Source organism: Alosa pseudoharengus, unplaced genomic scaffold (genome assembly GCF_046254945.1).
Source record: "Alosa pseudoharengus isolate Yale_2024_CS ecotype anadromous, Long Island Sound unplaced genomic scaffold, YU_APseudo_1.1 YU_APseudo_1.1_scf_7, whole genome shotgun sequence".
Taxonomy (NCBI): Eukaryota; Metazoa; Chordata; class Actinopteri; order Clupeiformes; family Clupeidae; genus Alosa; species Alosa pseudoharengus.
The window spans coordinates 31,027,361-31,171,539 of record NW_027468859.1 but is presented as its reverse complement, the minus strand read 5'-3'; the positions used below and the strand labels follow the sequence as shown (position 1 = coordinate 31,171,539).

General features: G+C 40.3%; 6 protein-coding genes, 1 long non-coding RNA gene and 1 pseudogene across 8 annotated transcripts; 3 read left to right on the top strand and 5 right to left on the bottom strand.

The window, feature by feature from the left end:
- The first annotated feature begins 35,975 nt into the window (after positions 1 to 35,975).
- On the top strand, positions 35,976 to 49,489 carry LOC143109284 (collagen alpha-1(XII) chain-like). Its single transcript, XM_076271939.1, has 6 exons — positions 35,976 to 36,020; positions 41,934 to 41,969; positions 45,796 to 45,945; positions 46,057 to 46,176; positions 46,340 to 46,504; positions 49,236 to 49,489. The coding sequence occupies exons 1-6, from the start codon at positions 35,990 to 35,992 to the stop codon at positions 49,487 to 49,489; spliced, it is 756 nt and encodes a 251-aa protein (XP_076128054.1). The 5' UTR covers positions 35,976 to 35,989.
- Positions 49,490 to 49,844: 355 nt separating this feature from the next.
- LOC143109702 (uncharacterized) lies at positions 49,845 to 51,286 on the top strand. Its single transcript, XR_012983938.1, has 3 exons — positions 49,845 to 49,920; positions 50,822 to 50,969; positions 51,193 to 51,286. It is a non-coding gene; the product is annotated as an uncharacterized LOC143109702 (long non-coding RNA).
- A 4,320-nt stretch (positions 51,287 to 55,606) lies between these two features.
- On the top strand, positions 55,607 to 68,203 carry LOC143109283 (uncharacterized). Its single transcript, XM_076271938.1, has 7 exons — positions 55,607 to 55,789; positions 60,707 to 60,748; positions 60,859 to 61,042; positions 61,405 to 61,716; positions 67,304 to 67,366; positions 67,539 to 67,625; positions 68,033 to 68,203. Exons 1-7 carry the CDS (start codon positions 55,607 to 55,609, stop codon positions 68,071 to 68,073), a joined length of 912 nt encoding a protein of 303 aa, XP_076128053.1. The 3' UTR covers positions 68,074 to 68,203.
- A 1,732-nt stretch (positions 68,204 to 69,935) lies between these two features.
- Positions 69,936 to 74,272, bottom strand: LOC143109282 (cytochrome P450 2M1-like; annotated as a pseudogene).
- Positions 74,273 to 92,780: 18,508 nt separating this feature from the next.
- On the bottom strand, positions 92,781 to 97,502 carry LOC143109504 (uncharacterized). Of its 2 annotated transcripts, XM_076272263.1 has the most exons (6): positions 97,344 to 97,502; positions 95,501 to 95,821; positions 94,648 to 94,947; positions 94,467 to 94,502; positions 93,835 to 93,921; positions 92,781 to 93,691 (listed from the first exon to the last, which is right to left on the bottom strand). In XM_076272263.1, the coding sequence occupies exons 1-6, from the start codon at positions 97,402 to 97,404 to the stop codon at positions 93,669 to 93,671; spliced, it is 828 nt and encodes a 275-aa protein (XP_076128378.1). In that variant the 5' UTR covers positions 97,405 to 97,502; the 3' UTR covers positions 92,781 to 93,668. The 2 variants fall into 2 exon arrangements, with proteins under 2 accessions (XP_076128378.1, XP_076128377.1); XM_076272262.1 differs by having other exon boundaries at positions 93,835 to 94,502.
- Positions 97,503 to 101,044: 3,542 nt separating this feature from the next.
- LOC143109837 (uncharacterized) lies at positions 101,045 to 109,054 on the bottom strand. Its single transcript, XM_076272626.1, has 9 exons — positions 108,899 to 109,054; positions 105,702 to 106,031; positions 105,243 to 105,533; positions 105,019 to 105,048; positions 102,161 to 102,247; positions 101,993 to 102,015; positions 101,790 to 101,852; positions 101,420 to 101,491; positions 101,045 to 101,316 (listed from the first exon to the last, which is right to left on the bottom strand). The coding sequence occupies exons 1-9, from the start codon at positions 108,957 to 108,959 to the stop codon at positions 101,182 to 101,184; spliced, it is 1,092 nt and encodes a 363-aa protein (XP_076128741.1). The 5' UTR covers positions 108,960 to 109,054; the 3' UTR covers positions 101,045 to 101,181.
- A 1,932-nt stretch (positions 109,055 to 110,986) lies between these two features.
- Positions 110,987 to 123,708, bottom strand: LOC143109565 (uncharacterized). The gene is made up of 6 exons (XM_076272332.1): positions 123,553 to 123,708; positions 112,587 to 112,916; positions 112,128 to 112,418; positions 111,913 to 111,948; positions 111,370 to 111,454; positions 110,987 to 111,257 (listed from the first exon to the last, which is right to left on the bottom strand). Exons 1-6 carry the CDS (start codon positions 123,611 to 123,613, stop codon positions 111,251 to 111,253), a joined length of 810 nt encoding a protein of 269 aa, XP_076128447.1. The 5' UTR covers positions 123,614 to 123,708; the 3' UTR covers positions 110,987 to 111,250.
- A 1,932-nt stretch (positions 123,709 to 125,640) lies between these two features.
- LOC143109962 (uncharacterized) lies at positions 125,641 to 138,365 on the bottom strand. The gene is made up of 6 exons (XM_076272763.1): positions 138,210 to 138,365; positions 127,241 to 127,570; positions 126,782 to 127,072; positions 126,567 to 126,602; positions 126,024 to 126,108; positions 125,641 to 125,911 (listed from the first exon to the last, which is right to left on the bottom strand). The coding sequence occupies exons 1-6, from the start codon at positions 138,268 to 138,270 to the stop codon at positions 125,905 to 125,907; spliced, it is 810 nt and encodes a 269-aa protein (XP_076128878.1). The 5' UTR covers positions 138,271 to 138,365; the 3' UTR covers positions 125,641 to 125,904.
- Between the last annotated feature and the right edge of the window lie 5,814 nt (positions 138,366 to 144,179).

The following is a 144,179-nucleotide window of genomic DNA, read 5'->3' as shown; positions in this document are numbered from 1 at the left end:
ACGATTCCCCAAACTGGACTGCTGCTGTAGCTGCTCTTGCTGGCAGACTCTTCATGTCTTTCTTGTAAGCGTGTTGTGTCACCTGTTTACATTCAAAAGTGTCAGGAATAAAAAAAAAAAAACAACATAGCACAGCTGTAAAATACCGAGATGAGTAATCTAATCTAATCTCTTCTCCTCTCCTCTCTACCGACCTGCATGTTTGTTGTTTTCTACAGGTGGGAACTGTGTGATGATATGATGATTTTGATCCTCTTTGATTGTGCTCTGTTCTGGAATGCTGACTTTGATACATTCCAGAACACCTTGTAGTCTTAGCGCCATGGCGATACAACCGGCCGGCCTGAAGGATTCTGGGAAGGGGGAGACACAACAGCTCGTGTCACTACTTGTTGGGTGTTTCCCCAGAGCGAGGTGAGCGATGGGAGCGAGACTGGAGTCTGTAACAGATGAAAGACGGAAGAGATCAGATTAAATCATTAAAGCCGTGCACCGTGCTCCTCCACACACACCGCACACACACACACACACACACACCACTGACACTACGCGCCATACTGTGCTTTTACACACCAGCCAGACACCCTCCACACACACACCACACCACACACACACACACACCTACCTCTGACGCCAAGCAACACTGTGCTCTGCATCTGGTCCCAGTGTCTGCGCCTGGAAGTCTGGCCTGTTTTGGATGAAAGGTGTGGATCATGTCTCCCCTCACATAGCATCAGTCAGTAACGCTTTCTCTTTCCTCTCCCCACCCTCACACCACACACCACCACACCACCCACAGTGATGATGTCTACGGAGGCACGCATATCCTCAAATCAAAGAGACACACCTGTGTGGCCTGTGTGTGTGTGTTCACACACCGGCAGACACAGAGAGATGGTCGCGGTAGATACACACAGGTGAGGTGAGCCGGGACCGTTTGAAGCCCAGGTGAGCTACATCCTGTTTGGTCGGGGGTGGGTGGTGTGAGGGCAGGGGGAGACGGAGTGTGTTGCACAGCAACGCGGACAGGCCAGTGTTGCTGGCCCCTGCAGAATGAAGGCACTCATCCGCTTCTTATCTTCTCATTTCTTCTCCTCCGTTCTTTGTGTCTGCCAGCTGTTTTGGTAGCTCTGCGTTGCTTTCAAGTCAATTTGGCAGCAGGGAGCATGACATATTGCCATTCCAAACATAGCCCATCACCTCCTCCCTAAACAACGCAAGGGGAGAGAGAGGCACGGACACACCACCACCACCACCACCACCAGCAGCAGCAGTAACAGCAGCAACATGTACAGTAGCACACGTTAACCGTTTGTTTCCCAACACTTAACAATACGAGGTCTGACATGCTATTGTTACATTTAAATCTATTATACTCATAGTTGTGGTTATACAGTTATGGAATTTGATGGCCATTTTTGTCCAAAAAAATGACTTACAAAACATCTGGAAAATAAAATTGAAGTGTCTTGAAATTACCTTGACCTTGATCATGTAGGAGATTCTTATGTAGACTGCTTCATGGCACACCTACTGTGAAGAAGTGTCTGCATTCAACTTCTAGTCAATTTGAACTTTTCTAATGGAACGCACCTGGAAGAAGGACAGTGTGAAGCTGAAGCATGTCATATATGAACTATTCATGTCACTAGACTGCCATTACATGTCCTAAAACAATCCTAAAACATGGGATGCCACTGTGGTGAATTATGTGTACTAGTGCAGTGCCCGTTCAAACATGCCATTCCTGAAGAAAACCCGTAGCTCAATTACATGCCCACAGGTATGCCTGCTTTAAAAATAGGATGATAGGGAAACATCATTCCAGCTAAGCATTCAATAATGAATACTGAATATTATAATATATTAGCCTATAATTAATGTGGCCTCTAATAAATTTAGGCATGGCTGCATGTGACATTTCTACAGATCAGAATGACATAATGACAACTGTTTTGAGTTAAGGCTAAATGTGTATAGCTTACTGAATAACTTTCTAATGCTATTCGAAGCTTGCACATACTTTTATTTTGAGTGGTCACTACATACCCGTGTTTGATGGCGTGATAAGTGCCGTCGCTCAGTCTGCAACTTGTCTAACGTTAGCTATGTGGCATTAGCCTATCGCTCGTTTCAATTTGGGACCTTGCAGTCGGAATTGTCGTTTTAGTCAAAGTCTCTTGAAAGTCCAAAGTAGCCTGGGCTATTCGAGTGGTCACTACATACCCGTGTTTGTTGGCGTGTTGTTGCAAGTAATCATTTTATGCAAGCAAACTGCATACAGGGAGTCTTTATTGTTGAGGTCAGACATGATAATCATCTTGCATCTTAACCCACAAGCGGTTCCCGAGTAATCCGTTTAAATTGCGACTATCATCAAAGTGAGACCTAGCAGAGCCCGTTCTCTGGACCTAGCTACTGTCAGTACACGATCCATGGGGTGGAGCTCCCCTGAAACTGGTCCCCTTGGAAACAGTGCAGTGCAGCGATAAACGTCCTACGTCAATAAGCATATTTTGAAATATGCATTCAAAAATCTTCAAAATCGAGAGTGCACACCTTTGTGCCACGCGCGAGCCACATACGAAATCTTAGGTCAGTCTGACAAACGGTCAGCGAGATATGCGTGCCACAGACACACACACACAGACGCTTCTTGCTTTATAGATAGATGAATTTGTGTGGAGAGCGAAGGTGTGTGTGTGTGTGTGTGTGTGTGTGTGTGTGTGTGTGTGTGTGTGTGTGTGTGTGTGTGTGTGTGTGAAGTCATCTATTTTCAGACGCAAAGGTGCCATATTTCAGGCAGTGTAATAGCTTACTTACTGAAACAGAAGAAACACACCTCCTGTTGTATCACAAGACACCTCAAGTATTCTTTCAGCAGCATACTTCCTGCCATAAAATATCATACTTCCTCTTGAATCACAGAACACCTCAAGTATCATGTTAGCGTACAGTACTTCCAAATTAACAGCAGACTTCCTTATGAGTCACAGAATAATTTATGAGAAGTGTTAGAAAACACTCCAGGGGTTGTTACAACCTACTTCCTTCACAAGAAGAATAACTTCCTGTTGTGTCATCCAATACTTCCCTTATTGTAGCAGCCTCCTACCATCATGGTCTGTGCTAAAACACTTTGAGCCTTTCTAATTCCGTTAAAGGTCTTTCACAGAGGACAAAGCGGAAGTATTACGATCTGATGACAAACAAGAAAATGGCTGAGGTTGCCGATACTCACTAAAGACAACCACAAATAAATGGAGGGCTTGTTAAAGACGAGGGAGTGGGAGTGGTGGTGGTTTGGGTTGCGGCAGGGCAGAGGGGAGGGTGGGCAGATTAAACAGATCTCAATCTGGAGGGCTGATGTTATTGGAAAATAATTGCACCCCGAAGAGGAAGTCATTAACGGGGAGCCTTTAATCAATGCACTTTAGATGAGCAGGCCGGACGCAACACCCCCCCCCCCCCCTCCCTAACACACACATACCCCACTACCTCCTCCTCTTTCTCCTCTTCAGACGCCATGGGCTGGTTGGTGTTTGATGGCGACCGAAGCAGGCTCTAATCTGGTCTCGGCGTGGATGGTGTCCTGAGCGTCAGACAAGGTCTCACTTCTGAGTGTGTTTGTACGGCTGCGTGCATGGCACCTCTGGATCCCCCTCTAAATCGGTCTGACCCCTTTTTACTTTTAAATCAGCATTTTTGATCAGGCTCCTATAGGTTTTTGCCTACAAATCAATACTTCAGACCAGGAGGAGAGTGGTATTTAGCGGGTTTTGAAGCTAAATTATTTGATTCACGTATACTATGTGTGGAGAGCATTCACTTACCATGGTTATCTTATTTTTGACGAAGGTGGCGTTTAGAGGCTTTTGCATCTGAACCCCTCATATACTGCAGATGGCTATGTGGTAAACAAAAGGGCAAGATGGAACAGCAGCAGCATCAATTTTCACTATTGCTCTGCCCAGGTCCAACAGGTCCAACTCACTGTTGCAAGTCTGTGTCACTTTGGATAAAAGCATCTGCTAAATACCAGTTATTTTACTTTCAAAGGGTTTTAGTCACGATAAACTGCTACTTAAAGGTTCAGGTGCATATGACACATAAGTGCCACATAGTTAAATGACTTATTCATAATGTATGCCTGCTGGCAGTGATCCTGGAAAGTAAGTGTTGTTGTTGCTAAATAAGAATATTCTAGATATTCTCAGAGCCAGCGGCTACTTCAGTGTGTGAAAGCAGAAAATACTTCCACAGAAATAAGCGAAAAGAAAAGGAGGCCTTCAAGGAGCAGATGGGGAGATTAGACATTACAGCACCAACCTGCATTCCTCCCAAAGCAAATCCCTTTTGTTCTGGCGATGGGGTTTAAAGCCACCGAAAACACACATTCTCTCTCTCTTGCAAACACACACACACACACACACACACACACACACACACACACACACACACACACACACACACACACACACACACACACACACACACATGTATGTGTGATGTGGAGGAAAAGTGATCCTGTCACCTTAGGCAATTCTAGAGAGAGCCCTTACACACACACACACAGGTGTAATGATTCCATCACCTAAGGCCATTCATGAGGTAGTAAGCCTATCTATCTCCCTTCAACACACATATACGTACGCACACACACACACACGCACACACACACAGCCCCTCAATCTCATAGCTCCAAGACCCCACCCCTCTTAAGACCCCCCAGATACTTGCCCTGCAGCCCCCTCCTCCGGCCCAGTCGTGGCCCTGTGTTGGCCCTGATGCGCCTACCTGGGCCATTACCTGACCCAGCTTTGAGCAGGAATGTGGGGAATGCAGCTGTGTCGTGTCAGCGGTCAGAGCCTCCTCTTGGATCCTTCCCCTCTCCGCTCCCTGGGCTGAGGAGCTCCCAGTTAGGGGGCCGTTAGCCAGCTTATGGTGTTTGTTTACTCTGTCGTCAGGGAGATTGATTGATGAGCTGGGTAAATGCTGTGTGACACGTGACGGTGTGTGTGTGTGTGTGTGTGTGTGTGTGTGTGTGTGTGTGTGTGTGTGTGTGTGTGTTTGTGTGTGTGTAGGGTGGGGGTGGGGGTGGTGGGGAGGGGGAGTTGGACTTACAGAGTTAAAAAATCATCCATCGCCTGCCTGCCCGGTGGAGAGAAACAAAAAAAAAAACTTCCGTCCCTGTCTCAGGCCAAGAATAACACAACATTTTCCGCCGGTGTGCGACTGCCATATTTCTACAGGAGGAGGTGGTGGTGGTGGGGGGGGGGGGGGAGAAAAAAGAAATATGAAATAAATGGAAGCCAGGCGCTACTAAATCTTTAGCAGTGGGTTCAGCTGGGGGACACTCCAACGTCCTCAGGCCCACTGACCACAGTGGCGTAATACTGTAAGGACTCAGGTAGAGAGGGAACGAGGAGGGAGGACAGGAAAGGAGGGATGGGAGAGTGAGAGAAAGAGAAGGGAGGACAGGAAAGGAGGGATGGGGAGAGTCGGGGAAAGAGAAAGGAGGACAGGAATGGAGAGATGGGGAGAGTCAGAGAAGGACAGAGGAGAGTGAGAACAAGAGAGAGAATTTGAAAGGTAAGAGACCAGAAGGTAGGAGAGGGTGTGACAGAGAAGGAGAGAGAGAGAGAGAGTGTGAGCAGCGTGAGGGGTGAAGAGGGAGAAAGAGAGAGAGAAAGGAAGATGAAAGAGAGAGAGACATAGGAAAATGTGTGTGTGAGAGATTAAACAGACAGAGGATGAGGGTAGAAACAGAGAGAGAGAGGTGAAGAAGGAAGGGGAACAGAAGCCTCACATGTGTGTGTCTATGTATGTGTGTGTGTGTGTGTGGGTGTGTGTGTGTGTGTGTGAGTGTGTGTGTGCGCATGGCCCATCGAGTCTCGACGGACAGTAATGTGACAGTAATTGCTGTGTGATGGCCTCTCGTGTCCGAGCACAGAGAGAGCTTTCTACAGGGGCTCTTGGCTGCGCGCTAATGGAATGCCAGCCGGATAATCCGTGTGTTCCTGCTGACAGATCTCGTTGACCTCTGACCCTACGGGGGGTTATGAATTAGAAACACGGTGAGGAGGAGAGGGAGAGGTGGGGGTCATGACATTATAAAGGACAACTTCTGCTCTCTTTTGGCACTTTAGTCAGATTGATGAGCATTGTTCTTTCCATAGTCTAGTTTGGTTGTTGTCCCTCAGTTATAATATAACATATTATGTTTCCATAGTGAAGAATATGTGATAGAAGGAAAGGGAAGATTGTCGGAGAGTTTTTTGGTCATCCTCTTCCTCTCCTTTTCCTCCCCTATTATATATCTTTTCGTCTCCTTTCTAAAGAGTTTTTTTCTTCTCTTCCCTTCTCTTCTCCCTGGCTGTCTATCCTTTCTTCTGCTTTCTGCACCTAATTGTAGTCCTAGGTTTGCGGTCTCGGTGCATTATGTTTTTCCAAGATGGCCACTAATGGTTATGGCACACCAAGGAACAAGATCTGCACAATGACCAATTTTCAGGTTTGTCATAACAGTTTTGTCTGTGTGTGTGTGTGTGTGTGTGAGAGAGAGAGAGAGAGAGAGAGAGAGAGAGAGTTATCCTCCCATGTCTGGGGTGACCAGAGTAGCCTCTGGTGCTTATGTGACTCTATCGTGGCTCCCCAACTGACCAGAACAATGACCCACCCGACCCACTGGACTCCCACATCACAGCTGTCTCTGAACTGAGCCGGATCCATAACTTGACAGCTGGCCTGCCAACTCCCTGAGTTGTTTGTCTCTACATTGAGCCCACGACTTGACCTTGACAAGTCTCTGACCACGGCAGTAACCCAGTAACTGGGATCGGCAAAACCATTCAAAGAACTTCCAAGTAGCTGGTCACTCTGCACTTGGGGCAAGATAAGAAGTGACCGTGTATCATTCACAGGCAGAACACATGACTGTTACTTCCCTGTGACGTCGAGTACAGTACCAGTATCAGGGCTTCCTAGACAAACCACGAGTCCGAAGTTGACAGTGCCTTGCACTGAAATGGACCTAAATGTGCTCGCAAAACAAACTAGAAACTCCCACACAGAAACCGACTCTGACATAGACAAAGGGGTACTAAATACGATCAGAATCTTCCGGCAACTGCCAGTGGGTTCATAATGTTGTGGAATGAATGTTCTGAATAGTATCTGAGTCTGCTGAAGATAACGTAAAATGTCAGAATCTTACACTGTTGATGAACACTTTCTTTTTGTAAAATGGTTAAAAGTACTGTGCTAAAGAGTTTTGGATATTCAGCATGGATAATCAAAATAAATCATGTAACAGGGCCAGCCACAGCCTGAACTAGCTGTCTGGATATCTGAACATACAGTAGTGACTGTGTGCGTTACAGCAAACATAATGCCTATTCCATACACCTTTTTAATGTGTGATATGGGGTTAGAACTGACAGAATTGTGTTAGCACAGAAATTGAGAGATGGAGAGAGAGAGAGAGAGAGATAGAGAGTGTGTGTGTGTGTTTGCGTGTGAGAGAGAGAGACAGGCTGTGTTTATTTCGGCACGCAAGCCGAGTCCAGGCTCCTGAGCTCGGGCCAGAAGTGTGGGGCTGGGCTGTCAGTGGGTCATCAGTGGGTCTGTCATCGCGCCTTATCACACTATCGGACTCACATCTCCTTATCGCACTGTGCTGAGCAGTGAGCTGAACTGCACCGGGCTGGACTCAAGTCTCCGGGTTCACAGAAACAGAGAATTCTCTCAGACGGGAGAGGGAACAGTGGGGAAATATGTGAAGCTGCATGTTACAGCTAAGGAAAAAAACAACGGACTCCCAGACAGAAGTGCGGGATTTGTTTCAGCCAGTATCACAATTCTCCTGATATTCCTTTCCCACACACTCACACACACACACACACACACACACACACACACACACACACACACACACACACACACACACACACACACACACACACACACACACACTTCAGCCAGAATCACAATTCTCCTGACATCCCTTACCCTTACATTACTCTTGACCTCTGTTCAGCACACTGTAACCCCCCCCCCACACACACACACACACACACACACAAACACTTTACACCCCCCCCCTACATTATCTGTAGTTCACTCTTTACTACATTAACTACCCCCCCCCCCCGCCCCCCCCCCCCCCGCACACACACCCCACCCCAGATCATTACAGGCTTAATCAAATAATCAGTCCCGTGTTTGTTTCCACAATGATTAAAAGCATTAGGGCAGAGCATCAGTTTGTGCCCCTGTGGCAAATGGCTCGGAGGCCAGAAAGATACATGTGCTTATTTGAGACGACAAATGCGTTAGAAGAGCCGTCCGTCTGGTTCTCATTTTCCTCCTCCACTTCTCCACAGCTCCCTCAGAAGCCAACGGGAATTAAGGAAGAGACATTAAGGACGTTTGTGAGAAACTCTGGTGCAAACTAACTTGTAGCTAACAGCCAACAGACGTGCTTGGCAAACACTAACACCAGCACACAGTTAAGACAATTAGCTTGTTGATTTACTTAAAGCAAAAATACATTGTTTAGTTTAGTTTTACAAAAAAACAAAAACAATTTCCATCAATTCTGAACCTGGAGTGCAAAACGATACAGTGGCTGATCGTAGTTGTGTTTGTCTTTTCTTCATATGTCATTTGGCAATCAAAACGAATTTTAGGGTGTTTAAAAAACTTTTCATGAAAAAACACACCTAAAAACATACCCTCAGAAACGGTAAAAAAGCCAACTGCGTGATATATAACTCTAAGAGGGATCCGTGTGAGTAAAACCTCACTCTTCACTGTGGAGACTGTATTTAGCTTGGGCCGTGGACAGGTTGTGAGATGCTTTAAATGTTTACTGTGACATTTGCCCAGTTTTCTAAATAGTTTGTGCAGTGAAAGAGCTGGTGACAGCCAAGTTTTTTTTTTTTTAAAGTAGAGGTAATCTTACCGTTCTCTCTCTCTCTCTCTTTCTCTCTCTCTCACTCACACACACACACACATACACACACACATACATACAGACACACACACACACACACACACACACACACACACACACACACACACACACACACACATACACACACACACACAGGTTGGCAGTAAAATGTCCTCACTAAATACAAATTAAAGTATTAAAAAATAATTTAGCTTAAAATTAAGATTTTATGCAACATTTGCTTTGTCCCTCAAAGCAACAGAGACCCCAGGCTGAGAATACAGAGACATACAGAGCAGGCTCAGGTCTTTCATGAGCTCATTTCTGGCTGTGTGCTTCATCCTATTTAGTCTGACTGACTTCACTGCAAGACAGGCACCATTCATCTCTCACTGCTGTCAAAATCACACACAGCACTGAATACACATTCATCTTTCTTTATTCACCTTCTCATTTTCCATGACACACATATGTGTGTGTGTGTGTGTGTGTGTGTGTGTGTGTGTGTGTGTGTGTGTGTGTGTGTGTGTGTGTGTGTGTGCATGTGCATGTGCATGTGTGTGCCTGTCTGTCTGTGTGTGTGTGTGTGTGTGTGTGTCTGTGTGTGTGTGTGTGTGTGTGTGTGTGTGTGTGTGTGTCTGTGTGTGTGTCTGTGTGTGTGTTTGTGTGTGTGTGTGTTTGTGTGTGTGTGTGTGTGTCTGTGTGTGTGTGTGTGTGTGAGAGAGAGATAGAGAGGGATGGTGATAAACAGGCGGTATGAAAGCACTGTGAGTGTTCCAGTGTGTGACCATGTAATCAGATCACAGTCTTCTCCTCCACTGAGTCCCTCCACTCTCCACCACCAATTTGGTGGACAAACATGCAATTGGCCCTCACAGCCTAGTTACACACACACACACACACACACACACACACACACACACACACACACAGAAACACATACACAAACACACAGACATAGATAGATATAGATAGAAATACATAAGTAAAGACACACAAACATACACCTACAAATATGACATTTCAGGCATTCCATTCTAATTGTATATTTTGCCATCTCATTCAGAAAAGATCAGGAAACTATAAGCAGGGAAAGAAGAGAGCTTTGAGAAATTTTTCTTTCTTTTCTTTTGTTGAGTCACATGTCAGTGTAAACCCAATCAGCCTGTACCCTAAACAATGTATCCTCCTGGGCAGAGTCACTGGGCACAGCTCAGTTAAGGGCCGAAGTGCACTCTTGCGGATACGGTTTACTCACAAAGCAAATGTCGCCATCAGCACCGGCCACAGGGCCTGGGCATGCTGCATCAAAACTGTCCGTATGGAATTGTATGTGTTGACTGCACATGTGCATGAAGATTGAATTGAATTGAATTGAATACAAAGGAAGTTGGCGTGCAGATCAGGGTTGTAGTGGAGGCTAAATGCAAGTAAACACAGTTTATCCACTGAAATTTCAGAAAAAGAGTTTATTCACCAATTGCAACTTTTAACATTAAAATATCACACTGTATTATCCACATTCACAATATGTACACTCATCAACATTCTAGGAACCATTGTTATAAACATTGGACAATAGCCTCCACCATCATCAAACATGTTCCAAATGCCTTTTTTAAAAATCCGATACTGCATGGCGCAGTCCACCTATACCATGATCACAGAATCACACAGTTTACCCACCTCTTATTTTACCACTACACCTCTGGTGCAGATGTACAATTTAATTTGAGTTTTTGCCCCCCGAGACTGGTTGCCAAAGGAAAAGTTATTTTATGACACGCTTCAGCGAATTATAGCTACTATAGCAACTGCGATTTAGATAGAGAACTAAACCAACTAAGAAAGGACAGAAAAAAAACTATTTAGAACTAAACAAAATTGCTGTCTGCATAAACTTGCATGACACAGATACCATTTCACTCACACAGAGTTTGGGGGACACAACTTGTTTGGGTGATACAGCCCTACCCCACCGCCCTGTGCCCGTGCTATTGGAAACAGCTGGATCGTGACATGGAGGAGTGAGGGTGTGCTAACTGGCTAACACACATGGAGGAGTGAGGGTGTGCTAACTGGCTAACACGCATGGAGGAGTGAGGGTGTGCTAACTGGCTAACACACATGGAGGAGATGGGGCGCAAAGCAGGCCCTTGATGGTTTGGAAAGATAGCTTAAAGACTCTAGGGCTAATTTTTTCAAACATATGCGCCGCTATCACGTCTGGTGCAGCCAGTTTCATTGATTACAGTGGATGTTAATTGTTGCAGCAGACACAACGCGATTAGAATGTTATATTCAGTATACCCTCCCTGTTAGTTCACAAGCCGGGAAAGCAGAGGCCAAATGCAGGCCAGAGCAGAGCCAGATCAGGGCCAGATCCGGCCCATGTGATCACATTTACGTCTCTGTACCTCAGAGTCCTGTATTCACAGTGTTAGACGTGTGCTGGTAGGGAGGCCCAATACCACACGTTGCCATTTAGAGTCCTACTGTAAGTTGCCATTTAGTTGCTTTATTGTCAGACACTTCATGGACTTCATGGCTGATAGAAGACAGAAGACTTTACCTAGAAGACATCAAATTCTTCCATGGTGGAAAGTCATTCTCTGATTTCTCAGTAAAAAAAAAAATTATTTTGACAGCGGAAATTACAAAACCAAAGAGCTCACCTTCACAGAAGCAGATAGATAGATAGATAGATAGATACTTTATTGATCCCCAAGGGGAAATTCAAGAAGAAGCAACATGCACACAAGGGAAGGGAGGAAAAAGCGAAGACAAACAACAAGAGGCGCTCTTCTGTGCAAAACAGACAAACTGATGGGTGTCCCCAGCAATATGTCAACTCCCCATGCTGGGCAATTTGTGGTTTAGCCTGTCAACTGTTTACCAAAACAATATATTTCCCCTTTCCAGAAGCACTAAATGGAACTGGATAGACTAGCAGAGGAGATTTCTCCTTCTTTGCTTTGCACTTTATCCCTTGAGCAAAAACAATTTTCTTCAGAACCTTTTACATGCAGTCGAAAAAACAAGCAAAATAGATGTTTTTGTTTGTGTGTGTTGTCAAAAAACTTCCTAAAAGTTCTGTATAGACCTGGTAATTGTATATTTTCATTCATATGCATGTTTTTCCATTTTGTCTTTTACTGATACAGATCAAATATGCCATTTGTTTGGTGTGCAATTCAACTCCCTGAGACTATGTAACACTGAGACTGAGTAACACTGACACTGTGTAACTTTAATACTGTGTAACACTGAGACTGCAATACTGATACTGCAACTATGAGAGTGTGTAACACTGATTCTGTGTAACTATGAGAGTGTGTAACTTTGATACTGTGCAACACTGAGACTATGTAACACTGATACTGTGCAACACTGAGACTATGTAACACTGAGACTGAACAACACTGACACTGCAATACTGAGATTGCATAACACTGAGACTGTACAACACTAAGATAGTACAACACCGAGACCGTGTAACACTGAGACTATGTAACACTCATTACTGTGCACAAAGGGGCCATTAATTTGGGAACTCACAGCCCATAACTTCTCCCTAATGTGTTAGTATGTGTTTGCCAAGCTTTTACATTATTACACCCAATCAATGCAAAAATATACTTTGAGTCCCTTAGAAATACCTTCAAATGAGCTCCTTCAATGTGTCATAATCATGGCAGGTTTTGATCCATTTAGTTATTTGCCATTTTAAAATGAACTCTTTCATCATTTTCTTCTTCAGTCATGCAGTGGATATGTACATATCATTAAAGCCAATAGAATTCCTGGCACAAACACTTTTCCCAAATATTTGTTTTACTTTTTACAGCTTATCTATGGAAATGACACCATGGTAACATGGTAATGCACTTAAACCGTTCCTGAGCTTCAATCTCTTTAAAGCACAAAATGCTGATCATAAACAGTGTGCATACAGCTCAAAGTGCACTGAAAAACAATTTCTGGAATAGCATTCTGTATAAATCACAGAAATACAACCCTTGAAATACAATACCTCTATAAAAAAAACTGAGAGAGAAATAAACAGAATTTGGTTGGGATCACGGGGCGGCGGAGTGGTGTCCGGTATTAGATTCCAGTGTTTGTCCAGAGACAGTGATTAATTAGGTGCTTAGATCGCCGATGTGTTAGAAAATATGCGGTCATAACCAGTTCGTACTTAACATCTCATACATCATGTTTTTGTTTGAAACGCGTGGTAATTACACCCCTCATGTAGCCAGTGGGCATGGAGGACACAAAGAGGAAATTCAGAGCGCGCACGCCCGCCGCCATTTTTCTGGCACTAGCGGAATTATATTGGCACCCAGACGGAAAAACATTGGTCACACGCCGCTTCTCCTGACCATTTTTAAAGTTAAAAGTCAACAGCAGAGCGGCAGGGCTTACTCAATGACCCCCACACAAAAATAACAGAGGGAGAAGAAGAAGTTAAAAAAAAAAAAAAACATATATCTGTATAAACACGACCCCTGGAATACGAAAATAACACCTCCCCCTACTGAGGCCTTGCGGATGATAGGAGTGGGATTCTGTTTGTCTGAGAGAGGGATGAAGAAAGAAAGACAAGAGAGAGAGAAAGAAAAGAAGACTGAGAGAAAGAAAAGAAAGAGCAAGATATAAACAAAGGAGGAGAGAATGAGTGAAGAGAGGGAAAGAAAAGGAAAGGTAGAAAAAAGAAAGGAGAGAAAAAGAAAAAAGAGTTGAAAAGTGCGGTGGAAGACCACTCTCAGATGCAATGGCAATCGTGCAACCCAATACACACATAAATCACAGCTACCTCTACCTAGCAACCGTAACACACTGTCACATTTTGTCTGCATACATGTGTGTTTGCATACATGTGTGTGCATTTCTGTGTTACCGGTGAGTGTAAGTCTGCCTGTGTGTATGTAAGAGAGAGTGTGTGTGCGTGTGTGTGTGTGTGTGTGTGTGAGAGAGAGAGAGATCTTGACCCCTCCAGTGTCAGCTCAATTCATCAAGGTGACGGGTTGCACAGTCAAACAGATCCTGAGTCATGACCACAGGAGAGACGGTGTGTGTGTGTGTGTGTGTGTGTGTGTGTGTGTGTGTGTGTGTGTGTGCATGTATATGTGTGTGTGTGTGTGTATGTGCATGCAAAATTGATTGTTTTACAGCAGTCTCAGACAAATGCCCTACCAATCTGGGTTTGTATTATTTGCACAGCGGGAGGGGACTGTTGACAGCCCCCTCTCTCGGCCCTAAATGATCTCGGCCCCCACCTCACCAGTGCTGTGGCCACGGAGACGCGGAGATTTAGTCAAGATTGTGTTTCCCTTTTGGAAAGTTTTTTATAACACTCAAGCTACATGAGTCACTGGATGTCTCTCTCTCTCTCTCTCACACACACACACACACACACTCATTCACTCACTCACTCACTCACTCACACACACACACACACACACACACACACACACACACACACACACACACACACACACACACAGACACACTAACTCACACACACAAACACACTCACTCACTCTCTCTCATACACACACACACACATAATCACACAAATACACACACACACACACACACTCACTCACACCTCACCTGAGAACCACGGAAGTTTCCTGTCGTTTGGGGTGTTTATGCTTACGGGAAGTGTATTTACGAGTTCTAACTTTAAGTGAATATGACACATAGTGTGTTTAAGGCCTTCCCATGTTGTTTATAAATAAAAATGAAAATCCTCAAGTGTATAAATAAAAGCCAGCATCAGCCAAGAACCTCCACCCCCCCTCTTTCTCTCTCTCTTCCTCCTTTCCTCCCTCTCTCGCTTACCTCTGCCTTTCTTCATCCCTCTTTTCTCTCTCCATGTCATTTCATCTCTATGGATGACCCTCTCCACCTGCTAAAAGGGAAATCAAAAGTGTAAAAGACAAACATTGCGCTATGCTGCCGACCTGCTTACTGTAATGTACTCTGTATTCTATATTCTTTATTCTATTTATATATAAATGATTATTATTCTAATTCATTTAACAGATCTACTTTATCTGCAATGATTTCCGTGTCTGTCTTTTTAAGCTTGCAAGGTAATTTGGCATGTAGGGTGTGATTACACAGGTTCGGGTTCGTGTGTGTGTGTGTGTGTGTGTGTGTTTGTGTGTGTGTGTGTGTGTGTGTGTGTGTGTGTGTGTGTGTGTGTGTGTGTGTGTGTGTGTGTGTGTGTGTGTGTGTGGCTTAGTGCAGGGGTGGGCAAACTTTTTGGCTCAAGGGCCACATTAGGTTTTGAAAATTGGCCGGCGGGCTCCGCTCCACTATGGCTAGTGGTGCTGTGCCTATGGCTGTGCCCTCTGACCGTCTATAAATAGTCAGTAGTGGGAACTGTTGCCTTCATGATTTCCTTTTACAAGTTACAGATAAGAAGGAGATATCAATTTCAACAATGACAAGCCAGCTGGAACCTGCCGCTCTCTCCCCCTCTCGTGAGCGCTCAGATGCGTTCCCAATTAAATGGAGTAGCATAATGTTCAAATTAGATCTGCTGCAAAGGAGATAACGAGTAGGCCTATCATCTCTATATATCATGATGGTTTAACATTGACAGTGTAAATGTTCTCTAAGAAGAGTGAAAAGCAGTTTGTAGTAAAGCTAGCCAACGTCGTCTCTATCGCAGGGAAAAATAGCAAGCAGTCTGATACCCTAATTAAATGCTCGGCGGGCCGCAGTTTGCCCACCCCTGGCTTAGTGTGTATATGTGGGTGATGTATCTGTGTGAATCTGTGGGTGTGGGCGTATGTGTATGCATGTATCTGTGTATGTGTCTCTATATATTCAAGTGTGTGTGTATGTGAGTGTGCGTGTGTGTGTTTCTGTGTATGTGTATGTCAGACATCCGCCAACATCCAGTGATGTATGTGGTGTGTGTGTGTGTGTGTTTATTTGTGTGTATGTGCATGTGAGACATCCCCTGACATCCAGTGATGTGTGTGTGTGTGTGTGTGTAGTGTGTGTGTGTGTGTGTGTGTAGTATGTGTGATTGTATGTGTGTGATTGCTTGCGTCCATGTGTTTTCATGTCTGAGCTATGGCAGGAATGTGGCAGAGGCAGGGTCAGACAAGGTCAGCCCCAGGATGTAAACAGCACCGTTTTCTCTCCCTCCGTTTGCCTTTTTCTTCTTAATGGACTGATCCACTTAAAGCAACTGGGGAGGGGGCACAGGGGATCAAGCCTAATCTTTGCATCTCAGTGCACTGATCCTCATTGTGTGTGTGTGTGTGTGTGTGTGTGTGTATGTGTGTGTGTGTGTGTGGGGGGGGGGGGGGGGCGTGCAGGATTCGTGGGAGTCTGTGTTTGTTCACTAGACATCGCTGGATGTCAGTGGATCCATACCACCGCATCTGTCAGGTGTGTGTGTGCGCGCGTATGTTCATGTATATGTATGTGTATGTGTATGTGTATGTGTGTGTGTGTGTTTATGAACATGTTTGTATGTGTTTATGTGTGTGTGTGTGTGTGTGTGTGTGTGTGTGTGTGTGTGTGTGTAGGAGGTAGGGTGAGGAAGGTTAATCTTTAAACTCGCCGTCAGACCCGACGTGAGCTGTAGCAGGGGCAGCAGCCCAGTGTGTTGGAGCTCACTAGGGGACAATGGGGGCCCTGTTCTCCTCTCATGTCCCACTGATTAGAGGGCAACAAACACACTAATTGGCTGGGTTCACATAGGAGGGAACACTTGACAGACGGGGAGAGAGGCTTACACTGACACACACACACACACACACACACACACACACACACATCTGCACGCTACTTCACTTTCACAGCCAAAGGGTGGTTGGTTGGCGGGGATAGTGGCTGGTGTAGGTGTACAGATAGACAGTGACACACACACACACACACACACGACACCAGTGCCTTCTAGGCCAGATCCTTCCCAGATTCAAACCTGATTCAAACCAGATTCATGCAAAATGAATGACAGATTCAGAATAGATTAAAGACAGACCAGGCAAGATCAGATTTGGCCTAGATCTGTGCCAGAATCAGATTCAGATCGGAATCAGCTCTAGGCGACACCAGTGCTAGATCATAGCAGCACTGGACCAGATTCAGTTCCAAAGGCAGCCACTGTAACAGTAGGTTAACAATTTCGGGAAACGAAATTTTGCCTCGGGGCTGTGGACAGCGAAACAGAATATAAACAATCCATGTTGTTGTTGATGATGATGATGATCAATACATCATATATTTCATTCCTATTGTAGCATATAGCCTTGCTGCCTGACTAGGCTTACAATGAAGTGCAATGATGTCCTAACATGCTAGCAGTTAGCCTCAAAATGAAACTTTCACCAACCCTGTTTTTGCTTGCCTCGGCAACTCGCTCTTATTTTGCCGGAGCAGGGCGAATTTCGCCTCCATTCAGCCTCAATGAGAGCAAAGCAAAATTTTCATCAATAGAAACATACCATAAGGTTGGGATTTAGCAAGCAACTCAGCATGGTTGTAGGGAACTGTGGGCTAGTCAGTAGGCGCCTGTGGGCTAGTCGGTAAGCGTCCGTGGGCTAGTCGGTAAGCGTCTTTGGGCTAGTTGGTAAGCGTCTGTGTACTGGTCGGTAACCTCTTCATAGATATGAACACTGACAATGACAATACTAGCCTGGTTTGCACGCAGACCCTCTCAATTAGAATTGAGAGTGGGTCTGGAAAAGGTTAATTGACTTCCAGCAGGGGCGTAACTAGCAGTGGAATTAAACTTAAATTGGTGCATTAAACTCTTACCAAATCGTTTCAGAAGTGCAGAAATCTTGTAAACGAAGGTTGTAAATGCAGTTGTTTACTCAATTACAAAGAAATACACGTTCATGCCGGATTAGTGATTGTATTTGCGTGCTTGGGTTTTAGGGACATTGAGAATGGGTTTCAATTGCCTCTTGGCCAGACAGACCTGCAGGGCAAATCCAAAATTTGCCAAAGGTTTGTATGGGTATTCCCAGGCTATGATGATACAGAAGTAAAGTGCAAGAAAATGACCACACGGACAACAACCTAAACAACACAACCCTGATGATCTCTCCCGTTGCGCAAAAATGACTGCACTCAGAAAACAAAACTGTTTGGGCAGAGTTCCTTTGTCTACGAAGCAAAAAAGCTGGTTTCTGCATCCCCCCCCCCCCCCCCCAGTTCCAGGGTGTGAGGATGTTTTAAATTAGGCCCCGTGTAAGAGAACACCCTCCCCAGAGACCAGGCTCTAATGGGGCATATTTAGGGTCCGTCTGACAGGGCCTTGACACTCGCCTTCTCGGTCGGGTTCGTATTCCACGTTAGGTTTACCAAACCATAAAATTATGTCTGCAGGGAGTTGGAACCATGAGAACGCTCTGGCCGTGAGTTGTGGTAGAGAGGAGCGGCAGATATAGCCTTTTTGTGCCATCTAGTGGTGGTAGTTAGAAGAACTGTGATAATGGGAGTCACACTTAGTTCAGTAGACAGGTGACATCACTTACCTGTGAAATAAAATTGAAGGCAAGATGTGTCTGCCTATTATGAAGCATGAAACTGAGAGACAAATTCTAGCCCAATCTCTACACTGAAAATCAAATAAACAGGAAAAACTAAAAAACTACTGGACCACAGCTGTTAGAGTTTTGATATTTTCATCATATTTTCAATATATATTTTTTTCAACTCAATTTCGTTTTAGTTAGTGTTCAGGGTGCATGAATAGTTTTATTCTTTAAATAATACTTTAAATAATAATATAAAATAATAATAATAACTCACTAGTTTTAGTTTAATTTTTATTTGTTGTTATTAATGTTTTAGTTTGATTAGTCCAGAAAGCATTCTAAGCCTAAGAAGTTAGTAAAATGTCTCATTCAAATCAAGTTTTACTAGGAGTGTTTTCTGAAAGCATTGTAACTTACAGTAAGCACTGCTTGAAAACCCTTGTAGACTTATCTGTGCTCTCAGGCGCTATGGTGCAACTGGTTACCACACTGGGGGCCACATGCCCACCGGGACACGGGTCATTTTCCTATCCACCTCCTCTCTCTCTCCCACACATTAAACCCCTCATAGACAACAACCTTCATCACTGAGAGTCATCGCTAAATGGAGGTGGGGAACCGGCCTGGATCATTAGTGTTTGGACAAATTTTTACGTTTAGTTTTTTTTTTTTATTTAGTCTTTCATTCATTTTAAAAGTTGAAAAAGGTAAGATGAATGAATGCATGACAGATGCGATATATTGAATTCATTCTCAGCCAATTAATTCACGGATTGGGATAAATGCAGAGACCAAATTTCCCTCACGGGATCAGAAGAGTATATATACTTATACTTTATATACTGTTGCATTTTGTTTGTTGTTTGCATGTTGTTTTTTTGTCATTTACAAAATAAATTTAGTTTCCATTCTAGCCTTAGTTTTCTCCTGGCCTGGATGTGGCCCGTGTCAGTCCCAGATGTGGCCCGGATGTGGCCCAGATGTGGCCGGATGTGGCCCGTGTCAGTCCCAGATGTGGCCCGGATGTGGCCTAGATGTGGCCGGATGTGGCCCGTGTCAGTCCCAGATGTGGTTCCCATTGTGAGCTCTTCTCTGTGTCAGTCTGGTACTCCCCCGAGTTGTTGCTCTTTCATGACTGCGGCGGGCGTGTCTGTCTTTGAAATGGGACCCGGCTCACAGTTCACCGGCTCACCTACTGATCTCCAGCTCTCCAGCTCTCCACCGTGGCCTCCCGCCAGGGTGTTTGTTTTCTTCTCAAGATGCTGCTCTGTCATGTCTGATTAGAGTCAACCCAATGCACCCCTCTACACATCTGTGTTTCTACATGGCACAGTACATCACAAGCTGTGGGATCATGCTACAGATGATTTGTTTTTGATGTGCGTGTTTGCATGTTTGCGTGTTTGCATTTTACTCTGTGTGTGTGTAAGTGCATGTGTTACTTTGCAGACTCGCATTTCTGTGTTAGTTTGCGTGACTCTGAGTTTGAAATTGCGTTTAGATACAAGATCACAGTGTGTGTCAACATGTGGGTTTTATGTATGTAAGTTATGTGCATGGTTGTGTGCGTTTGAGTTTGTGTGTGTGTGTGTGTGTGTGTGTGTGTTTGTGTGTCCCCTTGGTTGTATGACAGTGTGTTATTTGAGCTGTTAGGGAGTCACAGCCGGAGGGTCTACAGTAGACTGTAGAGCACCTGTCTATGTAATTCCTTTCCTACGGTCTGACTTCTCCTCAATTAACCTGGGAATTCTAGAGCAGAGGCTCTCAACCTTTTTGGGGCTAAGGCACACCAAAGATAAAAGCACCTCGGACTCCGGTTAATAACTACTGTTCTAGAGTACCTGTCTATGTTATTCCTTTCCTACGCTCTTCCTACGGACCTGTGAATTCTAGAGCACCTCCTTCACAGATGGAATGTTTCAGAGCAGCCAGAGCATTTTCCATGGCTGTCCTGGCTGGACCCCTCCCGAAACACGAAACAGAGGCGGAGAACATACACACTTATACAAATACAGCATGTGTGTGTGTGTGTTTGTGTTATACAGTCCTCTCATTTCTCTCTCTCTTACACCTTACACACATCATACATACTCACACATATACTCTCTCTCACTCACATACATATACTCTCTCTCTCACTCACACACACACACACACACACACACACACACACACACACACACACACACACACTCACACTCACACACACACACACGCACACACTGTTTTATACAGAGATTGTGCAATATTGACGGGGGTAATAGCTGCCATTGCGCCACATTACTTGTCACTCCCTTCATCTTTATCTTTATGTTTAATCTGTTTTTCTCCAATGTGAATCTAGATGTCAAAAACAGGAAACTTAGGGGCTGATAACACACAGTCAACTCTTACACATTTTATACCACACACACACACACACACACACACACACACACACACACACACATACACACACACAGTCTTGTCTTTATTTCATCAATCTGTCTCTCATGCCGTTTTTCCACTGAGAGATGCCGATCTAAATCTTTCAAAACAGGAAGACATGATGTTGCTAAGCCACAGTATACCACACTATCTACTTCCTTGTGTATCTGCAGAATATATTTGTGTAAAATATAAAGCAACGAGGTTGTATGAGATCTGACAATTGTATGTTTCACACTTGAGACATCTGCACATATACACACTATACACAAACAAACACACACACAAACAAACAGACAGACACACACACACACACACACACATGCACACTCAAGCACATGTGCATAGGCATGGGAAAATATGCACATATGGAGGACGAAATGAGTCTAATGTCATGGAAATATATTTGATATAGTGATTTAGAATGCAGAGAATGCAGTATTTTGTCATTTCAACACGGACACATTCCTTAAAACCTCTATTCACCAAACCACATTCATTGATGTATCTTAGTGTAAAACGACCTAGAAGTATGATTTTGAAGGCCAAATGTAAAAGTTGACGTTTTTCTTCCTCGTTCAGATGCTTGCTGTGTGAGAACAGGAACGTTTCCGTTTTCTTTGGTCTGATAACTTTGTGTTTTGGTTTTTGGCCTTTTCAATAAGTCAGCACTTCACTCGTAATTATTCTGAAGAAAATGTATATTTTAGCCAAGAGATTTAGGAGGAGAAACAGCAACCTAAACATACAGTTGTTGCTGACCAGATTCCTCACAGAGATTGCACCCGATTGGTCCGCTTCAATTTGTTTGTTGTTGTTTGTGGCCTATTTAAAAACAAAAACATTAGGCTATGCATCATGCATCATAGGCTTTTTAAAAGTGGGGGTGGGGGTGGGGGGGGGGGGTTCTGGGGGTGCGGACGATATTGGCGGGTGTCCGGGGGTTTCTCCCCCAGGAAATCTTTGAAATTCTGGTTGCTAAACACACCATTTTAATGCAGTTTGGGAGGGACAGAACAGAACAAACAGTGCCCTCTTCTGTGTGGCTCATGTGACATGTAGGCCTACATTATCTACCTGCTATGACTTTACTGCTTGAAACTACCCTACATGGAGACATATCTCATGTTATCAATGAAGAAAACATTTCAGAAATTATGTTTTGTGCAAAACCATAGCTTTAGGTGAACGGAGATGCAGATCATCTCACTAATTAACTTATTTGTGCAAGCCCGTGGTTTGTGTTCACCCCACAAGTGAATGTTTTTAAAGCTGTCACCACAATAGGCTTTTTACTACGATATACAGTAGGCTACCTTGGATGTAATAGACAACAGCTTAATTTCAAGGTATCACTGGGCTATTAATGCATAGGCCTAACTATAATATATTTTATGTAAATGTAAAAGACACAGTAATACACAGTAATAATGACAGAACTGTAAAATCAAATTAAAAAACTTTTGAAGTCTACCCCAATCATGTTTGCATACGTATGCAAAGGAAATATAAATAAATTGTGTTGCATATGTAAATTCAAAGACTACGATTAGGCTATGCAGTTTCTAAGTATAAGTATATACACTCCTTTGATCCCATGAGGGAAATTTGGTCTCTGCATTTATCCCAATCCGTGAATTAGTGAAGCACACTCAGCGAACACACATTAATCCCGGCGCAGTGAGCTGCCTGCAACAACAGCGGCGCTCGGGGAGCAGTGAGAGGTTTAGGTGCCTTGCTCAAGGGCACTTCAGCCGTGCCTACTGGTCGGGGTTCGAACCGGCAACCCTCCGGTTACAAGTCTGAAGCGCTAACCAGTAGGCCACGGCTTCCTGTTTCCAGGGATAGTTACAGGAATCCACGTCGCTGTTGTTTTAAATATTGTTGCTTCTAGCCCACGTTATCTCCAGTGCCAGTCTCCAGTTTCACTTGTGCAGGGACGCACACACATTGCATGAGCGCTCATACCAATTGTAGGCTATGCATTTATAGTTGATGACATCAAATTAAAAAGTATTTCCTGATTGGGGAAACGTTTAGTGTATTTTTCTTTCAGTCCGTGGTTCCACAATACCGCTGCAAATGATCAGACGTGTGACAGAAGTACCGGCATCATTTAACTTTGTGGCTCTGCGTACGAGTAATCCTCTTGTCGAGGAGGCCCATAGTTTGAGAAAAGCTGCAGAAAGTATATGCTCTGAGAACAGAACATAGTTGCTTGTCAAGTGTTGCTAAGGGCCTGTCACAGAAACAACAAGTGGCTTGGTGTGCGCACCCCCACTTTCAGCGTTATTGACTTCCTGCATTTCTACATTTTCGTGACAAAAAAGTGGGGGGGATAGAATCGTGTTTCATCAAAAGTGGTGGTGTTATAACACCCATAACCGGTGATAACTGATGTAACATTTTTCACCCCTGTAATTTTGTCTCTGTCTATATATTTCTGAGGTGAGAGGGGTGTGGGGAGAGGGTTATTGTCTCTGTTATATGTAGAAGAGAAGAAGATAAATGATCACCTTGGGACAATACAAATAAAATAAAAAAATATTACACAAATATTTGTGTCTGCTCAATGCAAAAGGTGGTTTCTGCTGATATTCTGCTTCAGATACACCAAGGCAGTAGATATTGTGATATGCTGTGGCTTGTGGCTTGAGGACACAGATGAAATAAAGACGAGGAACTAATTTCTTTCTTATGTGGGCATATGTTGTTCACATGTTAAATATTTGCACTTGACTGTGTGCATGCATTTAAATGTGTGTGTATGTGCACATGGGGCGTGCCACGATGAAATGAGTCAGTTTGTTTATTGGATATTCATAATCCACAGACCTTAGGGTTTAAAACAAGAGGTCATTTGTTCAATTCCGTTTAGCCAACCCATATATATTGGCCAAAATGTGAAATCTATCCTCATCTCAGCAAAAAAACAAGATTTGAGAAAATCAGCTTTTAAAGTTTGTGAAGTGTAAATGAGCATACAGTATTATATGTATATTTCCTCTTAACCAATCACCACAAGACTATGTATCCTGATAAAATTCCCTTTGCCTTTGGAATTAATATAACCTCAGTGCTGTCGCTGTCAATCTCTGTTGTCTGTTCTCCAAAGAAATCTGTAGCCAAAGATCAAAGTTTGTAAGTGCACCAGGAGTTTATTATGACCGCCGCGCAGCGAAGCGGCGGTCATATAGGTTTAGTCAGATTTTTTTTTTTTCGCATGTCCAAATTTCTGTCAATGATTCCCAGGACACTGAAAGACCAGGGTAGACGAAACTTGGTGGGCATGTAACCCCACATGGATAGCATGGAACCATCGTTTTTCGTTTTGATCTGTAGCCCCCCCGCTGGACTGCACCCCCGGAAAGGAGGGTAGGGCAGACACAGTTTTCTGTGAATATCTCGAGAACCGTAAGGTTTAGGAGGACCATTTTTTTTTGTATGTTGATCTCAAGGGGCTATGTCAACCCATTCCATAACCACTCATTTCATGTATAGCGCCACCTAGTTAAACACAAAAAAGTAAAAATGAGGTGTTGTAATCGCAGGTATCTGTGACCTAACATAGTCAAAACTGCACGAAATTGGAAGTGTAGGATCATTATGACACCCTCTGAATGCACGCCAAGTTTCGTGGAATTCCGTTCATGGGGGGCCACACAATAAATTAATTTATGTTACTATACACCAACTGGCCTGTAGGTGGCCGGAGACAGTTTTCTGTGAATATCTCGAGAACCGTAGGGCCTAGGAGGTCCACCTTTTTTTTGTATGTTGATCTCAAGGGGCCATGTCAACCCATCCCATTACCACTTATTTCATGTATAGCGCCACCTAGTTAAAAATTAAAAAGCAAAAAATTAGGTGTTTTCATCACAATATCTCTGGCTGACATGGTCAAAACTGCACGAAATTGAAAGTGTAGGATCGATCATTATGACACCCTCCGAATGCATGCCAAGTTTTGTGTACTTTCGTTCATGGGGGGCCTTACAATAAAACAATTTATGTGTACATTTAGTGACGTACACCAACAAGGATTCCCGGGACACTGAAAGACCGGGGTACACAAAACTTGGTGGGCATGTACCCCCACATGGATAGCATGGAACTGTCATTTTTCGTTTTGATCTGTAGCCCCCCCGCTGGACTGGACCCCCCGAAAGGAGGGTAGGCCAGACACAGTTCTCTGTGAATATCTTGAGAACTGTAGGGCCTAGGATGACCATTTTTTCCGTATATTTGCCTCCAGGGGTCATGTTAACCCAGTTCATGTGCACACATGTGCACAAACAGATACACACACACACACACATTCACAGTAATCATACGTATGACCAGGGCCGGCCCGAGGCATAAGCGAACCAAGCGGCTGCTTGGGGCCTCCTGGCCACCAGGGGGCCCCCAATCGAGTTTCTTTTTTTTTTTTTTTACATAATAAATAACGTAAACAAGTGACATCAATGAATGAATAAATGAAACAATTATCATTCAAATCAAGAAAATTATGATTTCATGATCAATATGCCTGCCTACTGCTACTGTGTCTGCCAGCCTTTGAGTCACGCGCATAAAGTAGACACCTCGGGTGCATATACAATTCGTGCAGGCACTGCATCAAGTTCAACAATCGGAAGAGACGGTAATGTTAAGTCACAAAAAAGGACGTATCTCTCTGGTGCCGAAAACAGAACGAAGAAAATGACAGAGGAGGAGAAAAACGAGCAAGATACAGGTATGTTTTGCATGATTATTTACAGACCGTGGTAAAGTTGGTTTTATATTGGACGTTGGATATTCGACACATTCGAAAAATCGATTTAGCACTGACTACGAGGGTCAAATTTGTGTCAAACCAACTTTAATGTGTTTAAACAAGGCCTGCCTATATTACACAAAGCTTCTTTTGTCCAAAAACCCATGTTTTGATTTTATGATTTTTTTAGGCTGATAAAAGATTTCAATCTATTATGCGGCTTCACCTTTTGACTTACCCATACTAAAACACATCTCCTGAACTCGGCTTACTGCCCTTTCTAGTACACAAAGCTTCTTTTTCCCTAAAACCTATACAATTTTTAATGTTAAATGTTTCAAATCTATTATGCGGCTTGCCCTTTTGACCTACCCATGTCAAAACACATCTGGTGAACTCGGATTACTGCTCTGTATAGTACACAAAGCTTCTTTTTCCCAAAAATCCATTCTTTGATTTTATAAATATTTTTTAATGTAAAAAAAATGCTTTAAATGCTTTAAATCTATTATGCGGCTTGACCTTTTGACCTAACCATGTCAAAACACATCTGTTGCACTCGGCTAACTGCCCTACATAGTACACAAAGCTTCTTTTTTCCAAAAATGCACTCTTTGATTTTATATTATTTTTTTACTATTCAAAAATGCTATAAATCTATTATGTGCCTTTACATTTCGACCTACCCATGTCAAAACACATCTGATGCACTCAGCTAACTGCCCTACATAGTACACAAAGCTTCTTTTTTTCAAAAACGCACTCTTTGATTTTATATACATTTTTTACTATTCAAAAATGCTATAAATCTATTATGTGCCTTCCCCTTTCGACTTACCCATATCAAAACACATCTGCTGCACTCGGCTAACGGCCCTACATAGTACACAAAGCTTCTTTTTTTCAAAAACGCACTCTTTGATTTTATATTCATTTTTTACTATTCAAAAATGCTATAAATCTATTATGCGACCTGACCTTTTGACCTACCCATGTCAAAACACATCTGCCGCACTCAGCTAACTGCCCTACATAATACACAAAGCCTATTTTTTTCAAAAACTCTTTCTTTGATTTTATATTATTTTTTTACTTTATAAAAATGCTATAAATCTATTATGTGCCTTCACCTTTTGACCTACCCATGTCAAAACACATCTGTTGCACTCAGCTAACTTGCCTACATAGTACACAAAGCTTCTTTTTTTCAAAAACGTACTCTTTGATTTTATATAAATTTTTTACTATTCAAAAATGCTATAAATCTATTATGCGGCTTCCCCTTTCGACTTACCCATGTCAAAACACATCTGTTGCACTCAGCTAACTGGCCTTCATAGTACACAAAGCTTCTTTTTTTCAAAAACTCACTCTTTGATTTTATATTAATTTTTTACTATTCAAAAATGCTATAAATCTATTATGCGAATTGACCTTTTGACCAACCCATGTCAAATCACATCTGCTGCACTCAGTTAACTGCCCTACATAGTACACAAAGCTTCTTTTTTTCAAAAACTCACTCTTTGATTTTATATAAATTGTTCCTATTCAAAAATGCTATAAATCTATTATGTGCCTTCACCTTTTGACCTACCCATGTCAAAACACATCTGCTGCACTCGGCTAACTGCCCTACATATTACACAAAGCTTCTTTTTTTCAAAAACGCACTCTTTGATTTTATATTATTTTTTTACTTTATAAAAATGCTATAAATCTATTATGTGCCTTCACCTTTTGACCTACCCATGTCAAAACACATCTGTTGCACTCAGCTAACTTGCCTACATAGTACACAAAGCTTCTTTTTTTCAAAAACGTACTCTTTGATTTTATATAAATTTTTTACTATTCAAAAATGCTATAAATCTATTATGCGGCTTCCCCTTTCGACTTACCCATGTCAAAACACATCTGTTGCACTCAGCTAACTGGCCTTCATAGTACACAAAGCTTCTTTTTTTCAAAAACTCACTCTTTGATTTTATATTAATTTTTTACTATTCAAAAATGCTATAAATCTATTATGCGGCTTCCCCTTTCGACTTACCCATGTCAAAAAACATCTGTTGCACTCAGCTAACTGGCCTTCATAGTACACAAAGCTTCTTTTTTTCAAAAACTCACTCTTTGATTTTATATTAATTTTTTACTATTCAAAAATGCTATAAATCTATTATGCGAATTGACCTATTGACCAACCCATGTCAAATCACATCTGCTGCACTCAGTTAACTGCCCTACATAGTACACAAAGCTTCTTTTTTTCAAAAACTTACTCTTTGATTTTATATAAATTGTTCCTATTCAAAAATGCTATAAATCTATTATGTGCCTTCACCTTTTGACCTACCCATGTCAAAACACATCTGCTGCACTCGGCTAACTGCCCTACATATTACACAAAGCTTCTTTTTTTCAAAAACGCACTCTTTGATTTTATATTATTTTTTTACTTTATAAAAATGCTATAAATCTATTATGTGCCTTCACCTTTTGACCTACCCATGTCAAAACACATCTGTTGCACTCAGCTAACTTGCCTACATAGTACACAAAGCTTCTTTTTTTCAAAAACGTACTCTTTGATTTTATATAAATTTTTTACTATTCAAAAATGCTATAAATCTATTATGCGGCTTCCCCTTTCGACTTACCCATGTCAAAACACATCTGTTGCACTCAGCTAACTGGCCTCCATAGTACACAAAGCTTCTTTTTTTCAAAAACTCACTCTTTGATTTTATATTAATTTTTTACTATTCAAAAATGCTATAAATCTATTATGCGAATTGACCTTTTGACCAACCCATGTCAAATCACATCTGCTGCACTCAGTTAACTGCCCTACATAGTACACAAAGCTTCTTTTTTTCAAAAACTTACTCTTTGATTTTATATAAATTGTTCCTATTCAAAAATGCTATAAATCTATTATGTGCCTTCACCTTTTGACCTACCCATGTCAAAACACATCTGCTACACTCAGCTAACTGCCCTACATAGTACACAAAACTTATTTTTTCCAAAAACTCACTCTTTGATTTTATATTAATATTTTACTTTATAAAAATGCTATAAATCTATTATGTGCCTTCACCTTTTGACCTACCCATGTCAAAACACATCTGTTGCACTCAGCTAACTTGCCTACATAGTACACAAAGCTTCTTTTTTTCCAAAAACGCACTCTTTGATTTTATATTATTTTTTTACTTTATAAAAATGCTATAAATCTATTATGTGCCTTCACCTTTTGACCTACCCATGTCAAAACACAAAGCTTATTTTTTCCAAAGCCCACTCTTTGATTTTATAGATGTTTTGGTAACACTTTATAATAACTACACACAATTCATCATTTATTAAGCCTTTGTTACTTATTAGTTAATGGTTTGTTCATCATTAGTAGTTTCTTGTTCATACATAATTTATCATCAGTAAAGCATTTGTTCACACAATTATAAATGGTTTGTTCATAGTAAATAAGCCTATCCAAAAATATGTTTGTAAGTACATGATTTATACTTAATAAGTAATGAAACAACCACTTATAATGAAATCATTTTCTTATTATAAACCAGTTGCAAACTATTACAAAATGCTTTGTTCATCATTTGTAAAGCATTGAGGATACATATTTTATAAACCACTTCCTAATACTATAATTCATGATTAACTCAGGAGTTACAAGTGGTTAGTTAATGATATTTTGTGAGCTTATCTAAAGTGAGGACTTTCTATGCCTTGCAACACATTTTCAAATGAGTTGTAAAGATTACATTCACATTCATTCATTTAGCACATGTCAATTAAATTGAAGGCCATTGACATAACAATGAAAGCTGGGAATCGAACCCCCAACTTTTCAGGCTATTGCATGCTAGACAGGCCCAGACAGAAACCCCTACAACTATGCAAGAGTTTCTGTTTTCTTCTACTACACACTGTTATTAAACATCTGTAAAGTATTATTAAATGCTGTATTCTTCGTTTGTAAAGCATTATTCCTACATTAATTCTCATCTGTAAATCATGTTTACACACAGTTAAAAATGGTTTGTTCATAGAAAACACGCATATCTATATTATATTTTTGAATTGACTGTTGTAATACCACTGGGCAGAGGTAGGGTAGTGGATAGGGAGCTGGGTTAACATGCAGTAATCCATAAAGTTGGGGGTTCAAACCCCAGCGTCCACCAATGTGGCCTTGCCCTTTAATTTCATTGACATGTGTCGCTTTGGGTGAAAGAGTCGGCTAAATTAATAAATGCATGTGTAAACTTTATAACTCATTTGTAAATGTGTTGCAAGGCATAAAAAGTCCTCACTTTAGATGAGCTCACAAAATATCATTAACTAACCACTTGTAACTCCTGAGTTAATTATGAATTATAGTATTAGGAAGTGGTTTATAAAATATGTATCCTCACCCTAACTAATAATTCGTGCATGTGTATGTTACAACTGTTAAATAATGGAAATATTACTTAATCAAAAACATATTATTGCATCATTTATTAAGTATTAACAATAATGTATAAACATATTTTAGATATAGGCTTATTTACTATGAACAAACTATTTATAACTGTGTGAACAAATGCTTTACTGATGATGAATTAGAAATTACTAATGATGAACAAACCATTAACTAATAAGTAACAAAGGCTTAATAAATGATGAATTGTGTGTAGTTATTATAAAGTGTTACCAAAACATCTATAAAATCAAAGAGTGGGCTTTGGAAAAAATAAGCTTTGTGTACTATGTAGGCAAGTTAGCTGAGTGCAACAGATGTGTTTTGACATGGGTAGGTCAAAAGGTGAAGGCACATAATAGATTTATAGCATTTTTATAAAGTAAAAAAATAATATAAAATCAAAGAGTGCGTTTTTGAAAAAAGAAGATTTGTGTAATATGTAGGGCAGTTAGCCGAGTGCAGCAGATGTGTTTTGACATGGGTAGGTCAAAAGGTGAAGGCACATAATAGATTTATAGCATTTTTGAATAGTAACAAATTTATATAAAATCAAAGAGTAAGTTTTTGAAAAAAAGAAGCTTTGTGTACTATGTGGGGCAGTTAACTGAGTGCAGCAGATGTGTTTTGACATGGGTAGGTCAAAAGGTGAAGGCGCATAATAGATTTATAGCATTTTTTAATAGTACAAAAATAATATAAAATCAAAGAAAGAGTTTTTGAATAAAATAGGCTTTGTGTATTATGTAGGGCAGTTAGCTGAGTGCGGCAGATGTGTTTTGACATGGGTAGGTCAAAAGGTCAGGTCGCATAATAGATTTATAGCATTTTTGAATAGTAAAAAATTAATATAAAATCAAAGAGTGCGTTTTTGAAAAAAAGAAGCTTTGTGTACTATGTAGGGCAGTTAGCCGAGTGCAGCAGATGTGTTTTGATATGGGTAAGTCGAAAGGGGAAGGCACATGATAGATTTATAGCATTTTTGAATAGTAAAAAATGTATATAAAATCAAAGAGTGCGTTTTTGAAAAAAAGAAGCTTTGTGTACTATGTAGGGCAGTTAGCTGAGTGCAGCAGATGTGTTTTGACATGGGTAGGTCGAAATGTAAAGGCACATAATAGATTTATAGCATTTTTGAATAGTAAAAAAATAATATAAAATCAAAGAGTGCATTTTTGGAAAAAAGAAGCTTTGTGTACTATGTAGGGCAGTTAGCCGAGTGCAACAGATGTGTTTTGACATGGTTAGGTCAAAAGGTCAAGCCGCATAATAGATTTAAAGCATTTAAAGCATTTTTTTTACATTAAAAAATATTTATAAAATCAAAGAATGGATTTTTGGGAAAAAGAAGCTTTGTGTACTATATTGAGCAGTAATCCGAGTTCACCAGATGTGTTTTGACATGGGTAGGTCAAAAGGGCAAGCCGCATAATAGATTTGAAACATTTAACATTAAAAATTTTATAAAATCAAAGAGTAGGTTTTAGGGAAAAAGAAGCTTTGTGTACTAGAAAGGGCAGTAAGCCGAGTTCAGGAGATGTGTTTTAGTATGGGTAAGTCAAAAGGTGAAGCCGCATAATAGATTGAAATCTTTTATCAGCCTAAAAAAATCATAAAATCAAAACATGGGTTTTTGGACAAAAGAAGCTTTGTGTAATATAGGCAGGCCTTGTTTAAACACATTAAAGTTGGTTTGACACAAATTTGACCCTCGTAGTCAGTGCTAAATCGATTTTTCGAATGTGTCGAATATCCAACGTCCAATATAAAACCAACTTTACCACGGTTATTTACAGTATGTTTTGTGCTTGAGGTAGCTAGCTAGCTGTCTTGATCTAATATAAGCCATCACCAGAGCTAAATCTCCGCCATCAACAGAGAAATGTCTCCCATTAATATATATTTATCTAGATGTATTTCAGATGTCAAGGATATTGGGATTGTTTTGGATGTTCAATCAAGCATGTACCCTTGCTCTAGGTGGGCTTATTATGTCGTAAATTAAAGTTAGCTAGCTGACTGAAGTGGACATTAGCACTACAGTAGCTACATGAAAACGTAGCTGAAGGCAAATTTACCACAGAGGGATTGTTTCTGATTTCGTACCTGAAAGTGTTGATAGTTTATTACTGCTCTATAATATGTGACATAGTGGTAAGTCTGATAGCAACAACAGACTAAGCCCAGGCTCCCAGTCCCAACCCAACCCACTGACTAGCGCGACTCTGGGCATCGGTAACGTTCCAGCTTCATAGGCAAAGATGGAACAGCAGTGCGCTCTGCTCTAAGATCTTTGGAGAGAGATGGTAGTGTTTGAGAAAATATACCGTGTTGGGTGGGGAGACTTCTGTGATGAAAATAAACTTACATTTGATTAAGATAGTGGCAAGTGATGTAGCGGTGCTACCCTAATATTTAGGCTGCAGTAGATCACCATGTTAAGCGTTCACCATACTGCAATTAAGTATACTCTTTTGATTATGCCTCATTTGCCAATAGAATATGAATTGTTACATGTGGAATTGCTTGTTATTTGAGTGTAAGTAATGATAGCAAAATAAACTCATTCTGCTCGATCAACTATGCACTTATGCAATATTTTTTTTTTTTTTCAGAGACACTGTTGAAGTCCTTTGGAGCACATCTCTACCTCTACCTAACTCTACCTACCAGAAGGTGAGGTTTTCTTGATGGCAAATGGTTACATAGCCTGTTAATATGACACGACACATTTAACATCGTTTTTTTTTTACATTTATTTATGTATTTATTTAATCATTGCAGGTTCGTCCACTGCAGAGTTGCAGATGCCTAAAAACCAGGAACGAAGTAGGAATAATTATCTATTTTTTGGGACATTTTATTTTGGATTATTAATGTTTGTCTATTTTGTTTTTATTTTGTAGTTGAAAATTGCTCATTTAATGCACATTTGCGGATTTGTTCAGCAAATCTGTTGAAAAACAAGTCATTAAACTGATGTACTTGTTTACAACAAATACAAATGCTGTTGTATTTTGTTATTTGTCAATTCAACTTCAGTAAACCACCCTTAGTGCTTCACTTTGAATATGAATGTTTCAAATAAATCTGTGATTTTAGTACCCTCTAAGATTAAAAGGTGACAGGGTTGGTGTAAATAACAACTATATTAATACATTGGTTTACCAAGCACATGGGGCCAGAAGTCTAGATTGGAGCCCCAAAACATTTTTGGCATGTGAGCAAGGATGGATTACTGAATGAGCCTACCGAGCCCAAGAGGTCAAGGGACCCTGAACCCCAAGTAGTTGTGTGAATTCACTACCAATAAGTCAAAAAGCAAAAGGCTATGAATCTGAACAAATTTAGGTACTGCCCTTCTCCAGCTGACCATCCCAAAAATGCACCAGAATACAGGAAATCACATCTAACCCCCCCCCCACACACACACACACACACACACACACACACACACACCCGTTTGTACCCACATTTGCACAAACAGGGTAGGGGGAGAGGGTCCTTATGCATCTGTGTCCAGGGGGACAGTAGTTCATAATCAGTCGCTGTATTAATACATAACCTCACTGTATTAATTTATAATATGACATTATAGTGTGAAGTTGTCAATTATCGCCAAGCACAGGTGACTGCGTTGTGGGAGGGGGCCCCCAAATCAAATTCTGCTTAGGGCCCCCAAAAGGCTTGGGCCGGCACTGCGTATGACACATACTCACACAGTAGACATATGTACGCTTCCATGCACAGGCACATACGCAGGCACGCACACACACACACACACACACACACACACAGATAACATAAACATAACACAAACAATCAAGAATTTCTCATAATTATGAACAGGCAAGATGGAGGTGGGGTTGTATAAAATGAATTTTACATGTGTAATCTATGAACTAATCATGTTTTGGTACTTGTTGTCTAGCAGATACCAGTGAGAATTGAGTGTGGATAATGCAATTTAGTGAGACAGTTAGAATCATATAGGCCTTTCAGCGTGATTTCTTTTTGTGGAAAAAATGTGCTGGACTGGGCGGCGGTCATATTTTGTACCGCTCTGCGGTACATCTAGTTTAAATAAGACTTGCCTGATTATCTGCTACTATACCGCTGCGTCGACGTTTCTTCTGTGATTTGGGAAAAGCCCGTAAAAGTCCTGGCAGGAAGCATGCATAAGGATGTAGATCCAGGAATGCACTAATATTTTGTTCGTAGTCCAGTTTGCAACAATTATTAGTTACAGTTTTTCTCAGTCGCTCTGGTGCTTTTCTCACATCACTATTAACATTTGCACAGCAGTTAGTGCATTTCTCAAAACAATTAGTGCAAACTGCAAAACCTAGTTGATGACCTGCAAAAGCACGTCACTTGCTCAAAATGGATAGTCCATTCCTCAAAAGCAAGTATTTATGTCAATGAAACTGTCAGTGTCATCAAAATGAGAAGTCTTGACACCATCGTTTATGAACAAGATACTCAAATGGCTTTGTCATGTTTTCATTGTGACAGTTCTCTCAGTGTTTTCCAATGCAAAAAAAAGGTCAGAACTCGGTGACACTACCTGAACATGCTCAAGACAGCACTATACAGAGTAGTACTTGTACAGCCATTTGAAAACTACAGTAAAGTTACACATTGCTGTAGTTAGGGGAGTAAGTGAGTACAAGACACTGCATACGTACATTTTTACTGTATGCTCTTTGCAATTCCACAGCATTGTGACAGAATTTGATAACTAGTTCAACAATTTTGTATGTAATGACTCAAGCAATGAAATGAAGACTATTAGTTTTATTGGGAACTACTATTCAGCATCCATAAGTATAGTTCATTTTGACTGACATGACATAAGCAAATGATAATGTTAAAAAACAGCAGAGAATTGTATGAAAGCAACTGATACATGTCCAAAAGCATTTGCAATTTGTTCAGAGGAAGGAGAAATTGCTACTATGATGTGCACAAATGACTAAATGTTGTGGAGGTTGAACTAATAGTTATGAGAATTTTCATTCTGATCTGAAAAAAGCACCAAAGCGACTGAGAAAAACTGTAATACTAAGTTGTAAACACTTCGGAAAAAAAATATTAAATACTGGATATACCAAAAAACGTTGATGTAATCGCTTCCTGCCAGGACTTTTACGGGCTTTTCCCAAATCACGGAAGAAACGTCGACGCAGCGGTATAGTAGCAGATAATCAGGCAAGTCTTATTTAAATAAACTCCTGGTGCACTTACAAACTTTCTAATGCCTCGTTTTTGGACTAAAGGTCATCGTTGTACTACTGCAGAAGTTTCATACCATTCAGGGCATTATTAGTGGGGTAATTTACGAGATAAAAGTTGGTACCATTACGACTGCAGAAACTGCATTAGTTTCTGACAGCGCTACTCGACCAGGGTTCGACCAAGGGAAAACAGGTTCTGGGAGGGTGTTTGGCTCAGGGTCATTGTGCAAAGGACCCTAGGATGAAATTACTCCGAACCATCGCTTTAATGATTTGTTAATATGGACAGCTTGTATTTTGTTGTAATGGCACAGTAGACCTGAGGCTCCTAAATGATTCAGCTGCGGACATAAGATACCGTAGGCTTATTAGCAACCATGCAGCTCTAGCTTAGATAAGTTCCCCCTGCTCCTTCCTCTCTCATCTCTCCCTCATCTCTCTCTCTCTCTCTCTTTCTCTTCTCTTTCTTCCACCAATGTCAGCTCACCTCAGACCTCTTCTGATTGGCCATCTCATAAGGTCAAAGCAGGAAATGGAGTGATTAATAGCACTGAACGCACTGACAGAGCTCAAAGGACATTTATTTAGTATCAGGAGGAGAGCATGGATGCTTCCTCAGCATTTCAGCTGCTTGGTGAGTGACACCTCTCACTTTGTGTGTGTGTCTGTTTGTCTGTATATGTGTATGTGTGTGTGTGTGTGTGTGTGTGTGTATTTTCTTAGTCGCTTTGGTGCTTTTCTCAGATCAGAATGAAAATCCACAACATTTAGTCATTTTTGCACATCATAGTAGCAATTTCTCCTTCCTCTGAACAAATTGCAAATGCTTTTGGACATGTATCGTTGCTTTGGTGTTTTATAACATTATTATTTGCTTATGTCAATATCAGTCAAAATGAACTATACTTATGGATGCTGAATAGTCGTTCCCAATAAAACTAATAGTCTTCATTTCATTGCTTGAGTTATTACAAAATTGTTGAACTAGTTATCAAATTCTGTCACAATGCTTGTAGAATTGCAAAGAGCATATAATATACAGTAAAAATGTGAAACATACATATTCAGTGTCATTTACTTACTCCCCTAACTACATCAATGTGTAACTTTACTGTAGTTTTCAAATGGCTGTACAAGTAGTGTATAGTGCTGTTTTGAGCATGTTCAGGTAATGTCACCGAGTTCTGACCTTTTTTTTGCATTGGAAAACACTGAGAGAATAAAGTGTCATAATGAAAACATGACAAAGCCATTTGACCATCTTGCTCATAAACGATGGTTTCAAGAATTCTCGTTTTGATGACACTGGCAGTTTCATTGACATGAATACTTGCTTTTGAGGAATGGACTATCCATTTTGAGCAAGTGACGTGCTTTTGCAGGTTATCCACTAGGTTTTACAGTTTGCACTAATTGTTTTGAGGAATGCACTAACTGCTGTGAAAATGTTGCATGTGATGTGAGAAAAGCACCAAAGTGACTGAGAAAATCTGTAACAAGACCAACTTAGTTTATATGAACATGTGACTTCCTTCTCAAAGTCTTCGACTGACCTTCTCTAATATTTGGAAGATGAGATGTTATCTCACACAACATCCTCATCAACTCCTTAAGCAGGCCCTGAGACCACATATCATCCAGGGGTGCGTTTCTAGAAAGGGTAGTTGGCTAACCAACGTCGCAATCTTTGGAGTTTGTATTTGGTGCTGTTCGAATTCTTAATTGCAAATATGGTCGGAGAGTTTGGTGGTTGGAATTACAGACCCTGAGCAGTCACACTTGTGTCATTCATTGGTAGCTCTTGTTGGTACTGCCGTCAGTGTCAAAGGAGCCTAACCAAAAATCATGAAGTGATTGTTTTTCTCGTGAAATAAATTTGTGCAACTTTATTTGAAACTATTATTTTGAACTAATGGCATTTCAGAATGGTCTTTGGGTGTACATGTAGATATAGTAATTACATGCATACCGGTAAATACTTTAAAGCCTATTGTTGTGTCTCATATAGGCCTACTCTTAGCCTGCTAAGAGACAATTTACCATTGATCTACCAGACAGGTAACGTGAGCAAAATTTCTGTAGATATACATTTTATGACACTTAGATATTCAATAGACACAAATATGAATAATGACAAATATTCATCAGCTCACAATAGGTTTAGCTTTTGCTGATGACAATGGTGGCAATGCCAGCATTAATCTCTTATGGTTTATGTTAGAAAAATGTCGACACAGATTTAGGCTGTGGTCTGGGGGGTGGGGTATTACACATGTTGCCACCATTTCTTCCACCAATGATATGTATCACTGCATCATCAACAACATTGTTGGAACTACGCTGTTCAAACGCCGGAAGTGCCGTTTTGCGACACAGGTACACTGCTTTCTAGGAACAGGTGTTACAACGTAATTGTTTGAGTGAAAGTTGTGTCGCACCATGTTAGTTTAATAACGACGCAGCTAACCTTTGTAGAAACAGACCCCAGATATGGATGACCATACATTTGGGCCTAAAAAGGACACTTGTATGTTCCCTGCTCATTCCCATTCACTGGCTCCCTGTAGAGCAGTGGTTCTCAACCTTTTTTGAGCAAACGCCCCCCTGACCTTACTTTGATCCTCTGGCGCCCCCCGCCCCCCCACTCACACACAACTAAAAAAAAAAAAAAAAAACTACACCCCTGGGTAGGCTATAGGCCACACACACTCATGCTATATTGCTTAAATAAAAAAACGAGCCCATTTCTGTGCTGTTTTGGTTTCTTCTGGTATTGTAAGAAAATGTCCCTATGCCTATTTTATTATTAAGCAGATTTAGCCCACTGTTAGAAGCAATAGGAGACTGGTTGGGTAAAAAAACAAAAAACACACTACCACTTCAGCATTGGTTGTAATGATTTTTTTTTTATCAATAGGGAACAATAAATGTAGGCAACAAGACGTAATTTTTATCATGGACAAAAATCAAGTGCACATCACGTGAACAACATATGCACATCGCAACAATCCAACCAATCAAAAAACAGATTCCGCGCGTGAGGCCAGTTTAGGCCTATATATATTTCGTATTTAATTACCAACGGTCTTTTCGTGCAGACTACGCTCAGAGCAGCTGCAGAACAAAAGCGAACGGAAAACGGGCTATGAAACAAAATTAATGAGAGCCCTGTGGTTGATGGCTCGCTGCCAGCGTCTTGACGTCTGGACATTGAGAGGTCAATTTCAATCTGAGAGCACCAGAGCTGATCAAGTTTAAGCGGTTGCGATATTTTGACTGCATGTGCAGTGCTTGGCTGAATCCCTGCTCGACAAGATAGGACGTGGGGAAAGCGAGGAGGAGAAGGTGAACTCTCTCCCACAACTGAGGGAAACGCTGTCCATGGGTTATCCACAACGCTCGCCAACCAGAGGTACGGAACGTGGCCTTCGCCTCTGCATCATTCTGGAGGTCAATGAGGCTCTCTTGGATAGCCTCCTCACTGCTGGCAACATCTTGTTGGAGCGGCTCCATCACCCAATCGGGGACGGCTAACTGGTCCAGATCTCTGAAACGGACCTCCATATCTGCCTTGACTGCCTTCAAGTGGTCCGTGTAAACTAGCAGATGGCCATCAGTCAGTTCATCCAGCACCTGAATGTAAGTAGTGAGTAGGCTATAGTAAGTTATTTTATTGATAGATAGATAGAAACTTTATTGATCCCCCTGGGGAAATTCAAGGAAATTGTATGTGAGGTAATTGGTGTGTAGTCAAAAGAATGATGACAATGGTAGCCTAATAATGAATTATTAGCCTACCTTGGTCAACTGTGGAAAGTTGTGAAACTGACGCCTGCTCAAATTTTGTCCATACAGCTCCAGCTTTGTGAGAAGACTGCGTATGGCGGCCCTCGAATGGATGAGAGTCACACCATTCCCCTGGAGCTTCAGCGACACCTCGTTCATCTTCCCAAAGAAGTCCGAAAGATAGAACACATCGTGGCGGCAGGACCATAGCTGAGCTTTCAACGTAGCATCGGCCTTTCCCAAGAATTCGAGGACCGAGGGGAACAGCTCACACAACCTGCCCAAGCAGTTCCCCTTGGAGAGCCAGCGCACCTCTGTGTGGAAAAGAAGGCGCTGATAGGATTCGTCATTTTCCCCACATAGCTGCCTGAAGAGCCGGTCATTCAAAGCATGGGATTTAATTTTGTTTATTGATTTGACCGCTACATTAAGGGACTGATGGAGTGAGTCGGATATGTTTTTTGCTACCAGGTTGTGACGGTGCAGTACACAGTGCACGGTCAGCACGTGAGGGACCTGGTGCTTTAGGAGCGTCGCAAAGCCACGGTATCTGCCGACCATAGCTGGCGCTCCGTCTGTGGCACAGGCGATGATGTTCTCCATCGGGATGGCTCTCTCCTGCAGGAACTCAGTCAGGGCGGCGAATATGGTCTGCCCTCGAGTGTCGGTGGCGAGATACTGCCCAAACAAGAAGTCCTCCTTCAGATCCCCCCCAGACAAATAACGCACATAGCCCATTAATAGGGCATTGTTGTCGGCAGTTGTTGTCTCGTCAAGCTGGATACTGAAGGGACACACACGTAAGGTGGCACACAGCTGCTGCTCAGTGTCGAGTGACATCTCCCGTATGCGCCGGGCAACAGTGTCATTGCTGAGCGGGATGGCCTTGGTGACTGGCGTAGCGTCCCGCTCCATGACAGTGGAGATGGCCTCTTTTATTGCCGGAATTACCAGAGACTCACCCACAGTGAACGGTAAGCCAGACTTGGCAATTAATAAGGCAATATTGTAAGACGCCACCAACCCGCTCTCACTTTGATTGGCATTCCGGGCAAACAGGGTGTTGATGGTAGGACGCCTTGAATGCTGATCCCTCAGAGACTTGAAGTAGGCCGGATCTTTGGATGCTTTGTCGGGATGTTTTTTAATTAAATGTTCCTGTAACCGCGAAGGTTTCTTGGCCTCATTCGAGAAAACGTGATCGCAGAGCAGGCACATAGGTAAAGTAGTGTTCATCGGTGAAGGAATAAATCCATAATTGATGTAATTTGCATTGTACTGTCGGCACTTTTTCTTGCTATCCGCCATGTTTGTTTGTGTTGTTTTATTAAAGATGAAGACGTCACATTGAATTGTGTACATTTTTATTGGTTATTGAACTGTTAAGCCGCGAAATTGGGTTATGTTTATCGACGTTACTATTCACCTTATTCCGCGCGCATACATGGAGGGCGCTAGCTTTGCCCACTTTGCCCACCGAACTTCCGTTTGAGCAGCGATACATTGAGATAGCAGAGCTCTATCGAGATGACTGGCATCATATGTTATGGGTCATCCTAAAGTTAGGAACGTTTATTTAGGATTTTGGTGACTTAAGACATTTCTGTTATACACCTTTCCTATCTGAAGTTAGGAAAACACTGACTTTGGAGCGGCTGTTCTGTAATGCCTTTCTAAACTAGTTACCATAGTTACCAAACAGATAAGGATTTGCGGGTTTCTCCATACGATACAGCGGCCACTGCCGCATATCGTCTACCCACTCCGTAGGGGTGAATAGCCGTGGGTAGCGAAGTACAATATTGCAATCTGACCTCCTGATGGCATTTGAGATGACGATAGCTGGGGCTGGGGGACGTACGTGAGTCCGGGCGTGTGCAGCATAGACATGGTGTCTATGTCTTTTATGGTGTGCAGGCCCGAACTGCACTGTATGACCACTGAGCAAAGATAAACAGTAAAATGTAGCTGGGACGGTAGAGGGGTTAGAATCCCATGAATGAAAATAGGCTATTTATTTCAGGCAGCCTATTTTTGCACCAAAAATATGTGAAAACCATGAAAGTTTAAAATGTAAAAAAAAAAAAAAAACTCACGTTCCCAGCGCCCCCCTAGGTTGTACGAACGCCCCCCAGGGGGCGGTACCGCCCCCGTTGAGAAACCCTACTGTAGAGGCTACAATTCAATTTAAATCATATAATCTCACCTACAGCATAACTATTGGCTTGATTCTTATCTATTTCAATTTTATCTTTTAGATTTAATCATTTACTTGACCAGTTTGTTCCTCTCATGGTAGCCTTTGCCCTCTCTCCACAGCAAGAAACCCTAGCGGAGACTCTTTTCATGTGAAGCATGATGTTAATACGTTCAAGATGTATTTTCAATCAGCATTTTCCATGTTAATTCATGTATTACAAGCTATATTATTACAACTATGATGTGTGACTATGACTAGAAATATTCTAAACCGTTATAATCATTAATATAACATAGTGTTCATTTTTATCTTTGAAACGGTGAGAGTCAAGAGCAAGGCCTACCCTGAAATCTAATTTGCCTAAAGAAGTCAAATCAGTGCAAAGTAAATTATTGTTTGTTGTCTGTTGATTGTTGACAATATCAATATTACCTTCTCATATTTTGGCATAATATGCATTGCATTGCTTTCTGTCTGTAGATTATGTATATTTAATATGGATAAAATTGTGTTGGTGAATGTTGTTTAAGCAATAACATCCTGTCTCAATGTTTGACGCAGTGATCATTGGACTTCCTCTGTCTAGCCTCACTGAAAGTACGTATTTATGTATGTGTGTGTGTTTACTGTATTTGTGAAAACTTCTACATGCTTTCTGAATTCTCTGGGCTGCTTTATCTCTGGCTAACAGACACTGAGTCAAGCACACAGATGCCTACATGTGCAAGTCCCTTTACTTTTCATAAGGCTTCTGGTTCAGCTGTATAGACGCATCTCTGTTCTGTGTCGCTAGTTTATCTTTATCTGCAGTGTAATCTGCATGGTGTAGAGCTAGTACCTCTACACATTAGTGTATTAGTGTGTGTTTGATTGATTATGCTCTGCTTGTGCAAGACAAATGTAAGTAATAGCCCACATCAACATACAGTATGTACAACACATCTGTCAGGTGGTCAAACTGTTACAACCACAATGCCCCCAGCTGGCTTTGCACTGCAAGGGGAGTGGGTTGTGCTGGGATATATCACCTCATTGGCCACAAATAAGAGTTCATGCTGAAGAAAATGGCACCCCTCCTATAGACATTTGTACAAATTTGGCAAAGTTGTATAAAAAATAATCTGTTGGTGATTTATTGTAAACTCACAATAAAACAGATTAGGAAAAATCCAACCTTGAAGGGAAGCAAATGTATTTTGAGAAAAAGGAAAATCTTTTTAACTAAAACATGTTGCTCACAATTTTTGGCACCCCTGAAAAATCTTATAACCTAACAGAAACATTTTCCTATCTAATTTCAATTTATTTAAGTTAATCAGAGTGTCTGTGAACTAGTTCATGACTTTCTTTTTCACTATTGTATGAAAATAAAGTCACACAAAAAGGCTACAGTACATTCTCTAGTCATTTTTCACCATCGGAAAGACAAGTGAATGCCCTAAATTTAAATAAAAAGAAAGTGTTTTGACATTTGCAAGTCAGAGAATGTCTATGACAACTATGTACTTTGTTGAAATGCCTAAATTTACAGTGTCATGAACACATGACACTGTCATGACACATGAACTCTAAAACCTAACCCTCATCTCTAACCCTAACCCTAATCCTAACCCTATCTTGTTATGACAAAAACCGAATGACACTTAATGACCGATGCGTTATGTCATAAACGTTTATGACTTGTTTATGACACGTTTATGACTGTGTCATGTCACTCTTATGTTGATACTGTCAAGTAAAGTGTAACCAAAATTCCATAAGAACCACTGTTGGAGAGTTACAAAGGTACAGTATCAAGTCCCCAACAAAATCTTGAAAAGTGACCTCACTGCTAATATTATTAAGAGGGCATGCCAGGTAAAACCCTGCCCAGTAATTTAAATACCAATGTAAACAGCAGGAGTTACTGAATGGTGCAGTGACTTTGTCTGTAAGGTCTATTGTCAGATGAAATGAAAATTGCGCTCTTTAGCTAGAAACACTTTAGGTGTGTTTGGCGTATATAGAAGAATGGCTATACTGAAAAGAACCCCATGCCTAATGAGAATTATGGTGGAGGGGCTGTGCTATTGTGGGGCTGTTTTTATTCCTAAAGGCCTTGGTAACCTAATTAAGGTTTTCAAAGGAAATCTGTCAATCTCTGCCAAGAACAAAGCAAATGTGTTTTTCTGAACAACAAAATCAAGCTTTGGCCATTGCCATCTCAGTCCCCTGATCTAAACTCCATAGAAAAACAGTGGGGTGAGTCAAAGAGGAGAATGCACAAGTGTGGACGAACGGTCTTAATTCCCTTGCTTTGTATTCTCTAACTTTATGGGGTGTCATAGGAGAATATTACAAGCTGTCTTATTGGCAAATTGAGGCTTAAGAAGGTATTACAAGCAAGGGTTACCAATAATTGTAAGCGACGTGTTTTTGTTAAAAATATTTATTTCTGTATGAGATTTTCCTTTTTCTCAAAATAAATTTGCTTCCCTTCAAGGTTGGATTTTTCCTAATTGTTTTCATTGTGAGACTACAATAAATCACACATTATTTTTTTTTTCACACATTATTCTGGAGGATTCTGTACAACTCATAAATCAAAAGTATTCCAAATATTAAAAAAATGACAGTGGAAATTATTTCCTTAGGTGCAAATGAGACAGAATGTAACATAAAATTATTTTTTACTACTATTTTTTCACTCTTGCCTGTTTAAGGGTTAAACAGGCTATCCTCCATGATCAAATGGATCGAAATTGGAATGACATTAGACAATCACCTGCGTTTACCACATAGCTAAATCTTTAGCCTACATTATTACAACAATAAATAATCTATTCATAATTAAGTTATCTGGTTTTGTATTCGGCAGTGAAAATGTTTTAGATTTGTGAAAAGAGAAAGAATAATGATTTAAATTATATTATTGCATCCATTTGAACAGTTGTAAACTTATGAAAATAGGTCAAATGTTTCTGTTGGATGTAAGGAACTAAAAGGTCTCTTCAAGTCCTATGACTGACAAAAGGATGTATATCCTTTTAATATGACCAAATAAATATTACATTACAATACATAAAAAAAACTAAAAGCAAATACTTATTTACTTCAACTTAAAAGTCCGACTTTCACTTGTATTGGAGTAATATTTGATATGCTGTATCTATACTTTAATTTAAGTAAAGGAATTGTGTACTTCGTCCACCTCTGGTGACAATCCTCACAGCATTACTAGCATATGTTGCTCTAAGGAAAATAACATGATGACAAACTGTATACATGTATAACTAATACATGTATGTAAATAATTAAGGGATATTCAAACTGAAATAAATTGGTTTGAAATGCATTTTCAGAGACCACTACCTCTCTTAAAGTTGTCTCGATTTACAGATACACAGTCAGTGTGCATGGAAGTTTAAGTAAACTCTGGTGATCGTTATCACACGCTGTATTCACTTTTTGATCTACTTTACCCATAATACACCTTCACAGAAAAACCCACTAGGGGGATACGACTTCATGTACCCGTCTGCAGCCGTCTGAAGCTGACAGCATAACGTGGTTATTTCTGAGATTCTGATACGTTTTCAACCTGGAATTGTGCCTTGCATATCTTTAAACACCACAACAGAACACTTAAATCAGTTTTGATACCTGAAGGTTTTGCTGAGATATGGACTCACTTCCTGTTTGGTGGCTTTGCGACTTATTTCGATTGGCTGTGGCTGTTGAACGCTTTCCAATATCAAAAATCCTTTCTGTAACTTGTGTGACGCATGGTCTGAAGATCATGTACGTGAAGATTGGACAACATTTTGGACCTGTCAAACTTAAGTTTCACTTTCACTAAAATCCAATATGGCAGAAAATCCAAATGAGTGAGGCTTGGTCTGGGGATCATCATGTATGTTCTGGCTAACAGAACTTGGATATGAACATTTCTTTTTTCGGAAGACTGACATCGCAGGGACAAATGTGAAGAAACCTCACAAATAAGTGCAATTCCATTTACAATCCACTTACAGTAGAATATATTACTGCATTGCTAAAACATTTAGGATTTATTTGGATCGGTTTTGGGTTGGTAGGTTGGTAGATTAGGTTTTATATTTTGGAGAGGGTAAAGACCATCATTTAGATTCCCATAAGAAAATGCATAATATTGCCCAGAAATTAAGTCAGGATGCTTTGCTGTAGGATATAATGCATGAAAAAAGTAAACACACTTGATATTCAGTAATTGATGTGTTGTTTTGTATTTGGTGATTTTGGATAGGCTATGAGACACTTGGAGACGCCTAAATATACCATGTAAAATCTGCTGTGTAACACCTGTAAACCTTTACCTATGTTTTTCAAAATGTACACACATACTCAGATGTGAATAGTATACTGTAGCAGTCTGATTCCAACTGTTTATTCTTTGGCCACATAGATTATACATGCAAGACGACAGCCCAGGCTGATATCATGCTGTTGGTGGATGGTTCTTATAGTGTTGGAATGCTGAACTTCCAAACCATCCGGACATTCATCAGTCATATGGTTGACATCTTTGAAATTGGCCCAGATCGAGTCCAAATTGGTGAAGTTTTCACAAATTGCTACATTTACTGAATGCAAAAATCTCCATGTTACATTAGGTCTGTGTGCTGTATATTGTTGTTTAAGTAGTCACTTTTCTATCCATTACTAGGTCTGGTTCAGTACGCTGGGGCCCCGCTTACTGAGTGGCACCTGAACACACACAAGACCCGAACTGAGCTGTTGAGGGCTGTGGCCGACCTGCCATACAGAGGTGGCAACACTATGACAGGTGCACCGAGACTCAGTCATGTTTAGGTGTTTTTTTTAATTCTGGTAGAATTCAACTGAAATGCATTCGGACATGTATTATTATTACAACCATAGACACAAATTACATTGCATAGAAATGTCCTTGTCTAGAAATCATTACTCAAACTTCTATCACCTTGCAGGCTTGGCCTTGAACTATATCCTCCAGACAAATTTCAAAGCCAGTGTTGGAATGCGAGAAAAATCCAGTAAAATGGGAGTGCTAATCACTGATGGCAGGTCACAGGATGATATTATTTTCAGCTCCCAGAATCTTCGTGATCAGGGCATTGAGATGTATGCTATTGGTAAGCATTTGTTCTAATGAGGATAAAACGTCCGGTTAGTACTGTAATCTCGATTCTCTAAAGGAGAACACGAGACATCACCTATGGGAACTTGCCTCTGAGCGTACACTCTAAAAAATGCTGGGTTATTTTTTCAACCCAAACGCTGGGTTGAGGCTGTTGGGTCATTTTGTTTGGTTGTTTTTACTCATATTGGGTCATTTCTGTAACCCAGCTTGCTGGGTTGATAGTTTATCACTGCTGGGTTGATAGTTTAGGGCTGTGCTCCCTTCTGTCCCCCACCTGACGTGGAGTACACTACCCAGCACCAGGGTGACTTCAACACAGCTGCATAGTTATTTGAAGGTTGAGGGGGGGGGAAATCGTCAGGCAGGCAGGCATATTCTTTCAACCGTCAAGTCCAGCAGCTGTCAACATGCAATGGAAATCAGGTGATTTCGGAAGGTATGTATCTGCTTTTATTTATTTATTTATTTTTATCCAGACGGATTTTAAAAGTCCACCCAGAGACATACCCTTCGTGATATCAAGGAATATTCTGCCTGCCATTTCGTTCAGCTTCAAGCAGGTTAGCAGGTGTCATTCCACTAATATTAGCTACTGTTAATGTTAAATCTACACAAATACAGACTCATAAAAACATAGTTCTGTATTCACTGGGTAGGAACTGCTGAACAGAAACAAAACAAACTTTTACAACGAACTACAATTAGCATACCAGCAGCTGGTAGGTAACGTTAGCAGACTTGGAAACTTTATGCTAATTAAATATGCTTCGTGGCTAACGTTTGTCAACTAGCTAACACAGTCGAAGTAGTCTCTTCACAACACGTAACTTAAGATAATAATTATGCCAAACAACATCGTATTAAATCATTCAGGGTAGCCTCATATTATAGCCATGTAACTTACTGGGTGGTTCTTGGTGGTAACATTAACTTGGATTCACTAATTGAATAATGTGTTAACATTAGCTAGCTAACGTTAGCACTGCTGAACTTATGTTTGTCAGCCTAATGTTAGGCTAATGGTAATGTTGTTATCAAGCTCATCTGACATAAACGCACGTTTTGTAGGCTATTACCGGAATTATGTTTAAAACAACTCCATAATATTACAGTAGGTGGTCATGGTTTCCGAGTGTGTTGCACTAATAATTTGTCTCCTAGTGGATTTTTATGTCTGTCAATATCATTCACTGGTAATGGTTCATGCAAGTCTTGATATAAAGTTCTGTAATGTTAGGCTAACAGTGATTAAAATGCACTCTTTTTTTTGTTTGATTGACAGGGCTGACCCCCAAAACGGACTTTGGAATCTGCCTGCCTTCATGGAAGTATCACATGCATTTTATACTAGGCTATCTATTCAAAAATAAAGAAAATTATCAAATAAATAATTGTGTCGAACTGTTTTATTTCATTGCATGGCTTTTGATGGCCATTTAATATAGACTGTTTATATCAGGCCTAAGCTGTTAACAGAAGGTGTGACTTTCAAGTAAGTAAATACAAACCTTGAGTTATTAAAAGTTTGTACAAGCAGAGTATTTTAAAAATCAACCAGTAGTTTTGGGGGATTTGGTTACATAACCCAAACATTAAGTAACTTTAACTAAACAGTTGTGTCAACATAACCCAACATATTGGTTAAATTTCAACCCAGTTGTTGGGTTAAATTTAGTAACCCAATTTGCTTGGTTAAGATAACCCAATGCTGTGTTGGACCACATTTTACTCAGCGGCTGGGTTGAAAACAACCCAGTTTGGGTTGTTTTCAACCCAGCATTTTTTAGAGTGTACTTAATTACTGAACCCTTTTTAATCAATGCCTTAAAAGGCGGCGCCCAAGAAGCTAATGGAGTGTGCTCGCAGACTATCTGGGGGGCTCAACGGTGTTTTAAGCCCCCAACGTAGTCTTCAAGGCAGCGTTGCATGGAAGGCACTCCCCACCCCCTACAGTTTCAGCCAGTCACTGCACTCTGCTCCCTATTTATCCTCTGTAGGCTAAAGGGGGAAAGGGACTGTCCAACTTGTTAAAGTGCTCAAACCCAGCATCTATAATGGTATGGAGGTGCATAGGGCATGGGCATCTTGGACATGTGGCAAGGACAATCAATTTTAATGATTTACACAGGTTTTGGGCAACATATACTGCTGTCCAGACAATGTATTTTTCAGGGAAGACCATAAATATTTCAGGAAAACAATGGCATAATGAATTTTGCACACATCTTCACACATATAATAAAAAACATAATTAAGAAGACCCCAGACTGAGTAGCTGAAATCCTATATGGGCCAAGAGTGGGGCAATTACATTATCACATAGTGAAGGCTACAATTCAACAAGCTAGCCATGAATTTGTTAACACAGGACATCTGAACAAACAAAACAAATGTTGATCATTTTCATTAACATTTGGGTATTTTATTTAACTGGTTAGCAGCTCGCTACGGCTATGCTGTATGGCTAGGTTACAAGTTTGTTTACTATCAAAATGGCTTTGTACTGTAAAGGTTATGTTAAGGTGACAATATTGCAACGTGTACCTTTAAAGTGCAGTGCAGTGACTGAGGATGAGTGATTGCACTATGTAAAGCTGTTGTCACTGGTAGGAGCATTATCCTTTTCTTGTTGTTTTTGACAAATTTGGTCCCCCCCCTCTAATTCAGGAATTACAACACTGTGTTACTTTATATACTGTAAATGATGGTGTACTGGTCAACAGGTGTGAAGAACGCATATGAAAATGAGCTGAGGCTAATTGTCTCGGATCCTGAGGAGAACCATATGTACCTTCTGAAAGACTTCAACTTGCTGATCAATGCTAATGATATTATTACCAACATTTGCAACAGTGTGAAATGCCCAGGTGAGACCTTTTACGTCACCATTTTCCCCCTGATTCAGTTTCTTTCTTTATCTCCTCCCCCTCCCCCGTTTCTTTTGCTCTGTTCCTCAGTAGAGAATCACATCAGATAGACCATTAGATAGATAGAAATCAACCTGTGTTTAAAGGGGTGATAGAATGATGATATAGGGTATTTTGTGCTGGTCCTTAAGGTCTCTGAATAGGGTGTGTAACATTGGTTTGGCTGAAAATGGCATATGTGCTGTTCTATGTGCCCTAATGCAAGCATGGTTGAAAGCCCTAGAATGAAACGAGGTTTTCTTCCTTGTATGGTATGCTCATGAATATTTAGATGAACTGCGTGCTGATTGGTTGGTTTACAACGAGCGAAGCTCCCGAGCAAAGACGCAAACATGGCCGACAGCACTCACTGAAACAGCCAAGGTGGAAATACTATGGAGACATAGGTGTTGAACAGCATATTTGACCTTGAATCAGAGGAAGAATCTGAAATAGAGGAGCAACCAGTCGCCCATAGATTGGAAATGACTACTTCAGAGTGGTAAGTTTTGTCATTTACTTTTTGCCACACGTAGCCCAGTTAGCTAGCTGTAATACTAGTGCACGTTAGTGTCGTAGACTAAGCTAAACATTAGGTTCAATTTTAGCATTGTAAGCAACAGAAGTTATTTATTTGCACACAAACAAATGTTTTACAACTTGTACCCTTGTGCTGCTTGCAAGAAAAGTAGCTGCTACTCGTTTTAGTCAGTAAGTATATTCTCCTGCTGAATAGGTAATCTGATTAGGAGTTAAATACATTATTGTAGTGGTAATATGCGATCTTACAACAGGACGTCCAGTTAGCTGGGCAGGAGCTCTGTGCAGTTCGTAGGCTATATGGCTGAAGTGAAACGAGGAGCCTACTGCTCGCGTCAATGAAAATATTATGTTTGTGTCAGTAGGTCTAATGTACTCGTGTAACTATCCTGCTGATTAAGTCATCTGATTATCGAGATTTTTACCTTCTTTCCATGTAGTAATGTATGATCTTACAACGGGACGTCCAGTTAGCTGGGCAGGAGCTCTGTGCAGTTTGCAGCCTATGGCTGAAGTGAAACGAGGTCAACGAAAATATTACTAGGCCTACTCTCGTTTGTGTCAATTCAAAAACACTTTTATTTATCCCCATTTACATATCATGGAGTAGAGTACAATAATCAAAAATCCTATAAATATCACTGTTTAAAAAACAGTAGGTACAGTCAGTAGGTCTAATGTAATCTTGTAACTATCCTATTGACATCTGATTGAGATTATTACCTTCTTTCCATGTAGTAGCCTAATATGTGATCTTACAACTCTGGTAACTAAAACTGGAGACATTTACTTAAGCTACTTTGTGCTTCCTGCTCATTCAAAATTACGAAATAACAGCAGGGAAATTATGTTTGTTTTTACAGGTTATGAGAATGGCCCAGGTTCCTGAGGAGCTGACCTGAATGACCATCATGGCCTCGATCCGTTGTGCCTCTATATTTATTCTTTGCAAAATGCAATGAATATTTACAGAGCTGACCATGGCCGTTTGAGAATCAGAGGGATGGAAAGGTGAGGACAATTTGATACAAGTGTTAGCAGTTACAGTATATAAATAAAATATTTTTAACCAATACACATTCATTATTGGTTCAGCATATTGCAAAAACACAGTTTGATCAACACCACAAAATGACAAACTTTATTTTTTTTTTCAACAATCGTCCAGTGATACTCTAATGTAAAATATTTTTTAAAGTAAAAAATGTGCTTTTCCACCCTGTTCTCGCTGCAGGCAATGAAGTGACTTGGCCTACAGGTCTTTTGTGAGCAGGTGCTGGGGTTTCCTTAGAAGAAGCGTCCGTGTCATGATCCCCTCGTGTGTGGTGCTACGTATATGGAGGGAGCGTCCGGATACTTCAGGACAGTACGTTGGATTCAGACCCCTTGTCGACTGAACCGTGACTCATGTTCAGCAACAGCATCCTCCATAGAAGGTCTGTCATGCTGAGCACACAAGTCCTGGGGCACAGGAATCCGCTGGACGGCATCCCAATCAGGAAGGGAAGGGTCTTTGATGATCTCGAAGAGGACAAGAAAGAGGACATATATTGGATACTGTAATACAGTGCATTGTAGGCTGTATACTGTACAATAAACAAATTATATGGCCCTGAACATTGTGCTTTGTTTACAGTACTGATGATGATTGACACCAGTAGCATCAGGTCTAAGACAGCCTGTTGTGTGTGAATCGATAAGTTATTTTTAGTGCCTATACTGTTGCACATTTTGATTTGTTGTTTGTAATTAAAAAAGTATATTTTATTAAACTTACAAATTGTTTGGCAAGTCTGTACATAGTTTCTCCTTGGCTGTCTTCTGTTGTGGGGACTCAGCATTCTCATTAAAGTGCATGGCTGCAAGATAAAAACCTAAACCAAACAACAGAAATGTTGTAACACAAGTGAAAGTCACTTTTGCATGCACACACCAAGCTGTTAACTCACAGCAAAAGCATTTGCTACTATTCTAAGCCCCACAAGATGCCACACTTGGAGCATCTGTTTGGCATGCTGCGTTTGTCATGTTGTCATTCTTGCAATGTTCTAAAATAAGAACGTGCAAATAAATCCATTGTATTTAGACAACACAGTTTTCAACATATCGACTAGATATCATTTGAATTGATAACGTGAAGTTGTTTCCACTTCTGATTTCAAAAACGTATGTTGGTTACATTACAACTTAGCAACCAAACTATCGTGTTACTCAGCTTCAGTAAGCTATCTTGCTGAGAACATAACCTGTCAGAGATCTCGACAAACATGCATAGTAAAATGTAGGTTAACATGACAACACAGGTTTTATCCGAATGACACACAGGAAAATTAAATAGCCTTGCCAATGAACTAAATCACACATTCTACTTGCTAAATACACGTCACGTACGAGGCTGAAGTTAGCACCACTTTCGTTTCCGCGGGGGAAGACCACTTTCAGATCGCGGGGGAGTTAATTTTCCGTTCCACCTTAAATAATGCAATTTTCTACCTCGTCCACAAGGGGCCAGCGTTGACCGCAAATCCGCGATAACACAGGCATGTGCCTGTGGCAGATGAACAGGCATTGTTCACAGACGTTCAAAAGCCAGTATATCTTTTTTCTGTTGACTTCACTGCCGAATGTTTTGAGAAATGTTGCCTTTTGTGTTCTATTAAATAATTTGGTAATTTTTGGGTGGGTGGTGGGGGGGGGGGGTTATGTAGAGGGTGGCAGATTATGTAGTTTTTTCTTTATTTTCTGTGCTGGATCTTTTGATACATGTTGTGTTATGTTTTTTTCTATTAAATAATTTTGTTCATTTTACACTGGGGGGGGGGGGGGGGGGGGGTATGTAGTTGGTAGCAGAATTTGAACAGTAAATGTATTCCCTACGGCCTACATGTCATTTTGCATCGGACTTTTCAACACATTCTAAAACTACACTCTCTCCTCTTTCCAGTGACACCCCGCTTGTGAAATTCTATGGTTGAATGCCCTTTTTTGCCCCTCTGAAAATACAGTATATATTTTGTGAAATTGCAGAATTTCAACACTTGAACAGGGACAGATATCCCATGAAGGTATTTGCAAGGGATGTTTCACCACATTCTGAAAATACAATCTCTCCTCTTTCCAATGACACCCCACTTGTGAAATTCTATGGTGGAAAATGGGATATTTAGCCCCTCTAAAAATATAGTATATATTTGTGAAATTGCACAATTTCAGCACTTGAACAGCAACGCTCATCCCATGAAGGATTTTGCAAGGGATGTTTCACCACATTCTGAAACTACACTTCCTCCTCTTTCCAATGACACCACACTTGTGAAATTCTATGGTGGAAAATTGCATATTTAGCCCCTCTGAAAATATAATATGTATTTGTGAAATTGCAGAATTTCAGCACTTGAACAGGGACAGATATCCCATGAAGGATTTTGCAAGGGATGTTTCACCACATTCTGAAAATACAATCTCTCCTCTTTCCAATGACACCCCACTTGTGAAATTCTATGGTGGAAAATGGGATATTTAGCCCCTCTAAAAATATAGTATGTATTTGTGAAATTGCACAATTTCAGCACTTGAACAGCAACGCTCATCCCATGAAGGATTTTGCAAGGGATGTTTCACCACATTCTGAAACTACACTTCCTCCTCTTTCCAATGACACCCCACTTGTGAAATTCTATGGTGGAAAATTGCATATTTTGGCCCTCTGAAAATACAGTATATATTTTGTGAAATTGCAGAATTTCAACACTTGACAGGGACAGATAGCCCATGAAGGATTTTGCAAGGGATCTTTCACCACATTCTGAAACTACACTTCCTCCCCTTTCCAATGACACCCCACTTGTGAAATTCTATGGTGGAAAATTGCATATTTAGCCCCTCTGAAAATATAATATGTATTTGTGAAATTGCAGAATTTCAGCACTTGAACAGGGACAGATATCCCATGAAGGATTTTGCAAGGGATGTTTCACCACATTCTGAAACTACACTATCTCCCCTTTCCAATGACACCCCACTTGTGAAATTCTATGGTGGAAAATTGCATATTTAGCCCCTCTGAAAATATAATATGTATTTGTGAAATTGCAGAATTTCAGCACTTGAACAGGGACAGATATCCCATGAAGGATTTTGCAAGGGATGTTTCACCACATTCTGAAACTACACTATCTCCCCTTTCCAATGACACCCCACTTGTGAAATTCTATGGTGGAAAATTGCATATTTAGCCCCTCTGAAAACATATGTATTTGTGAAATTGCAGAATTTCAACACTTGAACAGGGACAGATAGCCCATGAAGGATTTTGTAAGGGATCTTTCACCACATTCTGAAACTACACTCTCTCCTCTTTCCAATGACACCCCACTTGTGAAATTCTATCCTGGAAATGTGACCTTTCCACCCCTTAGAACATATAATATGTATTTGTGAAATTGCAGAATTTCAGCACTTGAACAGCTACACACATCCCATAATGTCCTTTGCATCAGCTGTTTCAACACATTCCGAAACTACACTCGCTCTTCTTTCCAATGACAACCCCCCATTTGAAACCCCCATCGCATAAAATGGCTTTGTTTTCGATTAGAACTCCCATGGCCTATTTCTCTCATTGCAGTTTTTAGACACTAAAATTTGTCCCTATTGGTCAAGACTGATTTGTTGCAAACAATTCCACCGTATATGAATAGTTGAGTGTGTCCTCTTCCAATGACTTCCTTCATGAGCAATTCCATCCAAGAAAATAGGCTTTTTTTAATTTCAAAATCCTCAAGCTATTATTCTGATTGTGGCTTTCAACACTACATTTTCTCCCTATCACTCAAGTCATTTGGCACCTTTCGGTCATTTTGGGGGCCAAGCAGTGAAGCTGCGAAGCATCATTACTGTTTCTACCTTTTCTTATTGGGGGCCAGTAGCAAAGCCCAATTGTATATTTACGCTTTCCTATTATTAGGGACCAAGCAGTGTAGGCACCCATTATGTTTGTACATTTTCCTTTTCCTATTATTGGGGGCCAAGCATTGAAGCTGCAAGGCACCCACTGTGTTTATATGTTTTCCCATCCTAAGAACACACAATAAATGTGGAGTCTTTTTACCACTGTGGGGGCGCTATAATCACAGGATGTAGGCTAATATATCAGCAACGCTTTCGCCTACCGAAACAAAACTTGGTATATGGACTTAGGACCCCATCCTGAGGACACACAATATATTTGGTGACCTTGGACCACTAGGAGGTACTAAAGTTACAGGAAATGAGCTCATATCTTGGCAATGCTTTCTCGTACCGAAACCAGACTTGGGTCATGGATTCGCCACACAATAATGTTGGTGATGTTTGGTCACTAGGGATAGATTAGATTAGATTGGACTCAACTTTATTGTCATTGTGCAGAGTACAAAGTCAACTAAATTCAGACACTGCTCTTGCTTGCTTGCCTGCCGGTTCACACTTCACCCCTCACTCTCAGTGGAACATGCACCTCCACCATCAAAGGCTGATGCACCCCTCCCCCATAGCGTGATCATGAACAATGCGACTACACTAACGCTGTTCACAAGCCACCAGTCTACAGCCACCAAATACCCCTCATCCCCCCTCCTCTGGACAAGGGGAAGAGTGCTGTGAGTATCATGTTCCTTGACTTCTCCAGTGCTTTTAACACCATCCAACCCCTCAGACTCCTGCAGATGATTGTGGATGCTAATCTGGTATCCTGGATTGCAGACTACCTGATAGAGCGGCCACAATTCGTCAGACTGAAGAACTGCCTCTCCGACACCGTGATCAACAGCACTGGAGCTCCACAGGGAGCAGTGCTCTCTTCAGTCCTTTTCAACCTGTACATGTCTGACTTCTGCTACAACACAGAGTCATGCCACATGCAGAAATTTTCAGACGATACTGCAATTGTGGGGTGTATCAGGGATGGGCAGGAGGAGGAATATAGGAGCCTGGTGAAGGACTTTGTGCAATGTCCGGAGGTCTAAGCCCACTGCTCCCAGTTATCATTGAGGGGGTCAATGTGGAGGTGGTAAGCACTTACAAGTATCTGGGGATACATCTGTACAATACACTGGACTGGTCAGTCAACACTGAAGCACTCACAAAAAATATGAACACAATTCCCCCATCCTAGCATCTTTACACTGGCTACCTGTTAAAAGTCTCATTGACTTAAAAATATTACTTCTAACATACAAAGCCATAAATGGCTGGGCACCTATATTAAAGATCTTTTAGTACCATATTACCCACCTAGACTGCTACGATCACAGAATACTAGACTTCTTGTAATCCCAACAGTAGAGGCAGAGCTTTCTGCTACAGCGCACCCCTCCTCTGGAAATAACTCTCTCCATCAATTTTATTAGCAGACACCCTCCCTATTTCCAAGTCTAGACTTAAAACATACATCTTTAGTGCCTCCCATAGTTAGGTATGGTGTAGTGTGGAACTTCCGGGTTTTTATTGGAAGGGACACCTCTGCTGTGTCCTCATGTGACTGGCGCCCTAGTCATGCGTGTCATGGTGGCAACTGACTACCCTTCACCATGCCTTAGGTATGCTGCTGTAGCATAGCGCTGTCATGGACTTTTCATGTGTCACGCCGTACAACTCTGCTTCTTTCTCTCTCTCAACTCCCCCTCTTACCTCTTGTCTTTGTCTTGCCATTCAACTCCCTCTTCTCTCCTAGGCAAGTTCAACTCCCTCTTCTCTCCCTCTCTTGCCTTTTGTCTCTATAGTATAACACTATATAATACCATTGATATACTTATTAATACTAACCATCATGACTTATAGTAATACCTACTATTTATCTCTCTTTCTTCCCTCTTACCTCACTTGTGAGATAAACTATTACCAGTCATCAGCCATCCTTGTGTTTGGCCCTCATCGCACCTGAAGTCCCATCCCTATGATGACTGCCCTATGTGATGACCCTGTGCCCCTTCAGGCCTTCTCCTGTCAGTGCACGGGCAGGGCTGGGCCTGGTTGGGCTAATACCCTCATTGATTACACCTATGGTTAGGGTGGGGCTATATTAGGGGTTCCCTATCTTTCTGATTAGGCATTTTTCTTACTTCTTGCAGGCACTCACTTTGATTCTCTTACACTTTGCTCTCTCCCCTCATTTTTAACTCTACATCTCTTTCTTTCTTTGTCTTTAGGCCTACTTCACTAGCTTCTTTGCATCCATACATCCATACACTCATACGCACGCCACCACTCCCATTCATTTCACCCTAGACATTTTGCTATTGGTAACCTTGTGCTTTACTTTAATAAATTAATATATTTGGTTTGAACCTTGTTGTCCGTGTCCCTCTGTATGTTTCGGTCTGGGAACGAGCTGGCCGTAACACTTACCATTGCCTATTGCAGTCTCCTTGTCTGGATTCCTGGCCCGTGCAGCCTAGCTACCCAGTACTTGACATATGACAATTCCTAATCCCTATGGACAATACATTCCCTACATTGGACTATTTTAATTTTCTGACACTAAATAGGATTCATGCATACATCGTACTGGTTATGTAACCATTTTAACTCTTTGTAACATACCTCAGGTTGTTGTGTTCTATTCTGTACACCTAACTAACCTATTCATTTATTATGTATACAGTACAGACCTTACTGCCCTGTAACTGACCCTAGGCAGATGGGTCAGGCCCTTGAGTCTTGTATCCACTCAAGGTTTCTTCCTATATGTATCTCCAATTGTGGAGATACATATAGGTGTGAAAAGTGGCCTGAAGTGAATAAGTGGCCTGAGTAGAATAAGTGTGCAAAGTTTGAGCATTTTACTATGTACATTTGTATGTGCTGCCATGGACTCCCATGGCACTAGAAAGAAGCATAATAACAAATCCTACTAGCCCTATCGGGTCCCTACGCAGCTTCAATGCATGCCCCACAATAATACAAGGTAGAAACACTAATGGCCCCAAAAATGACAGAAATGTGGCAAATGACTTTTAAGTGATAGGGACCAAATGTAGTGCAGAAAAATAGGCCAAAATAAATTTCCCATGACAAATGGGAAGTCTAGACCAAATCTAGTGCTGAAAATAATACATTTCTCAAATACATTTTATCTTCAAGGGCCATTCTTAACGATAGAATTTCATATAGGGGGTGTCATTGGAAAGAGGAGAGGGTGTAGTTTAAGAATGTGGTGAAACATCCCTTAAAAAATCCTTCCTGAGATGAGTATGGCTGTTCAAGTGCTGAAATTCATCAATTTCACAAATACATACTATATATTCAAAGGGTAAAAAAGGGCATTTTCCACCATAGAATTTCACAAGTGTGGTGTCATTGGAAAGAGGAGAGAGTGTAGTTTCAGAAAGTGGTGAAAGACCCCTTGCAAAATCCTTCATGGGCTATCTGTTTTGTGAAATTCTGCAATTTCACAAAATATATACTGTATTTTCAGAGGGCCAAAATATGCAATTTTCCACCATAGAATTTCACAAGTGGGGTGTCATTGGAAAGAGGAGGAAGTGTAGTTTCAGAATGTGGTGAAAGATCCCTTGCAAAATCCTTCATGGGATATCTGTCCCTGTTCAAGTGCTGAAATTCTGCAATTTCACAAATACATATTATATTTTCAGAGGGGCTAAATATGCAATTTTCCACCATAGAATTTCAAAGGTGGGGTGTCATTGGAAAGGGGAGGAAGTGTAGTTTCAGAATGTGGTGAAAGATCCCTTGCAAAATCCTTCATGGGCTATCTGTCCCTGTTCAAGTGTTGAAATTCTGCAATTTCACAAAATATATACTGTATTTTCAGAGGGCCAAAATATGCAATTTTCCACCATAGAATTTCACAAGTGGGGTGTCATTGGAAAGAGGAGGAAGTGTAGTTTCAGAATGTGGTGAAAGATCCCTTGCAAAATCCTTCATGGGCTATCTGTCCCTGTTCAAGTGTTGAAATTCTGCAATTTCACAAAATATATACTGTATTTTCAGAGGGCCAAAATATGCAATTTTCCACCATAGAATTTCACAAGTGGGGTGTCATTGGAAAGGGGAGATAGTGTAGTTTCAGAATGTGGTGAAACATCCCTTGCAAAATCCTTCATGGGATATCTGTCCCTGTTCAAGTGCTGAAATTCTGCAATTTCACAAATACATATTATATTTTCAGAGGGGCTAAATATGCAATTTTCCACCATAGAATTTCACAAGTGGGGTGTCATTGGAAAGAGGAGAGAGTGTAGTTTTAGAATGTGTTGAAAAATCCGATGCAAAATGACATGTAGGCCGTAGGGAATACATTTACTGTAGAAAAACTTCAAAATCTGCTACCAACTACATATCCCCCCCCCCCCCCCCCAGTGTAAAATGAACAAAATGATTTAATAGAAAACATAACACAACATGTATCAAAAGATCCAGCACAGAAAATAAAGAAAAAACTACATAATCTGCCACCCTCTACATAACCCCCCCTCTAAATTACCAAATGATTTAATAGAACACAAAAGGCAACATTTCTCAAAACATTCGGCAGTGGAGTCAACAGAAAAAAGATATACAGGCTTTTGAACGTCTGTGAACAATGCCTGTTCATCTGCAACAGGCACATGCCTGTGTTATCGCGGATTTGCGGTCAACACTGGCCCCTTGTGGACGAGGTAGAAAATGGCATTATTTTAGGTGGAACGGAAAATTAACTCCCCCGCGATCTGAAAGTGGTCTTCCCCCGCGGAAACGAAAGTGGTGCTAACTTCAGCCTCGTATACACGTTAGCATAACTGCTTAGCGACAAAATAATACTCACAGCATGCGGTTGTGATGACCTTACGGTGGGAACAGCCCCTCGTTTCAGTAACAGCAGCTTAGCAAATCCATCTTTAAACTGTCCAAGGTTTTGAAAACTGCCTTCGGTGAAATGTTTTGCAAATTAATAACGGAGTGTCGAACTTTGCAGGGATCTTCTGGTAGAAAAACATTATCCATGCCCCTCGAACTTCGAATCCTTGGGAAGACTATGGAGTCTCCGCTTTCTTTGTAGCCTAAGTTTCAGCCTGGAACACTGCATTTACGACCGTGGCTCATTTTCGATATCTTTGAAGAACTGTCTGCTTTATAATTCCTGTGGATGTAAACGAGCAGGCAGCTAAACTAGTGTTTGTCTCATCTTCGCTCTCCATTCACGTTCCTGGGCTCAGAGCACCAGTGGGCTGGTCTGTATGTAAATTTTGAGGCGTGACAAATGTACAGGCCAGAGCCAAATAAGGTACCACCTGCGAGTTTGCATAAACTCGCAGCTTCTTTTGGATTCGCCCGTTTTATGGCGGGAGTTTCGAATTGTGAGATTTGCATAGGAAGGAGGTGTCGATGGGGTTTTGAAGTTCTCTGTATCTCCATTTCACCCACTGAACTATCGCTATTCATCTATGACAAGGTAAACTCGGTTTTGCATTCTATGACCCCTTTAATAATGATTAGTAAAGTACTTACCTGGATCATTCAAAGTGATTCAAAGATAGGAATACACCAACACTTCTAGCTGTCATGATCTTTTACATGAGACATTGATTTGGAAGCAGAATCCTCTGCAGAATAGTAAAACAGTGATGACCGAATAGTGTTAACATTTCTATGTACGTGGAGTTCTAATACAATTTTGTATATCCTCCAAACACAGAGACTATATTAGAAATGCAGGTCTAATAGTAGGTGTCCTTCATCACTGACAACTCTGTCTGTCTATTCGTTAGGTGCTCAAGGAGGAAGCAGCCTCACTGTGTTCTCCAGTGCAGGTGGGACAGCTACTCTACCCTATGCTAATGTGCTTTATCCAAACTGCTCCTCTACTACATGGCTTTATAGCAGTACTAGAGATAGCGCAAGGTTGTTTGTATATGGACAGACTTCGAAGAAGTCTTCTTTAGCCACACACAGAGCTGGGAGACTGAGTCTGCTCTCTGACTGCTCTATCCACATCACTAATGTCACCACCGAGGATGCTGGACTCTACATCTGTCAGCAGTTCCTGAGAAAGGATGGACACCGACACGCGTCAAAAGCTCCAGTTTATCTCACTGTGCTTCAGGGTAGGTTTCCTAATAGTTCCAGTTTATCTCACTGTGCTTCAGGGTGGGTTTCCTAATAGTTCCAGTTTATCTCACTGTGCTTCAGGTGGGTTTCCTAATAGTTCCAGTTTATCTCACTGTGCTTCAGGGTGGGTTTCCTAATAGTTCCAGTTTATCTCACTGCGCTTCAGGGTGGGTTTCCTAATATTTCCAGTTTATCTCACTGTGCTTCAGGGTAGGTTTCCTAATAGTTTTGGCAACAGTTCACTTCACACAAGGCACATGCACTACATTAAAAGTGTGTTTGTAATATTTAAGGAACACTTTTCAAATTAATATTCATCATTATGATCATTTGTATCCATTAATGATTTCTCCTGCAGTGTCTGCTTCCCCGAAGGACACTGAGATGGATGCAGGCAGTCATGTGACTCTCACCTGCCTCCTGCACACACTTGACAACTGTGGAAAATCAGTGGCAAATAGAGGAGTCAGTCTAAGCTGGGTGGATGAGACAGGGGCTGAGGTGAAGAACAGCAACAAAGACCGGATCTGCAGAGAATCTCCCTGTTCCATTACCCTGACGACGGAGCTCCGAGATCCAAACCAGAACCACACTCAGAGGACATGGACATGCCAGCTGACTGAAGAAGGGCAGGTTCAGACCTCTGTTAACTACACCATCGGAGTCAGAGGTAAGTGATGATCACACATTTTTCATTTCAATTTATCAACAAGAGATGAAGTGAAGTAATTAGTAAACCAGTGGGAATACTGTAAACCAGGGATTCCCAAACTGTGGTACGCGTACCCCCGGTGGTACGCGAGCTGCCACTAGGGGGTACGCGAGATGAAAAGGGAAATGGCGGAAAGGAGAGCGATCGAAGAGGAGAAGCGAGAGAAACAGAGCAGGACACAGGTAACGATGGAATGGGATGGGGGGCAGACTAATGAAGGTGGAGATGGAGTGCAGGGGGATAAAAGAAAGAATGAGACAGAAAAGACTGCGCAAAGAAAACGAAAGTATGATGAGGCATATAGCCCTCAGCTTCACGTGGATTGGGAGACAGACTGCCCAAAGCCACAGTGCGTGGTCTGCAGTGAGGTGCTATCTGACCAGTCTAATGTGGTTCTCCACACTGTTTTTTTTTTTTTTAACGTGAGAGCTCATAGACCAGTTGCACATTTTGATTATGTTATCATGTAGGGCGGCTAATTAAACAACGATGCCTGGAATGCGTAAAAAGAATGAGTTACTTTTCTATGTGTTGGATGGTGGGGGTACGCGAGCCGAGTCAGGATGTAGAAGATGGTCCGCGGGGAAAAAAGTTTGGGAACCGCTGCTGTAAACTATACAATTACACCTTGAATCTAATGATGAATAGCCAGATAAATATTATATATTTCAGGGGCCGTATTCACAAAGCCTTTTATCTTACCACTAGGAGTACTCCTAAATCGCACTAATTTTAGCTAGGAGTTTTCTCTTAAAAGTTATTCACAAAGCCTTTCAGACCTACTCTTAGTAAGGAAAAATAACAACTCCTAAACTAAGAGTGAGTCTTCGTTGCTATGGATGACGTCATTACTCATGCACGAGCTTGACTGAAGTGGCCACCTTGATTGGCTGATGATTGTAACGCAGGAATGATTCCAAACACTTCCCTTACGATGATGAGTGACAGGTCTGAGAATGTGTGTGCTACACAAGTAGTGCAAAGGACGGAAGATGATGAATAACTGAATAAAAAGGCCTAGCCTAAATGAATAAAGAGTAAGGCAAAACAAATAGCCTAGTAGCATAATGAAACATACGGATTGATGCAGTAGCCTATCTTTGCAACATTATTAAATTAATCTGTCACCATATGCCTATGCCTATATGTTTATATATTTACATGTTGAGAATGAGTAGTTTTGGTTGTTGGTGGCGTTATTGCATCCTTAGTTATGCCTACAATGCAAAATTGTTCCCTCGTGATTGGAAGCTCCTGTAGCCGCATAGGATTTCAAAACATCGCGACAAAAAGCTGTTTGTGAATAGATCTTAGGGAGTTAGGAGTCCTCTCGACTTCTTTTAAGCTGTCCCAGACTTAGGTGCTACTTTTAGGTCTAAAATGCTTTGTGAATTACTTTTAGTGAGAAAAATTAGGAGTCCTAAAGTTAGGAGTGACACGGCCATTATTTTTAGGAGTTGCTCCTAAATTCGCCAGTTAGGAGCTACTTTTAGCCTTAAAATTCTTTGTGAATACAGCCCCAGGACTGCAGCCTAATCAATGAAATTTTGTATTATAGGACTATAATCTTGGAATGACCTATTAGTACAGCGGCTAAGCACCGGAATCGTTCAGTTTTTGCAGAAAGCATGAAACTTGGCACAGTTATACTACTACCCCTAGTGATCAAAAATTTAAATGGACCCCAACAAATAGCGCCCCCTAGTGGCCGCCATCTTGAATTAAAATATGGCTACCATTCTTAATAGAATTGTTGATACAACTTCAAAATTAAACCAGATAAAAAAGTCTTTTAAGTTCTAACACTCAATTTTTAGGGTCAAGGAAGCTATTGACATGATTTCCAAACAAACTTGATGTTGGCCATTTTGAAATCCAATATGGCGGATACCAAATGTGAAAATATAGACCATCTCTATTGTTATTCATGATAGAAATATCATTCAAAAACTATTTCAAAGTTTGAACAGTCATTTTATAACATGACAACCTCAATAATACACGAGGCATCAAGTATAATCTGGTAAGATTCCAATATGGCCACTATGTGTAAGAAAATAAGCCAATTATTCTATATCTTGGTTAATTAAAGTAACTACCTACATCATCAATACATTCTTATTCTACCTTCTTCTCTTTCTGAGCAAACCTTAACTCTTACTATACACTGCTCAAAAAAAGTATACACTTTAAAAAATAAATAACATTAGAGCTCAATGGGGAAAAAACATCATGCTGGATATATACATTATATTACATTTGGCTGATGCATTTTTAGCCAAAGCGACTTACAACCTGGGAAACAGTTTAACGCTTTTAATACAATTCTCTCAACAATTCTAGAACAATTTAAAACAATTCAAAAAGGTAGAGTACAATAGAGAAAAGTGCACCAGTGAGTGCTGTTTTTATACAGTCAAGTCAGGTGGTAAGTGCTAGAATTAGCTAGTTGTAAGTAGTGCTACGAGTGGAGATATTCTCTGAAGAGCTGGGTCTTCAGGAGTTTTTGGAAGATGGAGAGGGATATCTCTGCTCTAGTAGGAACTGGTAGTGCGTTCTACCAACGAGGAACAACAGATGAAAAGTTTGGATTGACCTGAGCGTACTGGTGGCAGAGCTAGACGATGTTTGTCTGAAGAGCGCAACGGTCAGGGGGTAGTATATGCCTGTATGAGGGCATTCGAGTAGGTGGGAGCAGTAGGTTTAGCTGGGAGGACCAGCAGTTTGGTTTTTTAGAGGTTTAGCTGGAGGTGGTGTGCCTTCATCCATGTAGATATGTCTGGGAGGCAATCCGAGGTCCGTGCCGAGACCAAGGGGTCATCAGGTGGAAAGAACAGATAAAGCTGTGTGTCATCTGCATAGCAGTGGTATGAGAAGCTGTGTGAATGGATAATCTGTCCCAAAGAAGTGGTGTGGATAGCAAAGAGAAGGGGGCCCAGTACTGAGCCCTGGGGGACCCCTGTGGTGGGATGGTGAGGTGCGGACAGCTGTCCAAGCCATGATGCGTTAAACGAGCATCCTGTGAGGTAGGATTCAAACTGATATGGACTGGGTAATATGTTAGGAACAAAAGGATGCCACTTCGTTATTTGGGAATGAAAATGATCAATCCACAGAGGACTGAATTCAAAGACCCCCCGAAAGTCTAAGTGGAAAAAATGACTCAGCAAGCTAGTCCATTTTGCTTGAATTTCAGCGCAGCAACTAATGATGGTACTCAGTAGTTCGTATGGCCCCGACATGCTTGATGGCATCGGGGCATGCTCCTAATGAAACGGCGGATGGTGTCCTGGGGGATCTGCTCCCAGATGTGGACATGGCCATCACTGAGCTCCTTGACAGTCGGTGGTACAACCTGGCAGTGTTGTATGGACCAAAATATAATGTCCCAGAGGTGTTCAATCGGATTTAAGTCAGGAGAGTGTGGGGGGACAGTCAATGGTATCAATGCCTTCATCCTCCAGGAACTGCCTCCACATTCTCGCTACATGTGTCCAGCCATTGTTGTGTACCAGGAGCAACCCAGGGCCCACTGCACCAATACAGGGTCAGACAATGGGTCTGAAGTTTTCATCCTGATGCCTAAGAGCAGTGAGGGTGCAGTTGTCTTGCCAATAGAGGTGTGTGCGTCCTTCCAAGGATGCAGACCATCACTGGTCATGCTGAATGATGTTGCAGGCAGCATTACATTCTCCAAGACATCTTTAGACGTCACGTGCTCAGGGTGAACCTGGTCTCATTTGTGAAAAGCACAGGGCGTCAATGGCGAACCTGCCAATTTTGTATTCTATGGCAAATGCCAATTGAGCTGCACGGTGCTGGGCAGTGAGCATAGGTCCTTCCAGAGGCCATCGGGCCCTCAGGCCACCTTCATGAAGTCTGACAGTGTGGTCAGAGACAGTCACACCAGCAGCCTGGAGAGGTCATTTTGTAGGGCTCTGGCAGGGCTCTTACAATGGAATGTATTGGTGTGCCTTTCTGGAGGAGTTAGACTACCTGTGCAACGTTTGTAGGCTCCAGGTACTGGCTTATGCTACCAGTAATGACACTAGTGAAAATTCAATCAAGGAGGATAAAGATGGAAAATGTATCATTTGCCACCACCTCTAAAACCATTCCTGTTTTTACAGACCTATCTCCCTTCTTCCTTTCTTGTCAAAGTTTTTTGAGAAAGTGGTCTTCAAGCAAGTCTTGGACTTATTATATCAGAACAACCTGCTAGACCCTATGCAGTCTGTTTTCAAGAGTCATTCTACTGAAACTGCTTTTCTGTCTGTGACCGAAGCATTAAGAGTAGTCCTCATCTAAGTTGCTAAGTCATTAGTATTCATTCTACTAGACTTATCTGCAGCCTTCGATACTGTTAACCATGACATTCTCCTTTCTACACTATCTGAACTGGGATGTCTAGTAAAGCCCTTGACTGGTTTAAATCCTACCTTAAAGAGCACATGACCTCACCACAGGTGTGCCTCACGGATCAGTATTAGGGCCCCTACTTTTCTCTATATACACACTTCCTTGGGTGAGACCATTTGCTCCCATGAATTTGATTATCACTGCTATACGGACGATACTCAACTTTACCTGTCTTGAGCTTTTGGTGTTTCCACCACAAAGCACACCCAAGGACTGGGCGCTGAATGCACTAGCAAGTGTCCTAATCATTTTATGGGATGCAAAATGTTAAACTACAATAAAACAAAATGGACCTTTTCAAACAATCACTATAAGCTTTAAAAGAATCTTTAGCATATGCTAATTGGCCCCACCCACCTCAATTGAATTAGGCTAACAGTAGGATGTGTTGGACTGGGTTATGTACTAATTTATCTAACTATGACTGGGTGTATGTACTAATTTATCTAACTCTAGGATAGAAGACAAAAAAGCTAATTTCCCAAAAGGCAGCATATGTTTCTTTAAGAGACTTGACAGACACTAGCATCCATGGGTTTTAGCCTCCTTGCTAGCATGCCAGCCTCTAGGGGGCAAATTAGAAGGATTGAGCCCAGGGAAGTGCAGGGTTTAGTCACACAGTCGAAACTTCACACATAGCCTAAATGCACCCCAGTTTTTGACTCAGTGTCAGAATGTATGGCTACTTCCTTAAAATCTAACATGTCTGCCATTTTAATTATGCTATAGACACGTCATATTATGTGTTAAAAGCAGCATAGCATTATAAATGTAGAAAAAAAGGGCATATTTTGGTGGCCATATTTGAAGTCACGATAGGGGCCACTAGGGGGCGCTATGTGTTGGGGTCCATTTAAATTTTTGATCACTAGGGGTAGTACTATACCTGTACCAAGTTTCGTGCTTTCTGCAAAAACTGAACGATTCAGGTAAAAATCTGGCCTTAGCCGCTGTACTATATTGGATTTTGTGTTATAGGACTATGCTCTTTGGATTTGTATAGTATATGTATAGTCTAGGACTATAATCTGAGATTATGTGTGGACTGTAATCTATGTTGCATTGTAGTATTATAATCCATGATTACTGAGTGCAATGTCTTAAAATCTATTTTTTATTGGATCAGGTGACTCCAACAGTTCCATTCTAGTACCATCCTCTACTCCTGGAGCCTTATCAGACTCTTCAGGTAAGTGTGTGTGTGTGTGTGTGTGTGTGTGTGTGTGTGTGTGTGTGTGTCTGTGTCACCTCAGGTCACAGACTCTCTGTGGTCACACACTTCTTTCTGCTCTTATCTGTTCCTTTCTTCCCCTCTCCCTTCCCTCTCTCTCTCTCTCTCTCTCTCTCTCTCTCTCTCTCAGGTGTCCATGTGGCTGTTAGAGTTGCTACCACTATCAGTCTGTTTGTGGCTGTGATCATAGTTGTGCTCATCCACAGGAAGAGATCAGGTGAGTGGACTACTGCAGATACACACTACTCCACACATTCCTCTGACTGATACAACCTGTCTTTTCTCTCAGGTGATTATCAGGGCAAACCAAACGCCTCTGTGAGTAAAACACACACATACACATTTTATAGTGTGTTTGATTTTCATGAAGGCCCAGTATACTGCAGATACACACTGCTCTCCACACTCTTGACTCTACTGATGTGTGTATATCTTGCTCTGACTGATACGACTCCACCTGTCTCAGTGTAGAAGATACTGATACACTCTCTCTCTCTCTCTCTCTGACTGTCTCTGTTTCTCAGGTGATCCTCTAGGCACCAATTACCTCTGTTAGAATTAAATACACACCTAAGCATTTGTATAGAAACCTGTTAATGTGGTGTTCTCCTCTTTTTCTTTAAGGGCCATGGAGTTCCCTCTCCTGCCACCAGAGGTCTTTGTAGCGTTGTTGTTGTGTTGGGTTCTTAACACCCAGCTGTTACCACACAGAACCCATATCTCCATCAACTGCACTCAAACCAGAGGACAAGCCTGATTTGAATAGGATGTTATTATAGGGAGGGAAGGCTGAAACCTTCAGTTGTGTATGTGAGGAAATTATGTTTCAGTTGTTTATGTGAGAGCATTTCAGTTGTTTGTTTAAGTGCTTTTCAAATGTGTATGACGGAGGATACTTTTCAGATGTGTATAAATGCATTTTATTAGTTTAGTGTTTCAAAAGTCTACACATTTACGCAGAGATGTTCAGTTGTGTATTTGAGCAAATAATGTTTTTTTATTGATCGTTTTTTGTTTGTGTATGTAAACGCTTTTCACTTCTATGTGTGTGAGCTTTTCAGGATATCATTTACATGTATCATTTACATGTATTTATTTGGTAGACACATTTTTCCAAAGTGACTTACAGCAATAGAATAACATTTAAGCTATTCACATTTAAGAGGAGGTAGAGGAGGAAAGAGAGGGAAGAGGGCTTTCAGATTATTTTATTTTTTGTTGGTTGAATCAGTTTTCCCTTCATGGTACTGACCAAAATGTATTAGGTGTACAGTTTGTTTCACCTAAATCCAAATAATTCCCATTCATTGCAATGGGAAATTTACTAAAGAGGCTGTAGAAAGATTCAGCTGCGAGTTTAGAAAGTCCATCACACATTTTTGTCATGTGAGGGCATAGACAAAGAAAATAAAACAGGTTTAGTATGATGCCCTGTCGTGGGCGTGGAACGCTGGCTCATGGACTAAGTGGTATATGAGAGCAAATCAATTTGTAGTTGTTTACGTGAGAGTGTTTTAGCTGTATGTTTATGTTTGATATATGGTTCGGTTTCACATAATATTTGAGAGTAATTTTTCAGCTGTGCATATGAGGGCATTATGTATGTGTGAGAGCTTTTTAAATAGGCTATGTTTCACTATTTTCATAAGAGCTTTTCAGTGGTATATGGTTGCAAATTATTTTCTATGTGTTTAGTGTTTTAGCTGTGTATTTACACAATGTTACCAAGTGCCACAGGGGGGCGGTAAAGTACCGGACTACTGTAGCCCACTGAGGGACAGTGCTGCCCGCAAGTCTTGTAAACACAAGCCAATTTTGTTTAAAGGCATACAGTAGATAGTTACCACAGATTTAATCCAGTGTCAGTGATGTGGTCCCTCTGCAACTCTAGTTGACAAATGAAATAATTTAAGATATGGATTTGCTTTCATTGTTTTTGTTCATGTCCTCATTGTATGTAGGCTATGTAAGGAAATTAAATGAAAATGCATTATATAGCCTAATCAATTAGCCAATGTATGTTTATATTGTAATTTTGTGTTTTGTGAATTGTTTTATTATTGCTTGCATTTCTGCTGGCATTTTTGATGTGACCTTGAGTGTCTTGAAAGATGTTTTATAAATAAAAAATGTATTCTTATTAAATACCCATGGCCAGTAATTCAGAGAGTGAATAGGTTTACTCTAGTGGAGTAACTATTGGAGCTAGTCAGGGGATGTCAACAGAGATGTGTGATGTTTCATGCTGATAAGCCTAACTATCTTCAAGAATATATATTTTTATTTTATATATTTTTTTTAGCCGGAAGAATTTAGCCAACAGTACAGTATATGCATCATTTGTTCTATGAAAACTTTAGTTATTTGCTATGTCCAATTGCTAATTTTCCATTTTTTGGTAGCAAAAAATAAACTGTTTGGTGGTTTAAAATGCATGATTTAGTATTTATTGTTTTACTTTTCACATTATATGTTATGTGCTCTATCTGAGTCTGTGCCCCAACATTTTCAAGGAGCAAAAGCTTCATCAGAGAGACTGTTCAGCATCACTGTCTTTCAAACTGGACACAACAAGTAGTTTGTATGCACTGTAATAAGAAACCAATGTATAACAGCATAGCACATTTTGCATGCACTGTAGCAACAAAGAAAAAAAATATTGACAGTCAGTTAGAATCCCCTATTTTAATTTGACAATGATGACAGTGGTCAAAAGCACAAAGTACTATCCTAATTCAAGCGAAAACAAAATTGGAGTTATGGAATTTCATCTTCAGGTTATATAGTCTACTGTGGGCCCTTTTTTGAGTGCAAAGCGTGTTCTTATCACGAAGCAAAGCGTATTCCTATCTTACACTCAAACGCCCAACGTTTGATAACAAAACCACCCCGAATGTGTACTGGACAACCCCTAAATGTATTTTTAGCTATTTGCCAGTGACAATGCGTTTTAGATCGCCAAAATTGGGTCCAGTACTGTATGTCACCACTGTGCAAACTCATGCCTTTTATAAATGCATATGTGCTGACAGTACATCAGTTGTGGGAAAGGGGTATATCGTCAGGTTTAATTTGCAAGTTCATATGTTGTATGTTTTTTTTCTTTTAGTCCAGAGCAGGCTTCACTCAGTTTCTTATTCTTTCTTAGAGTGTTAGGCCAAATGTAAGTAATATAAAGAAAGAAAAAAGGCTGCACTTTGCATATAAAACGTGTACTGTAGTGCAATAAACATGTTTTTGCACATGTTTGAGTTTGAGTTGACAAGAAGCGCTGGAAAAGAGAGGTGAAGAAGACGAAGAGCTCCATCCGTGCCAGACCCTCGCCCAGACAAATACGCTTCCCTGACACGCAAGAACCCAACAGGTTTATAGAGGAAGAACTCCATCTATGCTAGACCCTTGCACAGACAAAGTGTTTATATGCATAGGTCTATGTGAATTCTGTGTTGTTATATATATTCATATATAACTATGTTTATTGGCTGAAGTGGTGTTTCTAACTAATCAGTGAAAACTTCTGCTCACATACTATTTCAAAGGTTTTTTAAGTTATTCTAATACAGCTGAATAGGATTTTACAGTTTTACTCAGTCACTTTGATACATTTCTCTATCTATCTAGAACTATAGTGTAAAACAGTATGACAATGGATGACATGCTGTCTAAGTACTATTACAAGTAAACAATGAATATGAATCCTGCCTGATCTCATACAATCTCCAACACACAGTGAAGTGTAACGTTTTAGTTTGTACTGTTGCCAGAGTAAACATTGTCAACATGGCTGGGCAGTTGGACTATCTTGTTCGTAAAAGTGACACGGGGAACTTGCCATACATACAGTATTTATTGCTATAAATATTTGCTCTTGAGGCATTTTGAGTAAATTATACTCTTTTTCAGGTGATCCGCTGTGTGCTGCTGTTTGTATGAAATGTTTTGAGCATGCTCTTACTGCGGTGCAGATGTAATGCTGATTTGAGAAATGCACCATAAACCGAGACAAAAACCCTTGCAATATGTTATACTGACATACCTAATCCAAAAGGCATGAAGCCATCATTCTTCTTAAATCGTCCCTCTTCATCCAAGAAGTTTTCGGGGTCAAAGTTATCCGGGTTCTTCCACAATTTGGGATCAAAGAGAACGGAAGAGAGCAGTGCGAAAACAATAGTGTCCTGCAGGAGAGATGAGCAAGGGGAACTTCAACCCCTCAACATTAAGGTTCACATTTGATTTGAGAGACCCCATTTACATTCATGTCTAATAATCACATCAAATCACTTGCCAATGTGGTCAGGCATGCATGGTACATATATTAGTGTAGATGTGCCCCCATAAGTGAAACCAAATTCCAGAACAATGTGTAGCAGCAGATATCTGTAGTTTGGTATACTGTGTGCGAAGGTGACCTTTCCCCAGAATGCTCTCACCTTGGGGATGTAGTAGTTCTTGAACTCCGTGTCGACAGTCACCTTGTGAGGCACAGAGATGGGAGCGATATCCATGGTGCGCTGGGCCTCATGGATAATAGCGTGTAGGGCATCTTAGACCTGTCGTCCATGGACGGACTTCTGTCCTGTCCAATCACCTCATCAATCTCCTTCTGGACATGTGCTGAGCGGGAACATTCCAAATATTTATTTATTCTATTAGAGTACAGCGGCTGCAGCTCACCAGCCTCATCTTGCATGCTGGTAAAGTCAGTGTGAAACATGCTGCTTGTGTTACTGTAATAGTACACTTTAGGTCACCGCTGTTATTGTACTATATGCTTTACTGTAATGAGGTACCATTAATAGTCTCTATATTTTAGGAATTTCATGCTTATTATTTCTACAGCTGCAATACATAAAGCCATAGTGTATATACAGTATTTAGAACAAAAATATAAGTAAGCATAGCCGGTCAATATCTAGATAGATAGACAGATGTCTAGATTGATAGATTGATGGAAGAATAGATGGAGGAATGAATAGATGGATGGATGGGTGGATGGATGGATGGATAGATGGATGTCCACAGACATATAAAACATAGTACAAGCGGTCTCACAACCCAAATGAATAGACATGGGAGTAAGTGAACAGAAACTCCCACATTCATCTAAGGAAACAATCATGTCAGTTTACTCGGTCTGAACCTTGTATTTTCGGGTACTTGATCATCAACAGTAACATTTGTCTCAGGGTTGAGGAGGTCGACTCAGTCCCGGCTGAAAACTGGCTCCACACACTGCCCAGCAGATTGTCATAGTGAAACTCACTATTTGGGGTGTCCTTCTCCTGAAAAGAAGAGCCACAAGTGGCCGAAGATGAGTGATCATACATGGAGTCCTATCCTTATCAGTCTATTTCAATCAAAAATGTTGACAAGGGTTGATAAGTTGAAAAAGGGGTGAAACATAGTTTTTTATAACCCTTGAACAAACAATGAAAATGTAAAATATTATGAATCCATCTAATTTAAGCATTGTTGAGCAATCTTTAATTTCCAGGCACTGGGTTCCCACTTCATAAAGGACAAAAGTCCCACCTTTGGTACCAAGCTGAACATGGGGGCTTATGAACATGCCCCTGAAGTGTAGCACTGTAGCTGCTTGGCAGCTCTAGCTGTTGGCTGCAGCAACTTGAGCTAAGTAGAACCGATTGTTTTCGAAGGTTTTTGTACCGACAATGCTCGGTGACCTCGAGAAATAGAGATCTATGTGAAAAAGAAGGCATGGGCGTTTCTAGGCAACTGCGGCGGTCGGCTAGGACGCTGTCCTCACGGCGTGGGAAAGCCTCCATTTTGGGGGCTGGAGCTTTCATTAAATGTATCTTATGGTTTCCTGTCATATTGTCTCCACTGTTGTCCCTTAAGCCAATATCACAATCATCTACAAAACTTTTATTCCATCTCTCCCCCAGTGTCTGGAGTCATGCGATCAAATCTTAACAGGTTCAAATCAAAAGATGAATTACCTGACGATTCCAAGACATTAAGATTTAGTGTATCTTAGATTTAGAATCATCACTCAACAGCAGATTCTGCATTATCTGATAGATGAATAACGTGACTATAGGATGTTGCCATTCCGCCCTATTTCCAAACAGCCATTTACCTGAACCATTTTAATCAAGAAGGCCTCCATGTAATCCTGTGGCATGGAATTGGCATCCAGGTGCTTCAGTCGAATGTCTGACTGCCTTCTCACGTACTCCCTGAACTTCTGAAGCAGCGCAAACATGTGTCTGTGTTTTCCAGGTAGATACTCCACAATTCTGGGAAAGATATTGTAGAGCTAGAGGAGATTTTGTTTTTACACATAAAGGCAATAACTGACATCAGAAAGTTCATAAGTAACACAATGGTAATACAATACAAAAGTAACAAAAAATATTAAATCTGACACTCATTACCAATTATACAAAATGGAGTACTCAAGCGAAGCCAATAATTCTCACAAAATTATTATTCTAAGTAACTTGTTGAAAGATTCAGTACCATGCCAATTGGGCTACACAGTACTTTGAAGTAAGAGCACCCAGTAAACAAAATAAAGTCCTGGCGACGTCCCCTAAAGGTCCCCTGGCGAACGTCACCTCCTCGACATTGTGTAGGGTTCCCTTTACGTCCCGCGGACCTCTGTTCGGGAGGTCTAAAAGACATCCACGAGACTTTGAGAGGACGTCCTGTAATGGTCACCGCGACGTTATGCGCGCAACGTTTATATTTCCGCGATGGTAAAAAAAAAAAAAAAACATGAAGCGCGATTTGGTATGGTATTACATAAGTCTCAGCGTTGCTAGGAGAGAGGTAGATGACATGAACACGCAATAATGACTTGTTCTACAACTACACAATCAACTTCACTCACCTCATATTTTCATGCATGTATGAAATCACGTCCTCCGAATGCATTACACTAATGATGAGTAGACATGGACATTTATACCGGGCTAGGATGTGCTGCTTTCACATCTAAGGTGTCATTTTCTTAATAAACTTATACGAGTTTTAATGGGCATATCCCGTAGCATATTGTTCAAAACATCATCAGAGTAGGCCTAGGCTAGCCTAAGATAAATTGTTCAAACCATATTGTTTCAAAATATTAAAAACTAATAATAGCCAAAAATACTAAATGAATCGCAATGCATGCTGGGAAGCAAAACTCAACATGAAATAAAGTACATGAAACATAACTAGAATGCATTGACGTTATATCCACTCGTTTTCTTGGACCTGGGATCAAACAGGGACAGCCTATAAATGTAAGCTATATCTTCCTGGAACATTGCAGATAAAGAAAAATGTATCGTTTTCTCTAGGCTATGAATGCTGTTTGTAGCCAACTTTAAGATGAAATAAATAGATTCCAGATGTTTCTATTCTATATCATTGTTTTATTAATAAACAGTAAGGCTCTGGTGAGGCAGAGAGCAGGCGCGTAGCATGCGCGGGGGATGTGGGTGTTATAACGTACACACTTTTGCTGGAACACGAGTCTATCCCCCACACTTTTTGTCAGATTAAAATGAAAGTAAAATATGGAAATAAACGCTCCCGTAAAGAGTTGGAACCGTATCTAAAACAACGCGCACACAAAGAGACACAAATAGGTCTGTTGATTTGATTGAATGGTCATCCAGCCAATCACATCAAGTTAGCCAGTGAAGAACCAGAGCCGCTCTGATCAATTTCAAAGTGTACATCTTTCTGACTGACAGTTTTTGTCACACTGTATAAATGCAGAGAGTCAAAGTGAATACGGGGGTGCGCGCACCAATGCACTTGTTTGTGCAGAAAGACCTTTGGCTACTGCAAGGCCGTAGTCATGATCTCAACATTGGGGGGGACCAAATCTGTGGTGGGGTCTGAGGGACCCCCAAACAGAATTTCAATACATTTCCTACCATGCAAAAATATTATTAAAAATCACAAACAAGTTGTTAGTTAGGTCAGTCAGTTAGGGTATTCCAAACTTTTGACGGACATAGGCATGGCATGGATGGATTATGAACCCCTGGGAACAGATGCCCCCCCCCCCTTCAGATAGAGGGGTCCTGAGGCATTCTCCCACGGAAGATTTTTTTGATGACTTCTGGTGAGTTTTGTGAAAAGAGAAGGGTGGAGAAGAAGCAACTTCACACAGAGGCTTGGGCTTCAGGGCCCCCTGAGCTCTTGGGCCCAGTAAGCCCATTCAGTAATCCATCCCTGGACCAGTGACTCCATTTGTGTTCAAAATGTATACTTTAAAAGAAACTAGAGTCTCTTATGATAACCTATATATTACACAGAATGTGGTTCTTTGACTTATTACTTACACCTGAAGATTAAACTAAGGCTTAGACTCATAGGTTTGGCCTAATAAGATTTTGTCTTTTAATTTAGATTTTTATTATGCTGGCGGCTAATCACACAATTTTAACATAGTTTGAAAGGGACAGGATTCAGGAATAGGCTACTAAGACAGCCCCCTCTTCTGTCTGACTCACTTCATGTTACCCCTGTATGCACTATAGACTGGCTTCTGACAGAAATTACGTTTTGTGCCAACATGTAGAAACACTAGGCCTACTACAGCTTTTAATTGGTAAATGGAGGTGCAAATTCCTTTCTTTGGTTATTGTCCGCAATTCACATTAACTGTAGGCTATCATCACATTGTAAACGTTTTTTCCAACTTGTGTGCTGTCGCCACATTTGATCACGTTTTGCCTGCATGGATGCGCGATTGAGTGCGCATCTAAATAATATGCAAGATGCAACAATCATTTCTAAGAGGCCTATAGTTCTGTCTTGGTGTCACGGGTACGCTGGCGACTACGCCGCTCCGTCCGCTATTGTCTTTGTTAGTCTATGTGTCATTGACAATGTGTTATATGTGGAGCGCTTTGGGTTGCACTCTGTGCACGTTAAATGCGCTATACAAATAAAACTGACCTGACTTGACTTGACTATAAACGGTAATTTCTGGCATTACTACTAGCATATGAATGCATTATTTATGTTGAAAGACGTGAAAGAAATGACACAGGCTTGCACAAATTCATCATTTAAAATAAAACGTTTCACTTTCGCCATCATTACGAGAATAGGCTACAATATGGAAAATGTTCCCTTTCAGTCTGATCGGCTCCAAAAATGTATGGGATTTCCTTAGCCTGTGCTACACCTTTCAAATATGTTTTGTGAAAACTGTACCTGTAGCTTTTGCGATATTGTTGACAGCCCCACCTCACCGCAGTAGGGTGCAGTAAAAGGAAGCTTTTGATAGCGCACGCCACTAACGAAAAACGGAAAATCACCAGGACAAACCACTCAGGGGTGTAGGCTCCTCTGAAACCATAGGTCATAATTTGTGCGTTAGTTACGTTTGATTACATTTCTGATGCGTGTTGGTTTCCTGTAGGCCTAGTATAGCGCTTTATTCTTTCTTTCTTTTTCTATGTCCGTATATTGGTGGGGACATTTTGGTCATATTTGAATATTGGGGGGGACACGTCCCCCTCAATGTCTATGGTGACTACGGCCCTGGGCTACTGTTCTCAGAGCATTATGCTTTCTCTGTCTATGATCTGCAGCTTTTCTCAAACTATGGGCCTCCTCAACAATTAACCTAGGCTACTGGTCCACGTAGCCGCGAAATTAAGTTATGCCCGGTGCTTCACACGTCTGATCTGATTTCACTGTCAATGTGTCTCGTAGTGCTACATCTACTGTCTTACGATCGCGTTCCATTAATAACATCTTATTTTGATCTTACAAACGGAGGCGTCAAGACACATTTGAGTTACATCTGAGAACTAAGATTTCCAGCATGTAGAACTCATATAGAGCGCTCATGCAATGTGTGTGTCCCTGCAGCAAGTGAAACTGTAACGTGGGCTAGAAGCAACAATAGTTTAAACAACAACGTGGCTTCCTGTAACTATTAATGGAAAACGCATAGAAACTGCTAATCATAATCTTTAAGTTGACATTAATTAAGCTGGCTATATGCAACACAATTAATTTAAATTTCCTTTGCATATGTTTGGTTAGACTTCAAACGTTTTTGAATTTGAGCTTACAGTTCTGTATTCTTTATTATTATATTTATTATTAGTGATACCTCGAAATTAGGCTGCTGTCTGTTAGGGCAATTTATTGTAGCCTGCTAACCCATATGCACAAAACATAATTTCTGAAATGATTTCTTGATTTATAACATGAGATATGTCTCCGTGTAGGGTAGTGTCAAATAGTGAAGTGATAGGTAGATCATGTAGGCCTACATGTCACATGAGCCACACATACAGTATGAGGGGCGTTGCTTCTTCTGTCCCGCAAACTGCATTAAAATGGTGTGTTTAGCAATCAGAATTTCAATTTTTTTTCGGGATAGAAACTGCCGGACACCAATATAGTCCGCACCCCTCTCAGAAAATACTTACAACGTCCCTGTAGGGAGTTATTTATAATTTGGCAAGATTGTTTCATTTTCCTATCCCACAACCCCCACACTTTTAAAAAGCTTGATACGCCCCTGGCAGAGAGCTTCTGCTCCTCGTTAGAAATCTCATCGGATATGTACACTCTTTGCTGTTTCCACAAGGAGCTGCTGTAACATCGGGGACAGCTATGCGTGACACTTTTAAACACGAACATGCGTCAAATAAATTACAATGACATTTAAACAAGTCATGAAGAAGCAGTATCCTTAATTCTTCTGCAATGTAGAGCTAGATCGTTTTGCTTTACAAATTAAGTAGTCACTTCTGTTGCTAGACAACCCTAAACAAATGCTAGTGGTTTGTTTTTAACATTTCTCTAGTTTTATTGCATCGTATTCAGCTCCAAAAGTCGGTTCAGTCCCAATTCGGCCGTGTGTGTGTTTCTGAAAATAAAACAGATAATAAGTACGTGACTATGTTAAATAAACCACTGCCTATTTAGAGCATGTTACATGCATCACGTAATGACAGTTATCTGAAGAAATGCGCATTGTAGGCTAAGCTAGAAGCTAAGAACAGCGACTTTGCTAACGTTACACCAAGCATCACATCAGCTAACATGAATTTGATCAAATCCCTTCCCTAGTTTGTAACGTTATACATTAACGTTAAACTCAAAATGTACTGAAAAATACTGAAGCTAAGCAGGCTTAGTTAGTACTTGTTGTTGATGGCTGGCCAGTAGGTGGCACTCTTCCCTGTGGCCAAAAGCCACGAAACAAATATCAATCCCAATGCCCTATCGCAGTGACAGGGACACTGTACTGCAGGAGATGTTTTCCTTTGCATGAATGTTAAATTGTGGTCCTGACTCACCATGGTTGTTAAAGATCCCATGGCACTTATCGCAAAGAGTAGGTGGTTCCCTGATTTGCTTTATTTATGTATACATACATAAAGACACACACACATGCACACACACACACACACACACACACACAAACACATAAAAACACACAAACACAGACACATAAACACACACACACACTACACATGCACACATATGACACGCACAAACATGCGCACACACACAAACACATAAACACACATACTGTACACACACACACAACCTCACACACATGCACTCACACATACAAACACACACACACAAAAACACATCACACAAAACACATATACACAAAAACAACCACACACTCTGCACACACTCAATTACAAAAACAAAAAAAGGAACACTTTTTTTGTAGGAAAGTAGGAAAGTAGGAAATTAACACAATTTGACAAGCGTGACTTATTTTTGTGGAAAAAATGGTAATTTCAATTGCCCTTGTGTCCACTGTGGACATCATGCATCACCAGGTATATTTCAGGCATAAGTCATATCATTGCTTAAAGGAGGAATCCGGCGAGTTTTCACACAGGTCTCCGTTTCTCAAGGTCACAGAGTAGTGTTGGTATGAAAAAAAACTGAAAACAATCAATTTTACCAAGCTCGTGTTGCTACAGCCAGCAGCTAATGCAGCCAGGCAGCTACAGCGCTATACTCTGGGGGCATGTCCATGGGGGCTCAGGGACATACCCCCAGCGTGTACTGTAGCGCTGTAGCTACCTGGCTGTGTTAGGAGTGGACAATTGCTGAATACAAATATGACCTTAAAAAGTAAGTAGGGTAACTGTAGAATAATTTTCTGACACAGAGAAGATCATGGTGACCATGTTGTACCTGGTGAGTACATGGTGTTCGTTGTACTGTTAATTTCGTCAGACGAGACGAGAGGAAATATGTTCGTCAACAACCTTTTTTTTCATGACTAAGACAAGACGATGACGAGACGGCAGTAATGTCCTGAAACACTGACTAAGACTATCTTAAAAGATGCATTATTATTGACGAAAAAAGACGAGACTAAAATGTTTTGCATGAAATAAAAACTAAGATAAAATCTCTCTTCATTTTCGTCTACAAAATGAGAAGACAGAATATCTAGCTGTTACGTTTTCAAAATATTCCGAATGAGTTCATACGCAACAGTTTTCCTGTAGGCTAGTCTATGTGCTGTTGCTGCAACCCTGTGGCTGCAACACGAAACTACATGGAACAACAACACTGGAGATTTCTGCCTTTATACCACAATACTACATACCCAGAAGTTGAAGCTTCTCTCATACAAATTAACATCCCCCAGAATGTCCATACGAAAATGTTCATCATGTAATGTCAACTATTTAACTAGTTAGACTGATGATGCATAGTTTGCTAGCAAGTAAGCTAATATGGAAAGTTCGCTAGCAAATTAGCTATGGCTAAGATGGAGAGTCTGTTTGGGGAATGTGTTGGGTTTGGGCGCATATCGCCATCTAGCGAGGCGGAGTAAAACATTAATACTATGGCCTATGACATTGTTTCTCAAACTTTTTCAGTTTCAGGACCACTTAACTGACCCTAGCTAAAAAAAAAAAGATTAGACCTACTTCAACAGTAGCCTATAATTAATAGGCCTATAATAGGCCTACTCACTGAACCACCTTGCTTATTGTCTTTGCACTTTGCTTATTGTGTGGATTCATACTGTATGATTTAAACTGGCATATCTTACATAGACAGTGTTGCAGAACTGTTTTTACATACAAGTTGGTTCAATATTGCAAACAACTCATCTATATTATATTTTACCACGTCTGCTCGCGGACTACTTGGGATAGCTTGCGGACCACCAGTGATCCCCGGGCCACACTTTGAGAAACACTGGTCTACGAATATGACAGTGGTCCAGTCAAATCTTTTACTGTCTATGGTCAAATCCCTACCTGTGCATGTAAACATACTGACTGACAAAAAATCAGAATGAGTAATTATAACAGACAAGTAGCCCTGTGGACACACAATATTGTTGGAAAATTGAGATGTGTGAAACACTATTTGACTCAAATGGTAATCAGAAATAATTTGTTATAAAAAAAAGACTAAAATGTGTTGACTAAAACTGACTAAGACTAAGATACCTTTAGTTTTCTTTTGACTAAAACTAGACTAAAATTACGAGACTTTTAGTCGACTAAAACTTGACTAACAAAAATGATATTTGAATGACTAAATATGACAAAGACTAAAAAGGACATTTCGTCACAAGACTAAGACTAAATTAAAAATAGGTTGTCTTTGTGTGTGTAAAGATCTGGTGACTAAATGTGACTCGAACTGTAAGTATACCCTCTCTCTATCTAAATGCAGCTACCTGTGTGTGTGTGTGTGTGTGTGTGTGTGTGTCTGAAGGGAGTTCAGCCCCTCCCGTTTCCCTTGTGGTGTTTGAGGTTCTGAGAGCTAATAATAGCTGAATACAATAGGTTTGCTCTTGCTCTAGTCTCTCAATCTGTGTGTGTGTGGGGGAGGGGGGGGGTCTGTGGGTCTTTATGTGGGTGTATATATGTGTGTGTGTGTGTGTGTGTGGGTCTGTCTGTGGGTCTTTGTGTGGGTGTATATATGTGTGTGTGTGTGTGTGTGGGGGGGGTCTGTGGGTCTTTGTGTGGGTGTATATATGTGTGTGTGTGTATGTGTGTGTGTGTGAGTCTGTCTGTGGGTCTTTGTGTGGGTGTATATATGCGTGTGTGTGTATGTGTGTGAGTCTGTCTGTGGGTCTTTGTGTGGGTGTATATGTGTGTGTGTGTGTGTGTGTGTGTCCTGGGCTTAGTGATTTAGTTTCACTTTCACCATTATTATGCTGTATTGCATTCACGCCTAGTGTGCCCTCTTGTGTTCAAACTAAAGAAATGCATTTATTTAAGGTGATGTACATATTATGATTATTGTTGGACAGTGTTTATGTTGAGTTATAAAAGCTAGTTGCACACTGATATCTTGAGTTTGACTTGCATACAGCTATGACCTCAGCATGTCAGTCCTAAAAAATCTTATCCTCTCTTAGAAACATTTTAGATTTGGAATTTCAAAATTATGTGTAGACCTGTAATACCCAGGTCTAAATGAAACAATAGATAGTATACCTTTTTTGTGATTTGGATTCAAACTGTTATTGTGGTCATTTTACCTTTTGTATACTCTGTTACACATCTGGTGTGTATGTTATATTCTTTCACTGTTGTTGATGTTTCTTTGTGGGATTGTAATTGACAGCTTAGTGATAGGAACCGTATGAGGGTCATAACACTGGCTGTCTGGCTGTGCAGCTCCTGTGAGACTAATGTCCTTGCATTAGACACACACACTCACAGCTCAGTCATTCAGTATCAGCACAGCATGGAGATCTCAACAGCATTTCGGCTGCTCAGTGAGTAACACATTTATATATTTTTTTCTAGAGCTGTATATATTCTGGTCGCTTATGACTTGTCTAACGTTAATTGAATGCTTTGTTTCTTTACATGAGATGAGTAAGCCTCATGTGTAACTGTACACACAAACATATGCATACACTTGTACATAATGCACTTAACATGCATTGCCTGCTGTCCTTACCCACTCCTCATCTCTCTCTCTCTCTCTCTCCCTCTCTCTCTCTCTCACACACACTTTCTCTAGTCTTAAACAAAGCAAAAATATGAATTTACAAAATGTGTTCACTAGTAACTGACCGAGTAGAGAAAGACGTCACCAACCCCACTGGACACACGTTGGTCCCCCTCCTCCCTCCTCTTCAGTCCAGATGCCCAGCGCCAGTCAGAGCCTTTCACACCATTTTGCAGAGTGTTATGGGAAATTTCCAGTAATTAAACAACACTTTAGCTATTAAAAGTCTGCTCGGGTTGTTGGTGTCTTACTGGCTATACTTTAAAGAAATGTAGACATTTCAAGGATGATCTGAGTTAATTGTTTTGAGTTACTTTTGTCCATGACCTCTGATGTCAACCTCCCTTAGGGTTTCAGAATAATAACAGCTTTCTTTATCATGACAGCTCTTTTATTTTCATTTAATGTAATCCATCAAGAATATCCTGTTTATCCTGTTTTAGTCCTATAAATAATTGTAATTTTGTCTACGACAGACTTGTTGCTCTCACGCTCGCTAGGATGCTTATGTGTCTGTAACCTGTCTCTGCCATGCGGTCGGCTTGCCTGTGTGATACTTTTTGCCTCTTCGTGGATACTTAACTTTTACCACAGTGTGTGTTTTCAGGGCAGTTTGTGGGATGATCTGCTGGGCAAAGTGTGACACGCTATTGCTCATAATTTTGAGAGCGTCTTCAAACATTTGTATCTAGATAGGCTATAAAAAGCACACTGATGACATACAATGCCAAATTAAACCCAATGCTATAGTTACCATTCGCCATTATTGCATTGAATAGAACTGCATGTTGTTGTGCATCCATTTGAAAAAAAAAATCTTTAGGATCTATGTCTGTATATGTTTATATGTTCACTTTTATAGTATGTCTGATAACATGTCTGAAATCACTCCTTTCATATACTTAGAAAAAACTATGAAATGTTTCGTATATGAGCTACCTTTCAACGCTTACTGTAATATGTTGTGTGTCTGTATCAATATTATATCAATAATGGGAATCATCACTTTTGTGACCTTGAAAATGGTCACACATACACAGAGCGAGGCCTGTTCTGTCTGTATGTTGGCTATTTTGTGCCTCATCTATTTTAAAACTTGGATTATTTTAAAGCAGACCTGTGATGTCATATCCTTTTCTTCAGGGCCTTTCAACATCACTGACCACGACTGGCATGGAGCTGTGAAACTAATGCACAAACACCTCCTGTAAATAAAGACATAGGGCTGTATTTTGGGTCACCAGCGCATGGCGTAATACTCGTTATTCACCCGCGCAAAGTTGAATTTGGTATTTTGCACGTTTATTTTTTAAACATTGCGCTCAGGGGTATGGCAATTAACAACCTAGGGAGGGGCCTAGCGCATTGTCTAAAAATCGGTATCATACACCACCTAAACCTGGTCAGAAGTCAATGGCGAGTTGTTCATATGCTATTTTAAGAGCGCATGTCACCAGTCATATTGGCAGGTGCACGCACCATCCTTCTATCATTCATGAACACACACCAGCGCACGTCCATGCAAAGCATTACAAATTGCACGATTACAATGGGAAACATAATTAGAACAAAGATATTACGAAATACTGTACATCTCATAATGAGTAGTTATTCACCATCATTTGCAAATTGGTAATGATGGTTAAAAGTGATTAGGGGAGAGGCGAGAGACACGTATGCATTTTGCACTGGACATCAGAGCAGAACATTTCTAAATAGATAGCAATGGAGCTGATAGCAGATGAATAGACTGCAGTGAAAGAGCAGTGAAAAAGTTAAACGCTAACCTCCGTAGTTGTAAAGGAAATGCACTCCAGTAAAGGATGTATGGAAGTGATGTCATGCTTTGGTCACATGCTATTCATGTATTCAACATTGATATGAGGGCAATTCCATGGAAAATTATGTTTTTTTGTAACAACTCAGGTGAGACAGAGAGAGAGAGAGAGAGAGAGAGAGAGAGAGAGAGAGAGAGAGAGTGTGTGTGTGTGTGTATGTGTGTGTGTAAGACAGACCTCCATACTGTTCATGACTGCATCACTACACCCTGTGAGGTCAGTTAGGAAAGGCACGTCTGCCTGTAATATTCTACTGCAGGTATCTCTCTCTGTCACTCAGGTGTTTGTGTGACTGTTAGAGTTGCTAGCACTATCAGTCTGTTTGTGGCCATGATCATCATTGCAGTCATCTACAGGAAGAGATCAGGTGAGTGGACTATCACAGATCTCCACAGATGTAAACACTCCTCACTCTGGCTGAACTTGATCTGTCTCAGCTACTGCAGAAAATTACTAGGGTTAGCGATATTACTCTGTGACACAACTCCATCTGTCTCTGCCTCTCAGGTGATCCCAAGGCCAAACCAAACACCTCTGTGAGTAACGTTACACACATTTAAAAGCCATTGCAGAGTAGGTTTGGTGTAAATGGAAACTTACTATAGGGTCATTCCGTGTCAAATCACCCAGTGGCTGGCAGGTCACCCTCTCCCAAAAAATCTGAAAAAACTCACAGGTGTTTGTAGACCAAACCTATGCATAAATCTTAAATAGTATATCTGTATCACTAATGGTTCCAAAACTACAGCCCTTTGAAGTTTCAAGTCATTTTAAGCATCGTGGTGAACAATCCTTTTTGTTCAACTTCCCACATTATTGGCTCTTTTGGTATTTCACACACATTAGTGAAACTATGTGAATAGAAGTACATTTTCCTGTTGAATTTAACAATCCAATCAAATCAGGTGTATCTTGTGTAATTCTCCCTCTGCAAAGCTCTGAAAATGGCTATAAATTCATTATGTGAAAAAACATTGAGGGCTTCTCATTCAAAAAGTATGTGACACAAATTCATCAGATTTTTTTCCCACTCATGTATGGATTATAAGGTCATGTCCATGCATTAACTTTGGTTGTTAACATTATCACATTGTCAGAGCATTTTTATTAAATTGGGCTTGATTTTCAAAAAGCCCGTTTTCATCTTCTCATTTCACCACGTGGACAGTTAACAGGATTTTTTTAAATTTTACCATATATCATTCTGTATGTGAGGATCATCTGCCCAACATTTGGGCTTGTTGCTGAGTTTCTTCATTGAGATAAGATTTTTTACAAATATTGTCTATAAATCCACTGAATTTGTACTTTATCTGCAGTACCACTTTGCACCACATGTGGTGCTCTTTTAATACAATGGAAGTCAATGGAAGAGTAAGAGAGTCACTTGTTTGCTGCACATATCCAATCTAAACACACAGTTTATGGTTCATATGGTTCAAGTAAAAAGGCGTTTCTAAAATTCAGTGCATTGTCAGATGCATAAAAATCAATACTAACGATTTATCATCTTTTTACAAATGCCTCTTGGATCCACGAGTCCTCAAACCTTGTTATGAATACTTGTGATGAAAACACACATGGTCATCTTCATCAAGTGAAATACCTTGATGAACTGAATTTTAGAAACCCATTGTTTCTTGAATATGTTCCTTTATGACATTCATTTTCCAACTTCTTTCCCAGATCACATGGAGACGAAGCACTGATCTCCATCTTGATGCTCTTTGTCTATGTATCACAGAGGACTGCATCCCATTCATATGACGATGGATATAGACTTTGCCTAACCAGTTGGCTAGTAATTATTAAAGTACTCACATAGGCACTGATAGGTTAAAGCTGGTGTAGAAAACTCATTACAAAGATGGTAATTATGCTAAATCCTCTTGCTGCATGTATGATGACCAGTCAGTCTTATGTGTGTATAATTTACTTGATCAGTTTATTTTCTCTAGATAAGATTTATGTATGAGTAGTATGTTGTTCATGTTGCAATAATTATTTGGACCAATTCAACTATGAACCATAAACTGTGTGTTTAGATTGGATATGTGCAGCAAACAAGTGACTCTCTTACTCTTCCATTGACTTCCATTGTATTAAAAGAGCACCACATGTGGTGCAAAGTGGTACTGCAGATCCAGTACAAATTCAGTGGATTTATAGACAATATTTAAAAAAAATCTTATCTCAATGAAGAAACTCAGCAACAAGCCCAAATTTTGGGCAGATGATCCTCACATACAGAATGATATATGGTAAATTTAAAAAAAATCCTGTTAACTGTCCACGTGGTGAAATTAGAAGATGAAAACAGGCTTTTTGAAAATCAGGCCCAATTTTAAAAAAATGCTATGAAAATATGAAAATGATAACAACCAAAGTTAATGCATGGACAGGACCTTATAATACATATATGTGTAGGAAAAAAATCTGATGAATTTGTGTCACATACTTTCTGAATGAGAAGCCCTCAAAAGTGATGATGTCTTTTCACATTATGAATTTATAGCCATTTTCAGAGCTTTGCAGAGGGGAAAGTACACAAGATATGTCTGATCCGATTGGATTTTTTAATTCAACAGGAAAATGTACTTCTATTCACATAGTTTCACTAATGTGTGTGAAATACCAAGAGAGCCAATAATGCTGGAAGTTGAACAAAAAGGATTGTTCACCACAATGCTTAAAATGACTTGAAGTTTCAAAGGGCTGTAGTTTTGCAACGATTAGTTATCCAGATATACTATTTAAGATCTATGCATGGATTTGGTCTACAAACACCTGTGATTTTTTTCAGATTTTTTCGGAGAGGGTCACCTGCCAAATTGTGCTGAAATTGGGTGATTTCACACGGAATGACCCTATAGTATGTAATGTGGTGTTCTCCTCCTTCTCTTTAAGGCCCACACTGTTCGCGCTGCTGTAACCAGCCAGTGCCTGTAGTCTTGTCGTCCTTATTGGCTAAGTGTGTGTTCTGGGGAAGTTTGTGGGAGAATAAGCTGTGCTGAGTGTAACACACTATTACTCATACGTTTTAAAAAGTTGTCAAACATTTGCATCTAGACAGGCTAAAAAACAAACACTGCTACACAGAGTTACTATTCACCGTCGTCAATTAGAGTGGAATTGTGTTGTGTGTGCATTTAAAAGTCTGTTCATTTCCATGCTACATATGATAACAATGTTAAAGCAAATATATGTGACTCCTTTCATGTACTTATATATGAGATAGCTTTATATGTTTACTGTTATATGTTGTGTGGCTGTATCAATAATTGGAATCAGCCCTTTTGTGACCTTTAAAATGGTCAGACATACACCGAGAGAGGCCTGTTCTGACCGTATGTTGGTTATTTTAAGACTTGGTCACATGTCCTGGTTAATATCCTATATGGCAGATTTAAAGCGGCACTGTGATGTCATATCCTTTTCGTGAGGGCCTTTGAACTTCACTGACCACCGCTGGTATATCTGGCTTGGAGGCGTGAAACTGATTCTCAAACAAGCGCTTCCTCTAAATAAAGACATAACACGTTTCTTAAAATCGGACAATATAAAGCATGAACGCAAAGGAGACAGACAGACTAAGAGGTTTTGCTTCAGTGGCCCACTCCACACACACGCACTCAGACAAAGAGCTAAGTAAAAGAGAAGAAGAGATAAAAAGGGAAGATAAAGGAGAAGGAGATGGCATCCATCCCCTGTGTTCTGATGCTGTTGCTGATCTGCCCAAGTCAGGTCCACGTGGGTGAGTTACTTAAGCAATAAGAGGCCGTAAGTTACACTGTTTATAGAACAGCTAGTTGTGCTTCATGCCTAAAACCGCCCTTGACCGTTCTATAATCAGTGTAACTGATCAGTGATGGTTCCGCAGTAGTACGAACATGACTGAACCACATGTCAATGGATCATTAAATGTAATTTTGAAACGGCAGAAAAAAACGTAAGTGGAATAGTTTTAAAATGTGGCATCATTGTCAGAATAATTCAGTGGGGAGAGAGAAAGAGTGATGGTGTGTTGCCATTTTGAATCATACAGTATTTAATGAAAAGCATGTGAATGAAAGTGTAGATTTATCATTCCTGTGTCCCTAAAGCACAGAAATGAGATCAGACAGATTAGACAGATAGAATATATATGACAACTTTATTAGTGTCAACTCTGTCTGTCTATTCTTTAGGTGTTCAAGAAGGAATGACCACTGTGTTCTCCAGTGCAGGTGGGACAGCTACTCTACCCTGTGCTAATGGGCTTTATCCAGACTGCACCTCTACATGGCTTTATAGCAGTACTGAACATTCTGTAGAATTGTTTGGACATGGGAAGATAAAACCTGAAAACACCAATAACAGATCTGAGAGACTGAGTCTGTTCCAGAACTGTTCTCTCCACATTACCAATGTCACCACTGAGGACGCAGCACTCTACACCTGTCAGCAGTTCCATGAAGAGGGTGGACATCAATCTGAATATGATGCTCGAGTTTATCTCACTGTTCTCCACAGTAGGTTTCTAACTTATCAATACATAGACACAGGCACAGGTTGCGATATCTAAGGAAAGATTCTGAAGATTTCATTTTTAAGACAAACAACACCAAGTCTCCCATAAGCTGAAATGATTAAATGTAGGTTGTTACTGTGTAGTACTCCTGATGCAATTTCTGATGATGTCATTTCCTCCTGCAGTCTCTGCTTCCCCCAGAGAGACTGAGATGGAGGCGGGCAGTCATGTGACTCTCCACTGCCTCCTGCACACACACAACCACTGTACCAGATCTGTGGGAGATAAGGGAGTCCGTCTCAGCTGGGTGGATAAGACAGTGTTGTGCGTGAACGAGTTCAAAAGAACGCGTTCATTGAACACGCTCATTTTTTCGTGAACGTTGAACTGAACGCAGCACATTTTTTAATAAAGAACTTGAACGTGAATTAGTTCACATTATGTGTCATGAACGGCAGACATCACTGTAAATGAACGTTGGAATTTGTTTTCCATTGAAAACTGAGTGACATCTGTTTTCTCTTTTGAAACGCAACGAGAGGAAGTTCCTCCCTCCTGTATTCTCGCTGGTGCCGCTTAAATCATGTAGGCCTATCACCAGACAGAAATGATTTTGACATTGTGTGCGCAATGCATTGCGGGCAACGTAGTGTCCGGCTGAGAATAGTTGAATAGCATACTGGTTTCCGCACAACGTTACCTGTGATGAATTGCAGCAGAGCGGGGTAGGCATAGCAACGCCGCGTAGCAGGCAACACCGAGATCGCGGAGGGCTGGAGGAGCGAGAGAGAGAGAGACAGACCAATGACGAGAGTGAGAGAAAGCGCTGCAATTTAAAAAAAATGGCTAGTGGAAGTGATGGCACGGAGATCTGGTCTACCTTGTCTGTACTGCTGCAAGTTTCATCACCTGGTAAGAAACCCACAATTGCAGTGTCATGAGCTAATGTCTACAATGAGCAGCTTCAAAGAACGTATAGTGATTTCTAGCTCGTAGTGTGAAAAAAAGTATTTATTTGAATATTTCACGAAAAAAGTCAAATGAACTGAACTTTGAACTAGTTCAGAATTAAAATTGTGAACTTTGAACGTGAACTGTTCACTTTGAGCATGTATGAACTGAACTTGAACTAGTTCAGAAAAGCTGTGAACTGGCACAACACTGGCGCTGTGATTGGATGATGTCCACGGCGTAGGCAACTTCGATTAACTTTTGAAGCGCTCACAGAATCCTGGCTCTGCACCAAAATGCGAGGGGTGCCTGACGTGAGCTGTTATTGGATCAGTCGAGTGTCAATTATGGAAATGTAACCAATGGGCCGCTGATTGCCCTTCCTTTGGGCCGATCGTTGGCCAAAATGATTAAATTATATATAGCCCATATAGTCCGTGAGCCAGGGCCTCAAAATATAGAAACCGTTACCGAAAAAGTGGCAAAGGCTACAATACCTTTTCTGAAAGCCTGGAATCTCAGCTTTCCAATGATGTATGATGGCCATCTGACAAGAGTAGCTGTTTTGAGTTATCACACATAATGTAAACTAAGGTTGAGAAATAAATGCGTATAAATCAAGCAGTACACTGACATAGCTGAAAATCTATATTGGACATATCTATATTGGACATATTGGAATATTTTATTTTTATTTTTATTATGTTTGGTATCATTTTAAAGGGGAGACTCTGAGCTTTCATTTAAATCCTTTTGTGAACATTTTGGATAAGTACAGCCAACCCTGGAGCTCTTCAAACTTTTAATCACACACATTTTCCTGCCTTTTCCGCCTAAGTCATCTTTTATCTTTTAATCCTGTGGCACCAGGGAGCATCAGGGAAACAAAACCAAACACTGAAATACTGGCATGACCCTAAGGATTCAGAAAATGTATCATTTACCCATATTATCTGATTTGGAGGGGGTGATTTTCAGTCTTATATCAGACATGGCGTTTGAAAAAATAATGCATATAAATTAAGCAGAACACTGACATAGCTGAAAATCCAAAAACGGTATAACAAATAACAAGAGACATTGATTCCTATGTTTTAAGGTGTGGTAAACCCAATTATGACATTGCCATTACTCTAAAAGGTCAAGGTCATGACCTTTAGGCATGGTCAATGACATTTTATGACATTTTCGCACAGATTGCATCATTCAAGGCCAGGGACAATATTGACAGGCTGGAAGAGACACTGACAGGGCGTGGAACATCCCATAGGGTCAAGGGTATAGCAGTGCAGCCTCAGATGTTCGGTCCTGAACGGCCTAGACCAGCTTGTGATGTGCCCAAGAGCAAACAAAGAACTGTCTCTGTATCTTTGCCAGCGTATGCTGTGGGAACTAGGTGTGGTCCTCCAACTAGATCCTATGTTGAGGTCAAGACAGATATCTGTGCTGATGCTTTGAAGAAGAACTTCTTATGGTTGCTATGCAGACTGCACTCTGCCACAAATCAAAGTGTCCCTAGCTGGACAGGTTACAACATCTTAGCATCAAACTCTGTGGATGTTATTCCCAGTGTTGTCAGCTATCTGCCAACCATCAATGCCCCTGCCACCCAGATGGCAACTGTTCATGAGATTCTCCTTCAAATTAAAAAAAAAATCTAGCCTGGCTAGCGCCACCACTTCTCAATGAGACATGGTCTGGGAACCAAACGTTAATTTTCTCGTATTTGAAAAAAATGCCCAGATCTGTTTATTGGGTGCCACGGATGTCTATCAAATGCATCTGTGCATAGCTCATCATCGTCTTGCTTTCCCCCCTGTTCTGTGATTGGTTCCCTATCTGAGGCAAAAATTAAGGCGGTAGTTTCCAGGCTGCCTTAGCAGCGTGAATCAAATCGCGCGCAAGGCAGCATGGGAACACCCAGGCTAAAAAAAATCATGACTTCCTTACACATCAGCAACATGTCAGTTGATCAGGCTCTCTACTGTAAAGTTACAGAAATTCTGTGGGCACATGGAGACAGGTTTCCCAACATTGTGCCAAGACTTGGAGTCTTTCACACCATCTGTATGTTCTTGGGTGTGATTGGGAAGCACTTCCAGGCTGCAGGCCTAAGGGCCATATGCATTGAATGTGGAGCTGTGGCTGAGGGATCTGTCAGTGGTGTTTTGGATGGCCATAAGTACAAAATCATGTATGAAGCCCTCCTGAGGCTAGTCTGGAATTAGTTTCCCCAGTGGCTCACAGAGAACCATCCTGATGCCCACGATCTCTTAGATATCCTGCCCCTAGACTTGAGTGTCTTAAGAGGGATAGAGGAGCAGCTACAGAAGTCGGCTACGCTCGTTGAGCTGCAGAACAGAATGCTTCAGGAAATCCTTTGTTCCCACCGCAACATTTTGAATTTCCCTCCTGGATGAATAAAGTGCCATCTATCTATCTATCTATCTATCTATCTTTAGAAAGGGAGATGGGGAGGGGGTAAGGACAGTTGAGGTAACATAGCCTGGATGCACGTTTAGAGGTGATGTAATGCTGAAAATGAACATAATAGACGTCATGCTCCTCCAATGTATTTGAAAAATATAAAATATATATATAATATATAAAATATAAAATATATAAAATATTGTGGTGGTCATCATTATTCTATGATGGGTTCATTACTTCGGATTTGGGAGAATTAGATATTACAAAATATATCAAATGATGCACATTTGGCGTATTTTCATGCTCTTAAGTAAAATACTGGCTCAAAATGTAATTTGAATTTGTTATGTCATTTATTGAAGTGTAGCACCTCATATCACACACAATTCTCACTCCTGACCCCCCCGTGCTCATGGTCCATACACCAAACAAACTTGACATCCATCACAAACGTGTAAGATTTGAGAAAGAAGTTTTAAGGCCTCAAAGGTCACTAGTGGGGTTTATGGGACCATTAACAAGTAAGCTTGCAAATCAGCTCAAATAAGCTACCAAATCAGAAGGGTTTTCTTGGAAGTGTACAAAATGATCCCTTTAGGAAAACATGCAAGCAGGACAGTGCATGTATGACAGAAGAATATGTCAGAGAGAAATAATATAGTTTGTTATGAAATGGCTTTATTTCAAAATTGTTTAAAACACAGCGATACACAATGGCCAAATATTTATATACTGTATACAGTGAGTGTATTCATTAGAAATATAATGCTGATCTATACAAAAAGGCTTAAAATTAGAAAGAGAGTTGAAAAGAGAGTTGAAGATTTGATGCAAAGTCAAACTCAGAGAAACAAGTCTATGATATGGGTGGAATGACGGAAGTTGCTAGACTACGCCACCCCAGGAATAACGGGAGCCATTTATCTATCCCAAAAAGGTCATGCATTGACAGAGACTTGCATATATATATATATATAAATACATTATTTATTGAAATCAAATACATAAAAGACAGACAAGGAGAAAACATTACTGACAAATAAATTAGGCTTGACCACCAGAAGGGGCAGATAGACAGTAACCATCGGCTCTGATCCAATCCGCTAGCCAGGAGAAAGCTACCCAAGTTACCTAGGTAGGAGTAAAACCAGGAAAGGGGTTTCGGCACAGAAACGGAAGAGGACACCTCAAGAGGCCACACCTGTTACACATTTCACACACATTGCACACACTGCAGAAGTGATAAGTAGTAGTTGCCAAGCACCCATATCACACCATTCTATTAAATGGTGCAGAGCTATGACTCCTCTAGTAAAAAAGGAGGAGCTCCAGTGTGAAATTAACCAGCTCTCAGTACAACCAGTGCTTGCGCAAGGTAGACAAGCTATACAGGTGATGGAGACTGTGAACAGCTGGGTCTAAAGAGCCCATAAGGAGAACAAGGCTACAAGGACTGGCTGGTTGCCGCTGATCTAACTCTAGGAGCCTTGAAGGAAAAGAGAGAGGACACCACATTAATGGGGTTCCATTAACATAAAACTGACTCAAAAATGTGTATGTGTGTGTTTCACTGTGTGTCCTGGGGATCTCCTGAGAAGCACAAACAGATGGAGATGTATCAGAAAAGCAACAGAGTGTATCTGCAGTAGCTCAGATTGATGGAGTTGTATCAGTCAGAGAGAGAGAAACATCAGTAGAGTAAATAGCTGCTGTATCTGCAGTAGTCCACTCACCTGATCTCTTCCAGTGGATGAGCACAACTATGATCACAGCCACAAACAGACTGATAGTGGTAGCAACTCTAACAGCCACATGGACACCTGAGAGAGAGGTAGGGAGTGAGTGAGTGAATGAGACAACATGAGTGAGTGAGTGAGTGAATGAGACAACATGAGTGAGTGAGTGAGTGAATGAGACAACATGAGTGAGTGAGTGAGTGAGTGAGTGAATGAGACAACATGAGTAAGTGAGTGAGTGAGTGAGTGAATGAGACAACATGAGTGAGTGAGTGAGTGAATGAGACAACATGAGTGAGTGAGTGAGTGAATGAGACAACATGAGTGAGTGAGTGAGTGAGTGAGTGAATGAGACAACATGAGTGAGTGAGTGAGTGAATGAGACAACATGAGTGAGTGAGTGAGTGAGTGAATGAGACAACATGAGTGAGTGAGTGAGTGAGTGAGTGAATGAGACAACATGAGTGAGTGAGTGAGTGAATGAGACAACATGAGTGAGTGAGTGAGTGAATGAGACAACATGAGTGAGTGAGTGAGTGAGTGAATGAGACAACATGAGTGAGTGAGTGAGTGAATGAGACAACATGAGTGAGTGAGTGAGTGACACACACACACAAAGAGAGTCTTGCCTAAGAAGTGGGGTGATGGGCAGATCTCTGATGAGGCTACAAAACAAAATATCAGTTTTTAGTCCTTCACAGTGTAACATTCTAGTTAAATGCATTCACATTCATGTACAATACATTCATAGTATGTGACTGAAGAACCTTTATATTATAACTCAATGACAGGTGTGTAATTGTCATTCACCCTTCACTCTGATGGTGTAGTTTGCAGAAGTCTGAACCTTCCCTTCTGCTGTCACTTGGCATCTCCATGTCCTCTGTGTATTAACAGGGTTTGGATCTCTGAGCTGCACAGTCAGTGTGGTGGAACAGGGAGAGTCTCTGCTGATCTGGAGCCTGTTGGTGTTCTGCAGCTCAACCCCTCCCTCATCCACCCAGCTCAGACGGACATCTCTGTTATCAACTACACTCTCATTGCCAGCATGCAGGTGGCAGTAGATGGTCACATCACTGCATGCTTCTGCTTTAGTCACTCTTGAGGAAACTGAATAAAGAAATGGTCATGGGAACTGTGACAGCTGTAATGTTACTTGTTCTTTTTCAGTAGTATGGTACTGATGCACTGTCATGAAGCCTTCTATTATGACAAAAGAGCAGAAGGTGTTTTTACTACACCTGCTCTAGTTTTTATTATGAACGTGTCTGTGATTGAGAAAAGGTTTGCTACATAGACCCTGCATCGAAGAATATTTGGGCCGTTTGGTCTTTATACATATGACTGTGACGAGTGACAGGACGCAGAGTGAGATTGGGTGGGACTGGTAAATGGCTGTGAGTCAGATTTGAACGTGTGTCCCTGTGGACACCTGGACTTTAATGTGAGTCTGAACAGAAAATGTTACACTGTGTGAGTGTGCATGCACAGAGTAGTGAAGTGAGTAAGACTGATAAGAAATTAATTGAAAGAGCTCGACACAACCTGCATATATTTTCACACTTCAGTCTTATTAATCGGTTGTGTTTTGCTCAGTGACCTGAGAATATAGGCTATCTGGTTGTATAAACTATATTATAGATATATATTATAGACTACTTACTGTTAAGAACTGATAGATAAACTCCATTATACATCTGATCCATCCATGCACGTCGCCGTCTTTTCGCAGGCAGCCACTCAAGGATGTAGTGTCCAGCGTCCTCAGTGGTCACATCAGTGATGTGGAGAGAGCTGTCAGAGAGCAGACTCAGCCTCCCAGCTCTGTCTGATATGATCCTTCCATGATAGGAGGTCAATTTAACACGAGATCCAAATCTGCTATAATACCATCCAGTTTGTATTACGGGATAAAAACCTGAACAGGGTAGAGTGGCATTCTCACCCACACTGGAGAAAACAGAGTTGATGTTTCCTTGGACACCTAAATGATAAATGAAATGATAATAATACTGATATTTAGATATGCATAATTGTTTTCAAAATAGATACACTACAGTTCTTTCATACAAGCTAGGATAACATATCATATCTCAATGTATCCACATATCCACAAACATAACAGGTAAGAATCAAGGGGGGTATAAATGATGCACTAGACTAGACTGTAAAATCAGTGTCATTAGAATCAGTATGTTGAATAATTATTGAACTATTGAATTACGTGCAATAGTTTATATTTGAATGACACACAACACACCAGGCAATTAGCTAATACGCGTAATACTGTAAGCATTGTGTTGAACCGTGTGGCTCAGCCCTGCACTCGTACAGACTCAAACCCGCAAACAGCAGCACCTCAGATCGGAAGTCAAGCATGTTAGCAACGAAGCTAAAAGCCCAGGGTGATAGCTCTCTCATGATTCTAAAGGTGTTGGGAGGGAAGTTTACACAAAGTAGGCCTACATACTGCACAGCTACCGTTACACGTTGACACTACCAGGAGTCAGTTTTACAGTGACAAGCAACTGATTTTTAGAAGAAGAAGAAAACGAAGGGTAGTGGCTAAAGTAGCACAGATCCAGGGTAGACATAGGGCCCTATCATGACATTCTAGGGCCCTATCATGACATTCTAAAGTGCATCGTCACTCGTCAAAAGTCTATTCAAATTTAGTAGGATGTCCAGTTCACATTGGGAGGGGTTTCGTCCTCAAAAGTGGAGCGCATGGCGTAACAAGGTGTTCCTAGGTCTTTTAATCAGTCATATGGGTGTGTTTGGGGCGTAACATCATTTTAAACCAATGAGAATGACATCTGTCATTCCCTTTAACGTCGCAACGCGCGATATGTCAAATAAATGCATCGGTAGAAGGATGGTGCGTGCACCTGCCAATATGACTGTTGACATGCGCTCTTAAAATAGCATATGAACAACTCGCCATTGACTTCTGACCAGGTTTAGGTGGTGTATGATAGCGATTTTTAGACAACGCGCTAGGCCCCTCCCTAGGTTGTTAATTGCCACACCCCTGGGCGCAATGCTTAAAAAATAAACGTGCAAAATACCGAATTCAACTTTCCGCGGGTGAATAACGAGTATTATGCCATGCGCTGGTGGCCCAAAATACAGCCCATAATCACTATCAAGATATGACAACTACACAAGGTATATATAAGGCCAGACATACAGTATAATAACACTAACATCATTCTTGGGTACAAATGCAAGACATATGATAATAACACCACTTCTAAACAATCACACTAACTGTGGACAGTACAATATGAAAATACTTGACACTGTAAAATTTCATTTTAGTGATCTCAAAGTCCCAGACACAAAGTTATATTGGCTTGTATTTCACATTAAAACCCACTGCAGGTTTAGAGCAGTTACTTAAAGTATATAAAAGTATGGCGGAATTTGTATTTCTTACAGTCTGACTGCAGTTTGAAGTACCACAATTAGTGCTATTGGTTACTGAGATCACATTCTGTACTCACCCATATGATCCTGACTCAGACTGATCAGCAACACTATCAGAGCACAAGGGATGGATGCCATCTTCTTCTCCTTTATCCTCCTTTTTCCTCTCTTCTCTTTCACTTTGCTGACTTTTTCTTTTTTGTTTTTCTTCTAGTCTTTTCCTTCGTCTGTGTGCGTGAAGATTGTGTCTCTGAAGTGAGAACTCGACTCGAGTCAGTCTATCTTATATATTTGGGTACCACATACTTCCTCAAAATGCTGCATGTTTGGGTGTGAATTTGTGAGAACTTGGAGTCAGTCTCTCTTATTTATGTGGGTACCCCATACTTCTTCAAAATGCTGCATGTTTGTGTGATTGTGAAATCCTGTGTCTTTCTCGGACCAGGGTTGTTGGCATGAGTTGACACATTTACTAACAAATGTAGACCGCATCCAGGCCTAAGCGAAGTCTGCATGCTGCCATACAGTATGTAAAGGCTGGCGCTTAGATGAGTAGAGGTCACTCAGCTGGGTCTGTAGTTGTCTGTGTGTGTGATACTGCAAAGCTAATTTTCAACTGAAAGTCACCTAAGCACGCTTGCATGATAATTTGTTTCAATTGTTTGTTTAGAGTAAACATTCTAAATCAATTGTATGCACCATATTGCTATGTAGCATAGTAATGTTATACACCATTTCAAAGCTTTGACTCTTGGGAATCCAAAAATGAACTTTTTTCATGTACAATCTGTATAGTGCTTTACATTCTCAGATTAATCTTATTGTAGTAGCGTTTAAGTTTTTCCAATTTTGTCTACTACTTGTGGCTGAGTGGATCCTAGTCTTGACGCGTGTTAAATGATGAGGAGTAGTGGTTTTGTTCCAAGTCGGTCCCTTCTGACCATTTATTGTTGACAGTTTGTTGTAAAAAAAACAAGTAAATACACTATAAGGCTTTCTGTTAAAGTCCAAACTTTAGTCAGCACAGCAGCACGGTCAAAAGACTGTATGCCCTTCTCAGCCACGCCCACATGCTGCGGCCTACAGCTCTTAAGGTCATCCCCCTGGGGCTCCACCTTCAGAAACCTCCTCCAGGATCCTGTAGGTGGGACAGACAGACCTGTGCCCATACTCAATCCAATCAACCACTCTCACATACATACGCACACAGACATGCACACACATACTTACTCCGGCTAATAAACAAAGAAAATATGAGAATTAACTTGAAGCTCAATTTGGCTCCTACACTTATTATGTCTCAATTAAATTTGATCCAAAATGCCCCCCTCCCCCCCTTCCGCTTTTGGTGCTACCCTGACTTCTGGCTGCAGTGTAGCTGCAGCACAATAAGTAGATGCAACATATTGGGTACTGAAATATTCACAAGAATCCATAGAAATTGAATCTTCATGTTGTGTTATCCAATATTAGTTGTACAGATGTATAGTCTATCTTATACACACTCATTGAACCAACAAAGTAAATGCAAAAATAGAGACATTTTTGTAATCATTCCATATTTAGTGTAGTCATTCCATATCAGAACCCCTGAAGTATAATCCAAATACAAGCATGAAACCTCAAAGTGTTACCTTTCATTTGAGACCAGGATTATGCTTCTACACAAAGGGGTTCATGTGCAGTAAGCATTTGATTGTCAGTATGCATTTTGGATAACAAAAAGTCCTATGGGGAGTATCCATAGGCATTTTACAAAACGCATGGGCAAACCTTGGCAAATAATAGTCTAAAGCACTCATATTTTCATTCTATATTGATCTACTTTTGCACACAACTTCACAAGTCAGTTCAGAGATGCTTGTAATCCGGCAGAAAGAAAAAACTATATTCGAGCCTGTAACTCTTTGTGAGTACATCACACATTTATTTTGACTGTTTCCTACGAAAACTAAAGGTTCTTAGCTTTCTATAAAGGTCCAACATTTGATGGTAGGCCCCAGAAGAGGTGGGAACAATGCCCTTGTAAATAGGCACAGTGCAATTTCAGGCAAAAACTTGAAATTCTTTTTGAGAGTTAAGCAGTTAATGAACAGACTGAATGACTTCCTCCTCAAGTAACAGTAGCGAGCAAGTGCAATACTGTGAGCAGTGAGTAAACGTGTCTCCGTGACACCATCATAATGATTTGATCAACAGATCATCCATGGGTGTTAACCAGCGATGCTATCATCCATGGGTGTTAACCCACTTGCTGACATACCAATGTCCTGTTCCCTAGGGTTCATGCTTGAACCAGTACCATTGTGTTTCCTCCAGTGCAGGTTATTGGTACCCTGAGTGGGCAGGAGGTTTTGTCAGAGGAGTGTAAGGATAATGGGTGTGTGTGAGTAAACCTTAGTCACCAACGCTTTCAGAAATGTGCTTACAGCTAACGCAAACAGGTGTTAACCACTTTTTAGCAGGCTAACAAGTTTGAGCCTGTTTTGTGCAGACATCAAATGGTGTTGATGCTGATGGTGTGCGAGTTTGTGAAGAGCCTGAGAAAATCTCTGTGTTAACCCAGAACCCCCATCATAGCTGGATCTACCAGCAGCTTCTGGCAGGTCAGGCATGCGTCAACATGTGGTTAGTGAGGTTGTTGACATCTTTCTCTACTTGTTCAGTTACAAGTGAACACATTTTCTAAAAGTTATATATTTTTGCTTTTTGTAAGACTTTACAAACTTTTGTTAGACTACTACAGAGAGAGAGAGAGAGAGAGAGAGAGAGATAGATAGAGAGAGATGGGGGGAGAGAGAGAGAGAGAGAGAGAGAGAGAGAGAGAGAGATGGGGAGCAGGTAAGGTACTGGTACTGTAGAGGTAATCTAACGTATGCACATTTAGACTTGGGAGATGTTATACTCCTTCCATGCCTAATGTCCTACATATAGCACATATACTATCAGTGTGGTTGGAATAAAAACTGTATCAATGTATTATTATGAAATGGCTTTATTTCAAAGTTGTTTAAAACATAGTGAAACATAATAGCTAACTGTTTAGATACAGTGTGTTTATTAGAAATATAATGCTGATCTAAAAGGGATTCAAATTAGAAAGAGAGTTGAGGATTTCATGCAAAGTCAAACTCAGAGAAACATGTCAGTGATATGTAGGAGCATGTGCATGACCTATGACCTACGGCACATGTAGAATATGATATGCAGCATGAAGGATATGATATAAATGACATGTAAAATCTAAAATATAATATGCAACACATAGAATATGATATGCAGCATGAAGGATATATAAATGACATGTAAAACATAACATATAATATGATAAGTTACATGTAGGATATACAGTAAGTTACATGTAGGATATAAGTTGCATGTAGGATAGATGTTACATGTAGGATAAACTGCACATGGAGGGTATAATATACAGCACATGAATTATATGGTGTGAGTTACTGTACATGCCTTTTTAATATCTTAGTTAATGTCTTTACACCACACATTTAGACAGAGGTCTGGTATGTTATCTGTACATTTTAAGGCATGTACTGTATCTTGTATCTTTAAAAGGAAACCTGCAGTGACACTGACATTTTGGGTAGCCTACATATGGGTTGTGGGTGTTTATGTCTCCCTGTGTGTGTGTGTGTGTGCGTGTGTGTGTGTGTGTGTGTGTGTGGTGTGTGTGTGTGTGTGTGTGCGTGTGTGTGTGTGTGTGTGTGTGGTGTGTGTGTGTGTGTGTGTGTGTGCGTGTGTGTGTGTGTGTGTGTGTGGTGTGTGTGTGTGTGTTTGTGCATATGTAAGTGTGTGTGCGTGCGTGCGTGCGTGCGTGTGTGTGTGTGTGTGTGTGTGTGTGGTGTGTGTGTGTGTTTGTGCATATGTAAGTGTGTGTGTGTGCATATGTTGTGCGTTTTAATTCTTTATCTTGTCATTCTTCTGAACAGTGGCATAAACAGCGTTGGGGTCCACAGGTCTGCTGCTTTTCTGGTCCTCACCACCTGATAACTGCATGATGGTGCTGTAGATCACGGTGTCCTCAGACTGCTTCTGTAAAGAAACAAACATACAAACAAACAAACAAACAAACGTATCACCCCACACTGAGGTGCATGAACATGAGGATAAACAAACATGATGAGTAGTGACTCACTGCAGAAGCCCCAGCTGGAGTTGGGTTGAGGTGCTGCATGGCTGCATAGTGCAGATCAGCTCCGTCCTCTTCCTGTACAGAAAACACACAGAGAGAGAGAGAGAGAGAGAGGCAGAGAAAGAGGAATTTGGTATGAGGACAGTGTGTCAATTATATATCTAACAGGAAGTCTGACAAGTAAACCTATAGAATACACTATTCTTCAATGGTCAAAATTATCTTTTCCTGCTAAACCAAATTCATTCACAAAGTGAAGATCTAGATGGGCGTGGTCAGGCTACAATTATCTAACAAGTAATTCAGACGTAACGGCTGCATCCATTCTGTGCCTCAGATGGACATGAGTGATGCCAGTGTGTCATTAGCTTACATTAGCTGAGGAGTTTGCTGCTGGAACAGACTGGAGAGCTGTGGCACTGGTCCTGCTTTGACTCTGTGGAAACAATGTGTCAGATTATATATCACGTAGACCTGTGTCAAACGTACCTGCACATTTCTCACTACACATTAAACCCAGTGTTATACAGAAGGACTATTTCTGTGGAATAAAAATAATATGAATTTTTCACTCACTAAGGTGTGCTCTTCCTCAGCATCTGAAATAACAATAACAAGATTGAAATGTTAGAGCATGAAACTACAGTATTCACAGTGGCCACTACAGTGGTACCATTGATTTACAACAGGCTATTGCCGGTGAAACCTTTGGCAAGATGGTGTTAGAATTGCTGAAACACTCACTTGTCTTTCTCTTGCGTATCACCATAATCAGTGCAGCAGCAGCCAACAGACCAATTGAGACACCAACTCCAGCAATCAGCGCAACACCTGGACAGAAAAGAAGGAAAAGACTTAACACCTAGGACAGGGCCCACTTCCCCGAAAGCATCTTAAGCCTAAGAGCGTCGTAAAGTCCCTCTTACGAACGTCTTAAGATTTGCCGACTGTTTCCCGAAACTATCGTAGCTTAAGAGCATCGTGAAAACACTCGTAGATCTACGAGTGCTCCAGAGTACTCGTTACCGGCTAAGAGCGTCTTAACAGTACTTCTCACTGAGGTCACCAACAGGACATACAGAGGAATTACAACTTAGAATACATAATCCAATTTACGTTCCCATTCTTTATTGTGTTTACCTGTGATGAATCAGATTTTAGCGTGCAAAATAGCCTACATTTAATGGTCATAATAATGTGATGAAAAGCGGACAACCAACACAGCATCACTGGTGAAGAGAGCTCAGCGCCGCCTGTACTTCCTGCGGAAACTCAGGCGAGCAAGTGCTCCACCAGCCATCATGACCACATTCTACCGAGGCACCATTGAGAGCATCCTCTCCAGCTGTATCGCTGTGTGGGGCGGAAGCTGCACTGAATACAACAGGAAAGCCCTGCAGCGCATAGTGAACACAGCTGGAAGGATTATTGGTGCTTCACTCCCCTCCCTGAAGGACATTTACACCACCCACCTCACCCGCAAGGCGACCAAAATTGTGAGTGATGCAAGTCACCCCGCTCACAATCTGTTTGATCTACTGCCCTCTGGGAAGAGGTACAGAAGCCTGCGCTCCCGCACTACCAGACTCACCAACAGCTTCATACACCAAGCTGTTAGGATGCTGAACTCTCTCCCTCCTCTCCCCCCTCCACCCTCAGCTACATAACATCCTGGACATTGGACCCACAATGGCCGCCTGCACCACTCCACTTGCACACTTGTACACTTTGCAACTTGTTGTTGTTGTCCTGGAAACACAACACTTCTGCTGCTCTTACATAACTTGCACCACTATGCCACTTTATTTCTTACTTAGGTCAAACAGAACTACCTCAGCCTCTTATTGGCCTGACTTTGCACTAGTATTTTATTTTATTGACTGTCTATGCACAATTTCAACCAAATTTTGCTGCTCTTATTTTTTCATTATATGTGCCCTCTTATTTACTTATTTACTTACTTTTTTGTTTACTTGAATGTTATGTTTGTCTGTGGACTTAAAATTGGTAAAATATGTCTTGTCTCCACCGTGGGATAGTGAGAAACGTAATTTCGATCTCTTTGTATGTCTGGAACATGTGAAGAAATTGACAATAAAGCTGACTTTGACTTTGACTTTGACTTTGACAAAAATGCAATCAAGTTATGAAACGAGACGTTGCCAGAATAGTTTGACATTATCTTTGCTAAGTGAATATTTTATTAGGCCTATGAGGTAAAAAGCAGAGAAAGCAACATGTGGTTTAGTCTGTAGCCTAGGCCTACTGCATCAAAATCTAAGCCTACACATTTCCTCTCTTTCTTACTCGACTTCTTTCTTATCTTCAAACGTGTTCTTAAGTGGCACCGCGAAAAATTATTGCATGGTGCAACAATCTAATCTTAAAATAATTACAATTATTTATGTCTCTGTGTGGTATATAACCTACTTGGGATGCTTACATGCAGATGTCAAAGTGTTTCTATTTTCGTATTGATGTGAATGAATGTGTAGATCCGAAGTTTAAATGGTAGGCCTATAGCTGTGACGTGCAGTCACCTGACATCACCGTCAAATCAGAGGATATTTCAGAACTATTAACGTGGACAGCTCCCCTTAAGAGCATCTTAAGAGCAGTGCACGCGCGTTCACGCTACGAGCATGTTCGGGAAACAGTCGGAAAAACCAAACGAACGATCGTAAGATGAATCGTAGAAAACCCTCTTAAAGGAGAAGTTCGGTGTGAAATTGACCTTAGCTGTACTGAAAGATGTTGCCGAGTACTCACATGTGTCCAATAGGCACCTTCGCTCACCCCCTAGCATTCCAAATTACGCCGTTTTTAGCCGAGTAGCTGTGGGGGCATAGCGTAGCCTATGCAACTAAATCGCTATTTTTACACCATTAAAAAGGTTCCAAGTAACTCCACACTGCATTGGTAGACTTCTGAGGGTTTTGGAACCCTTTTAATTGTGTAAAAATAGTGATTTAGCTGCATAGGCTACGCTATGCCCCCCACAGCTACTTGGCTAAAAACGGCGTAATTCGGAATGCTAGGGGGTGAGCGAAGGTGCCTATTGGACACATGTAAGTACTCGGCAACATCTTTCAGTACAGCTAAGGTCAATTTCACACCGAACTTCTCCTTTAAGAGCGTGTCTCCGTCGTTATCGGGGAAGTGGGCCCAGGACAGAACAGTGAAAACACACACATGTTTAATTTACCTGAACCTTCTGTCTGAAAACAGATACAACATGGTTAGCAATTCACACAACCCTTTTGTGTTATAAGACACCGGTTAGCATCAAGTGAGACTATCAAATCAAATCAAAACTATTTTTGTTTGTCACATCATAGAAAGTACAATATGTAGTGAAATGCTTAGTTGCTTGACTCCAATGCAAAGGTATAAAACCCAAGAGGTATATAAAGCATGAGATAAATATAGCAATGTGATATTTACACACATGTTAATAAAGATGCCTATGCATTATAAGTATGTAAACACATTGCAGATGTGCAGATTGTCCCACACACAGTCCTCATTCAGTAGGCCTACACCTATTTGTATATAGCCCATGATAACTATAGTGTTAGTGTTAGCTGTATGGCACGTCTTACCTGAGTTTGTGGAAGCAGTGGTGACTGTCCCTGGGGACAAATAACAACACAAACACATGTTTTGTTGAGGGATCTTGATGTGTCCAGGAACAACCTAACCAATCAGGTTCAGTTCACCGTACTGTATACTGTATTACTGTAACTGCCACTGTCAAGCTCATAAAGTACAGGATGCATTATTATTTTCTGTTGGAAAAAGCGTGTGTTACAGTAACATCTCTAACCTTTAACTCTGATGGTGTAGATTGCAGTAGTCTGAACCTTCCCTCCTGCAGTCAGCTGGCATCTCCATGTCCTCTGTGTGGAAGTGGTGTTATTAACTCTGAGCTCCACCGTCAGTGTGGTGGAACACATAGATGTGGTTCTGATCTGGCGGTTAATGGTCTTATCCACCCAGCTGAGACAGACTCCCTTATCTATCACAGATCCGGTACAGTTGTCGCGTGTGTGCAGGAGGCAGTGGAGAGTCACATTACTCCCCATCTCCATCTCAGTCTCTCTGGAGGAAGCAGAGACTGCAGGAGGAAATGACATCATCAGATCAGCAACAACCTACATTTAATAATATCAGCTTAAAGGAGCTTTGGTAATGTTTGATTTAGGTTGGTGAAAATGAAATCTTCATAATCTTTCCATAGATATTGCAACCTGTGCCTGTGTCTATATATTGACAAGAAACCTACCATGGAGAACAGTGAGATAAACTGGAGCATCATCTTTAGATTGAGTTCCACCCTGTTCAGGGAACTGCTGACAGGTGTAGAGTCCTGCGTCCTCAGTGGTGACATTGGTAATGTGGAGAGAACAGTTCTGGAACAGACTCAGTCTCGCAGCTCTGTTCTTGGCGTTTTCAGGTTTTATCTGCCCATGTCCAAACAATTCTACACTATCTCTAGTACTGCTATAAAGCCATGTAGTAGAGGAGCAGTTTGGATAAAGCACATTAGCACAGGGTAGAGTAGCTGTCCCACCTGCACTGGAGAACTCAGTGGGGCTGTTTCCTCCTTGAGCACCTAAAGAATAGACAGACAGAGTTGACACTGATAAAGTAGTCATAGATATTCTGTCTGATCTCATTTCTGTGCTTTAGGGACACAGGCCTGAGAAACCTACACTTTCAGTAACATGCTTTTCATTAAATACTGTGTGATTCAATAACACAACACACCATCACTCTTTCTCTCTCTCCCCACATAGCACACTGGTGAATTCTGACAATGATGCCACATTTTAAAACTACTCCACTCACGTCTTTTTTCTGCCATTTTCAAAATGACATTTAATGATCCATGTTCATTCAGAAATGAAACGTCAGTAGGCCTAACTCTGAAAATATGTATTTAAAACAAGTAGGCCTAGGTTATCGTCAGTAATGGCTGTGTCAAGCATTCGTTCCTAAGCAACCAATAGCTTCTATACATTTTGCTGAACAGCTGACAGCAGCGGAACAAATGCTTAACCTTTTGGATAAAAAAAAAAACAGGAACCTTACTAAAACTAATGACATGACTCTTATATTTTCTCTTGGCCCAGTTGTGGCCCACACACAGTAAAATGACTTATTGAGTGTTGGCTGAGTGTCGGCTGGGTCCCCGGGCCTGTACTGGCCCACACTAAAACTGATCTGACTGAGTGTTGGCTGAATGTCGGCTTAGTCCCCGGGCCTGTACTGGCCCACACACTATAAAACTGATCTGACTGAGTGTTGGCTGAATGTCGGCTTAGTCCCCGGGCCTGTACTGGCCCACACACTATAAAACTGATCTGACTGAGTGTTGGCTGAATGTCGGCTGGGTCCCCGGGCCACATGTGGCCCATTAACTACCAAAAGTACTTGAAAATAAACAGTAATCCAGAACTAGTAATTAAAAGCACAAGCTACTTTTATTAACAAGTTTAACAAACACAACCTTGCAAATAAAACAAACATTTTAAAATTATACAAGCTTTTACATATATATACACTTTAGAAATGACACCAGTTAAAATATACAAGCTACTTTTATCTACAAAAATCTACATCTTTCATTAAAAATAAACATTTTAAAATTATATAATGATTCAAAGAAATAAATTATTCTAAATTAACATAGTTAAACATTTACAGAAATATTCTGTCTCTCTCCCTCACTCACATACACACACTTTTCTCTAAAAGAGTTATTCCATTATCAGTAGTTGTGGGTTGTGAGTTAAGTGTAGTGTTAGTGCTTTAAATTCTGTATTTTTGTACCATGTACCATGACCTACTCAGCTACAGACACGCACACGCGCACACACACACACACACACACACACACACTGACTCTCAAAGTATTTTTCAACAGCAGCAACCTTTGCCACCTGCCTTCTTTCTGTTGCCGCTTCATTGTTGCCTCCACTTGTTTCAGCAGCACTAGCAGTCGGGGGGTGTCTCCAAACTGCATTAAGGTATAAAAGAACATATATTACAAGATCATTATGAGGTCTAAAGCAAGATTTCAACATGTCATTTGTCAGAGAAGTTCTATTTGTCCACTCAAATATACTTACTGATAGCCACCTCAGCTCTCTCAGTTGGGGGTTGGTCAAATAGTTCTTTCCATCCATCCTTCTCAATTTGAGATGCATGGACAGCATGTCATCTTAGCAGGGGAGCCATGTACTTGGGCGGAGGCAACAAGTTTTTGCCCCTCGCCCTCGTCGATTAATTCCGTATAACAGGACACCTCGGCGGTCGTTATCCCTTACGTAATTTATGGTAACGTTAACTTACCAGCACAACTTGACTTGGCTTACCTTATACCAAATCGGGCAATCCAGCGTTGAAGAGTTTTCAGCGATACGCCAACGTCACTTGCTATTTGCTTCCTAGGCACCCCGATGACTATCTGGCGCCTTATCTCTGCCTTGATGTTAGGCAAATGCTGGAGCAAAGCAACTTCAGCCCGATCTAGATGTGTCCGGAAATTATCTTCTAAGTTCGCTTCTCGTAGCTCATTTCGGATTCCAACCAGCCTGTTTAATGCTATGCCATACTCTACCGAAGCGCCATCTAGGTCATCGGCCAGTGAAAGTACGGCATTACGTAAGATGTCCATAGCTCCTTTATAATAAAACTCCTACTAACTAATATAAAGAAAATAGCTCTAGGCCTACTCGCATATAACGTTACTGTCTCCGTTGAGTTTAGAAGGCGCTCGTGAGTCAACTAGCAGGGAGTTGTTACTTGGTTCAAAGCTTGGTTCGTTACAATGTCTCATCAGCGTTCTTTTAAGGCATTCTTTGCCAAACGGATTTGGCAAATGATTTTGCAATTATATTTGCAAATCCCTTTTTACAATTAGAGTATTTATTGATCATTTAATAATTGATTTACAAAATACTTTTTGTAAATTATATTTTTTAATAGGCTACTGTTTATAATGGCAAATTAACCAACTTCATTTGCCATTTAAGTGACACCTGTGGTCCTCCATATAAATATCAGTAAAAGAAGCACATTGGCTTTCGCCACTCCCCCTCCCACACACCACTGTACTGTAAGCTACCAGTGAGGATAGAAGCAGGGCTTTGGCAAAGCTGGATCAGTGTAGGCTTCACGGGTAAAAACTTAACAAGCCTGACCTCAACAATAAAGTGAACTTTGCGGATTTTGCAACAACACGACAAGACACACAGGTATGCAGTGGCTCTTCAAAATGACGTAAAAAATGATGTGCAAGAAACGGACACTTCGAGCGCCTTCTAAACTACTGTATGTCCGTACTACTGCAGAACCATCACTGAGCAGTTACACTGATTATAGAGCAGTTAAGGGGGGGGGGGTTAGGCATAACGCAAAACTTCGCTGTTCTATAATCAGTGCAACCTACGGCCTCTTATTGCTTAAGTAACTCACCCATGTGGACCTGACTTGGGCAGATCAGCAACAGCATCAGAACACAGGGGATGGAAGCCATCTTCTTCTCCTTTATCCTCCCTTTTTCTCTCTTCTTCTCTTTTACTTTCCTCTCTTCTCCTTTCCTCTTTGTCTGAGTGCGTGTGTGTGGAGTGGGCCACTGAAGTAAAACCTCTCAGTACGTCTGTCTCCTTTGCATTCATGCTTTATACTGTGCGATTTTAAGAAACATGTTGTGTCTTTATTTAGTGGAACGCTTGTTTATGAGTCAGTTTCACGCCTCCATGTCCGAGATACGAGCGGTGGTCAGTGAGGTTCAAAGGCCCTCACGAAAAGGATATGACATCACAGGGCCGCTTTATAATTGTCATACAGTATCTACTAACCAGGATATGTGACCAAGTCTTAAAACAACCAACATACGGTCAGAACAGGCCTCTCTGTGTATGTCTGACCATTTTAAAGTTCACAAAAAAGTGATGATTCCAGTTATTGATGCAACACTGATACGGCCACACAACATATTACAGTAAACATAGAAAGCTATCTCATTCATAAGTACATGAAAGGAGTCATATGTATGTGCTTTAACATTGTTATCATATGTAGCATGGAAATGAACATATATATATATATATGAACAATGCTACAGACTTTTAAATGCACGCACACACAACACACTCTAATTGACGATGGTGAATAGTAACTCTGGATTTAATTTAGCAGTGTGTTTTATAGCCTGTCTAGATGCAAATGTTTGACATTTTTAAAACAATTATGAGCAACTGCGTGTTATACTCACAGAAGATTCTCCTACAACCTCCCCGAAAACACACACTCTGCAAAATGGTGTGAAAGCCTCTAACTGCAACTGCAAATGCAACCGCAAATGCAACACCCATAGGCACTGGACATCTGAAGGGGAGAGGAGGGAGGAGGTTGGACCAACATGTGGCCAGTGGGGTTGGTGACGTCTTTCTCTACAATACTTGGTCAGTTTCTAATGAACACATTTTTTCACATTTCTAAAGTTCTATTTTAGAAATAGCCTGGATGCACATTTAGAGGTGATGTAATAGCGAAAATGTAATAGTGACTTCTCCAGTGCTAAAGGTCCTACACATTGCACATACTACCAGTGTGGTTGGAATGAGAACTGTATTAAACTCCATAACTCCATACTCACATTATCAATAGATTTGAGTAGCACCCTGCCATGCAAAGCCACTGTTAGGAATACGCCACATTGAAGAAAATACAGTGAAATTTTGTTCAGTATATACCTCACCCCAAAACACCTGTGATGTTTGAGTAGATCAGCATTAGTCATTAGTGCTACAGGACAGATAGGAGATTTGTTTACAGTGGAGAAGTGGACAGTATGTTAAGCACCCTCAGTCTGAAGAGTCGTAAAATGTCATAACACACTTCTTACACATGAAATACACATGTTGCATTAACTAGCATTCTTAGAACAAAAGAAGTGTTATACAAATATATAAAATATTTTGGTGGTCGTCATGATCCAATGATGCGCAGAATTACCACAAACTTTGGAGAATTAGATATTATAAAATATCTTAAATGATTTACATTTGGCATGCCTTCATACTCTGTAAAATACTGGCTCAAAATGTCATTTTAATTACTTATATCATCTATTAAAATATAGCTTCTCATATCAAATCCACTTCCTGCTCTTGACGCTTCTATGGTCATGGTCCCCATATAAAAAACAGTTCTCATTCCTGACGCTTCATGGTCCAACACGTGACGCGCATCACAACCTTCTGTGCACGATTACATAAAGAGGCTTTAAGGAGCCATAGGCCACAATTATGGTTTATGGACCATTAACATGTGTTTTTTATTTTACAAATAACAAATATTTGCTCATCTAAAACCAAATCAGCGGGGTTTTTACTGTACTAAAGTCTTCCCTTGGGAACACACACAACCTCATAGGTTTACAATGTTTGACATTGAGCAGGACAGTGCATGCGTGTTAGAAGAATATGTGAGAGAGAAATAATATAGTTTATTATGAAATGGCTTTATTTCAAAATGGTTTAAAACACAGTGAAACACAATGCCTAATTGTTTACATGCATTGTATTCATTAGAGATCACGCTGATCTATACAAAAAGGACATCAAATTAGAAAGAGAGTTGAAAAGAGAGTTGAAGATTAAACTGAAAGAAACATGTCTATGGGCATGGTGACCTACAGCACATGAAAGATGTGATATGCAGCACATTTCTCACTGCACATTAAACCCAGTGCCATACAGAAGGACTATTTCTGTGGAACAACAGAATATGCATTGTTCACTCACTAAGGTGTGCTCTCCCTCAGCATCTGAAATAAACAAGATTAAAATGTTAGAGCCTGAGAGACACTACAGTATTCACAGTGGTCACTACAGTGGTAGCAGTGGTTTACAGCTGGCTATTGCCGGTGAAACACTCACTTTCTCTTGTGTATCAGCACAATTATAATCAGTGCTGCAGCCAACAGACTAACAAAGACACCAGCTCTAGTTATCAGCAGAACACCTGGACAGAAAAGCAGATGTGGGTTTAACACCTGTAGGACAAAGCAGTGATGATACCACACACATGTTTACTTTACTGAACCTTCTGTCTGAAGACAGATACAACACAATTAGCAATTCACAGAGGTCTATTTTGTTATAAGGCACCAGTCAGCATCCAGTTAGCCCACCATTTTATTTGTGACATACCATTATAGAAAATACCATACGTAGTGGAATGCTTAGTGCTTAATCGCCTGATTCGACTGGCGACTAATCGTATGATATGCATAATGCATATAGGATAAAAATAGCAATATAATATTTACACATTTACACAATGTTAATGAAGATGCCTTTGCATTGTAAGTATGTAAACGCAATAAAGATGTGCAGATGCAAATAACACAGTCCTAATTAGGCCTATGTGTATAGCACATGATAACTGTAGTGTAGTGTTAGCTGTAAGGCACGTCTTACCTGAGTTTGTGGAAGCAGTAGGCCTAGTGACTGTGTCTGGATTTGGGGACAAATAACAACACAAACACATGTTTTGCTAAGGGATCACCTTACCAATCAGGTTCAGTTCACCACATGCTAACTAGGCTACCAGTAGTCAATGTCAAGTTCATAGAGTACAGGATGCATTATTATTTTCTGTTGGAAAAAGCGTGTGTTACAGTAACATCTCTAACCTTTAACTCTGATGGTGTAGATTGCAGTAGTCTGAACCTTCCCTCCTGCAGTCAGCTGGCATCTCCATGTCCTCTGTGTGGAAGTGGTGTTATTAACTCTGAGCTCCACCGTCAGTGTGGTGGAACACATAGATGTGGTTCTGATCTGGCGGTTAATGGTCTTATCCACCCAGCTGAGACAGACTCCCTTATCTATCACAGATCCGGTACAGTTGTCGCGTGTGTGCAGGAGGCAGTGGAGAGTCACATTACTCCCCATCTCCATCTCAGTCTCTCTGGAGGAAGCAGAGACTGCAGGAGGAAATGACATCATCAGATCAGCAACAACCTACATTTAATAATATCAGCTTAAAGGAGCTTTGGTAATGTTTGATTTAGGTTGGTGAAAATGAAATCTTCATAATCTTTCCATAGATATTGCAACCTGTGCCTGTGTCTATATATTGACAAGAAACCTACCATGGAGAACAGTGAGATAAACTGGAGCATCATCTTTAGATTGAATTCCACCCTGTTCAGGGAACTGCTGACAGGTGTAGAGTCCTGCGTCCTCAGTGGTGACATTGGTAATGTGGAGAGAACAGTTCTGGAACAGACTCAGTCTCGCAGCTCTGTTCTTGGCGTTTTCAGGTTTTATCTGCCCATGTCCAAACAATTCTACACTATCTCTAGTACTGCTATAAAGCCATGTAGTAGAGGAGCAGTTTGGATAAAGCACATTAGCACAGGGTAGAGTAGCTGTCCCACCTGCACTGGAGAACTCAGTGGGGCTGTTTCCTCCTTGAGCACCTAAAGAATAGACAGACAGAGTTGACACTGATAAAGTAGTCATAGATATTCTGTCTGATCTCATTTCTGTGCTTTAGGGACACAGGCCTGAGAAACCTACACTTTCAGTAACATGCTTTTCATTAAATACTGTGTGATTCAATAACACAACACACCATCACTCTTTCTCTCTCTCCCCACATAGCACACTGGTGAATTCTGACAATGATGCCACATTTTAAAACTACTCCACTCACGTCTTTTTTCTGCCATTTTCAAAATGACATTTAATGATCCATGTTCATTCAGAAATGAAACGTCAGTAGGCCTAACTCTGAAAATATGTATTTAAAACAAGTAGGCCTAGGTTATCGTCAGTAATGGCTGTGTCAAGCATTCGTTCCTAAGCAACCAATAGCTTCTATACATTTTGCTGAACAGCTGACAGCAGCGGAACAAATGCTTAACCTTTTGGATAAAAAAAAAAACAGGAACCTTACTAAAACTAATGACATGACTCTTATATTTTCTCTTGGCCCAGTTGTGGCCCACACACAGTAAAATGACTTATTGAGTGTTGGCTGAGTGTCGGCTGGGTCCCCGGGCCTGTACTGGCCCACACTAAAACTGATCTGACTGAGTGTTGGCTGAATGTCGGCTTAGTCCCCGGGCCTGTACTGGCCCACACACTATAAAACTGATCTGACTGAGTGTTGGCTGAATGTCGGCTTAGTCCCCGGGCCTGTACTGGCCCACACACTATAAAACTGATCTGACTGAGTGTTGGCTGAATGTCGGCTGGGTCCCCGGGCCACATGTGGCCCATTAACTACCAAAAGTACTTGAAAATAAACAGTAATCCAGAACTAGTAATTAAAAGCACAAGCTACTTTTATTAACAAGTTTAACAAACACAACCTTGCAAATAAAACAAACATTTTAAAATTATACAAGCTTTTACATATATATACACTTTAGAAATGACACCAGTTAAAATATACAAGCTACTTTTATCTACAAAAATCTACATCTTTCATTAAAAATAAACATTTTAAAATTATATAATGATTCAAAGAAATAAATTATTCTAAATTAACATAGTTAAACATTTACAGAAATATTCTGTCTCTCTCCCTCACTCACATACACACACTTTTCTCTAAAAGAGTTATTCCATTATCAGTAGTTGTGGGTTGTGAGTTAAGTGTAGTGTTAGTGCTTTAAATTCTGTATTTTTGTACCATGTACCATGACCTACTCAGCTACAGACACGCACACGCGCACACACACACACACACACACACACACACTGACTCTCAAAGTATTTTTCAACAGCAGCAACCTTTGCCACCTGCCTTCTTTCTGTTGCCGCTTCATTGTTGCCTCCACTTGTTTCAGCAGCACTAGCAGTCGGGGGGTGTCTCCAAACTGCATTAAGGTATAAAAGAACATATATTACAAGATCATTATGAGGTCTAAAGCAAGATTTCAACATGTCATTTGTCAGAGAAGTTCTATTTGTCCACTCAAATATACTTACTGATAGCCACCTCAGCTCTCTCAGTTGGGGGTTGGTCAAATAGTTCTTTCCATCCATCCTTCTCAATTTGAGATGCATGGACAGCATGTCATCTTATCAGGGGAGCCATGTACTTGGGCGGAGGCAACAAGTTTTTGCCCCTCGCCCTCGTCGATTAATTCCGTATAACAGGACACCTCGGCGGTCGTTATCCCTTACGTAATTTATGGTAACGTTAACTTACCAGCACAACTTGACTTGGCTTACCTTATACCAAATCGGGCAATCCAGCGTTGAAGAGTTTTCAGCGATACGCCAACGTCACTTGCTATTTGCTTCCTAGGCACCCCGATGACTATCTGGCGCCTTATCTCTGCCTTGATGTTAGGCAAATGCTGGAGCAAAGCAACTTCAGCCCGATCTAGATGTGTCCGGAAATTATCTTCTAAGTTCGCTTCTCGTAGCTCATTTCGGATTCCAACCAGCCTGTTTAATGCTAGGCCTACGCCATACTCCACCGAAGCGCCATCTAGGTCATCGGCCAGTGAAAGTACGGCATTACGTAAGATGTCCATAGCTCCTTTATAATAAAACTCCTACTAACTAATATAAAGAAAATAGCTCTAGGCCTACTCGCATATAACGTTACCAACTGTCTCCGTTGAGTTTAGAAGGCGCTCGTGAGTCAACTAGCAGGGAGTTGTTACTTGGTTCAAAGCAAAGATTCTAGAGCGCTACGCGCAAGATGGATTACTGGCTGGAAAATACGTTGGATATGTTGAAGTACGTTCTATGACTCTACGGGCGCCGGCAGCAATGTTTTAGCTACTGTCCTTAACCCTGACACCCCAGAGAAACCCCTCTGTAAAAAAACGAAACGTAATTCGTCAGAACATGCTGATAAGGACAGCGACAGAAATAAGGACGTGCTGTTAGCTATTCGCGAGTTGTCTGCCAAACATGATGCCACATTTAGTAAGATTTCAGCTATTGAAAAGACCACACAAGTTACCTCTAAAGAAATTGAGAATTTATCGGCAACTGTTAAGCAGCTTGTGTTGGATGTGGGTGAAAATAGAAAGGAGCTAAACCACATGCAAAACGAATTATTGACTTTGAAAGAGGAAAATAAGTTGCTGAAACAAGCCGTGGAAGAGAGTCGACGTTACAGCTGGAAATCTCTACTGAAACTGCACGGTCTGAAAGAATATGATGGAGAGAACGTAAGGGAAGAAGTCATTAAAGCTCTTGCTCAAGTGGCGCCGAACATCCGTGACAGTCTACATATGGGAGTGGACATCGCTCATCGATTAGGACCGAAGGAATCGGGGAAAAACAGATCCGTCATCATCCTCTTTGCAGTGCGGCGCGTCAGAGATGCAGTTTGGCAAGCAGCCAGAAATTGCAAGTTCCTTCAGGAGAATAATCTACGCATCACAGAGCCATTGTCACCAGAGGACAGGGCAGCAAGGAACAAACTTTGGCCCTTGCTGAAGAAGGCTAGAGAGGGGGGTAAGAAGGCCTCCTTCAGGGCCTCATTTGCCCTAATCGACGGAAAGAAATTCCTTTTCTCTGATGTCAAATAAAGTTCAAGGTAAACATTTTGGTGGTCTAGCTAGGTCAACTATTAAGATATCAACCAACTTCCACCTATCCATGTTACATTCGTATAGCCCTGAAAGTTCAAAGAAACTAGGGTAATTGTTTTCCATGGTTTAAGTAATCTTAGGCTACTTTTGTTTTAACAGATTGTCTTTTTTCTGCTCAGTGATTTTCCTTGTTAATTCCATTTGCAGTGTCCCAGCTGTTTTTTTTTTTTTTTTTGTTTGTTTGTTTTTTTTGCTGTATATTTAATTATTTAAAAAAAAAAAAAAAAAAAAAAAAAAAAGTACTAGGCCTAACCCAAATCTGAATAACTTTTCCTATGTTCCTACTAGTACATAATAGGCTATACTGGGATTTAACCTAATCTTTTCTGTTAAGGATTTATATGATACTGAGTAGGCTATTGAACTTACAGTGTTTATAGTAAATTGCAGTTGTTATCCACCTCTCCTTTAGGTGAGTTTCCAAGTTCAGGTTTAAGTGTTAACTTTGTCTTTATGGTATATGTTCTTAAGTCTTTGTCTGTCTTGTCTTTCAATGTAAGAGGTATAAGGGATATGGTAAAGAGAAAAGCCTTATTTTTGTTTTGTAAGAGAAGTGAAGCAGATTTAATTTTTTTTCAAGAGACACACTCGATTGAAACAGACACTAAGTTTTGGAAAGTTCAGTGGGGAAATACTGTGTACTATAATCATGGAAGTAGTAACTCAGCAGGGGTAGCTATTTTTTTACACAAATTTAAAGGGGAGGTACTGGAGGTATCCAAATCCTCTGAAGGGAGATGGCTTATGATGGTTATAAAGCAAGAGGATTTTACTTTTATTTTATGCAACATCTACGGTCACAACTCTCATGCCTGTAACAAAGCCTTGTTTGCTGAAATATCAGACAAAGTAAGATCTCTGTCTGATAAGTATATTAACTCTTATGTTATTTTGGGTGGAGACTTTAATGAATGTGGTGATGCTAGTATAGATAGATTTCCCCCAAAAGTAAGTCAAGGTTTAATTGCCAATAATTTAATTATGTCTTTATGCTCTGATCTTTCGTTGATTGATACCTGGCGGTTTTTCAACCCAGATTTAATTGACTTCACTTGGTCTAACAAAAAATTAACTCTTAAATCTAGGATTGATTTGTTTTTAGTTTCTAGTAGCGCTCTTAATTTAATTCTAGATGTTTCTCACTCAGTTGCACCTATGTCTGACCACAAACAGATATTCCTTAAACTAGGTGATCGACAGAAAACCTCTTCACTACGTGGTTATTGGAAGATAAACAATGCTTTACTAAAGGATGAGGACTTTAATAATAGTATTAAGAATCTCATAGTAGAACTGTTTTCTGATCCTGATAAGGAAGGCACAAAAAAGTGGGAATTCTTTAAATATAAGACAAGGAGTATTGCTATTGATAGATGTAAAAAAATTAAGGCCAAGAAATATCAGTATGAGACCAAATTAGTTGAAAGACTCAATGAGTTACTGACAAGAAATAATATTACTGAAGAGGAAAAAGTAGAAATAAAAGACATTAGTTTAAAACTTGATGGGCTGTACTCAGATTTAGCTAAAGGTGCCTTCATCAGATCAAGAGCAAAGTGGTTAGAAGAAGGTGAAAGGAATTCCGGCTACTTTTTTGCATTAGAGAAAAGGAATGGTCAGAGGAAGGCTTTAACTTCCCTCAACATTGATGGAAATAAATGTAATGATCCTATGGTGATTTCTAAATTTGTCACTAGGTTCTATAGTGAACTTTATTCTTCCAGATTTGATGCCAGTAGATGCGTTACGTTTATGGATAAAGTAAGGAAATATGTTCCAATTATAGATGATAATTACAAATTAATCTGTGATTCCAAAATTACTTTTGATGAAGTTAGAAAAGCTCTACACTCTATGAAAAAAGGCAAGGCCCCTGGCATAGATGGCCTCTCAGTTGAATTTTATATTCATTTTTGGGAACACATAAAAGTTCCTTTGCTTGACATGTACAACGAATGCATAAAACGTAAGGAAATGTCTACAACTATGAAACAGGGGATCATTTCCCTTATTCCTAAATCAGGCAAAGACACACTTTTAATTGATAATTGGCGCCCAATTTCGCTTCTGACCATTGATTACAAGATATTGGCTTTGGTTTATGCCAACAGACTGAAATCTGGTCTTGATGGTATAATCTCAGAGACACAGTCGGGCTTTATTAAGAACCGACACATTACAAACAATATCAGACTGGTGCTTGATCTCTTAGATTATGCTGATGCGATTCGATCCCCAGCTTTCATTTTTTTTCTAGACTTCTATAAAGCCTTTGACACCATTGAGCATTCATTTCTACTGCAAACCCTTAAATTATTTGGATTTGGTGACTCATTTATTAGTATAATTGAGATGTTTTATAAAGGAATAAACAGTTCAGTTATCATTAACCGTGATACATCTACAAGATTCAATATTCAGCGAGGTGTCAGACAAGGTTGCCCGATATCTCCCTTCCTCTTTTTGCTGGTTACTGAACTACTATCTCTATTTATTGTTCATGACCTTGAGCTAAAGGGCATAACAATTTTTGAAAGAGTTATTAAGATTGCTCAGCTGGCGGATGATACAACTTTATTTTTGCATGATAAGTCTCAATTATTGTATGCTTTATCTTTAGTTGAGCAATTCTCTGAGGCTTCTGGTCTGAGATTAAATATTTCTAAATGTGAACTTTTGGCTATACATGAGTGTGGAGATAGCTTTATACACAATATTCCAATAAAAAATACAGTTAAGTATCTTGGTATTCAAATAGTTAAAGAAATAAAGGATAGGCAATCTTTAAACTTTTCAGGGAAAATCATTAAAGCCAAGAATATTCTTAATTCTTGGCTGCAAAGAGATTTGAGCATGCTGGGCAGAGTTCTCCTAGCAAAAGCGGATGGTTTGTCTCATTTTGTATACCCCTCCATTCCGCTATTTATCACTGACAAAAATATAAAAGAGATAAACAAAATCTTTTTGGATTTCATTTGGAAAAATAAACCACATAAACTTAAAAAAGAGGTATTATCTAGTTCTAAAGCCCAGGGTGGGTTAGATTTCCTGGATTTCTCTAATACAGTTAATTCATTTAAAGTAGGATGGATCAGAAGATGTCTCATACAAACAAATTCTATATGGTTTTTTATCCCTAACTATATATTTAACCAGGTTGGGGGCCTCTCTTTTATTCTAAAGTGCAATTATTCACCTACAAAATTATCCGTTTCTTTATCAAAGTTTCATCAGCAGTGCCTTCTTGCTTGGAGATTATGTTTTGTTCACAATTTTTCTCCTCACAAAATGCTGCTTTGGAATAATGAGCAAATTACTATCAGGAACAAATCTCTGTTTTTCCCCAGATGGGTTGATAATGGCATACAAAATGTTATATCGCTGTTTGATAGTTCTGGCAACATCTTGTCATATGAGCAATTTTTATCAATCCACTGCCTTCCAGTCCCTTTTAGGGAGTTCAACTCATTGATTAGGGCTATCCCCACAGGGCTGACCCAACTTATTAGAAACCATTTATCCTACCAGGGTACTCAGAATGTACTGCAATATAGCCTTTGTTTGGGTGGAATCGATCTGGTTGATAGGAAATGTGACAATAAACATATACGCCGAATTTTTCAAACAAAAAAAATAATCACTCCCAGGGGGAAATTTTATTGGAGCTCTTTTGTTCAGGAAATTGTGTGGAAAAAAGCTTGGCTTTTGCCTAACAAATATTGTGTTACAAACAAAGTTAAAGAAGTTCATTTTAAAATCCTCCACAAAATATATCCTGTGAATATGGCTATCTCCAAATATGCAGATGTACAAAGTGAGTGTTCCTTTTGTGGTGATGTTGATGAAACTTTAGTTCATCTATTCTTTGAATGTAAAAAAACTGAATTATTTCTTATTGAGCTCAATAAGTACATTTTTGATCGTTTAGATATAACTTACTCCCTTAGTATGAAAGATATTTTTTTCTATTATGAAAACCATGAAAAGAAATCCCTTGAATATGTAGTAAATTTCTTTATTTTGCAAGCAAAATTTTTCATTCACAAGCAAAAATGGCAAAAATCGCAGCCTTCTTTCCCTTTATTTTCTTTAGAAATGGATACGCTTGTCAATACCTTACAGGTAGTTAGAAACAACTCAAAAAATGATAGGCTGTTGTGTCTTATTAACACAGCACTTAACAGATAATCTGTCTTCTCTTTACATAATTGATCTTTTCTGTACTTATTGTTTGTGTATGTGTGTTTTTATTTATTTATTTTATTATTATTATTATTGTATTATTATTACTGTCCTTTTTGTACTGTCTAATGTATATGTATTGTGTCGAATTGTTCAATAAAGCAATTTAAAAAAAAAAAAAAAAAGAATGTTAACAGAAAAAAAAAAAAAAAAAAAAAAAAAAAAAAAAAAAGACTCTACGGGCGCCATTTTAATAAGCTCAGGTGTCGTCACAGACGCTGGCTACCGTGGGAATCCTATGGCGCTGATCCTAAAATGTTATCAATATTTGTTATTTAAAGCTGTATGTTGAAATTACGAGAAACCCAATAGACCACACCATGTCTAGACCAGTTAAATATATTGTATAAAGACAATGTCGAATTATTTCAGAGGGTAAATTAGGCTAGGGCACTGACATCTGTCCATCATCCACCAAAACTAAACTTAGGCTATACTTGTTCAATAGGCCTATGTTTGGGATATAGCGTCGTTAATGTAATGTCGTTACTTTATTGGGAAACGAAGTAGGCCTAGTCTAAAGGTAAATTTAAATTTCATTAATTCGTTACAGTTACTGAATAACTGTAACGTCCATTCCTGCATTTGGCTACTCACAATATCTGTATAGCCTATTAACTTATTGTCTCCATGATTGCTTATTTAAAATATGGATTAGCCTTGATAGCCTAGGCTACTATTTCATAGAGATGTGCACTGTGTAGGCTACAGCACACATTCTCTCTTCGCGCCTCTCTCCCTCAAACGGGTTCAACCTGCATCTCCCCTAAGCAAATCAAAACGGTGGCTTGTGCAATAACTGTTCATGCAGACTTCAACTGGCGCGGTAGCCTACACAACTTTGCAAAGTCAACTTGATTGTATCTATTTTGAACAAAGTTAGTATTATAGCCTATTTATCACAACGTTGTCTGTCGTGTTGTCAATCGCAAACGCAAATTTATTCAAACGGCTAAGGAATTAACTGTAGCTTAATTTGTGGAGGTCGAAGAGAAAGCATCTGTTTGACATATAGGCCTACGCGTAGCCACGGACGGGCCTAGGCCCGTCTACTTGTCAGTCTTGCCCGTCCGATTAGAGGGCCGTCCTTCGTTTACGCTCACCATCTAATTAAAAAGACGCGCAACAGCCACAGCTCCGCTTAATTGTCAGGTGTGATGAAATGCGTTCATATTCCACTTCTTATGTCATAAACGTTAGATGCCTATGGAAAGGTTTTGTGGTCAGTGTTGCTTCAATTTGTGTTTTAATGTATGCGACGCACCGATGCTGGGTTCATCAGTTTTGCGCAAGTTTAAAACGTTTAGCCGACTGCCTAATTTGTCATTTTCGTTCTATAAGTTCCATTTTTCATGTCATGAATGTAACATGTCTATGATAAGGCTTTGCAGTTGTACAATATGGTCAACCTATTGTCTCAATTGTGATTCATGTGACGTGCGCACCGATGCTGGGTTCATGCACTTGGTCAGCCTAGAACAGGAAAATTTTGGAGAGGGAATGAGAGAATGAACGCACGCAAGAAACACTTTTTAATTAGGCCTAAACGTAGGCCTAATTTACAAAGACATCGTAAAACACTGAAAGTTAATATTTACACCACGGGTCTCACGTCGCTAAGCTCAGTTGCGTGCTGCCCTCTTTTGAGCTTGCCAGAGGCTTAAGATGCACAATTGCGCAGCCTATAATACAAAGTAAATAGGCCTAAAGCTTAATTAAATAAAGGCATGTGCTTACGCGGCCTATAAGTAAAGAAAATACCCTTGCCATAATTTGAGGGTTTACAGTAGGCCTAAATAATAGGACTACAGCTATTTTATAAATCAAGCAAATTGTTTTCAATATTGCACAAATTAAGTTCAACGGTTACATTTATCTGGACGTGTTTTAAGTTGGCTGCAGCCTGTAAATAGGCTAATGATTTTTGAAAACGAACTTCTGTGGTCATATACATTTTACAGGCAAGCAGGACAATTTAGGAGTTTTTGACTGCATGGAAACGATAGTGTCAAGCACGGTTGTGTTTAGCCTAGGCCTACCATTTGCATTTATTTAAGTTATGAACATCAGACGCTTGAGTAAAATCTCGACCTTATTAGTGATTGATAGCCTATCTTATGCGCTGTGTTTAAGCAGGCCGTGAACAAAGGGTTAACTTATAGCCTACAGGTAGAAAAAAAAAAAAATGGTGATAATATAACGTTAACTAAGTTAGTTTGCCTGCTAGCTAGCTTATCAGTAGGCTATACAGTCTCTCAATGGGAATGTATGTGATCTATTTACCAGTGCAATAGCTACTTCTGTCTGAATAATAGGCTATTTACCTCTCCTTATTCAGTGTAATCTTGGAAAAAGATCAATCGGGCCTTTCACACTGTCAGTTCTTGCAGTTCATTACCGAGAAAGAAAAAAAAAAACCGCTGGCAAAGTTTAAAACAGCCGTTCAGGTGGGCTCATAGTATTGGAACTGTATATGAAATTTTGCGCTGAGCTTATTAAAATGGCGCCCTGTCAGGCTCAGAGCGTACTTCATGCCTATGACGTAACTGATCTATCTTGCTCCGCTCTAGAATCTTTGGTTCAAAGCTTGGTTCGTTACAATGTCTCATCAGCGTTCTTTTAAGGCATTCTTTGCCAAACGGATTTGGCAAATGATTTTGCAATTATATTTGCAAATCCCTTTTTACAATTAGAGTATTTATTGATCATTTAATAATTGATTTACAAAATACTTTTTGTAAATTATATTTTTTAATAGGCTACTGTTTATAATGGCAAATTAACCAACTTCATTTGCCATTTAAGTGACACCTGTGGTCCTCCATATAAATATCAGTAAAAGAAGCACATTGGCTTTCGCCACTCCCCCTCCCACACACCACTGTACTGTAAGCTACCAGTGAGGATAGAAGCAGGGCTTTGGCAAAGCTGGATCAGTGTAGGCTTCACGGGTAAAAACTTAACAAGCCTGACCTCAACAATAAAGTGAACTTTGCGGATTTTGCAACAACACGACAAGACACACAGGTATGCAGTGGCTCTTCAAAATGACGTAAAAAATGATGTGCAAGAAACGGACACTTCGAGCGCCTTCTAAACTACTGTATGTCCGTACTACTGCAGAACCATCACTGAGCAGTTACACTGATTATAGAGCAGTTAAGGGGGGGGGGGTTAGGCATAACGCAAAACTTCGCTGTTCTATAATCAGTGCAACCTACGGCCTCTTATTGCTTAAGTAACTCACCCATGTGGACCTGACTTGGGCAGATCAGCAACAGCATCAGAACACAGGGGATGGAAGCCATCTTCTTCTCCTTTATCCTCCCTTTTTCTCTCTTCTTCTCTTTTACTTTCCTCTCTTCTCCTTTCCTCTTTGTCTGAGTGCGTGTGTGTGGAGTGGGCCACTGAAGTAAAACCTCTCAGTACGTCTGTCTCCTTTGCATTCATGCTTTATACTGTGCGATTTTAAGAAACATGTTGTGTCTTTATTTAGTGGAACGCTTGTTTATGAGTCAGTTTCACGCCTCCATGTCCGAGATACGAGCGGTGGTCAGTGAGGTTCAAAGGCCCTCACGAAAAGGATATGACATCACAGGGCCGCTTTATAATTGTCATACAGTATCTACTAACCAGGATATGTGACCAAGTCTTAAAACAACCAACATACGGTCAGAACAGGCCTCTCTGTGTATGTCTGACCATTTTAAAGTTCACAAAAAAGTGATGATTCCAGTTATTGATGCAACACTGATACGGCCACACAACATATTACAGTAAACATAGAAAGCTATCTCATTCATAAGTACATGAAAGGAGTCATATGTATGTGCTTTAACATTGTTATCATATGTAGCATGGAAATGAACATATATATATATATATGAACAATGCTACAGACTTTTAAATGCACGCACACACAACACACTCTAATTGACGATGGTGAATAGTAACTCTGGATTTAATTTAGCAGTGTGTTTTATAGCCTGTCTAGATGCAAATGTTTGACATTTTTAAAACAATTATGAGCAACTGCGTGTTATACTCACAGAAGATTCTCCTACAACCTCCCCGAAAACACACACTCTGCAAAATGGTGTGAAAGCCTCTAACTGCAACTGCAAATGCAACCGCAAATGCAACACCCATAGGCACTGGACATCTGAAGGGGAGAGGAGGGAGGAGGTTGGACCAACATGTGGCCAGTGGGGTTGGTGACGTCTTTCTCTACAATACTTGGTCAGTTTCTAATGAACACATTTTTTCACATTTCTAAAGTTCTATTTTAGAAATAGCCTGGATGCACATTTAGAGGTGATGTAATAGCGAAAATGTAATAGTGACTTCTCCAGTGCTAAAGGTCCTACACATTGCACATACTACCAGTGTGGTTGGAATGAGAACTGTATTAAACTCCATAACTCCATACTCACATTATCAATAGATTTGAGTAGCACCCTGCCATGCAAAGCCACTGTTAGGAATACGCCACATTGAAGAAAATACAGTGAAATTTTGTTCAGTATATACCTCACCCCAAAACACCTGTGATGTTTGAGTAGATCAGCATTAGTCATTAGTGCTACAGGACAGATAGGAGATTTGTTTACAGTGGAGAAGTGGACAGTATGTTAAGCACCCTCAGTCTGAAGAGTCGTAAAATGTCATAACACACTTCTTACACATGAAATACACATGTTGCATTAACTAGCATTCTTAGAACAAAAGAAGTGTTATACAAATATATAAAATATTTTGGTGGTCGTCATGATCCAATGATGCGCAGAATTACCACAAACTTTGGAGAATTAGATATTATAAAATATCTTAAATGATTTACATTTGGCATGCCTTCATACTCTGTAAAATACTGGCTCAAAATGTCATTTTAATTACTTATATCATCTATTAAAATATAGCTTCTCATATCAAATCCACTTCCTGCTCTTGACGCTTCTATGGTCATGGTCCCCATATAAAAAACAGTTCTCATTCCTGACGCTTCATGGTCCAACACGTGACGCGCATCACAACCTTCTGTGCACGATTACATAAAGAGGCTTTAAGGAGCCATAGGCCACAATTATGGTTTATGGACCATTAACATGTGTTTTTTATTTTACAAATAACAAATATTTGCTCATCTAAAACCAAATCAGCGGGGTTTTTACTGTACTAAAGTCTTCCCTTGGGAACACACACAACCTCATAGGTTTACAATGTTTGACATTGAGCAGGACAGTGCATGCGTGTTAGAAGAATATGTGAGAGAGAAATAATATAGTTTATTATGAAATGGCTTTATTTCAAAATGGTTTAAAACACAGTGAAACACAATGCCTAATTGTTTACATGCATTGTATTCATTAGAGATCACGCTGATCTATACAAAAAGGACATCAAATTAGAAAGAGAGTTGAAAAGAGAGTTGAAGATTAAACTGAAAGAAACATGTCTATGGGCATGGTGACCTACAGCACATGAAAGATGTGATATGCAGCACATTTCTCACTGCACATTAAACCCAGTGCCATACAGAAGGACTATTTCTGTGGAACAACAGAATATGCATTGTTCACTCACTAAGGTGTGCTCTCCCTCAGCATCTGAAATAAACAAGATTAAAATGTTAGAGCCTGAGAGACACTACAGTATTCACAGTGGTCACTACAGTGGTAGCAGTGGTTTACAGCTGGCTATTGCCGGTGAAACACTCACTTTCTCTTGTGTATCAGCACAATTATAATCAGTGCTGCAGCCAACAGACTAACAAAGACACCAGCTCTAGTTATCAGCAGAACACCTGGACAGAAAAGCAGATGTGGGTTTAACACCTGTAGGACAAAGCAGTGATGATACCACACACATGTTTACTTTACTGAACCTTCTGTCTGAAGACAGATACAACACAATTAGCAATTCACAGAGGTCTATTTTGTTATAAGGCACCAGTCAGCATCCAGTTAGCCCACCATTTTATTTGTGACATACCATTATAGAAAATACCATACGTAGTGGAATGCTTAGTGCTTAATCGCCTGATTCGACTGGCGACTAATCGTATGATATGCATAATGCATATAGGATAAAAATAGCAATATAATATTTACACATTTACACAATGTTAATGAAGATGCCTTTGCATTGTAAGTATGTAAACGCAATAAAGATGTGCAGATGCAAATAACACAGTCCTAATTAGGCCTATGTGTATAGCACATGATAACTGTAGTGTAGTGTTAGCTGTAAGGCACGTCTTACCTGAGTTTGTGGAAGCAGTAGGCCTAGTGACTGTGTCTGGATTTGGGGACAAATAACAACACAAACACATGTTTTGCTAAGGGATCACCTTACCAATCAGGTTCAGTTCACCACATGCTAACTAGGCTACCAGTAGTCAATGTCAAGTTCATAGAGTACAGGATGCATTATTATTTTCTGTTGGAAAAAGCGTGTGTTACAGTAACATCTCTAACCTTTAACTCTGATGGTGTAGATTGCAGTAGTCTGAACCTTCCCTCCTGCAGTCAGCTGGCATCTCCATGTCCTCTGTGTGGAAGTGGTGTTATTAACTCTGAGCTCCACCGTCAGTGTGGTGGAACACATAGATGTGGTTCTGATCTGGCGGTTAATGGTCTTATCCACCCAGCTGAGACAGACTCCCTTATCTATCACAGATCCGGTACAGTTGTCGCGTGTGTGCAGGAGGCAGTGGAGAGTCACATTACTCCCCATCTCCATCTCAGTCTCTCTGGAGGAAGCAGAGACTGCAGGAGGAAATGACATCATCAGATCAGCAACAACCTACATTTAATAATATCAGCTTAAAGGAGCTTTGGTAATGTTTGATTTAGGTTGGTGAAAATGAAATCTTCATAATCTTTCCATAGATATTGCAACCTGTGCCTGTGTCTATATATTGACAAGAAACCTACCATGGAGAACAGTGAGATAAACTGGAGCATCATCTTTAGATTGAATTCCACCCTGTTCAGGGAACTGCTGACAGGTGTAGAGTCCTGCGTCCTCAGTGGTGACATTGGTAATGTGGAGAGAACAGTTCTGGAACAGACTCAGTCTCGCAGCTCTGTTCTTGGCGTTTTCAGGTTTTATCTGCCCATGTCCAAACAATTCTACACTATCTCTAGTACTGCTATAAAGCCATGTAGTAGAGGAGCAGTTTGGATAAAGCACATTAGCACAGGGTAGAGTAGCTGTCCCACCTGCACTGGAGAACTCAGTGGGGCTGTTTCCTCCTTGAGCACCTAAAGAATAGACAGACAGAGTTGACACTGATAAAGTAGTCATAGATATTCTGTCTGATCTCATTTCTGTGCTTTAGGGACACAGGCCTGAGAAACCTACACTTTCAGTAACATGCTTTTCATTAAATACTGTGTGATTCAATAACACAACACACCATCACTCTTTCTCTCTCTCCCCACATAGCACACTGGTGAATTCTGACAATGATGCCACATTTTAAAACTACTCCACTCACGTCTTTTTTCTGCCATTTTCAAAATGACATTTAATGATCCATGTTCATTCAGAAATGAAACGTCAGTAGGCCTAACTCTGAAAATATGTATTTAAAACAAGTAGGCCTAGGTTATCGTCAGTAATGGCTGTGTCAAGCATTCGTTCCTAAGCAACCAATAGCTTCTATACATTTTGCTGAACAGCTGACAGCAGCGGAACAAATGCTTAACCTTTTGGATAAAAAAAAAAACAGGAACCTTACTAAAACTAATGACATGACTCTTATATTTTCTCTTGGCCCAGTTGTGGCCCACACACAGTAAAATGACTTATTGAGTGTTGGCTGAGTGTCGGCTGGGTCCCCGGGCCTGTACTGGCCCACACTAAAACTGATCTGACTGAGTGTTGGCTGAATGTCGGCTTAGTCCCCGGGCCTGTACTGGCCCACACACTATAAAACTGATCTGACTGAGTGTTGGCTGAATGTCGGCTTAGTCCCCGGGCCTGTACTGGCCCACACACTATAAAACTGATCTGACTGAGTGTTGGCTGAATGTCGGCTGGGTCCCCGGGCCACATGTGGCCCATTAACTACCAAAAGTACTTGAAAATAAACAGTAATCCAGAACTAGTAATTAAAAGCACAAGCTACTTTTATTAACAAGTTTAACAAACACAACCTTGCAAATAAAACAAACATTTTAAAATTATACAAGCTTTTACATATATATACACTTTAGAAATGACACCAGTTAAAATATACAAGCTACTTTTATCTACAAAAATCTACATCTTTCATTAAAAATAAACATTTTAAAATTATATAATGATTCAAAGAAATAAATTATTCTAAATTAACATAGTTAAACATTTACAGAAATATTCTGTCTCTCTCCCTCACTCACATACACACACTTTTCTCTAAAAGAGTTATTCCATTATCAGTAGTTGTGGGTTGTGAGTTAAGTGTAGTGTTAGTGCTTTAAATTCTGTATTTTTGTACCATGTACCATGACCTACTCAGCTACAGACACGCACACGCGCACACACACACACACACACACACACACACTGACTCTCAAAGTATTTTTCAACAGCAGCAACCTTTGCCACCTGCCTTCTTTCTGTTGCCGCTTCATTGTTGCCTCCACTTGTTTCAGCAGCACTAGCAGTCGGGGGGTGTCTCCAAACTGCATTAAGGTATAAAAGAACATATATTACAAGATCATTATGAGGTCTAAAGCAAGATTTCAACATGTCATTTGTCAGAGAAGTTCTATTTGTCCACTCAAATATACTTACTGATAGCCACCTCAGCTCTCTCAGTTGGGGGTTGGTCAAATAGTTCTTTCCATCCATCCTTCTCAATTTGAGATGCATGGACAGCATGTCATCTTATCAGGGGAGCCATGTACTTGGGCGGAGGCAACAAGTTTTTGCCCCTCGCCCTCGTCGATTAATTCCGTATAACAGGACACCTCGGCGGTCGTTATCCCTTACGTAATTTATGGTAACGTTAACTTACCAGCACAACTTGACTTGGCTTACCTTATACCAAATCGGGCAATCCAGCGTTGAAGAGTTTTCAGCGATACGCCAACGTCACTTGCTATTTGCTTCCTAGGCACCCCGATGACTATCTGGCGCCTTATCTCTGCCTTGATGTTAGGCAAATGCTGGAGCAAAGCAACTTCAGCCCGATCTAGATGTGTCCGGAAATTATCTTCTAAGTTCGCTTCTCGTAGCTCATTTCGGATTCCAACCAGCCTGTTTAATGCTAGGCCTACGCCATACTCCACCGAAGCGCCATCTAGGTCATCGGCCAGTGAAAGTACGGCATTACGTAAGATGTCCATAGCTCCTTTATAATAAAACTCCTACTAACTAATATAAAGAAAATAGCTCTAGGCCTACTCGCATATAACGTTACCAACTGTCTCCGTTGAGTTTAGAAGGCGCTCGTGAGTCAACTAGCAGGGAGTTGTTACTTGGTTCAAAGCAAAGATTCTAGAGCGCTACGCGCAAGATGGATTACTGGCTGGAAAATACGTTGGATATGTTGAAGTACGTTCTATGACTCTACGGGCGCCGGCAGCAATGTTTTAGCTACTGTCCTTAACCCTGACACCCCAGAGAAACCCCTCTGTAAAAAAACGAAACGTAATTCGTCAGAACATGCTGATAAGGACAGCGACAGAAATAAGGACGTGCTGTTAGCTATTCGCGAGTTGTCTGCCAAACATGATGCCACATTTAGTAAGATTTCAGCTATTGAAAAGACCACACAAGTTACCTCTAAAGAAATTGAGAATTTATCGGCAACTGTTAAGCAGCTTGTGTTGGATGTGGGTGAAAATAGGAAGGAGCTAAACCACATGCAAAACGAATTATTGACTTTGAAAGAGGAAAATAAGTTGCTGAAACAAGCCGTGGAAGAGAGTCGACGTTACAGCTGGAAATCTCTACTGAAACTGCACGGTCTGAAAGAATATGATGGAGAGAACGTAAGGGAAGAAGTCATTAAAGCTCTTGCTCAAGTGGCGCCGAACATCCGTGACAGTCTACATATGGGAGTGGACATCGCTCATCGATTAGGACCGAAGGAATCGGGGAAAAACAGATCCGTCATCATCCTCTTTGCAGTGCGGCGCGTCAGAGATGCAGTTTGGCAAGCAGCCAGAAATTGCAAGTTCCTTCAGGAGAATAATCTACGCATCACAGAGCCATTGTCACCAGAGGACAGGGCAGCAAGGAACAAACTTTGGCCCTTGCTGAAGAAGGCTAGAGAGGGGGGTAAGAAGGCCTCCTTCAGGGCCTCATTTGCCCTAATCGACGGAAAGAAATTCCTTTTCTCTGATGTCAAATAAAGTTCAAGGTAAACATTTTGGTGGTCTAGCTAGGTCAACTATTAAGATATCAACCAACTTCCACCTATCCATGTTACATTCGTATAGCCCTGAAAGTTCAAAGAAACTAGGGTAATTGTTTTCCATGGTTTAAGTAATCTTAGGCTACTTTTGTTTTAACAGATTGTCTTTTTTCTGCTCAGTGATTTTCCTTGTTAATTCCATTTGCAGTGTCCCAGCTGTTTTTTGTTTTTTTTTTGTTTGTTTGTTTGTTTTGCTGTATATTTAATTATTTAAAAAAAAAAAAAAAAAAAAAAAAAAAAAAGTACTAGGCCTAACCCAAATCTGAATAACTTTTCCTATGTTCCTACTAGTACATAATAGGCTATACTGGGATTTAACCTAATCTTTTCTGTTAAGGATTTATATGATACTGAGTAGGCTATTGAACTTACAGTGTTTATAGTAAATTGCAGTTGTTATCCACCTCTCCTTTAGGTGAGTTTCCAAGTTCAGGTTTAAGTGTTAACTTTGTCTTTATGGTATATGTTCTTAAGTCTTTGTCTGTCTTGTCTTTCAATGTAAGAGGTATAAGGGATATGGTAAAGAGAAAAGCCTTATTTTTGTTTTGTAAGAGAAGTGAAGCAGATTTAATTTTTTTTCAAGAGACACACTCGATTGAAACAGACACTAAGTTTTGGAAAGTTCAGTGGGGAAATACTGTGTACTATAATCATGGAAGTAGTAACTCAGCAGGGGTAGCTATTTTTTTACACAAATTTAAAGGGGAGGTACTGGAGGTATCCAAATCCTCTGAAGGGAGATGGCTTATGATGGTTATAAAGCAAGAGGATTTTACTTTTATTTTATGCAACATCTACGGTCACAACTCTCATGCCTGTAACAAAGCCTTGTTTGCTGAAATATCAGACAAAGTAAGATCTCTGTCTGATAAGTATATTAACTCTTATGTTATTTTGGGTGGAGACTTTAATGAATGTGGTGATGCTAGTATAGATAGATTTCCCCCAAAAGTAAGTCAAGGTTTAATTGCCAATAATTTAATTATGTCTTTATGCTCTGATCTTTCGTTGATTGATACCTGGCGGTTTTTCAACCCAGATTTAATTGACTTCACTTGGTCTAACAAAAAATTAACTCTTAAATCTAGGATTGATTTGTTTTTAGTTTCTAGTAGCGCTCTTAATTTAATTCTAGATGTTTCTCACTCAGTTGCACCTATGTCTGACCACAAACAGATATTCCTTAAACTAGGTGATCGACAGAAAACCTCTTCACTACGTGGTTATTGGAAGATAAACAATGCTTTACTAAAGGATGAGGACTTTAATAATAGTATTAAGAATCTCATAGTAGAACTGTTTTCTGATCCTGATAAGGAAGGCACAAAAAAGTGGGGATTCTTTAAATATAAGACAAGGAGTATTGCTATTGATAGATGTAAAAAAATTAAGGCCAAGAAATATCAGTATGAGACCAAATTAGTTGAAAGACTCAATGAGTTACTGACAAGAAATAATATTACTGAAGAGGAAAAAGTAGAAATAAAAGACATTAGTTTAAAACTTGATGGGCTGTACTCAGATTTAGCTAAAGGTGCCTTCATCAGATCAAGAGCAAAGTGGTTAGAAGAAGGTGAAAGGAATTCCGGCTACTTTTTTGCATTAGAGAAAAGGAATGGTCAGAGGAAGGCTTTAACTTCCCTCAACATTGATGGAAATAAATGTAATGATCCTATGGTGATTTCTAAATTTGTCACTAGGTTCTATAGTGAACTTTATTCTTCCAGATTTGATGCCAGTAGATGCGTTACGTTTATGGATAAAGTAAGGAAATATGTTCCAATTATAGATGATAATTACAAATTAATCTGTGATTCCAAAATTACTTTTGATGAAGTTAGAAAAGCTCTACACTCTATGAAAAAAGGCAAGGCCCCTGGCATAGATGGCCTCTCAGTTGAATTTTATATTCATTTTTGGGAACACATAAAAGTTCCTTTGCTTGACATGTACAACGAATGCATAAAACGTAAGGAAATGTCTACAACTATGAAACAGGGGATCATTTCCCTTATTCCTAAATCAGGCAAAGACACACTTTTAATTGATAATTGGCGCCCAATTTCGCTTCTGACCATTGATTACAAGATATTGGCTTTGGTTTATGCCAACAGACTGAAATCTGGTCTTGATGGTATAATCTCAGAGACACAGTCGGGCTTTATTAAGAACCGACACATTACAAACAATATCAGACTGGTGCTTGATCTCTTAGATTATGCTGATGCGATTCGATCCCCAGCTTTCATTTTTTTTCTAGACTTCTATAAAGCCTTTGACACCATTGAGCATTCATTTCTACTGCAAACCCTTAAATTATTTGGATTTGGTGACTCATTTATTAGTATAATTGAGATGTTTTATAAAGGAATAAACAGTTCAGTTATCATTAACCGTGATACATCTACAAGATTCAATATTCAGCGAGGTGTCAGACAAGGTTGCCCGATATCTCCCTTCCTCTTTTTGCTGGTTACTGAACTACTATCTCTATTTATTGTTCATGACCTTGAGCTAAAGGGCATAACAATTTTTGAAAGAGTTATTAAGATTGCTCAGCTGGCGGATGATACAACTTTATTTTTGCATGATAAGTCTCAATTATTGTATGCTTTATCTTTAGTTGAGCAATTCTCTGAGGCTTCTGGTCTGAGATTAAATATTTCTAAATGTGAACTTTTGGCTATACATGAGTGTGGAGATAGCTTTATACACAATATTCCAATAAAAAATACAGTTAAGTATCTTGGTATTCAAATAGTTAAAGAAATAAAGGATAGGCAATCTTTAAACTTTTCAGGGAAAATCATTAAAGCCAAGAATATTCTTAATTCTTGGCTGCAAAGAGATTTGAGCATGCTGGGCAGAGTTCTCCTAGCAAAAGCGGATGGTTTGTCTCATTTTGTATACCCCTCCATTCCGCTATTTATCACTGACAAAAATATAAAAGAGATAAACAAAATCTTTTTGGATTTCATTTGGAAAAATAAACCACATAAACTTAAAAAAGAGGTATTATCTAGTTCTAAAGCCCAGGGTGGGTTAGATTTCCTGGATTTCTCTAATACAGTTAATTCATTTAAAGTAGGATGGATCAGAAGATGTCTCATACAAACAAATTCTATATGGTTTTTTATCCCTAACTATATATTTAACCAGGTTGGGGGCCTCTCTTTTATTCTAAAGTGCAATTATTCACCTACAAAATTATCCGTTTCTTTATCAAAGTTTCATCAGCAGTGCCTTCTTGCTTGGAGATTATGTTTTGTTCACAATTTTTCTCCTCACAAAATGCTGCTTTGGAATAATGAGCAAATTACTATCAGGAACAAATCTCTGTTTTTCCCCAGATGGGTTGATAATGGCATACAAAATGTTATATCGCTGTTTGATAGTTCTGGCAACATCTTGTCATATGAGCAATTTTTATCAATCCACTGCCTTCCAGTCCCTTTTAGGGAGTTCAACTCATTGATTAGGGCTATCCCCACAGGGCTGACCCAACTTATTAGAAACCATTTATCCTACCAGGGTACTCAGAATGTACTGCAATATAGCCTTTGTTTGGGTGGAATCGATCTGGTTGATAGGAAATGTGACAATAAACATATACGCCGAATTTTTCAAACAAAAAAAATAATCACTCCCAGGGGGAAATTTTATTGGAGCTCTTTTGTTCAGGAAATTGTGTGGAAAAAAGCTTGGCTTTTGCCTAACAAATATTGTGTTACAAACAAAGTTAAAGAAGTTCATTTTAAAATCCTCCACAAAATATATCCTGTGAATATGGCTATCTCCAAATATGCAGATGTACAAAGTGAGTGTTCCTTTTGTGGTGATGTTGATGAAACTTTAGTTCATCTATTCTTTGAATGTAAAAAAACTGAATTATTTCTTATTGAGCTCAATAAGTACATTTTTGATCGTTTAGATATAACTTACTCCCTTAGTATGAAAGATATTTTTTTCTATTATGAAAACCATGAAAAGAAATCCCTTGAATATGTAGTAAATTTCTTTATTTTGCAAGCAAAATTTTTCATTCACAAGCAAAAATGGCAAAAATCGCAGCCTTCTTTCCCTTTATTTTCTTTAGAAATAGATACGCTTGTCAATACCTTACAGGTAGTTAGAAACAACTCAAAAAATGATAGGCTGTTGTGTCTTATTAACACAGCACTTAACAGATAATCTGTCTTCTCTTTACATAATTGATCTTTTCTGTACTTATTGTTTGTGTATGTGTGTTTTTATTTATTTATTTTATTATTATTATTATTGTATTATTATTACTGTCCTTTTTGTACTGTCTAATGTATATGTATTGTGTCGAATTGTTCAATAAAGCAATTTAAAAAAAAAAAAAAAAAAGAATGTTAACAGAAAAAAAAAAAAAAAAAAAAAAAAAAAAAAAAAAAAACTCTACGGGCGCCATTTTAATAAGCTCAGGTGTCGTCACAGACGCTGGCTACCGTGGGAATCCTATGGCGCTGATCCTAAAATGTTATCAATATTTGTTATTTAAAGCTGTATGTTGAAATTACGAGAAACCCAATAGACCACACCATGTCTAGACCAGTTAAATATATTGTATAAAGACAATGTCGAATTATTTCAGAGGGTAAATTAGGCTAGGGCACTGACATCTGTCCATCATCCACCAAAACTAAACTTAGGCTATACTTGTTCAATAGGCCTATGTTTGGGATATAGCGTCGTTAATGTAATGTCGTTACTTTATTGGGAAACGAAGTAGGCCTAGTCTAAAGGTAAATTTAAATTTCATTAATTCGTTACAGTTACTGAATAACTGTAACGTCCATTCCTGCATTTGGCTACTCACAATATCTGTATAGCCTATTAACTTATTGTCTCCATGATTGCTTATTTAAAATATGGATTAGCCTTGATAGCCTAGGCTACTATTTCATAGAGATGTGCACTGTGTAGGCTACAGCACACATTCTCTCTTCGCGCCTCTCTCCCTCAAACGGGTTCAACCTGCATCTCCCCTAAGCAAATCAAAACGGTGGCTTGTGCAATAACTGTTCATGCAGACTTCAACTGGCGCGGTAGCCTACACAACTTTGCAAAGTCAACTTGATTGTATCTATTTTGAACAAAGTTAGTATTATAGCCTATTTATCACAACGTTGTCTGTCGTGTTGTCAATCGCAAACGCAAATTTATTCAAACGGCTAAGGAATTAACTGTAGCTTAATTTGTGGAGGTCGAAGAGAAAGCATCTGTTTGACATATAGGCCTACGCGTAGCCACGGACGGGCCTAGGCCCGTCTACTTGTCAGTCTTGCCCGTCCGATTAGAGGGCCGTCCTTCGTTTACGCTCACCATCTAATTAAAAAGACGCGCAACAGCCACAGCTCCGCTTAATTGTCAGGTGTGATGAAATGCGTTCATATTCCACTTCTTATGTCATAAACGTTAGATGCCTATGGAAAGGTTTTGTGGTCAGTGTTGCTTCAATTTGTGTTTTAATGTATGCGACGCACCGATGCTGGGTTCATCAGTTTTGCGCAAGTTTAAAACGTTTAGCCGACTGCCTAATTTGTCATTTTCGTTCTATAAGTTCCATTTTTCATGTCATGAATGTAACATGTCTATGATAAGGCTTTGCAGTTGTACAATATGGTCAACCTATTGTCTCAATTGTGATTCATGTGACGTGCGCACCGATGCTGGGTTCATGCACTTGGTCAGCCTAGAACAGGAAAATTTTGGAGAGGGAATGAGAGAATGAACGCACGCAAGAAACACTTTTTAATTAGGCCTAAACGTAGGCCTAATTTACAAAGACATCGTAAAACACTGAAAGTTAATATTTACACCACGGGTCTCACGTCGCTAAGCTCAGTTGCGTGCTGCCCTCTTTTGAGCTTGCCAGAGGCTTAAGATGCACAATTGCGCAGCCTATAATACAAAGTAAATAGGCCTAAAGCTTAATTAAATAAAGGCATGTGCTTACGCGGCCTATAAGTAAAGAAAATACCCTTGCCATAATTTGAGGGTTTACAGTAGGCCTAAATAATAGGACTACAGCTATTTTATAAATCAAGCAAATTGTTTTCAATATTGCACAAATTAAGTTCAACGGTTACATTTATCTGGACGTGTTTTAAGTTGGCTGCAGCCTGTAAATAGGCTAATGATTTTTGAAAACGAACTTCTGTGGTCATATACATTTTACAGGCAAGCAGGACAATTTAGGAGTTTTTGACTGCATGGAAACGATAGTGTCAAGCACGGTTGTGTTTAGCCTAGGCCTACCATTTGCATTTATTTAAGTTATGAACATCAGACGCTTGAGTAAAATCTCGACCTTATTAGTGATTGATAGCCTATCTTATGCGCTGTGTTTAAGCAGGCCGTGAACAAAGGGTTAACTTATAGCCTACAGGTAGAAAAAAAAAAAAATGGTGATAATATAACGTTAACTAAGTTAGTTTGCCTGCTAGCTAGCTTATCAGTAGGCTATACAGTCTCTCAATGGGAATGTATGTGATCTATTTACCAGTGCAATAGCTACTTCTGTCTGAATAATAGGCTATTTACCTCTCCTTATTCAGTGTAATCTTGGAAAAAGATCAATCGGGCCTTTCACACTGTCAGTTCTTGCAGTTCATTACCGAGAAAGAAAAAAAAAAACCGCTGGCAAAGTTTAAAACAGCCGTTCAGGTGGGCTCATAGTATTGGAACTGTATATGAAATTTTGCGCTGAGCTTATTAAAATGGCGCCCTGTCAGGCTCAGAGCGTACTTCATGCCTATGACGTAACTGATCTATCTTGCTCCGCTCTAGAATCTTTGGTTCAAAGCTTGGTTCGTTACAATGTCTCATCAGCGTTCTTTTAAGGCATTCTTTGCCAAACGGATTTGGCAAATGATTTTGCAATTATATTTGCAAATCCCTTTTTACAATTAGAGTATTTATTGATCATTTAATAATTGATTTACAAAATACTTTTTGTAAATTATATTTTTTAATAGGCTACTGTTTATAATGGCAAATTAACCAACTTCATTTGCCATTTAAGTGACACCTGTGGTCCTCCATATAAATATCAGTAAAAGAAGCACATTGGCTTTCGCCACTCCCCCTCCCACACACCACTGTACTGTAAGCTACCAGTGAGGATAGAAGCAGGGCTTTGGCAAAGCTGGATCAGTGTAGGCTTCACGGGTAAAAACTTAACAAGCCTGACCTCAACAATAAAGTGAACTTTGCGGATTTTGCAACAACACGACAAGACACACAGGTATGCAGTGGCTCTTCAAAATGACGTAAAAAATGATGTGCAAGAAACGGACACTTCGAGCGCCTTCTAAACTACTGTATGTCCGTACTACTGCAGAACCATCACTGAGCAGTTACACTGATTATAGAGCAGTTAAGGGGGGGGGGGTTAGGCATAACGCAAAACTTCGCTGTTCTATAATCAGTGCAACCTACGGCCTCTTATTGCTTAAGTAACTCACCCATGTGGACCTGACTTGGGCAGATCAGCAACAGCATCAGAACACAGGGGATGGAAGCCATCTTCTTCTCCTTTATCCTCCCTTTTTCTCTCTTCTTCTCTTTTACTTTCCTCTCTTCTCCTTTCCTCTTTGTCTGAGTGCGTGTGTGTGGAGTGGGCCACTGAAGTAAAACCTCTCAGTACGTCTGTCTCCTTTGCGTTCATGCTTTATACTGTGCGATTTTAAGAAACATGTTGTGTCTTTATTTAGTGGAACGCTTGTTTATGAGTTAGTTTCACGCCTCCATGTCCGAGATACCAGCGGTGGTCAGTGAGGTTCAAAGGCCCTCACGAAAAGGATATGACATCACAGGGCCGCTTTATAATTGTCATACCGTATCTACTAACCAGGATATGTGACCAAGTCTTAAAACAACCAACATACGGTCAGAACAGGCCTCTCTGTGTATGTCTGACCATTTTAAAGTTCACAAAAAAGTGATGATTCCAGTTATTGATGCAACACTGATACGGCCACACAACATATTACAGTAAACATAGAAAGCTATCTCATTCATAAGTACATGAAAGGAGTCATATGTATGTGCTTTAACATTGTTATCATATGTAGCATGGAAATGAACATATATATATATATATGAACAATGCTACAGACTTTTAAATGCACGCACACACAACACACTCTAATTGACGATGGTGAATAGTAACTCTGGATTTAATTTAGCAGTGTGTTTTATAGCCTGTCTAGATGCAAATGTTTGACATTTTTAAAACAATTATGAGCAACTGCGTGTTATACTCAGCACAGAAGATTCTCCTACAACCTCCCCGAAAACACACACTCTGCAAAATGGTGTGAAAGCCTCTAACTGCAACTGCAAATGCGAATGCGAATGTCTATCAAATGCAAATGCGAATGTCTATCAAATGCGTCTGTGCATAGCTCATCATCGTCTTGCTTTCCCCCTTGTTCTGTGATTGGTCTCCTATCTCAGGCGAAAATTTGCTCCATGGTCTCCAGGCTGCCTTAGCAGCGTGAATCAAATCGCGCGCAAGGCAGCATGGGAACACCCAGGCTAACACCCATAGGCACTGGACATCTGAAGGGGAGAGGAGGGAGGAGGTTGGACCAACATGTGGCCAGTGGGGTTGGTGACGTCTTTCTCTACAATACTTGGTCAGTTTCTAATGAACACATTTTTTCACATTTCTAAAGTTCTATTTTAGAAATAGCCTGGATGCACATTTAGAGGTGATGTAATAGCGAAAATGTAATAGTGACTTCTCCAGTGCTAAAGGTCCTACACATTGCACATACTACCAGTGTGGTTGGAATAAGAACTGTATTAAACTCCATAACTCCATACTCACATTATCAATAGATTTGATACGAGTTGCAGATTTGTAATCTGTGGCATAGAGGACAACATCAGTAGCACCCTGCCATGCAAAGCCACTGTTAGGAATACGCCACATTGAAGAAAATACAGTGAAATTTTGTTCAGTATATACCTCACCCCAAAACACCTGTGTTTGAGTAGATCAGCATTAGTCATTAGTGCTACAGGACAGATAGGAGATTTGTTTACAGTGGAGAAGTGGACAGTATGTTAAGCACCCTCAGTCTGAAGAGTCGTAAAATGTCATAACACACTTCTTACACATGAAATACACATGTTGCATTAACTAGCATTCTTAGAACAAAAGAAGTGTTATAGCCATAGGCCACTATTGGGGTTTATGGACCATTAACATGTGTTTTTTTTTTATTTTACAAATAACAAATCTTTGCTCATCCAAAACCAAATCAGCGGGGTTTTTACTGTACTAAAGTCTTCCCTTGGGAACACACACAACCTCATAAGTTTACAATGTTTGACATTGAGCAGGACAGTGCATGCGTGTTAGAAGAATATGTGAGAGAGAAATAATATAGTTTATTATGAAATAGCTTTATTTCAAAATTGTTTAAAACACAGTGAAACACAATGCCTAATTGTTTACATGCATTGTATTCATTAGAGATCACGCTGATCTATACAAAAAGGACATCAAATTAGAAAGAGAGTTGAAAAGAGAGTTGAAGATTAAACTGAAAGAAACATGTCTATGGGCATGGTGACCTACAGCACATGAAAGATGTGATATGCAGCACATGGAGGATATTATATGATGTAAGTTACATGTAGAATATGATATGCAGCACAGAGGATATTATGTAAGTTACATGTAGGTTATTGTTTAAGTTCCATGCAGGATATGATATGCAGCGCATACAATATCTTAACATCCTAATATCTTCACACTTAACAATATCACACCGTTAAATAAACGTCTGGTAGGTTGTCTGTATATTATAAGGCAATCTGTAAAGAGGAAGCCCTATCAGTGAGACTGACACTTTGGGGAGCCCATTTTACCCCCTTGAAAAAGGAGTGCTACCCAGAGTATGACCTATGATACAGTTTCCCATTTGAATCTACATGTGTACACAGGAAACTATAATGACAAGTAAACCTAAAGAATAGAATATTATTTTGAATTGCCAACATTATCTAACAAATAATCCAGACGTAACGGCTGCATCCATTCTGTGCCTCAGATGGACATGAGTGATGCCAGTGTGTCATTAACTTACATTAGCTGAGGAGTTTGCTGCTGGAACAGACTGGAAAGCTGTGGCACTGGTCCTGCTTTGACTCTGTGGAAACAAAGTGTCAGATTATCCATCACGTAGACCTGTGTCAAAAGTACCTGCACGTTTCTCACTACACATTAAACCCAGTGTCAAACAGAAGGACTATTTCTGTGGAACAAAAGAATATTAATTTTTCACTCACTAAGGTGTGCTCTCCCTCAGCATCTGAAATAACAATAACAAGATTAAAATGTTAGAGCCTGACACTACAGTATTCACAGTGACCATTACAGTGGTACCAGTGGTTTACAGCAGGCTATTGCCGGTGAAACACTCACTTTCTCTTGTGTATCAGCACAATTATAATCAGTGCTGCAGCCAACAGACTAACAAAGACACCAGCTCTAGTTATCAGCAGAACACCTGGACATAAAAGTAGATGTGGGTTTAACGTCTGGAGGACAAAGCAGTGATGATAGCACACACATGTTTAATTTACCTAAAGTACTGTAAATCTTCTGTTTGAAGACAGATACATCACAGTTAGCAATTCACAGAAGCCTTCTTATATGACACCAGTCAGCATCCAGTTAGCCCACCATTTTATTTGTCACATACCATTATAGAAAACACGATCAGGGTTGGGTCAGATTACTTTGAAGTGTAATCCATTACTGACTACAAATTACATGGCAATTTTTGTAATCAGTAACGTAATCAGCAGGGGCGATTCTAGACCTAGAGCTTTGCTGCGGCACAGGCCCCCAACTCCCAATACATAAAAAATAAAATAAATAAATAAATAAATAAATGTGCGCGCAATATGAAATAAATGGCTAACCTATGGGTAGGCTACAAGCTTCAAAATCATTATTGTCACTTTCATACTGTAGGACCAGCACTCTCTCCCTCAATTGTTGCAAGAACCACTATTCAGCAACATCCAAACACATAGGAATAAGTAGGCCTATACTCACTGCATGAATTTAATAGGCTTTCCTACTAACACAAGGGAAAGCTTATTTTTTAGTCAAAAGATATACTTCCCTCCCAGGCAAGGGTCCTATAGTCATCCTGGCAATACTGCAGTTCTTTGTAGCTTAAATAGCCTACTAAAGCCTTCATATTGACTTTTGGTGATAATTTCCAAATGTAGCCTATAATCTACACAGAGTCTGTGTAGATTATTATAGGCTACATTTGCAAATGCAGCAAACTTATTTAAGTTTGCCATTAAACCATTGATCAAATCACAGCACTGGCACTTTAACATAAATGTTAATGTTACCTTTAATGTGGGCAATTATCATACCTCCCTCGTCCTCCTCATCTCTCCTCACTGTTCCTCTCCCACTGCCTCTGTTCAGGAAGAATTTTCTGATGTCCATCTCTGAATAGTTTATCAGAAGGCTATGTTTAGTTTTACAGTAGGACAGCTTCACAAACAGTATAGGCTACTTTTACAGGACTCTCTCTACAGTATACGTAAATCATTATTAATTGTCCGCATGTGTGCATGCAGCCTACGCATGGTGTGAGTGTGTGTATCAGGGACAAGCACAAGCTGGTAAACTGTTGCTAAATTTAGGCTACAAATTTGGCGCTAAGCATTGAAAAACAGATGCTAATTATGTGGGCAACATTCTCTAACATCGATCAACTTGTCATATTTTCTGTCAAACAAGTTGTGAATTTGTTGTAACATTAAAACAGGGGACGACTTACTTTGCGCTCAAAGTGAAGAATCATGTGAACGATTTTCATTGGTTGTTGCGTTCAATCTTACCCAGCTACAGAGGTGCTATTTCCTGATTGGCTATTATGGCCCCTTTCTTTTTTTCCTTGTTTGTTTTTTATTGGCTGGTAAGTGACAGGCTCGAGTCATGACTAAAGCAGGCACGGAGATGCGCTCATGAATGCCGTTTCCAGCGAGAGCAGCGCTAGAATTTTACTGGGGCACTGGAGACTTTTACTAAGGCACGTGCCACAGTGAATAAGGTCTAGTGACGCCCCTGGTAATCAGGATTACAAAAAACATGTAACGTAATCTGATTACTTTAGGATTACTTTTAGATTACTTCAATAAATATGTCCCTTAAGTAAAAGACACCACCACTGAATTGATGAAAGAATTCTCATTCTATTTTTCTGTTTATTATTTCATTACATCTAAGAAATCTCTTTGCTCTGAGTAAAGCATTCCTGTGTGAATTAACTGATCTTTTCTTCCAAAAATCTTAATGTAGCACCTTGTTTTAGTGTTACCATTTACTTTGAGGTCACCAGGTCCCATTGTCTGAAAAACACCCAAAACTAATACATTTCTATAGCTATTCTCCACTTTGGGGGTGGTATTTTGGTGGTTGAAATTTTCCCCATCCCAAAATCGATTACTTAGTCATCATGGATGTGATCATGGATCACTATTCTCCAAACATGCACAACTCAGCTTAACCTATAAGGGCACACCTGGACAATGAATTTAGCTTTAGCTGGATTTTTTTGACCCAGGACATGGCCTGAGATTGAATGCCACCATGTCCATTTCAATTGTGGGGGTGAGAAAATTATTCCTTTGGGATGTTTTTCAACCAGGGGGACCTGGTGACTTTCTCAAAGTAAACGGTAACACTAAAACAAGAGGCTACATTAAGATTAGGAGGAAAAGATCAGGCAGTGTGCCGACAGACCTGCCCCAATAGTAAATAAGTTAGTAAGTATAGATACTCTTTTGATCCCGTGAGGGAAATTTGGTCTCCCAATCCGCGAATTAGTGAAGCACAGTGAACACACAGTGAGGTTAAGCACACAATGAGCACACAGTGAGGTGAAGCACACACCAACCCGGAGCAGTGAGCTGTCTGCTACAACGGCGCTCGGGGATCAATGAGGGGTTAGGTGCCTTACTCAAGGGCACTTCAGCCGTGGATGTGGGCATGGGAGAGCAGTGCTCAACCACTTCCCCCGCCCACATTTTTTCTACTGGTCAGGGATCGAACCGGCAAGCCCGAAGCTTGTCGAATTAAAAGATAACTAGGCTATCATCAAAAAGTTGCATTGCTTCATGATAAAATGTAATCAGGTAATCCCCAACAATGTAACTGTAATCTGATTACACAATTTTTTTATTGTAATCTGGGCTGATTATAGTTACTTGATTTTTGTAATCTGATTACGTAATCCAGATTACATGTAATCCGTTACTACCCAACCCTGAACACGATACATAGTGAAATAGTGCTTAATCGCCTGATTTGTCTGGCGACTATTCGAATGATATGCATATAAAGCATAAGATAAAAATAGCAATGTAATATTTACACATTTACACAA

What these genes read in the sequence shown, in the direction of transcription:
- LOC143109837 (XM_076272626.1), bottom strand. Translation starts at nt 108,959, where the DNA reads ATGGCTTCCATCCCCTGTGTTCTGATGCTGTTGCTGATCTGCCCAAGT. An exon ending in TTATCTCACTGTTCTCCATG is followed by an intron (nt 105,534 to 105,701) that starts GTAGGTTTCTTG and finishes TTCCTCCTGCAG; the next exon opens with TCTCTGCTTCCTCCAGAGAG. An exon ending in CACTGCTTCCACAAACTCAG is followed by an intron (nt 102,248 to 105,018) that starts GTAAGACGTGCC and finishes TTTTCTGTCCAG; the next exon opens with GTGTTGCGCTGATTGCTGGA.
- LOC143109283 (XM_076271938.1), top strand. Translation starts at nt 55,607, where the DNA reads ATGTTCCTTGACTTCTCCAGTGCTTTTAACACCATCCAACCCCTCAGA. An exon ending in CACTGTGTTCTCCAGTGCAG is followed by an intron (nt 60,749 to 60,858) that starts GTGGGACAGCTA and finishes GTATATGGACAG; the next exon opens with ACTTCGAAGAAGTCTTCTTT. An exon ending in CTACACCATCGGAGTCAGAG is followed by an intron (nt 61,717 to 67,303) that starts GTAAGTGATGAT and finishes TTATTGGATCAG; the next exon opens with GTGACTCCAACAGTTCCATT.
- LOC143109962 (XM_076272763.1), bottom strand. Translation starts at nt 138,270, where the DNA reads ATGGCTTCCATCCCCTGTGTTCTGATGCTGTTGCTGATCTGCCCAAGT. An exon ending in CCCAAGTCAGGTCCACATGG is followed by an intron (nt 127,571 to 138,209) that starts GTGAGTTACTTA and finishes TCTATTCTTTAG; the next exon opens with GTGCTCAAGGAGGAAACAGC. An exon ending in TACTGCTTCCACAAACTCAG is followed by an intron (nt 126,109 to 126,566) that starts GTAAGACGTGCC and finishes TTTTCTGTCCAG; the next exon opens with GTGTTCTGCTGATAACTAGA.
- LOC143109504 (XM_076272262.1), bottom strand. Translation starts at nt 97,404, where the DNA reads ATGGCATCCATCCCTTGTGCTCTGATAGTGTTGCTGATCAGTCTGAGT. An exon ending in TTATCTATCAGTTCTTAACA is followed by an intron (nt 94,948 to 95,500) that starts GTAAGTAGTCTA and finishes TTCTTTATTCAG; the next exon opens with TTTCCTCAAGAGTGACTAAA. An exon ending in CTACACCATCAGAGTGAAGG is followed by an intron (nt 94,503 to 94,647) that starts GTGAATGACAAT and finishes TTTGTTTTGTAG; the next exon opens with CCTCATCAGAGATCTGCCCA.
- LOC143109565 (XM_076272332.1), bottom strand. Translation starts at nt 123,613, where the DNA reads ATGGCTTCCATCCCCTGTGTTCTGATGCTGTTGCTGATCTGCCCAAGT. An exon ending in CCCAAGTCAGGTCCACATGG is followed by an intron (nt 112,917 to 123,552) that starts GTGAGTTACTTA and finishes TCTATTCTTTAG; the next exon opens with GTGCTCAAGGAGGAAACAGC. An exon ending in CTACACCATCAGAGTTAAAG is followed by an intron (nt 111,949 to 112,127) that starts GTTAGAGATGTT and finishes CCCCAAATCCAG; the next exon opens with ACACAGTCACTAGGCCTACT.
- LOC143109284 (XM_076271939.1), top strand. Translation starts at nt 35,990, where the DNA reads ATGGATGCTTCCTCAGCATTTCAGCTGCTTG. An exon ending in AGGTGGCAACACTATGACAG is followed by an intron (nt 46,177 to 46,339) that starts GTGCACCGAGAC and finishes ATCACCTTGCAG; the next exon opens with GCTTGGCCTTGAACTATATC. An exon ending in CATTGAGATGTATGCTATTG is followed by an intron (nt 46,505 to 49,235) that starts GTAAGCATTTGT and finishes ACTGGTCAACAG; the next exon opens with GTGTGAAGAACGCATATGAA.